General features: G+C 43.6%; 4 protein-coding genes across 4 annotated transcripts; 3 read left to right on the plus strand and 1 right to left on the minus strand.

Annotated features, from left to right (window-relative positions):
• Positions 1-3,438: 3,438 nt before the first annotated feature.
• LOC102566714 (centromere protein Q) lies at positions 3,439-15,989 on the minus strand. Its single transcript, XM_059728846.1, has 9 exons — positions 15,809-15,989; positions 13,790-13,945; positions 13,030-13,084; positions 11,103-11,223; positions 10,517-10,585; positions 8,289-8,418; positions 4,879-4,998; positions 4,559-4,636; positions 3,439-4,159 (listed from the first exon to the last, which is right to left on the minus strand). The coding sequence occupies exons 2-9, from the start codon at positions 13,940-13,942 to the stop codon at positions 4,031-4,033; spliced, it is 855 nt and encodes a 284-aa protein (XP_059584829.1). The 5' UTR covers positions 13,943-13,945; positions 15,809-15,989; the 3' UTR covers positions 3,439-4,030.
• Positions 15,909-47,139, plus strand: MMUT (methylmalonyl-CoA mutase). Its single transcript, XM_014608422.3, has 13 exons — positions 15,909-15,977; positions 17,516-17,912; positions 20,138-20,505; positions 20,997-21,154; positions 23,652-23,823; positions 28,458-28,706; positions 32,415-32,526; positions 33,202-33,317; positions 37,914-38,029; positions 44,288-44,419; positions 45,699-45,846; positions 45,971-46,138; positions 46,761-47,139. The coding sequence occupies exons 2-13, from the start codon at positions 17,549-17,551 to the stop codon at positions 46,887-46,889; spliced, it is 2,232 nt and encodes a 743-aa protein (XP_014463908.2). The 5' UTR covers positions 15,909-15,977; positions 17,516-17,548; the 3' UTR covers positions 46,890-47,139.
• Positions 47,140-51,221: 4,082 nt separating this feature from the next.
• LOC102572454 (zinc finger protein 107) lies at positions 51,222-63,073 on the plus strand. Its single transcript, XM_014608425.3, has 3 exons — positions 51,222-51,309; positions 54,587-55,471; positions 58,619-63,073. The coding sequence occupies exons 1-3, from the start codon at positions 51,270-51,272 to the stop codon at positions 61,240-61,242; spliced, it is 3,549 nt and encodes a 1,182-aa protein (XP_014463911.2). The 5' UTR covers positions 51,222-51,269; the 3' UTR covers positions 61,243-63,073.
• A 2,011-nt stretch (positions 63,074-65,084) lies between these two features.
• On the plus strand, positions 65,085-115,244 carry CDC5L (cell division cycle 5 like). The gene is made up of 16 exons (XM_006259375.4): positions 65,085-65,251; positions 67,704-67,807; positions 68,621-68,782; positions 69,631-69,758; positions 71,067-71,166; positions 72,081-72,299; positions 73,909-74,053; positions 74,528-74,716; positions 78,326-78,474; positions 81,372-81,534; positions 82,972-83,136; positions 86,109-86,189; positions 86,550-86,795; positions 90,041-90,238; positions 106,545-106,757; positions 110,328-115,244. Exons 1-16 carry the CDS (start codon positions 65,207-65,209, stop codon positions 110,430-110,432), a joined length of 2,412 nt encoding a protein of 803 aa, XP_006259437.1. The 5' UTR covers positions 65,085-65,206; the 3' UTR covers positions 110,433-115,244.
• The last annotated feature ends 11,318 nt before the right edge of the window (positions 115,245-126,562 follow it).

A 126,562-nucleotide genomic window follows, 5' to 3' on the forward strand; every position in this document is an offset into this window, starting at 1 on the left:
CCGGCAAGTGCAGGGGGCCCGACCCTCACCCGGGAGCGTGTCCGTTGCTTGCAATGTGCCCGGGAGATGGGAGAGCCGATGCCGATCGGCTGGCTCTCCCCTTGCATGGTAATACCTAGACTGAGGGGTCGCGATCTTCCGTCCGAGCTCCGCGAAAACCCAGAGACGGAGGAACGCGCCGTAGATGAGAGAGTGGTCCTACGGTGCGACAAGGGGGGAGAATTGAATGCAACTTTTCAAACCATGACGGATCTAATGAATAAAACTCTAAGTTTGAAGACCCAGCTGCGTATGGCCGTTTGGGCGGTTGGAGAAGCAGCTGAGAGAGGGGATCTTAAACTGCCACGACAAGATGGCGCCGAGCAGAGCGAAGACCGCGTGGAGGAGCTGGAAAAGAGGGATGGAGCTTTGGAGGAACCCGCAAGGGTTCGGCCGGTAACTCCGCCCAGCGACGTAGCGCTGCTTCTGCTGACCACGCCCCTCTGTCGATGGGAGGGGGAGTCAAGCGGAGGAGTACATCCGCCCCTCCCGCCTGAAACAGCAACAACCCCCACTGTAACAATAACTACAGCTCCAACAGAAACAACAACAACGACTCATGAAGAGACTGATCAGCCTGCAGCATCAAGCAGCCGAGTCATCAATCCGCAGAGTGCAGTTCATGCTACTACTTACTACGCTCGTTCCAGAGCCGAACTGCAAAATTTGTGTAGAGAATCCAGGATCCAACCCGAGGAAACTCTGGCTGTGTGGTTGGGACGTCTGGTCGTGGAGCTTGGGTCCGACCTCCTGGACCAGGAAGAGGCAAGCTTCTTGGTGAGACAAGCTTCATGGAGTAGGGGACATGTCACTGACATCGACATGGTGGCGTTTAGCGTCCATTGGCCTATTCCGATTCCAGCGCTTGTGGCAGGAGTAATCGAACAAAAGGCCCACGCATGGCATGACGGACGACCAGAGCACACCGGTGCAGAACAGCTTGTACTGGCTATTATTGGAGTTTCGTATTGTGCCTGGAACCCAAGAGTGTGTACGCTGGGACTGACACCGCTCCAGCGAATGCGACCATGGCCTCACCGTCACCTGCGAGACCCTGGAACTGTTCCGGTGACCATCGACAGCATAGACAGTTGTCTTAAGGTCTACGGGCAGAGGAACATAGTGGTTTTGCGAATTGTGCTTAACCCAATGGTCGACCACCCTGTGAGTAGTCTCCTTCATCAGTTGCCAAGACTGCGTGTCCTAATGGAGCCGAAACTGCCCAGTGATCGGGAATGTCAATGCCTAACTGAGGCTCAGAACACAAGACGCTGCAAATCTGAACGTCCAGTATTACGCCAGAGAACGCAAGAGGAGCGATACATGTTCAGATTCCTCCTGCAGCGTTCTGGACTTAATAAGCGACAGCTTCGGATTTCGGGGGACACGGGACAATGGCAACTAGCCTACGAGTTAGGTTTTCATTACCTAGAAGAAGGTGACGATGACTCTTCAACGATTTCGTCGAGTTGTTGAGAGCAAAAAGAGAGAAAAGGGGCTGTCCAGCATAGAATCGTGTTTAAATATCTGTATTTAATAGTGATAGTAAGTTTAATCGACTGCATTATCGTGCGGTCCCGTGTAATTTTGTAAATATTAGTAAAATAACCATTTTAAGAAAGTTCTTTTATAGATCCGGGATTCGGAGTGCGTGGTGGAGAGAGGCCCCGAGAGGAGCAAAGGCCTGACGTGCGATTCCACCATGACGCCCACTGAAGCCATGATCGTCCAGTTTTTTGTTATGAACGTAATTATGTGTATGTGTGTGTGTGCCGGCTATTATTTGATTCGATCCCTGGAGGACGAACCTTTATTGTTAACTAATTTTGTATTTGTTTGTTTAGTTTCACGAACCGTTAACAGAGCCACTAATAACCCGGATGATGGACATATAATATAATTCTATTGTGCCTTCAGCAAGGGGGGGATGTCATGACCCAAAGGTCTGATTTTGTGCGTGCTTCAGCACTAGAATTATCCCCGTGGGATTACAGCTTCATTGCACGGTGGAGTTTTGCTGCACAGAGAACCCGCGTGCAAGGGAGAGAGTTCCCACCACTTTGCAGCCGTCTTTGCAGGGTGCATTTTCTTTGCAGCACAGAAATGCACGGTGCAAAGAGTTCCCACTCTTCGAATGCAAATTTGTTCCGCACTATTGGCTAGTTCTAAATTATTCCCATGTGGCGGCTAGAGATTGGCCTGCTAGCCGTATAAGAGGTTTGAGCGGTTTCCGCCCAAGTCGAGGAGGACTTCACATCCATCTCGTGGGGACTCTGGGTACGCAGCAGGGTAATAGAAACCCTGTGTGAGACTCAGAGGAGTTTGGCGGCCTGATCCACCGCCCACCTCTTCCCGTCTTCGTGCGGTAACCTTCCTTAAGACGTATCTACGAGTTTTCTGATTTTGTGGCGCGCTTGTCCTGGACATCCGGAGTTCTGTTTGCGTGGAGCCTAGCAAACTCCACGTGATTGTTGGTGTTCTTTCTGTTTGTAACCACAACTCAAGCAAGTTTTCAGCCTGCACCGCGACCATCTCGTGTAAGTAAACAATCTTAAAATCTACCATTAAGCATCTGTGCCTAATTCTAGCTCGGCGCCCGCCCTCTCCGACCCGGCGTGCCCGGGCTGCCGGCCACAGCCCGCGTGCAGCGCGACAAGGGCCACAGGTTCGCACCCGGCTCGCACACCCTGAGAGGTCACTATCAAGTCAATGTCACTATTTGCCAGGTGGGAATTTAACAGGGGAAGTACTTTGACATAACAAGATGCCTTAACAAAAAGACAAAGGCTGCTGGCAGATGAGGGGGGAAAAAAAGCCAAACACAAAAAAAAATGCACTTTAAACTCAATCCGTTCCCGCACCGAGCTAAGCACATGCCCAGAAGAGGCAGCGCGTTAATTTGAACTGGCTCTGCAGCAATTGTATAGATCGGGCACTTTAATGGGGCTTTTTTGAAGCTTTTATCAAATAGTTGATTGAATCATCTTTAAATAAAAAGCCCCACTGATGCACCTGATCTATACAGGTGCTGCAGAGCCAGGTCAAACTAACATGCTGCTGCTCCCAGCAAAGCACAGTTTTGTTGTTTTTTTCATGTCTGCAAGCAGCCAAAGTGACAAAACCCATGAGAAATGCACATTTTGTGTTATCTCACTTTTCCAAAGCTAAAGGTGACCTGGCAATTAAGGAAACAAAAGATGAGTACGCAACTTTGAGATCAGAGATCTGCACAATAATCGCAGCCCAGCCCTCACTGCTTGAGGAAAACCAGGTGCAATTGTCTTTGTTTACAGTGGAGTGAGAGTGTAAAGAATCCTGTCCACCTAATACAATGAAATGTTGATCCTTTAACTTCAATTACTCACATAGGCTTTTGATTTACATTTCAATAACACCCAATTTTGTTTGAAAAAAGGACATTTATTGTGGATTAGCAACTACTCATTAAAAATATATATCAATTACATGGTTCACCTTAAAAGGGGAGCATTAAATCCTGTTTGAAGTGAATGTGAGGTTCCTATGAAATGGTAAATTTACAGCCCTGACAGGAGAGGTCTGATACAATGAGACAGAAGTCCTCGCCCAAAAAGGAAAAATATTACAAAAAAAAGAATATTAAGAGCTAGTGAAACCTGCTGTTTGTCCGTCACTTCTCAAGATAGTTCTCTAAAGAAAAAAAAAGGCTTTCCAAAAAGGTAAATGTGAGTTTTAACTCTGTTGTATTAATAAAGGCAACATATACACTGTAAATGTCTACATGGACAGATCAGTTCTGCTTATCTTATTCCAATGGGAATGCCGCATATCACTGCCGTTCCACTGAGCGTCTGTCAACATATTTTTCCAATATTTATCTGATAAAAGTTTGACTAAGACACCTAGTTACCATACAAGTTAAGTCCTTAGGAGCAAAAACATTGTTACAGGAACAGCATTTCTTAGCACAAGATAAAGTTGTCTTAAAGGCAGACTTCAGTGTATGGGTTCCTCAAAGGGAGTCCACTTTTTCATAGGCCTGTTTAAGGAGACTCAACATGTTCCTCATCTCAGCTGAGCGCTGGATGGTATTCAAGTTCTGCAAAACTCCTGTCTGGTTTGGGATCTTCAAAATCTCCTCCTAAAGAAGGAAGAAAGGAAGGAAACATGAAAAACATACGAGGGGAACACAAAACAGATTTATTTCCATCAGGGGTTTCACCCAATCAGACTTTCCAAGACAGCCCCATATACCCCAGATCAAAAATACAGAAAGCATAAATTATCCTTACTTAGCACTTAAATAGGAATAGTTCAGGAGGGACCGTTTCAGAAACTGCTCTCCGTGGCCACAGATGGGACAAGCTGATTGATCTTTACTTGAACCATTTGATGGAATATTCAAGCACAACTATACTGCTCTGGTTAGGAGGGAAAAGTGAAAACCACTGCACCCGAGGGGGCAAAGTATACAGTTTCTGTTGTCGCTTCCTCATTGCCAGAAGGGTGTCTGAAAAGATGGTGCCCTTCCCCTGCTCACCTGCAGAATAGGTGCCTCCAGACTGTTCGTTGGTAGCTCTGGGAGGTTGAGCACCCCTCTGCCACTTCCCTGGAAAACCTGAAGGACAGATAAAAATCAAGTCTTCACAAACACAACCACCGTGTTTGTTTTCATGCTACCATCCTCCTAGTTGTTTCATCTTGAAATACAGAGATGACATTAAGAAAGTCCTGGAAATGATCATTCCTTATCCCAAAGAAGTCTCCCCTAAATAAGACTTTTGATGAAGACAGGTTTTTTTTGGAGCTGGTCAGAACAACCACTCTGTGGCTCAATACAGCAAGCTTTGCTATAAGTACCATTTTAGCCTTGTTTTCCTCTTCCTCTAACTCATTCCGGAGCATCCGAATTTTGTCCTGCAGACTCTGAATATTCTCATCTGTGTGCTCTGCTGCTTGCACAGCTTTCTCAATTTCTTCCTGGGTCAAAACGGAAAGTGGAAAATAAGCATATAAAAAGCCAGCAAAGCATTCATACACCAAACACTACGCTAGGATTCAATCAAGCATGGCCTAACTTTACCTTTCCTAGACACAGAAAAAAATCTGAACAATCAAGAAATAAGAAATCATTAAAAGATCATCCCAATATAATTTCAAAGGATCAGGAAAACAGCTCTAAGAACTGGATGCCAATCTCTGTGTCTGAGTCAGTGAAGCCTAGAAGAATCAGCTTCACCCTCTCCCAGCATAGCTTCTTCACTGTTAGATACAGCTGTTCCAATGTGCCAAACAATGCTGGATACAGTCTTGCTTAAATGCCACTGTGAAAGCCACCTTATGCATCTAGACATTTTTTTGGAGGAAACCAACCAGGAAAAAACATTCTGGGAATCTGTAAACTATATTTTAAATAAGTTTTATGAAATAAGGGTGTCAAGTTCTAAGACTCTATGTAGAGACGCATAGCTTTTTTGACTCACAATGACAGACAAACTGAACCTATGACCTATTAGCTATAGTTCAGAGGTACAAGAGTTTGTTGCCAACCCAAAAATTCAGGTTATTTCTAAGCTGAAAGTTAGACACAGTCCCAGGCCCATGTTCATACCACCCACACTGTAAACTCTATCCCCATATCCTGGTGCAGGTCTACAACAGCTCCATAAGCTCTCTTCAAACTTCCCAGTAAACACACATCAGCCACAACACACATCCCTCCATACATGAGTATTTTAGGATGTGGTTGCAACACAGCCACATGCTGCAACACATGAATACCTCAAAACCTTCAGTTACTCATTCACAATGCCCTGCTCCTGTCTTTCAGTCATTTGGCTCTAGTCCTCTTCCCTTTAACTTTCCAGCAACTAGGTTGTCCTTTTACTCCTTGTTCAGCATTTAAACTCATATACGTTCCTTACAGATTTTTCCATAGTGATTAGCACAACCCAGGGCAATCCCTGCTCTTTTTAATGAATGCTATCTCATTTGGATGAGATGCGGTCTGGCCTGAGCTGCATAACCAAATTATTTTGAACATATGGAAGAAGAAGCAGCACCACAATGATATCTGCAATAGTCAAACAGACAGCATGTTTGCTCAGCTAAGCATTCACTAAACCAAGATTCAGGGCTCTGAACCTAAAGTTGTGAAGCACTTCTACAAGGCTGCTAGAGACACTAACTAGCTGGTCCAGTGATACTCCAGCTACGTACCCCTGCTATATAGAAATGGATAAGGTACTTGCCTGCGTGTCGAAGCACTAAGCTCCTACTTCCCCTTACCTCATTCAAAAATGGGATCCCATTTGTGGCAAAGAGGCAGACAATGATTACCAAATTGTGCCAGAATGCAACTGCTGAAAGAAAAAACTCTGGGCACAAGCATGACATCAATGGACCCAGCGTAGCTGGAAAGCCCACTCCTTGAAAGCCAACTATTGTCACAAGTACATCCCTGATACTTTCTGATAAACAGCTTTCATAGCAGCAATGCAAACCACCACCACTGAAACCATTGTTGGTCCTCCCATACCTGCAAAGCAATGTGCCTCCCCTACTCCGCGCTAGTTATGCTCCAGAAATGCAGTTCTGTGCTTGGAGTTAGGTCAGCAATGGCAGAATGTACCATTTGGGCCAAATCTGGTTTAAATGCCTCCCAATCTGTTATCTGATGGCCTGCTACCATTTGCATCCTCTAATGAACCCTGAAGACCACTCAAGGGCATCTTTCTGAGACTAGCCAGACTTGGGCTGCAATCATGGAATACCCCAATGGATCCATAGTTGAGTCACACTGCTATAAACATGCTTAATGAAGGTGCGTGCTGGGCTAACAAAGTTGCTTGCTATAAGGACCACAGTAACTTCTGCCCTAGGCTTGTGGCAGAAAGACAACTTGATTGTAAACTATTTCCTAAAAGGATCCCATGCTGCATAGCGTAAAGAAGCCTGAAAGACAATGTGGTGCTTCTTGGAACTTGTGGGCAGCGCTATAAGCATGGATTTAATATGTAACACATTAAACACCGTGCTTGAGTGACGGGTGGGTAGCATGATACAGACCCACATAACAAAGACTCAGAGGAAAAATCTGTAGGAGCAGCCATCACAGGACAAAGTTAACATTAATGTCACTATTTGCTTTGTCATTTAAGTCAATAATAAAGGTAAAACCTTGGGAAAGAATAGGTTTGGATCAGATCACATGCAATGGGAGCAGGCTGGGTCTGCCATCTGCTTACAGAAGCACTTCTACTCTTTGCTTTTTTGGGGGAGGATGGGGGGGGGGGCAGGGGAAGATAGTGAAGGAATACAAAACTTCACAGTGGGTTTCTCCCACAAAACCAAGGGATACCTCTTGCTCACTCCTACCTCTAGGAATGAATAGAGGATGCAAAAATCCAAGGGAAGCCAGACACACAACTCAAAGATATTTCAGAATCTTCCTGCTTAAGGTGCCAACAAACAGAAAACCCTCCCTCCTCCATGCCCTACACCACAGGGTGTTGATCTATCCAGTTACCCAGCTCATCTGTGGAAGGTCCGTATTGGGTAGATTAGCTCCTGGAGCATGAGAATATGGAATAATCCAATCTTTGTATAAAGACTGTAGCTAATAGGAAGAAAAGCAGGGAGAGCTTTTATGGTCAACACGGTCTGAGTCCTGGTGGTCATTCATGCCATCTTGCCAACATTCACAATGAAACTTGATGGGCGGAAGAGAGAGAACACACTATATATTCTGTAGCCCTCCTGTGACACTACATGCGCCACCCTGCACACTCATCTTCAGAGTAAATAGGGCATGAAATTAAAAACCTCCCTGTAGATTTTGAAGGGATGAGAAAATTAAAGTACCGATCACTCAGATCAGAGAATCACCCTCGTGAAACCCATCTGTACTTCAAGTTCATAACCAAATACCAGCAGGAAACAGGTAAGATGATTATTAGTGAATTTGCTTCAACCCAAAACACTACAATAAGAATAATGTCACATCAGCAACTTGCTCAAATATTACCGTGGTACAAATGAGAACAAATTTACAAAGGGCCCGATAAAAGAGGTGAACAAGAACAGAACAAAACGAAGAGATTAAATTTCCTTCTTTTCCCAGAAAAGTGTATTGTCACCAGTGCATTCTCCTCCAACCCAAGTCGATTTTGCTTCCACTAAAAATTTAGCCTGTAATGAGGAGCACTACCACAAGGACAGATATTCTTTATTCCCTTTTCATTCCCTCTTTAGTCCTATACTTCCCTTACCTTCAGTAAGGCCAACGACTCTTCATTGGATGCGAGCTTCTGTTTTTCCTGCACCTTGAGGTTCACTACATTTTTCAAGTTGCCGAGCTTCCCCGAAGGCACCTTTAGGTTCTTGAAATGTCTCTGTAGCCTTGATTATAAGGAAAGCACAACTCATTGGTCACTTTAAAAAAATGAAAAGGTAACCCACAAATAACCCAGCTGGGGAGAAGTAATATTCACCAGCAGCCAATTCCAGAGCTGCCATTTTTGAAATAAAGTGTCCAAGATATTTAACCAAGAAAGAAATGAGAGAGTACAAACACAGAATGGAGAGCTTAGAACTTCAGAGGTCTAAACTTGGCTATCACACTGATGAGCCTTGTGGTCCACATTCAGCTGGCTGAATTTGCCATCAGTAAGAGACCTAATGACTATCCCCAGGTCTTCATTAGAATCAACTAATGTCTCTCAAGTGCAAAAGCTCAGCATTATTATTTAAACCCTGAAAGAAAAGTTTTGATTGATTACTTGATTTTCACTGAGGATTCTTATGCATAAAGCAGGCTTCCTGCCTGAGTTTGATATGGGTGCCAAGAGGTCTAGTGATTTTGCCCAGGTCACAATGCAAAAAAGTCTTTCTTTTTAAGTAGAAATGAACTGATATGAAACAATTTTCACAGTTAGTACTTGTTCAGACATCAGTTTATTATCCACGAAAGCCCAAACCCTCATTTTGTTCAAAGGAATGCAATTGCTCATAAAAGTCTTTGCCGTTTTAGTACTAAATCATTACAAATCTTCACTGAAGTAATTTCTGGTTTTAAAAGCCCAGGGTGCAAGTCAGAGACAGTACTGTAGCCAAGTGAGGACCAACCTTTTTGGCCAGTGTGCCACAAATCTGCCCCACACCCTCCACAACTGCCACTCCAATTGTCTTTCCTTGACTGAACAGCTGCTCTGCTTTCTGGCCCCTGCCTTATCTCCCACTCTGCTTTCTGCTCCCTGATCTGTGCTCCTTAGCAGAAAATTGCAGCATATCAGGTATCTGCCCTATCTGCTGGTTATGTCATTAACCAGTCTGCAGCATGCCACTTGCTGGCCACCCCTGCTGTAGCCAATGTTCTTAAAGACACTGACCTGTTTCAACAGCATATTGCCGCTGTGAAATATTTACACAGCCTCCCTATAAAATTCTGCAACAGGATTAAAGTGTCAGTATTTACATTAAACGAATACTAAGTTTGTGCTGGTTTTCAACACTATATCCCCACTTTCAGCTACAGAGTTCAAAATAAGCAGGGCCCTTAAGTGCCTTCACTATAAAAGACACTAGATACTAGGTTTGGCTTGTGGCTATGTTCCCTGCCTATGAATCTATTTATAAGTAATGTCTGATCTAGTCCCACTTTTTGATACAAGACTAATAGCAATTTTATCGGTTTCCAAAACAAGAATATTTCAAAGGAGTAACCCAACACCATAACTCATGCCTTTATTAAAGATGGTGCACGGTGTAGAGATGCATGACAGAACAACTTCTTCAGGCTTTAAAGGGGCCATTGATTTTGAAGGCATATAAGACACCTGCGGTACAATTTACATATAGGCTGACATTCCACAATCCCCACTGAGTTCAGCTGATGATAGGGAAATCAGCACTTCTGAAAAAAACAGGCCCAAGATTCCTTAATTCAGCACCACAAAGACATCACTTTAAAAACTTCTCTCTTAAATATTTAACACACAAAATGTCACATCTAATCAAGACTATTGTTTCGAGTCTAATAGTCTGCTTCTGATAGTAGCCAAAAAAAACCCCAAGATCTCCTACATGTCAAACTATTTTTGAAATAGCACTTAGATACTATGCCAAAACACTTGGCATTTATCCATCCCTCTCCATACATGCTGATGATTGGCAACATAAGTCTAACCCTACTTACTGAACTCCTGGTATCACAAAAGCAGACGGTCATGAATTGCCAAACTGAATGTCTTGATTTCAGATACAATTCACAATTCGCAAGCATGGAATTTATTAAAGGAGCTCCCAGGAATATTGCTTCTATAATATGATTAGAGTGAGCCCTGATACTCTGAGCAACAATTATACATCCTCTTCAGTGGATGTGCTCTCAGAGCAGTGGCTTTCCTTTGCCAAATGATGACTCCCACCCCAATGCCATTAAAATGTTACTGGGAGCACCTGAGTCTCTTTGACTTCTTCTCTATACCACATTCATTACCTTTCTTTCAAGAGGTCGAGATGCTTTTGAATATCTTCTTTTGCTATTAGTTCCTGACTCAGAATAGATCTGGAAGAAGGTAAAACAAAGTTATTTTCTATTACAGAATCAATGAAAGAATTTCCTGGAATAAATATCCCACTCACCCCTGTCTGGCATGGTGGACTAGCTGACTATTTCCATGAAATTAAACTGCTGACCTGCAAGTACAGTGTGTTTCACTGCTAGTTTATTTGGGTATGTATCTATTATTCCATTGACCTCTTCTGATATCTGTGTCTGCAGGCCTCTTTTCACCCCATGCTAAGCACTTCTGAAGGCCACATTTCTGTGCTGAAAATAATTTTGCAAGACACTTTCTAAATGAAGTATTTCAGGTAGAAAGACTGTTATATGATCCTGTTTAAAATATTCATCAGCTAGTGTCACAGTTCAAAACATTTTCAGAATTTCTTTTTAACTAGTATGAAATAAAAGATTTTATTTTACTGTGTGGAGAAACAGAAAAAAAATATTCCTTGTCTTATATTATCGAAGCCCTGGCTGAGGAATAAGATTCAGTGGGGCTGAAGTGTCTAGCACTTACAGTATTACTGAGTCCATCATGGAGTCCAAGATCTCCCTGCTGCTTTCTGAAAGAGGCTGCCAATCTGCTGTTTTGCTAGTGGCCTTTTTCACCCTTTTTGTTTTCCCAGATGCCATTTCTGCTAGTAACAGGAAGAGAGGGAGAGAAGAAGATCCAATTTGTCAGGCTTGGATTGAAAATTGTATAGTAAATCATTCAGCTGCTTCTCTGAATTCCAGTGACTGGGCTATCAACTCATGTGTAGATTTTCTGCCCAAAAAACACAATCCTTAACCCGCCCACATTAGCAACAGTATTTATTATTTATAAATTCCCAGCTATAAACTGTGCAGATGGCACAGTCCTTGCCCTAAGCAGCCTCCATTCTAAAGTGATTCATTATATTAATGAAAGGATTAAAGAGTAAGCAAAAAAGAGAAGCTATGCCAGCTACTGCTCCCTAACATACCCCCTTCCCAGCTCCATGAAACATTTCAGCTACTGATACTCACTACATGGGAGACCTAAGTTAGATTTCCAGCCTAGGTCTCTAACCTACTGGCTGTAGCAAGAGTTGGAAGTACTTCAGGGAAAGCACTATTATTCCAGAACAAGCAGTGAGTGTTTTCAGTCTCCTGGCTAAAGACTTCACCAGCTGTTCCTTAACCAAAGTTTTAAAGGAAGGCCTTTCCCTTTAAATTAAAGGATTAAATCTTTTTTCTTTTTGCATTTTAGACATTAAGTAAACCAGTCTTCAATCAAAAGGATATTGAGCATGACTCTATGACACAGGAAACCAAGGAATCAGAAGCAAGATAAACATGAAGACACTTCCACTCCTTAAAGAGAGAAAAGGCCCTGCCACAAACCTACATACGTATAAGATACGTACATAATAAGGTATTTTTATTTTTCATCCTTCAGGGAAAAAAAAATCCCTGCAATCAATCTTACAAGCAGGGATCCAGGTTCTCCATTTCCCATGGAGTAAACCATGGATTTTACCTTCTACGAGAGGCAAACACAGATCTCTGATTTTACCAGAGAAGCCTGCAGATTTTGCAGTTTTGCAAAAAGCACCCTGCAAGCTGGCAGAGTTCCAGTCTGCAGGGGGCTGGGAGGAAGCAAATGGAGGGTGACCAGGCAAGGGATGCCATGCACACAGCCCCAGGCAGCCTGAAGAGTAGCTCCCTGAAAAGTGGGGGTCAGAACTGAGCCTCTGTAGGGAGAGAGGGAGGGAGTTGGGCAGGGCTGGGACTGGGGCTGATGCCCAGCCAGGCGGTGTTTAGGGCTTGGGGCCACCATGTGTAGTTGCAGAGCCCCAGTGGGGAGTGGGATGGGGGCTCCCTGCAGCAGTGTGCACTCCCAGGGAGGACTTGTGCAGCATGCCCTCTAAGCTGCATGGCGTGCGTGGCTGCACAGGCGTGGCTGCACAGGCGTGCCTGGCAGCATGGCATAGCACACTTGCACGGCCACACACACTACACAGCTTAGAAGGAACACTGGACCCGTGCCCCCCAGATCTGTGCGTGGGGCAGCAGCAGGGCAGGTGCAGGCTTGGGCTCCCCCCTGCTGCCCAACCCCAGGGCCTCCGCAGGCCAGCAGGCATGACCTGGTGCAGCAAGGAACAGCGGTGCTGCAGAGAAGCTGCTTGTCGCTGCGAGGCACAAGCAGGGCCAGGGGCTGGGGGGTGGGGAATGAGAGGCACAAACAGGGGCGGGGAGTGAGAGGCACAAACAGGGTCAAGGGGCTGTGGAGGGCCTTTAATTTTAATCACAATTTGGGGGTTTAATCAGAGTATTTGCAATTTTTTGTCAGGGAAAACCAGGATCCCTGATTATGAGTTACACTTCCTGTTCCTGGTATTGTTTCAGAGCAAGGATTTATGAGGTGAAAGTACAGCACTGTGTGTAAGATCTGTACATGGGGAGAAAAAAAATATTGGTACCTTCAGGGGACTGCTCCCTGTATTGCTTTCCTCTCTTCTTGGCTGTCTGTTTGACCTGGTAAAAAAAAGGAAAATTTACAACAGAGCTATGCACCTCTAGCAAACGTTCTCAAATTACACATCTCGTGCAAGGTTTCCAAGCCATAGACCACACCCCTCTTCCCTGTTCTCGTGAAAACTCATAAACAACCTTAAATCCTCCTCTTACAGACGTGAGACTAGAGATGAGAAAATGCATGGTCTTATCACTTCCCATTTCTTTCCAGCAGCAGCTGGGGGTTAAGCAACCCATAAGACCAGTTATAAGGTGCAAGATCTCTCAGATATAAAGTAACTCCCAGCAATATGACATGATTAGCCAGAAACAGCAAACTGTCTCCAGGGAATGACTGGACTAAGATTGTATTGGTCCATCTAAGCAGTCATTATCCAGTTCTAAAGTACTGAATAGCTCGTCAGCTTGCTATTTTGCCAAGGACTGGGACAACAGTGCCCTCTAACGGCCTAGGACATAAAATGGAAATGACTACTTTTTCCTGGCCCGAAAGATTTCCTTGTTTCTTTTTCAGTTACTCAAGTTCTCTCAGAAAGAAGAGCTGTCCATCCTGAACCGACTGAATATCTTGCTCAAGATCAGGGGCCCCAATGCATTAAAGCACTTTCCACACATCCTGTTAGGTTGCACACCTCAAGAAACGCACAGTTTCTTCCCTCCTGAGCCCTCTTACTTCTCTGGGTGGTTTGGCATGAAATTACTAACCTCTCCCTCTTGTGTCCGTTTCCTTTTTCCTCCATCTGTTCCTTTTCTTTTGCTGACAGTTTCTGAGGGCTGTCGTAATTTACTCTTGGATCTTGCTGCTCCCTCTCCAACTGATTTTCTTGCCTTACTGGCAGGAGCAAGATGACGCTTCATGGCCTGTAACGCATGGATGAAGCAGAAAAACCCACTACAGAGATTATAATGTGCAAACCGCACACCGTTCAGTAAGAAGCAGGTATGTTCTATGTTGAGTACAGCATAAAGGTTTCTCTAAATGCAGCCATTCTTTTTACAAGTACCTGGAAGTACTGTTCTCTGAAGAAGTTACCGAATACTCCGCAACTACTTTTAAATCCCTAAATCCACCAGCTAACATTTCTATCGGACAGAGAATCATAAAACACTAACAACATCATCCATGATCTCACTAGCATGTTACGGAGATGGTATTCTTAATTCATGACACCACTTCCCACAGCAGCGACTGCTGCAGTGAGGGACATAAGGTTACTATTCTGATATATGGCATAGTGTCAATCGTCACATTTGTTTATTTATTAGATTTACCATATTCTCTCACATACAACACACTCCAAAATATGCGCCTTGTTTGTGAAAGGCAAAAATGAAAAAATATTTTTTCTAGGGTTATAGCTGAACAGAGGAGGGACGGAGCCTAATCTTCAGCTGACTCATCCTCCCTTTCTTGCTTAACTAAAGCTGAAATGCTAGCTGCTGCTGAAAATTGATCTCCATTGGTGGATCTATGATTCTGAAAAGAGCTAGCCTCCAAAGCTGTGAAATATGGGAAGAGAGATGAGGGCAACTACCAGACAGCAAAATTGCCTTAAGAAATGTTAGCTCAATTGGTGGAACCTCAAGACCATTGAAAAGGAGAGAGTATTAGTAACACCTTTGGAGCAAAGACCACGACATTAAGGCAACAGACTTTATACTTGGATCCTTCTGTGAGCAAAGAGAGACCCTGGCACGTGTCTATCTACACTGTACCAGGATGCAACCCCTTCACCGCCTCCTCACAAATCTCCTCCTTTGGTGCCGGCTACACTACTCCCTGCACCTTGTTGTGTACGCACTCCCCATCCGCGGTCATGCCGAGTCCTGGGACCTCCTGGTCAACCTTCTCCTGGCCCTAACTAACTAAGCTAGGCATCTATGTGACAAGCACTGTCCGCTGTATTGTGCTTGGTGTCCCTGCTTAGTAAACTCATTTTAAGCCTTTGACCTACACTCCTATCCCCGTTTTATGTTATTCCCGAAATTCAGCTGGGGCACAGCCAACGCCACCTCTAACAGGCCTGGGGGGAGGGTGGCACTAACCGCTGCCCTGTGACATTAATCCCATGTTAACCTTATGTCTCTGGAGTGGGTTTCACTAGGCAGTGTCCATTGGCCCCCTGGACTCGTGCGAGAGCTGGCGGACATTGGCCACTGTGCTCTGCTCAGTGTCCTTGCTTGGAGCACGTGCTTGTCACCTTTGCCCCCCACCGCCACCCCCGTTTTCACCTTCGCTGCTGCACAGCTAGCGACCTCCTTGAATACGTGCGGGGGGGTCCAGCACGTTCTTTGCGGGCTGACAGCCACGACTCGCACATTAAATAGACCCGAAAAGCAATGCAACGGGCGCTGCAGGACGGAGCAGCCATCAAAGCCAGGGGCTTGTATCCCAGGCAGGACAGTAGCTGTGCAGCTACATACTGATTTGGGGAGGGAAGGGCTGATTGGGGGAGGGGAGGAAGGTGTGCATGGGACTGGAGAGCGTACAGTGCACGCAAAGCCCTGTAAGTCACATGGGGCGGTGACGTCACGGCAGCGGGAAGACTCCAACTCCCAGCAGGCATCGCGCGCGCATGCGCTCCGCGGCAAAGAAGAGCGCAGGTGCATTGTATGCTGGGCGCTGTAGTCCTCGTCCCCCCAGGTCTCCTACCCCCCACTCTTCACTGGCAGACACCTGTCTATGCCCCTCCACCTCCCCCCCCCCGCTCCCCTGGGACTCACCGCAGAGCTCCCCACGCACCCACCGCTGGGAGCACAAACCGTTGTCAGGACGGTTTTCCCGCGTTGCTCCGCGCATGCGCAGCCTTCCGAGTGCGCGTGCGCCTGCAGCCGTTGCCGCGCATGCGCGGGGCTGCTTGTGGCGTCTCCCGTCCGGGCCGGGACGCGGCAGGTACGAGTCCCCTCAGCTCAGTGCCCCCCGACGGAAGAACGAGTGGGAGCGTCCTTGGTGCCTATTGGCTGCCCCGCTGGGGGGGGGGGGCTCGAGAACCATTTGCGTAGCCAATGGGGGTACCCGAGACATCGGGGCTCTGCTGGGCGTTGGCGGGAATCCTGCCCCTCGGGGAGGGGACAGACGTTGCGCCGAGCCAAATCGGTTCAGTCTGAGACTGCCTTTAACCAGGTTGATCTCAAACCGGTTTTAGCCATTTGAAGCTGGTTTACGTGTGCTGTCTGTTCTGTGACGGGTTTAAACCCATTTCTGATCGCTTTAAACCGGTTGATGCGCAACGTCTGCCCCTGGTCCTTGAGTCTGAAAGGGCCGAGACTGACAAACTGAGCTGCGGTCCCTGCCCTAAGTGGCGCCCGGCTACGCAGCGCACGTTTTTTAGCTGGCTTTCTGGTTCCCTACCGCCCGTTAAAAAATGAACAGATCGTTTTCGGTGTTGGGTTTGGTGCGCGAGTGGCAGGCTCTTCTCGTCTCCACCTTTTCATGAGGAGAGCGGTCAGGCGTTGGAGTAGGGAATCTGCAATTCCCATCCCTAGAAAATGTCAAAAGCAGGCCAGGCAAACACCTGGCTGGGATGGTGTAGTTAGGCATGGTCCTGCCTTGAGCAGGGGGTTGGACTCAATGACCTTGTAAGGTCCCTTCCAGCCCCATTTTCCTACGATCCTACGACTGGTTTAACGATAGGGACTCAGATGAGCAACACTAAAGGATTATGCATAATCGGGGTATCAAAATTTGCTCTTTTTTATTATGCTGGCCCCAAACAGAGGAAAATCCATTTCTCTTCAGGTTATTGCAACAGTTGCATCCAGGTTAAGTATTGAGGTTGTGAGGATTGAAGTCATTAAGGCAGCTTACAGACATTAAAAGAAACCCCCCAAAAATGGCACTTAACTTTAAACTCCACGTGCTGCCACACCCAGTCCAGCATATGCCCAGCAGAGGTATCGTGTTAGTTGGACCCGGTTCACCCAACATCTGTATAGATCAGGCACTTTAATGGGGCTTTTTTGGCATTTATACAATAGCTGATTGAATCAGCTTTAGTTAAAAGTGCCAAAAAGCCCTGTTGAAGCGCACGATCTATACTGATGTTGCGGAGCCAGGTTGAATTAATGCACTGCTGCTTCTGGTAAAGCATATTTTTTGTTCTTTTTTTTTGTTTTTCCGTGTCTGTCAGCGCCGTAAGTGGTTAAGACAAGTGTTGGCTTCTTTTCTGGTTCCTTCATAGTAGCTAGGGTCAGGAGGGACCTGAACAGATCATCTAGCCTGACCCCTGCCACAGAGGGGAATGAATGCTGGGTTCACAAGACCCCAGACAGGTGATCGTCCAACCTCCTCTTGAATATTTCCTTGCCGGTGACCTGCTTTCTGACTCGGGACAAGCCATGTGGTACTCCGTTTCTCTATTTGATATGTTTGCAATAGAAAGTATTTACTCTTTTTGGGTTTTTTTAACTGATCTTTCTGATTTTTCTCAGCTCATCTGATATTAGTCACCCACAGAACCGGACATGTGGAGAGTCAAAGATGGGCTCTTGCGCTTCTGGCCCTGCCACTCCATGCAGATGGCGGGGCTGGGAGCTTCCCGACTCATGAGCCGCTGCCTACACCCAGAGTGGGCCGCTATAGCTAAAAAGCAGCTGAAAGGGAAAAATGCTGAGGACTTGATGTGGCATACTCCAGAAGGGATCTCCATCAAGCCACTGTACTCCAGCAGAGACACAAAGGACTTTGCTGAGGAGCTGCCAGGAGTGATGCCTTTCACACGGGGGCCATACCCCACAATGTATACGCACAGACCGTGGACCATCCGCCAGTACGCTGGCTTCAGTACGGTAGAGGAGAGCAACAAGTTCTACAAGGACAACATCAAGGGTAAAGTTTAACCTACCCAAGTTAGAGAGGAAAAAAGTTGGCCTGTAAAATGTTATTGCACAGGAAACCACTATGATTATTTAGCCTCATGTGGACTGAATTCTGACAATTTTTGTTGTACCACTATTTTAATAACACCTAGAAACCTTTGTTTCATTTTGCTATTGAGACAGAGAAAATTAATGTTGTAAATGTAATGATTAACTTTCAGCTCCTGCCAATGTAAAGGTATTAATCTAGCTGCGTGCCAAGCTCAAGTTAGCAAGGAGACTGCCAAGATCCAGGAACAAGTGTTGTGACCATGATGGGGGACAGATTTGTGGCATAAAATTGGTTGAGCTTTGTGAGTTTCACTAAAGCTCTTTCACATTAGTGCACCCTGGCACTTTTAAGTTCAAACTTCATAATGTATATTTCAAACATACCGGGAGCATCTACACGTGACACTACATTGCCGTGCAATGCACTATGGTGCCATAGCATCGGCTGGCACAAACCATGACGCTGTAGCAACATGCTGCATCACTTTAGTGCATCGCTACAGCGATGTAAGGGCTAAAAATGACCATGAGCTGCTAGCATGACATAATAACAGCTGTTACTGCATCGTCATTTAGTACTTCCAAAAGGAGCTACTAAATGATGGCACAGTAACAATGGTGCTGTAGGGGCATGTGTAGATGTGCCCACCGTGCATTACTAGGTAGGCCAGTTTCCTAGAAGTGACATTTTCAATGACTGAATTTACACAATTCCAAGACCAGATTTTTTTTCTCCATTTAATAAAGAGGAAAAAAGCCCCTAGTCTTAGATTTGAGCACGAGGCAGTGGTGGGGACAGGCAGCTGATGTGACTGGCCCCTACTTGGCGTTGGGGGCCAGAGCAGCAGCTGCTGCCTACCCCTACCCTCTGCTCCCTCATCTGCCTCCCCTGCTGTCCCTTGCCTCCCTTGCCAGCCACAGTGCCCCCCTCACTCCCCCATCTGTCCCCCAGCTGCCTCTCCCCCACCAGCTTGCTGCTTACCCTCTGGCTCCAGCCCTGCTTTACCCTGAGGCAAGTACTACATGTTTGCTCTGACCCTGGAAAAGAAGGAACCCTGGAAACACTGTGCCTACCACTTACTGTGTTAATCCTCTCTCAGCCATAGCTATTTGCTGAGCACTATAGCTTGTGCCAGAAGCTGCTGGTGGTATCTTGTTGAGGTTTGTGTTTTAGAAACAGCACTTTATTTCCAGGAACGTATTAAAGAACTGCTTACAGCAAAGAACTCACAGTATTGCTACTGCCCTTGCAAGGGAGTGAGGAGCAAACAGCATGGGCAGGGCACCAGCATCATGGTTATTCAGCACCACAAAGCAGTAGAGGGACAGTTGCAGCTGAACCCACATCCTGATGAGTGAAGGAGGCGGGGGCAGGGGCTCTGATTGTCCATGGTAAAAAAAAAAAAAAAAAAAAAATCAAATGCAAAAATATATAGGTATTTAGACTTTTTTTTATGATTAGGGCATTGGTAGGCTTCCAAATCGCTTTAAAATGGTAAATATATCAATAAACCATTGTGTTAAATTGGCGCATATATATATATATATATATATATATATATATATATATATATATGATGTTTCATTTTCATTGCGGAAAAATGCAAATTTGGGGGTTTTTAAATTGGAGAATTTGGCAATTTTTAATCCCCAAATTTACAGTTTTTAAACATAGAAAACCAGGACCCCTGATGATCACCTATGAAGTAAACAAAAGTGTACTTTAAATTACCATCTGCTGTTGTGCCCAGGAATTGTGGGACCGGCTGGAATGTGGAGAGGTTAAAATTTTGGATTTAAATAATGGTGCGTCTTCTGGCTGCTCCAGAGCATTGCCTTTGTAAAGCAATTAAATTTCCCAAATGACACTGCACCGTGCAGCCTGTTTGTGCTGCCAGTTAGAGTCATGGCAGCTCTACTGTATACAAGACCTTTCATGTCTGAGGTTATCAGCATTTGACTCGTAAACTGTTTTTTTGTTTCATTCTTTCCGACAACAGACACTGTACTGCATCCGTTCACATTCAGAACATTAGGCTCCAGAGAAGTCTGGGGAGGGGACACAGTGTGACACTACAAATTGGATCACGCCAGACCCTGACTATGAAAACTAAATTAGACTCAGTTCCTAAAGCATACCTGTTTTAACTGTTGTAATTCATCTTTCTTTTATGGGGGACCCAGCTGGCCAGCAGGGATTGTCGGTTGCTTTTGATCTGGCAACACACCGTGGCTACGACTCAGACAATCCTCGAGTCCGCGGTGATGTTGGAATGGCAGGAGTTGCCATTGATACGGTGGAGGACACCAAGATCCTTTTTGATGGAATTCCTTTAGAGAAAATGTCTGTTTCTATGACAATGAATGGGGCAGTAATTCCAATCTTGGCAATGTTCGTTGTAACTGGGGAAGAGCAAGGAGTGCCTCAAGCCAAGCTGACAGGGACAATCCAGAATGACATACTGAAGGAGTTCATGGTGCGAAACACTTACATTTTCCCTCCAGAACCATCAATGAGGATTATTGCAGACATCTTTCAGTACACATCAAAGGTATCATTTTATTGTAGTTCACTCACTTCTATTACTGTTACAATAATGAACTATTTATGCAGTGCACAAAACACTTTTCAGGACAAAGACAGACACCACAAGAGCTAGTAACAAGCAGTGAGAGGATTGACGATGAGGTGGGATTGAACAAGGGTTACAGTAATAAGATTGTGGAATCATTTTTCAATGAGATATGTACATCTCTATCACTATGCAAATATTATATATGCTATTTATGGATAACAAAGAAAACTGGAGATTTGGGAAGGGATTGAATGATTAAAGGAGAAAACTTCATGCATAGGGATGCTACTGTAAACATAGAGGCCAGCACAGAATAAGGTATTCTGCTAGTTGGAAACAGTGGGTAGAGGCGAAGGTTAGGGCCAGTTGTGTAAAATCTCGAACACAAAGACAATACATTTTATTTTTGAAATGCAGAGCAAGGGGGAGCTAATGAAACTATAACTGTTGCTTTTTTATTTGTACAGCATATGCCAAAATTCAATTCCATTTCTATCAGTGGGTACCATATGCAGGAGGCAGGTGCTGATGCCATTTTGGAATTGGCTTATACTATAGCTGATGGTTTGGAGTACTGCAGAACTGGGCTGCGGGCTGGCCTCACTATTGATGAATTTGCACCAAGGTAATTAAAATAAGCTTTTAAGTAAAGTATAAATAATCTTTAAAATAGCTTACTTTTTAGAAACTGAATAAAGGTACAAGGCTAATATACTTATCGCATGTTGACTTCCTGATGTATAATTGCAAAGTAAAGGGAGTAGTACAATGGACACTTAGAGCATTTATACACATGCTCCACATTCCTTGGTAACCACTGATTAGAACAACTTAATTAACTTTTTCACTAGTAAAAATTTGCACTTCATTTATCTTTCCCCAGTTAATCTTTGCCTCACTGCTATGGAAGCATAGAAGTTACAGATGGTGACAATTAAAGTAGATCAACCAGCATAATGTATATTTCTGTCAAGAAATAAGAACTCAAAAGGTCAAGCAGCAGCATATTTCAGTTGCCCTTGTAACTTCTATGAATTCTAACAGGACTTAGATTTTCATTGAGGGGAAAAATAGGACCCTGATTTTTTTAATAGGACCATTAATACCAAACAAATTAAAATGAAATGTTGACAATGAGATGACATACTGTATTTACTTGAATACAAGACAGGCTTTTTTTCTCCCAATAAATATGTTGTCTGTCATTAAACTACTGCCAAAAGCAGCATGTATTCAGTAATAGAAATCAACTAGGAAGTTCATTAAATGCTACCAATGCTGAGCATTGCTATAAAACAGATTGTTTTTAGAGCAAACATACTGATTTTTTTTAATAGGATATATCCATCATGTTCAGTCCCCCTCAACACCTACTCTTTTTAAGTCATGACAAGTCCATTGCATCAAATATATTTCAACTTCCTCTTCACACCCACATGTGAGCTGCAGTTTTCTTTCCCATTTTCAATGATTCCTGTTTTTTCCTCAGCCTTTAATGTCTGGGAAACATTACCAAACAGGGCTCCAAACAGTTCCCCCAGAATCCCTTGGTTGCCCCTTCTCAGCATGGTACATATTATTAGTGTGGCCCCATTCTTCATAAGATGGAGCTGGACCAGGTGGTCCCGCACTTCATCTGCATATACATTTTTTTTTGAGAATCGCAGGATTTGTGACAAGGGCATGTAGTTCCAGTCATGAGTTGGGGGACTAATTAGCAAATGGATCCTTTGTTGGGGGTGTATCTGGAGTGCACACACATACTGAGCAGTTCTGAGCTGTGGGGTCACCATGGCTTGAATTGCTAATGACTCTGCTGGGGTCTGGCAATATATGGTAACTCATGAGACTTGAACAATATGATAAATCATGAGGTATTTGACTTTGGACTGATATCATGCATAGTCTGTACTGTATCTAAATAGGTACAAAAGTTTTGCTTACAAGTGTGTTTATGGAGTATCTGTGCTAAAACTTGCAGCCTTTCCAAAAAAGTAAAATGCATAAACTCTGGATGAGCTAAGTTTATGGGTACCTGCAATAATTTCCCTGTATCCATGTTATTGCCGGTATGTTTATTTCAAGGTCAGTGTTTTCAGTTTTGCCCCTCATTTCCATGTGCTCAGGGACAGCAGGATCTGACAGGAGGGGAGAAGGGGCTGCAGGGGAAAAAATTGGGGGGGGCAAAGGGGCTACCTGAGGGGCCCCCCCCCCCCCCCCCCCATTTATTTTCCCTGCTATGGCAGTAGGAAAGGGACAAATTCAAGGCAAACCTCCAATAATTAGATTCTGTAACTGGAAAATAATAACAAATTAATACATTTTCCAGATACAGAATCTAATTATTGTGGAGCTGTCTTTTATTCAAGCCAATGTGCTAAGCCTTCCAGAAAATACTGTTTCACATAGTCCTTGTATTCTGTAAATATAGGCAGTGGATTTTTCATTTGTACTACAGTTGCCATGTTGATGTCCCAGGAAAAAAATAGACCTGGATTCATTCACAGACATAGAAAATATTTAAATTTCCATGGACTGTCTTGTTAGCATCTCAGAGTTTGAGAGAGTAACTTATTCTTCACATCTGGTCTATACTTGACCCTTTTTCTAGAAATTGGTTTGTTTTTTACAGGACTCACTCCTTTTATTAGAAAATTCTTATGCTAGCTAAATCCCTCGGCTCACCTGCCTGGTAGGTAGCTTGCCTGTTTATATATAGGGAAATTGAGGCAGAGAAAGATCTAGTGAGTTTTTTCCCCCCCAAAGTCATCTGATTCCACAGTAGAGAAAACTATAGAAGCATGGAGAGCTCATTTCTGGTTTCCCACCCCAGCCCCTAAGCAGTTGAAATTGTGACTAGTAGAAAGTGTTGGGGCCATTACATAGGCTACCAGTTGAAAAGAACTGTCATTGGAGCTATGTAGTTGAAAGGCCTTGTACCCCATTTGTCCATGGATGAACCAGGGGGCCCATTTCATCCCAATTATTTGTGCATATTTTGCAGTGCGCACCATGGAACTTACTTGATTAATTATTCTTGCATCTACTGGAGAATTCTAGGTACTATCTTATCACATATTATTCTATACAATTAAAGTCCTGTTTGTGTACTCTTATTGCAGACTTTCCTTCTTCTGGGGAATTGGTATGAACTTCTACATGGAAATAGCTAAGCTAAGAGCTGGGAGACGACTGTGGGCTCACTTAATAGAGAAAACATTTCAGCCCAAGGAGTCCAAATCTCTTCTTTTAAGAGCTCATTGTCAGACCTCAGGATGGTCACTCACTGAGCAGGTTGGAATTTAAATTTCAGATGACTTCCAAAAATGAAATCTTCCATGGAGTAAATCAGCTCTACCTATTGAATCATGTATGCTAACCTGTGTATCTGTTCAATATTTTTCTTGACGTGAACAGTGTAGAAAACCCTAATAGTTTTGGAGCTCTGTGGTGTTCTGTGTGGCGTAGGATGTCTTTGTGAATGAATTGAGAGAGCCAAATTTCACTCATTTAAAAGTTTGGATTACTTTGTTCTGGAAAATGTTGGTATGTTAAGTGTAGGGAAGTGAATAGTTAAACTGATCAGCCCAGTGATCACTGGTTGTAGCTTACCGGTTATCATTAGCCCAGGCCCAGGGCACAGTCCAGGTGGGTAGAGGGAAGCCCTGCAGTGCCTCAGCAAGAATTGGAAGCAGGGAGAGAGGAGTGGGGAGAGGGAGAGGTGACTAGTACCTAATAGCTAGGCTCTGGGGACCCCGGTGCAGCTGCTTGCAGCCTCCCTGCTATGAGCAGCCCATACTCCAAGAAGGCCCTTGCCGCCCACCATTGAGCCCACCCTGTTCGTGGCAGGCAGTGGAGAGGCTGCAGGTGGCTGCACTGGGATCCGCAGACCCTAGCTATTAGGTACTCTCCGTCCCCACTCCCTTTTGTGCTGCTGCAGCTGGCCCCAGGAAGTTGTGCACTAGTGGCTGCAGTAGGCTGGTAAAGCCCCTCATTTGCTGTTGCCGCCCACAGCTTTCTGGGCTATGCTGCCTGCTTTGGCCCCTGGCTCCCAGTGCAGCCCCTTCCTCACAGCAGGGGGTGGGGTGAGGCAGGCATCGGACCAGGGCTTTCCTCTGCTTCCTGTCGAGCTGCAGACTGGAGCATAGCATCACTGCGCCCATCCCCATCCTTGCACCCAGCCAAATGCAGTGCCTTCTGTTGCTACAGCTGCTGCAGGGCCTGGCAGGAGCAAGGTGGAAGTAACTGGGTACAGGACAACTCCCCTGGGCCTGTGGCTCAGCCCCCCCAACACACCCAGACCCCGGCTCAGAGAGGACCCATCTGCCTGCCCAGGTTGTCTTGACACAGGACCCTGGGGAGCCACTGAGTCCCCCACTGCATCTCAAGGGGCTTGAAGCATCCCGTTGATGCTGGGCTGGGTCAGAGCACCCTGCCTGCTGGGCCTAAGCAACCCCATCTGGACCAGACTGGGAGTTGCCATACTGATTAATCTTTTAACCATTGTAATTACAACAGGTTAAATGGATATTTTTTTAATCAGTATTTACGTCCCTAGTTAAAAGCCTGCTGTTGCAGTTTGTTTGTGAATAATAATATCCACACAGTTTATGTCTGAACTGTATGGTGTAGGCTCCACAAAACAGCCTGACCTTACTAGTAAAGATGCAGCAATACATACAAGTTACATTTTTTACACGATCAGGTCCCTAAAAACACTCTATGGCCATGCCATAACACAGGTGCCTGGCTGCAGAGTGCTCTTAAAGCAGCCACTCACATGAAAAATTAACCCTTCAACGAGATATCAGATGAAGATGCTCTGTTTTAGAGCACCTTAGGGAACTTGTGTTCCCTCCGGTTAATTTTTCACACATTCAGGGCTGGGCTCATGCAGCTCAGCCCCACCCCCAGGGCTGTCAGCGGGGAGGGAGGGGGAAGCCAGCAGCAGTGAGCTGCTACCTAGGCTTTGGCCAGCCTGAGCTGGAGTGGGGTGGGGTTGGATCTGATGTCCCCCCCACCCAATCCCCCAGCTGGGAACTGGGGGGAACTGGGCTGGGCCTACGAGGCAGGGGGACTCTGATCCACACCCCACTCCAGCTCATGCTGGGCAAGCCAGCAGCTTTTGCTGTTCCGCTCCTTTCCACTTCTGCTTTGCCAAGCCTGACCTGGAGGGGTTGGAGGACATGTATTGGAACTCCCTGCCTCACGCGTTCCCCAGCCAGGGGGACACAAGGCAGGGGAGACTCCTATCCACTGATCCCTCGTCCAGCTCAGGCCAGACAAAGCCCAGCTGGCAGTTCACTTCGGCTGGCTTCCCTGTCCCTCCCTGCTGGCAGCCCCAGAGCTGGAGGGGATTGGGGAGAGGGGCTGCTCCTCATCGGGGTGGGGTGGGTTCTTTAACTTGCTGCTCGCCTGCATGCATGTTTGATTTCCCTGTTTCCTCCCCGCAACAGGCAAACATCTGTTATGGGGGAGGGCTCTTTAACTCATGGCACTTCATGCAAAGCACCATGTGTTAGAACTGGGGTCTGAGCATCTGTCAGTGCCCTAGATATCTAACCTCCCGGTACAATGCCAGAAAAGAGTTCTGTCCCTTAGACCTTGCTGGCAGCTGTGAATCCCAGTGAATGCAAAACTGCCTGAACTGGCCAGTAAGAAACTTAGAAGAGAGTTATGTCTTAAATCCTGCTCATCATAAGGGCTTACACACCTAATTCTTGCTGGGGGTGGTGCATGTGTTATGCTGGGTTTCCCAGCCCAAGATCCTTTCCTGGATTTAGATGCCCAAACTGTCTCTTTCAAAAACAGAGCCGAGAGCTTTTTATTCTTTTGACAAAGATTAACCAGAAGTAGAGGAGGTATTGGTCCCCTGCTTTTGCACAGTGGCTCAGTGGTTGTGGCTGTGCCCACAGACTAGGAAACCTGGGGCATACCCCATCATCAAAGTGGAGGGGGTTCAAACCTATGTTTTTCAGTTCTCTTCTGCCAAGTGAATAGTCTGGTCTGGGTTGGACCTCCCTGCTGCTGAAGCTGTGCCACTTTGGGGGAGGAGGAAGGAGGAACAACTTAAGATTAATTGGGCTGGAAAGGGAGCGAAAGGCAACCTCAATCTCAAGTGGTGATGAGGTTCCTGTCCAGGGTGTCAGTCCCTGGTCGCAGGACTGTTTCTCTATTTTACGTTAGACAGTCATTGGATAAAAGACAAAAGTTGTAACTTCAAGAGTCAGTATTGCATTCTTTCTTATTTTCTTTGTCACCTCCAGACAGTAACTTCACTTCTCTACTTCAAAATAAATGAATTACTTTCTTATCTCACAGGAATGCCATGAGGCTCTGTGAACTACCTTTTGAATGGGGACATTTTATGTCCACTAATAAAAGGTTCCCTATTAACACTAATAATCTGCAGTTATACTAACAGTACTTTTTAATAAATAAAGCTCCATGTAGACATCAGAGAGAGGTATGTCACGCAGATAATCAGATCTAATAAACACAGGACTGGGGTTACTGAATCCAGTTGCCTGCTATTGTGGGCACCTGTGCTATAAGGCCCCTTCCAAGATGGTCAAGGTCCATCTTAAAAACAACTGAAAGTTTTGCCTCCACAGTTCTTACTAGAAGGGTGTTTCAAAACTTCACATCTCTGACTACAGACTTTTTCTTATAACCTAAATTTCTAACCTAAATATATTCACTGCCAGCTTATACCAATTTGTTCTTGTGCAAATGTTGTCCTTTAACCTTTAAATAGCTCTTTACTCTTCCTGAGGTCCCTCTGTCCCCCCATCCCTACAATGTCTTGATAAAAGTCAATCATCCCTTCTCAACCTCGTCTTGCTAGGCTAAACAAGCCTTCTCCTCTAGTCTCATCTTACACAATAGGCTCTCCATTCCACTAATCATCCTAATAGCCCTTCTCTGTGCCTGTACCACTATGTAGTCATATTTCTTGAACATATGCAACCTGAGCTGCATTTCAAATGAGGTTTCACCAGGCCATATCCAGTGCCATTAATACTTCCCATTATCTAATGAAAATGCTTCAGCTGACTTCTTCTAGGGTTGCATTTGTTTTTTGTGTGCACACATGTGTGTTTTACATCTCTGACATGTCAGTGGTCCATACATCCTGTACCACTGTACTATTGCAACTGGCTCCTTTTTTTCACTTGTCTCTGGCTTATGAACTTCCAACTTATGGCAGGGAACAACACCAAAAATACTAATTGCATGACCTAGTACTTTTTATTGTCAAACCTCACCCATTTCCATTACCTCAGTCCTCAAGGTCATACACTTAAGTTTGCTTTTTTGCTGTAGTGTGGGGGGGAGGGGGGTTGCTGTATAATATGCTGACACTCTTGTTTATTGATGATACCTGTTAACTTTAGCTAGTCAACTTGCTCCTACTTTTTGTGCAGAGGTCTTTAATGAAAATATTAAATAAGAGTGGTCCCAAGGCTTTTCCTTGAGGAATTTTACTTCCACCAGTAAGTTTCCCCTAGCCTGATGTGTCCATTTTCAGCACCACTGTCGCAGTTTGTTTAAGAATTTTAGGATGAGGGTTTCCGGCTGATCTCAACTCAGTACATTAAGCTTCCTGAACTAGGGATAAGAGGGATTTTGTTTATTAATTGGAACATTTAAATATTTGATGCATATGTAGTTTGGTGGTTTGTTTATAGGTTCCTCATTGTAATCTCCATAAGATCATTATGAAAGACCTTTCACCTTGGTCACATTCATATCATTTGTACCTTTACTTTTTTAAGTTAGTTGGCTTTTGTATAATGTAGATATGATACAATTTTTGTATTGACAACTGAACTCCATTTGCATTGTACTAGTATGCAGATGGAAGAAACTGTCTAACTTGCATTGCAGCTTCCTCACACTTCAGAGCTTTTTTCTTTTTTCTTTAGGATCCCTACAACAATATTATCCGTACTACAATTGAGGCAATGGCAGCAGTCTTTGGAGGTACTCAGTCACTGCACACAAACTCATTTGATGAAGCGTTGGGTCTGCCCACAATAAAAAGTGCTCGCATTGCTCGGAATACTCAGATCATAATACAGGAGGAGTCTGGCATTCCTAAAGTGGCTGATCCATGGGGAGGTTCATTTATGATGGAATGTCTCACTAATGACGTATATGAAGCTGCTTTACAGGTCAGTGTTATCTGTGCATCTTATGGGGCCACTAATTGTTTCCAAAAATGCCTTTTAAGTGTTTACTTGTTATGCTAGTAGATTTGAAGAGGGAACTGAATTTCTCTTAAACAGCGTATTTGCATATTTATTTTCACATTTAAACAGCGTATTTGCTTTCACATTTAAGATCCCAGCCTTTAACATTCTCAATCCAGCAATACGCATGCTTAAAGAAAATGCAGGTGAGACACTTATCATGCATATGCCTACTTATTGCAGCAGCAATTTAGTTGAAACCATAATCTCCCCGAGACTATAAAAACTAGGAGTATCTGAGACTACAGTATCGCATAAATCTGTGGGCTTGGGTTTAGGATCTGTAAATCTGTTATGCCAGAGGTTTCAAATTAGTTTCTATCCCCCTTCCACCCCAGCTTCTAGGCTGGATCTGCAATTTGGTAATCCTCCGGGGCTGGATCCAGGGATGAACATGTTAGGGAGTCTCAGGGATTAATGCAGCTATCACTCGCACCCTGCTGCTTAAATGCATCTACAATGGGGTTCCATAGCATAGATTTCAGCAGTGAGCCCTGTGCCCAAATTCCCAGCCTCTCTGGAAGTCCCACAGTTCAGATGATGGAGATGTATGAGCTGTACGTTTGACACATATTTTACACCATCAGTATGTAGTAGGCAGGAGGTTTTAGATGGAGAGTTGAAGCTGTGGGGAGACAAGCAACAGGCCACCGCTGACAGCATGAAGAGAAGGGCCTGAAAATAACACTTGACCCATAAAAAATACTTCTTATTTTTACATAGAACTTAGCCAGGGTTTAGATGCGTGTCTGATGGCTTTTCATAGATTCATAGATTCATAGATGTTAGGGTCGGAAGGGACCTCAATAGATCATCGAGTCCGACCCCCTGCATAAGCAGGAAAGAGTGCTGGGTCTAGATGACCCCAGCTAGATGCTCATCTAACCTCCTCTTGAAGACCCCCCAGGGTAGGGGAGAGCACCACCTCCCTTGGGAGCCAATTCCAGACCCTGGCCACTCAAACTGTGAAGAAGTTCTTCCTAATGTCCAATCTAAATCTGCTCTCTGCTAGCTTGTGGCCATTGTTTCTTGTAACCCCCGGGGGCGCCTTGGTGAATAAATACTCACCAATTCACTTCTATGCCCCTGTGATGAACTTATAGGCAGCCACAAGGTCGCCTCTCAACCTTCTCTTGCGGAGGCTGAAAAGATCCAGTTTCTCTAGTCTCTCCTCGTAGGGCTTGGTCTGCAGGCCCTTAACCATACGAGTGGCCCTTCTCTGGACCCTCTCCAGGTTATCCGCATCCTTCTTGAAGTGTGGCGCCCAGAATTGCACGCAGTACTCCAACTGCGGTTTGACCAGCGCCCGATAGAGGGGAAGTATCACCTCCTTGGACCTATTCGTCATGCATCTGCTGATGCACAGTAAAGTGCCATTGGCTTTTCTGATGGCTTCGTCACGCTGCCGGCTCATGTTCATCTTGGAGTCCACTAGGACTCCAAGATCCCTTTCCACTTCTGTGCCACCCAGCCGGTCATTCCCTAGGCTGTAGGTGTGCTGGACATTTTTCCTCCCTAGGTGCAGCACTTTGCATTTCTCCTTGTTGAACTGCATTCTGTTGTTTTCTGCCCACTTGTCCAACCTATCCAGGTCTGCCTGCAGCTGTTCCCTGCCCTCCGGTGTGTCCACATCTCCCCATAGCTTTGTGTCATCTGCAAACTTGGACAGAGTACATTTGACTCCCTCGTCCAAGTCGCTGATGAAGACATTAAAGAGTATCGGTCCAAGGACCGAGCCCTGTGGGACCCCACTGCCCACACCCTTCCAGGTCGAGACCAACCCATCCACCACAACTCTGGGTGCGACCCTCTAGCCAATTCGCCACCCACCGGACTGTGTAGTCATCCACGTCACAGCCTCTTAACTTGTTCACCAGTATGGGGTGGGATACCGTATCGAAGGCCTTCTTGAAGTCTAAGTATACGACATCCACCCCTCCTCCTGTGTCCAGGCGTTTCGTAACCTGGTCATAGAAAGAGACTAGATTGGTCAGGCACGATCTGCCCACCACAAACCCGTGCTGGTTTCCCCTCAGCATAATTTGTCCTGCCGGGCTCTCACAAATGTGAGCCTTGATAATTTTTTCAAAGACTTTACCAAGGATGGAGGTGAGACTGACTGGCCTATAGTTGCCCGGGTCCTCCTTCCTCCCCTTTTTGAAAATGGGGACCACGTTAGCCCTTTTCCAGTCCTCCGGGACTTGGCCCGTGCGCCACGAGCGTTCGAATATTCCCGCCAGTGGCTCTGCAATGATGTCGGCCAGTGCCTTCAGCACCCTCGGATAGAGCTCATCCGGGCCTGCCGACTTAAAGGCATCCAGTTCTTCCAAGTGACTCTGCACCATCTCAGGATCTACGCATGGAAGTCTGGCACCTTGCTGCTGCCTCTCTACAACCCCAGTGAGAGACTTGTGCCCCTCGCTTAGGAACACTGAGGCAAAGAACTTGTTGAGGAGTTCAGCCTTGTCCCCCCTGTCTGTCACCAATTGTTTCTGCCCATTTAGCAGTGGTCCTATTCCTCCCTGGACCTTCCTTTTACTCCCTATATATCTAAAAAACAATTTCTTGTTGTCTTTTACTTGGGTTGCCATCCTCAGCTCCGTGGTAGCTTTGGCCCATCTAACTGCCTCCCTACAAGCACGAGCAGAGGAGGTATATTCATCTTTGGTGATCTCACCTTGTTTCCACTTTTTATGTGCTCCCCTTTTGGCCCTTAGGCTGCCCTGGATTTCTCTGGTCAGCCATGGAAGCCTCCTGGCCCCTTTCCCTCTTTTGCCTCGCTCGGGGATCGTCTTGCTTTGTGCCCGAAGGATTGTTTCCTTAAGGCACAGCCACCCTTCTTGGGCTTCCATTTCTTCAAATCTCCTACTCTGCAGTGCGTCCTTGACTAATCGCCTGAGTTCATTGAGATCAGCTTTCCTAAAGTCTAGCACTTTCACCCTACTAGTTACCTTACCCACTCGACGTCTTACGTTGAATTCTATTATTAGGTGATCACTGTCTCCCAAATGGCTACCAATCTGGAGGTCCCCTACCATGTCATCCCCTGTTGCCAATACCAGATCCAGTATTTCTTTGTGAATCTTGCCTATTCACTGTTCCCTCTTGCTTCAGTTGTTAGATGTCACTTATCTTTTTTTAGGGTGCTTTCCTACAATATTTGTACGTGCAAGTAACGTTGTACCTGAGCACTGTCACTGATGTCAGTGGAACTACTTGCACAAACCAAGGTTATTTAAATATTATTTAAGTATTTAAGATTATTGACTTGAACTATTAAGTTATTATTTAAATATTATTTAAATATGTAATTATTTGAAATACTGGGACTTAGGATCTAATTCAGCAGTTGTTTGTACATGAATGGATTGCTCTGCAGAGCCATATCAAAATGGGTGAAGCTTTGCAGAGGCATACAGATGTGTCCGCAGGGAGCCAATACATAGGATCACACCCTCGAATTGCAAGCTCTTCATAGGAGAAAGACTGATAACTCCATATGTTTGTTAGTAATGATTTCTTGTTTAGCTTCCTTCCTTTCACAGAAAGAGCTAGGATACAATCGTAAAGTTAGTTTCATGAACCTTGTTGCAAACAATCCTCTTAATTTGTTCTTCTTGTCTTCCTTAGTTAATTAATGAGATTGAAGAAATGGGTGGAATGGCCAGAGCTGTAGCTGAGGGAATTCCCAAACTCCGGATTGAAGAATGCGCCGCTCGCAGACAAGCCAGGATTGATTCTGGTAGGTTCATCAAGGGGAAGATGCAGACAAGAGAAAATGAATACAGCTTCAAAGTATGCTTTTTCAAATCTATTTAAGCAATGTTTTAAATAAATTTTGATTTTTAGATTTAGGAGTAAAGCAGCAAAGGAAAATGGGAGATTTTGGTTGAATATCAGTGAGAACTTCCTGAAAGAAGTCTGTTACTGCACGAAAGCTTTCCAGGAGAAGTAGTAAAAGCAAGATTAGTTTTTAGGGCTTTGCCTAATCTACACTGTGAAGCAATAATCTGTGTTAATTGATAATGAGTTCATAAATCATCATCAATGAAGTAAAAAAATAAGAGAAATATAGTTTATTCCAGTTAGCATAGTAAGTCGATATGATTCTGACTCTATAGGTAAGTAAGAAATGCCATATATTTTACATCACTTTTCAGCATACAAATCAGAGTTCCTGTACATAATCATCTCTCCGTGATAAAATATGACAAAAATAAACTTAATTCCTTCCTTGAGAGAAAAAATAAAAAAATAAAAATAAATGTAGGATGATATAAAAATATGGTATTATATTTAAGTTATCAAACAAGCACTTAACTACACAGAATACTGTGAGCTTTCAAAAAGTAGCTCTGCAGTTTGTGCATATATTGTTAATATATTATAAATTCTTGGTCTTTGTGTTGGAAACCAGGATCTGAAGTAATTGTTGGAGTAAACAAGTACCAGTTAGAAAAAGAGGACTCAGTTGAAGTTCTGGCTATTGATAACACTTCAGTTCGCCAAAAGCAGATTGAGAAGCTTGAGAAGGTAGGTACTGCATTTTTGAAAATCTAAATTCTTGAGCTGTGAGACAAAGGAAAGCTCATCAAAAGTTTTGTTCTGTAGATCCAGTCCAATATCATTAGCAAGAAGAAGGGTTCTGCACAGTGACATTAGTGGCACTGGATTAGATACCCTGGAAGTAGAATATTGAAATCCAAACATGATTGTTTTTGTTTTACTTTGTAAAAATCATAGAAAGCGTTCTGATATGCATATTATAAAGAGAAAAGCATATGCTGCAATTATAAAACTATAAAACCTAAGATTTTCACATCTGAAATTAACATTTTCTTGATTGTAAAAATGATCCATCAATTTGACTTTCAAAAATATGGAAAGCAGTTAAGGAAAACAGAGTCAATCTCCCACCCGAGGAAGTTGTTTGAATCATTCTTGTTCCTGTTTCCATGCTACTTCAGTGTTTTGGAAGCTCCAAGAAAGACTTAAAACTCTTAAAAAGAGAGTGTCTGAATGTGATGCTCTTAACTTTTCTCAATACCAATTCATGAAGCATCATTTCCTTAGATTTGGGTTATTATTGTTTACTTTTGAGATTTAGGATAACAAGGAAATTAAATTGAGCTGAAAATAAACTGACTACTTCCCAGAAGAATGGAATGGTATTATGGGTTCTTTTTCCTTTCCCTCTGAAGGCTCGATTTTTAAATTCCCTTAAGTTTCAGAAGAATAAGTTTTGTCTCATCACAGTTCATACTGGCTATTTGTCAAGATGACATGAAAAGGATCACAATTTAGCACAATTCATATTCTCTGCAGAGAAGATTCAACACTGGAGTGGTGTTGTTGGCCACTTCAAAGGTGCATGCACACTGTAGTTGTTAGAAAGTCTTATAAATAAATTGTCTGTTCTAGGTATGCTTGGATATATTGTTAAGGGAGGATTAGGAACAAAATTTTACCTATTAAAAAAAAGAAAGAAAAAGTAGGTACCTCCTTCAAAAACTTACTGAGATACACCACCTAACACTGCAGCTCCAGTACTGATTGAGCCATAAAAGTGCTAGCTGAAGACAAAAAATAACAAAGATTTAAGGAACGAAGCCAGAGATGAAGGAAGGAGCAGCACAGCTATATTTCCAGGTAATAATTGCATCTATCATTTGGTACATTCGTTTTTCTTGCTGGCACATCGCCAGGCTTGTGCTGCTTTATTTAAAAAAAAAGCAAAAAAAAAAAGCATTCCGTTGACTTCTGGCAAATTGCACAGTAGGACACCCCAGGGGCTCACCAGGCTGCTCTGTGGGTGTGAAAACAGTGATAAGAGCCTCCTCCCTGTCCAGCAGATACAGATCTGTATCCAGCAGATACAGCTCCATCTTCCTGCTCTCAAAGCCATTACCTTGTGCCGAGGCAGTGCGCTCGAGCATGCAACGTCGCCTCGGCTCTTGTACCTGCACATGCACTGCAGCCACAACTCCTCGTGCAGGTGGAGAGCAACCAGCCCTGAGATCCTCCACCTCCCTCCCTCCCTTTCTGGCTTGGAGCCCTGCTCCTCCTGGCTGTGCACTGCCATACCTCTAGGCACAGCCAATAGAATTGTGAGGACAAATGATTGACATGCATTTCCACCAATTAACTGAAAAACAGGACTTTTTTGCAGTTTGTTTCTCATTCGGGAACGGACAGGGGGTTAAAAACCGAATGGTGCAGTATGAAACAGGACCAGCGGCCACCTTAACACACATTTTAGTTTTCTGTCATATTTTTGTAGATAATATACATGAGCGTAGCATGTGCTTTCTTATCTTGAAAATTGGACTAATATAGATGTAAGGTCCAGGCAGACAAGGTTCTTTGGGTAGATGCGATATCTTTTATTAGACAGTTAAATAGTTGGAAAAGTTGTTCTTCGCAAGCTTCCAGGCACAAACACCCTTCTTCAGGCATAGGGAGAGTCCACTGGTGTTTCGTGTGCTCTCCTGGGTGGAACAGAAGCCAAAATGTGAAATGCAGGTCTTTAAAAATGCAAATGTGTGGCAGTGAGGGTAAGAGGGAATGGGAGACAATATGTGAGAGAGATAGGTGGGGGAGAAAGGGGAGAATGTAGAACTGATGATAGAATGTAGCTGGTAAAATGCAGAGAGGTTGCTTGGGTTATCAGATTTTAGGCAGGTATAATGTGCCATAGATCCAATGTCTATATTTAGTCCATAATTTTTTGTATCCAGTACATTTTTTAAGTGAAGGTCATATGCTCATCTACAAAAGTTATTTTGTAAATTCCCTTTGAGGATTAGAACTGAGCGATTGAAGAGAGAGTAGTTGTCTTGTGAGGAGTGTGCACCCACAGGTAACTGAATATTTTTTGATTGATTTTTGGTGTGCAAGGATTTTCCATATTGGTTCCAGGGAAGGCTGATATGTCATAACTAACGGTGTGCAATTTGTGGGGATTATCTTTTTGTATTTCCCTGGAACCTATACAGAAAATAATCAAACAGTTGCAACCCATACTAGAAGAGGACCCAATTCTTAAAGAGATCTTCCCAGAACCACCCATCCTAGCCTTCAAACAAGCACCGAACCTCACTAAATTCATCACCAGAAGCAAACTTCCTATGGCCTAAAGCACACCAAATGGATCCAGACCACGCTGGGACAAAAAATGTAAAACCTGCCAACACATCTCCACCACTGCCACAATAGCTGCATCCCACAACAGAACCATCACCATTCCTGGATCTCACACCTGCACCTCCAGAAGTGTAATATTTCTCATCCAGTGCACCTCAAAGGGAATTTACAAAACACCTTTCATACATAAGCCTATGAACTTCACTTCATAAATCTACTGGATACAAAAAATCATGGACTCAATATAGATATTGGATTTATGGCATGTTATAACCTGCCTGCCATCTGATAACCCAGGTAACCTGTCTGTATTTTACCAGCTACATTCTATCACCAGTTCAACATTTCCCCCCTTTCCCCACCCCACCTACCTGTCTCACACCTGTCTCCCATTCGCTCTGTTCCTCACTGCCACACATTTGCATTTTCACAGACCTACATTTTGCATTTTGGCTTCTGTTCCTTCCAGGAGAGTACACACAATACCAGCAGACTCTCTCCATGCCCAAAGAAGGTTGTTTGCACCCAAAAGCTTGTAAAGAACAATTTTTCCAACTGTTTAGTTTGTCTAATAGAAGATATCACATTTACCCAAAGAAACTTGCCTGCCTATGGCCTTAGACCAACATGGCTACAGCCAACAACCCTGATGTAAAAACCAGTGTTTTATGAAACCTGGGTCCAGAAACACATGATGTTGTTGTCATATATTATGTGTGAAGCTCTTGTAACGTATTTTAATAATTTGGTAGATATTGGATATTTTAAAAGTGTATTGTTGATAGGGCTGTGCGAAAAGGCACCGTTCCGTTTTGACTTGCATTTTGACGTTTTGATGGAACAACATTTCATTTCAAATTTCGTTTTGATTCAAAACCTGTGTTCCATTTCATTTCATCGAAACAGTGTTGACACTGTTTCAAATTTCGCCCGTAAGCTATAATGGGGAAGCACGAAACAGCCTCTCTCATCAACAGGCAGATCAGGGGCCCACAACCCCAGGAGGGCTGCGGGGGCTGTGCCGGTCCTCCCGGGGTTGTGGATCCCTGATCTGACTGCCAGATGAGGGAGGGAAGCCAGGTGCTACTGTCTGGGACTGGTGCCAGTATGCTGCCAGTCCCAGGCAACAGCACCCAGCTTCTCTCATCTGGCAGGCAGATCAGGAGCCACAACCCCAGGAGGGCTGCAGCGGCTGTGAGATCGGGCCTAGTTTCCTTCCTTAGCCCGGTTGAGCTGGGGGAGGGAACTGAGCCCGATAGTTCAGTTCCCTTCCCCAGCACTGCAATCCATCCTGCTGGGGAAGGGAACTCAGCCCAGCTGAGCTGAGTTCCCTTCCCCAGCCCATTGCTGGGGAGGGGAGCTCAGCTGGGCTGAGTTTCCTTCCCCAGCCCGATTGTAGCACTGGGGAGGGGAACTCAGCTGGGCTGCTTCGAAACTCAAAACATTTTGAAAATTTCAAAACGTTCCGACTGTTCTCATTTTGTTTCAAGGCTGTTTCAAAACCCTTCGTTTCATTTTGATTTCACTGTTTAAAGCTTGAAATGAGTTAAAACAGTGTCAAACTGAAACAGACGGCAAAATTTCACACAGCCCTAGTTGTTGATGCTTCATAATGTGGTGAGAGAGAAAGAGAATTCATATTGTTTCCTTCACTTGCTTTCCAGCATTGTTATGGTAATTACCTGCAGCAGCTAGAGTTAGAAATTATCGCTTTATGCCACTTCGGGCATCCCAGCTTTCTAACAAAACCATTTGAAGCCTCACTTGTTCTGTTTAGCAGTGTAAATTAAACTGATTGGGGAAAGCTGTCACAAAAATACCAGGTTTGTTTACTTGTATGAATACTTTCAGAACCAGGGTCTTATGCCAGCTCCTAAAAATACTCATAATGATACAGGCAAGAGAACCTTAGCAGGAATGGGTTGGAACTGTGGAATGCTATTTAGTTGCATGCTTTAACCAAAGATTTTCTTTCCTGCATTTAAGGTGAAAGCTTGCAGAGATAAAGCAGTTGCTGAGCAGTGTCTTAGAGCTTTAACAGATGGTGCTAAAACAGGTCAAGGCAACCTCTTGGAGCTTGCAGTAGCAGCAGCACGTGCAAGGTATGGAAAAGAAAAAACTTCCTTTCTTCTTCAAATTTCCAATAGTTCTGGGCAATGTTGGCTGTCAAACTGAATATGTATACTCTGAGATTTTTGAAGAGGAACCAGGATAATCTTTGTAAAATATGCTATCCTTGATAAAATGATATGCTGAATAGTTCTTCAGTCCTCCAAAATGTTTCGGAGGTGTAGGTAAACCTTGCCAAACCGCAGTCAAACTTGTTTTTCTTTTCTTTTTTTTAATCAGGCATCAATAGCTTTAAAAATTCTAAGAAGTATGTTTAATTTATTTTTAAAGCACATTACTAGGAACAAACCTAATCTAAAACAGTTCTGTTCCCACACTTTCTATTTACAGGTCACTTACACAGTTTAGAACACACAGGTTTTTTCTGAGGTACTGCCCTGCAGTGTCACAGGTGAGAGAGCTTGCAAAAAATACCTGAGATGGAAAAAAGGAATAGAAAAATCTTTATTGCACTTTGCTATTTGACCCTTTGCACCACCAACTGGCATGAAGCATTTTTATCTGATGTAAAAATTTGTCTCTGTTTTAAAGACAATAAGTGCTTCTAAACAGGATGTACAGCACCTTCTGTAGCTTTGAGACATTAATCCCATTCATCTAACAGTGATTTTGTTGCCTTTTCCAACTGAGTTTTGGGCTTTGGATTCTTCTCATTGCATTATACGCTTCAAAAATAAATGTAGTAACACTAAGTGCAGTAAAATAAAACAGCCCCTCAGTGTAAATGAGCTAGAAATAAGACACCCCAAACCATCCTTATCCAAGTCCTGGAGAGAGGCCATGCCAACCTGTCTTTATTCTAATTTGATTCCTTTCCATTTACTTCATCTTCAGCAAACACATGTGAAACAGATCTTCCTCCAGAATACAGTTTGTCATGGCTCTTTCGAAAGCATGTCAGCACCACTCTTGAGTTGCAGAGATCATTAGAGTGTAATGTTGGACTTAACAAGTTAACCTTTTACTACAGTATTTCTGCAATTAGCTCTTAGTATCTTTCTCTGTTATGAGATCACTATTGTGCCAGTGCCCAGGAGCACTCACAGACTAGTACCTCCCTGCCTCAGGCACAGGACAGATCAAAAACCCACCAGTCCTTTTCCTGCCTCCACTCCAAGCAGCTTACAGTTTAAGTATAAGGTGAGATAACAGATGGATACAGACAGAGCAGCAAATGAAAAGAACGATACAGGATTGGTCAATATAAGGCAGTAATTAAAGCTTGCCAGCAGTCAAGTTGTTCACTGACTTCCTGCAAAGCTTTAGGAGAAGTCTGAAGGACAGTGAAGTAGCTTTGTGAGTCATAACAGGAATTTGCTGCCTAGGTGTGAGGCAACGTGGGAGAAGACACAGAGGTGCTTGTTTGGAAATTTAACACATAGGTGATCTCCCAGATTTATCCCCGTTACTTATCAAAACACGGCATACGGGGACATCTAGTGGCTGAACAAAGTACCACGAGTAAACATCACTAGAGAGCTTTACTTTAGCGCAGGGGTGTCAAATTCACCTGGTCCCACACTCTGGGAGGGTGGGGGGAGTGATGATGATGAAGGAACCACTTGCAATTCATGGCTGTAAAGGGCAAATTGAAGGCATGAGGCCAACTCCAAAGTCTTTCAAAAAATGGCAAACTACATCTAATAGAATCACACCCTGCTCAGAGTTACGAACGAGGATCTGTGGTCTCCGAGTCTTTAATAAAGTTTGCTGGAACACAGAGAAAGAGAGCACCCAGCAGCAGGGAAAGCAACTCTCCTGGGCAGGAGGGCAGGAGAGATGCCATGCCCTAATCTCACTAGGAACAGATAATTTCTAATATTTAGAATCCCATCAAAAAGAAAGCTTCCCTATGAATATGTCACCAGGATGCAAATACAATTTATGAAGTCAAAGAAGCTAAAAAAACTGGAATGAAAATGATTTCTTCCATTGCCCTGCGTTGGCCATAACATTTTTATATTGTATCAGTATGCGGTTACATAGCTGTAAGCCAGGAGTGGGCAAAATATGGCATGCGGGCTGGATCTGGCCCATCGAGGGATATTGTCAGGCTCGCAGCAGGTCCCTTGGTCCCACCTAGCCCAAGCACAGGGGGCAGCCTGGACCTTGGTGTATGCAGCCAGCCCTGTTGCCCCAGGGCTTGCAGCCAGATTCCATTTCCTGGCAGCCCCAGCGGCAATGGCTCCTTCCAGCTGCTGCAGCCACTGAACCTGGTCCCACTGCCTGGGCACCCTGGCCCATCCATTCTGCACCCACCACCAGGGCTGGGACCCACATAGGCAAGGTGCTTGGCCAGGTGACTGGGATGGGGCCGGAGGCAGGCAGGTAGGCAGGCATGGAGCAGCATCCCGGAGCAAGATGGGTGGGTGGGGCTGAGGAGACCCTGGGATCTTGGGGCAGTGACAGCATAGGGCCAGGCCCACCCATCCCATTCCCAAATGCTGTTCCCTGCTCACCCATGGCCCCATCCCACATAGGGAGTTTTGGTGCATTATTGCGCCATGGAAGGGTGGGTGCTGATCCATCCTGTATCAGCTCAGCAAAAGTCCCTACATGCCCCGTGGATCCAAATAATGCCCACTCCTGCTGTAAACAAGCATGCTGCTGTTTCTGTTTGACCATTATGAACACAGGGTGTGGGAATCCCATGGAAATGAAGGGGATGATTTAAATATCAATGACAGCCAGTGAAAAACTTTATCTCTGGGTTTTCAGCTTTTGGATGTGCTTTAAATGAGCCTGCATATTGATCACTGACCGTATCACTCACATACAGATTACATTTGGCCAGTTATGCGATGATTTGGGTTTTACGCAAATTTAAAAGCTATAGGAGGACAAGAAAAGAAAAGAAGTATTAATATTAGATTAGATTTCTCAAAGCTAAATGGATTTTGGTTGCAAAGTGATAAGGAAATGGAGTTTGTTAATCCTGGGAGTAGGTCAATAGGAGGAATAATGTTCTGGCTTCCTGAGGCAGAGAAGAACTGTCCATTCCAAGGGCGACTTGAGTAGTGTGGGGAAAAGATAGCAAGGATAGCCGGGGATTTGCAGGAAGTAAAGAGATCACCATGAGACTTATTAGAGGATTCCAGTTAATACACCAGGAAGTCATCTTCAGGATATATTGGATGCCTGCCAGCTTGCATAGGTCTGCAGTTAAAGATAGTAATAACTGTTGGACATGTAGCAATAGAAGATAAACTGAACATAATTTCTTTGGCTAGTTAATACAAGAGCATAACTGCCTTTTACTGGGTCAGACCCTAGGTCCATCTTGCCCAGTATCCTGTGTCATACTGTGGCAGAGAGTGGATGCTGAAAGGGAGAGTGCATTGGGTATGACCAGGGTTTTTTCCACTGCTTCTCTCACTTGCAGTCTTCAGCATTCGAAGTCTAGGAAGTTCTGATCAAAAGGCTGTATCCCTGACTCCCATGGTAAAAGCATAAGAGCAAGAATATGTAACATGCCCAAACGTGACTTCAAGCAGTGATATCCTAAATCCTCAAAGAATCTTGTATTAGAGGATTTGGAGAACATTTAAATAGGCTGCAAAACCAATTTTGGCTTCAAGCATTCCTTGTAGCTACATGTAATATAGTAGAACAAGTGCATTTTCCAAATGATTAAATAGGATTAAGTGTGTCAAATGTTATGCATGCATGGGTGAATTGGCCAATTTAGGTACAGTTGAAAGAAAAGTGTAATTGGATGGGGCATGGTCGTTATTTTTGCTTCTCTGTAATTAATGTCTCTTGAATATAAGTTTTGTGTCAGTTGCTGTTTAACTAAGCTTTGCAGCAACTTAGATGCATTTCTTTGTGAAAGTGGTATTTGCTTGCAAATTACCCAAGTTTTGCATATCTTTATTTTATGGATACTAATAAAAGCTCCTAAGCTAGGCACTGTGTTGTCAGTAATCACTTTGAAGCCAATTAGTCTGACAGAGGCCTGCTTCATTTAGTAGCCAGTCAATTGAGAATTCAGGATTACATAGCAAAACCTCTGCTTGCAGTGAAGTGTAAAATAAACTAATACACCTGTCACTTGAAATTTTGCTTTTTGAACTATGTAGTTGCTAGTTGGTTCAGTAGCCCTCCAAGCATCATCACCTAGAACTGGTTTCTGATCCATTTCTTAACCAGAGCAAGGAGCACCAATGAGGTAGAGCTAATAGATGAACTGTTTAACATTTTTCCAAGAAGGGGCGTTTCTTGTTTTAATGGCCTGTTTATTTCCTTTGATTTTAGGCTGCTGGTTTGTTCCATTATATTTTTTCCCAGCATTGTCCAGATTCTACACTTTATATTTAGAGAGAGAGAAAAGTCTTTTCTCACAGAATGGTGGAATCCACTAATATTAGTTGTAAGCCCATCGGGGCAATGACTGTCATATGTTACATTCATACAGTACAGTAACCACAATGAGACCCAGCCACACTTGTAGCTTTCAGATGGGACTTCAACCTAAATATTTCTTATTAGCAGGGATCCTGGTTTTTGCTGTTTAAAACAAAAAAATCCCCAATTTTTGGATTAAAAAAATAACCCAAAATCCACATTTTTCTGTGATTAAAATGAGACGCCACTAGCATATAGATACATATATAGTAGTGTTTCATTTTAATCAGAGAAAAATGTGGATTTTGGGTTACTTCTTTAAATCTGAAAATTGGGGATTTTTTTTTTAAATCAGAAAACCAGGATCCCTTCTTATTAGTAACAAGTACGTGGATGAACGGATGCTAGCTCTCTCTAAGTTGTCCTGTTATGAAGCAAAACGTTCTGGAGTGAGAAACTGGGAGATAAGAAAAAACAGCAGGAAAAGTAGAATGGAAGAAAATGAAAAATGAATGGCTAATAGAATAAAACAAAGCATCCAACAGAGTTGTGTCTCTGAGCAGATCTGTCAGGCAAAGCGGTGGGCTGCTGTCACAGACTGGCTGGAAGCCCTAGTGCTGGACATGGACCAGATATTTGTGCTTCAGCCTCACGTGGAGCATGTATGCTTTTTTGCTTCCTTTCATCGGAGTAGGCTAGAGCTCTATATCTTTCTTTGCCTCCTCTGGCATGCTTCCTTTGTGTTACCCCTGTATGGATACTGGACTGTGGAGCTGAATCCCAAAAACAGTGCCGATTCCCCCAGTACCCACAAGCATTCCTTTTCCAGAGCTCCCAACTAGTTAGCACCTTAGGTTTATAGTCCACCTGTTCCAGGACTTGTGATAGTGGAAGTGCACCGACTTTGTAATGGGTCCAAAACCCAGCACACTTTGAGAGAGAGCACAAGAAATGTATCGCTGCAGATAAAGCAGTGAAATAATTGCTTGTGAAGTGTCTCTGCTTCACCACTGTGGGGTGTTTTTTTTTGGCCTGTATCAGAGCACATGCTTCTTCCTCTGCATTATGAAGTCTCTTGTCACTCATGTAGCCAGTACTCTACTTTTAGTCTTTTCTCCTATTGCCCAGGAATTCAGACTTCAACAGTTGCTTTGAAGAGCAGTAGCCATCTCTTTCTCCAAGAGTGCTTTATGTAAATGGTCAGTTATCAAATTGAATACTGTTCCAGGTGCAGGGAACCCAAAAGAGTCACACAATCAAAATAGAATTTGAATCCTATTCTATATAGATTCTTTATTGGGTTGTTAAAGTGAACTTAACACCATGGATATTTGTACACGTGCTTGCGCTGCAACGTCAGGCACTTTTAAAAGCGCCCAGCGCTGCGGCACACAGGTTTGTATAAACAGCGAAATGTGCGTCAGCACTGAGAAAATGGCAGTGGCACACTTTTGAACTAAAGCACATCAAAGGTGTTTTAGTTCAGAAGCGCACCGATGCCTTTTTCTGTGCGTTGATGCACATTTCGCCAATTATACAAATGCACGTGATGCAGCGCTGGGCACATCAGCTTGCATGAGGAGCTGACTCGATAGATCTCTAGTGCATTGGAGCAGACAAACGTATGTGTATAAATGCCCATGTTCTCCGAGCACTCTCCAGTAGTGCTTTACAGAGAAAGCACTGCCTTATTTCTGGTGAATGTTTATGTATCATCTTCCCCTCACATTGAGAAAAGTATCCAGTGGAGTATCTTGTTATGGTGCAAATTTTCTATTTTTCTATGTTTGTATTATTGCTTATATGTGTATTCATTAGAGTAGTCTGGATTGTTGCCAGTGACTTCTGTATCTTATTTTCATTGCATTATCCTCACCCTATTGCAGATGCACTGTTGGAGAAATAACAAATGCAATGAAGGAGGTGTTTGGGGAGCATAAGGCCAATGACAGAATGGTGAGCGGAGCCTACCGCCAGGAATTTGGAGAGAGTGATGAAATCCTTCATGCCATTAATAGGTAAGAGTTTAACATTAGACCAGGCGTTGGCGACCTTCAGCATGTGAGGCCATTTTGCTCAGCACACCACAGCCAGCCCGACCTCTGAGCAGCTGCTGTAGGCTGCAGAGCCCAGGCTGCTTGCAGCTGGCAGCCAGGAGGCTGCAAACAGGTGCACCAAGCTCCAAAGCCCTGGCCAGGCTCCGTGGTGGTGGCAGTTGTACATGCACTTTGGGGCTTACAGCCAGGAAAGGGGTCTAGGGCTGGGACAGCACAACCACAGCCCCTCCCCTACTGTCCATCCAGAGGCATGTGTGCAGTCGCCGCTGCCACAGAGCAAGTGCCAGGGCTCCATACCCTGGTGAAGGTGTTTACAGCCTCCTGACTTCCTGCCGCAGCTGGCTGAGGCTCTGGGCAGGTGTAGGCACCCGGCAGGCTGCAAACAGCTGTATCAAGGTCCGGAGCTCTGGCACCAGCTCCATGGCAGTGATGAGTGCACATGCAATCGTGGTACATGGTCGAGGTTGGGATGTTTTTGGCACTGTGGCCAAAAATGTTGCCAACCCCTGTGTCATACAATCAGTACATATTGTGAGCCCTCCATAATGGGTGACTTAAGAATTTTTGCAGACTTACAGACTAAACAGAAAACAAAAAGAGTTTTTGTAGGTTGTACAACTTCCTTTATTCTCAGTGTTCATAATATAGGGATATACTGCATTTTCTCACATACTGCACACCCCAGCATATAATGTGCACCTTGTTTTTGAAAAGCAGAATGAAGAAGGAAAGATTTTTCCAGTGTTAAGGCTGCATAGAGCAGGGATAGAGGCTAACTTCCGCTGACTAACTCTCACTCTCCGCTGACTTACCCTCACTTTCCTGCTAAATGAAAGCTGAATCCCTTGGTCAGGGATGGGCAAAATACAGCCTACAGGCTGGATCCAGCCTGCCAGCTAACTAGGACCAAACCCCATCCGCTTTTCCCCCAGGGCAGGGTGTGCTGTGCTCCTACCCTCCTCCACCCCAGCCCTGGCCCTGGTCCTAGCTAACCCATACAGCTTCCAGGTGGGGCTACTGCTGCCACTGCTGCAGCCACCGGGGAATTCACCATTGATCATGTAAAGTAAAATATTGAAATGGCATGCATGCTGCACATACCAACCAACATTGATCTTTTAATGTAATCTGAAATCGTTCTATAATAGCAGCAGGTACCCTGTTGTCTTGTAAGTATGCTTTCAATTAACAGTGGTGAAATAGAAGAGTTAAATGTCCTTTTTTTTTTTTTTTTAATCAGAGTTGATAAGTTCATCGATCATGAAGGACGCAGACCCCGTATCCTTGTTGCTAAAATGGGTCAGGATGGCCACGATAGAGGAGCCAAAGTTATTGCTACAGGATTTGCAGACATTGGCTTTGATGTAGACATAGGTCCACTCTTCCAGGTATTATTTCTGTGACAGTGTCCTTTAAATGTATTTTGAATATAACTATTTTCCTTTAAATACTTGTTCCTTTATTCACTCTAGTGCCAATTTCAGTTTGCCACTTCATCTTGTTTCCCTTTAGACACCCCGGGAAGTGGCCCAGCAGGCTGTAGATGCTGATGTGCACTGCGTAGGTGTGAGCACATTAGCAGCAGGTCATAAAACTCTTGTTCCTGAACTCATCAAAGAGCTAAAGACTCTTGGCCGTCCCGACATTCTGGTCATTTGTGGAGGCGTCATCCCCCCTCAGGTACTGCTTTGACATCTGTTTTGGTAACTATTTTTTATGCAAGCTTAATGTAATACAGTGTTACAGTGCTGCTGGCTTTTCTGCACAATTGCCAGGGTCCATTTCAAGTTGTGTTGCAAGCCTGGGTTTTTGATCTATTATTTCCCTTCCCCAATCTCTTTGTACTCTTAGATCGTGGGCAATCTGTCATACTTGGTTATTGGACACTGCTATAGCTATGTTATAATACTTTGGTATGACTGTGCTTTGGAAGCCTTGAATCTGAAACTGTGAACTGCTTCCACTTAAATAGAGCCAAGTTTGCATGAAATATAGCTACTGTTTTTAACGCTACCCAGAAACACACGTTAGGAAGGGAAATGAAGGAATAAATAGCCACATCCCTGGTCCGTTTGAAATCTTGGGAGATTCTAGCATTAAACTGATGTAACCTTTTTATGTAGGTATATTTTTAGACTGTGTTCTGTTTGGCTTCTCTTTGCCATGCCTAGGGAATGCTGCCTGTTTCTGGGGGTAGATGCAACTCCTCCCGTCTAACTGTTCTACAGATACACCCTAGAAACTGTAAGGGTGTGCTTTACGTTTCACTGTTCACTATTTATTTACATTTTTCTCTAAACAGGATTATGATTTCCTCTATGAATCTGGCGTGTCCAGCGTGTTTGGTCCTGGGACTCGAATTCCAAAGGCAGCAGTCCAGGTGCTTGATGATATTGAGAAGTGCCTGAATAAGAGGCAGCAATCTATGTAACAGTGAAATTTCCCACGGTGCTCTCAGCCTTACAACAACTATTTACAGAATGTGATCATCAGCTAAGAGAAGCTAGCTATGTAAATTTGGCTGTAATGTCCAGTGTCGTGTGCTTTCTAAGAAAGTTGTACATTCTTGGGTATTTTTGCAAGGATGATTTATATACATAGGCATATGAAAATGTATGTCCAAATGGAGTTCAGTAAAAGTCCTTCAAGAATTTTGAAAAAATAAAATCTATTCTAACGTTTTTGGCTAGTAGAGGTTGATTGTTTCAGTGGTCTGGTTTCCATGTGGAGAGTACCTTCTTTCAATATTGAAGACTTTTGTATTTGATGGACACTTCAGGCAAAACCAACAGCACTCAGCAGAAAAGTTTAGAATAGCAAAATGACTGGCAGTTACTGCTTATCCAGTAAAATCTAAAGAACAAATCTCTGTTTGATTTGACTTGTGTTGGAAAGACACGGGAATAGAGACTGTGACATGTAGCCCCCGTTGGACATTGTTATAAATGATAAGTACTGCACTGCTTCCTTGCCCCTTCAGGACCACAGGAAGACCTAAATGCAATACAGCAAGTGCAGCATTGCTGCATCAGAGGAGACCTGGACTGTTGGAGAAGGGGCTGCACAGCTCTGTGCCAGTCTGCATCTCTCTATGCAAGAGAGCTTTTCTGCCGCCTCTAATCACATGATGCCATCCTCAGTGGCTGGGGTCTAGGTTGTAGCCGTGTTGGTCTAAGGACATAGGCAGACAAGGTTCTTTGGGTAAATCCAATATCTTTTATCAGACCAACTCAAATAGTTGGAAAAATTCTTTGCAAGCTTTCGGGTATAAATACCCTTTGTCAGGCTGAGGAAGCATCTGCAGTTGGTCTGTGCTCTTCCTAAATGTAATAAAGATCCTCAGTGGCTCACATTTTCTCCCTTCTTTGCCTTTTGTCACTGTTGCTTCTGCCATCCCAGCCTGTCAAGTAGCTTCTCTCTCCTCAGGCAGATAGATCTCTTCTAAATATCTCACTACTGCTGCCTCCCATGCAGGGAAAGGCGTTCCATTTATGCAATTGAAATGGAGACGCAGAGGTCATTGTAAGTCACAAAGGGAAAAAAGCATTTGTCCCTATGCTGTAAATCTTTGTCCATCCTCACCCCATGTCACCCTTTTGTTTGATACTCTCTGTGTCAGCTTCAAATAAGATTCCAGGCTCTTAGGGGCACCTGCCTTCGCACGCTATTCTTCTGTACAAAGCTTTGGCACACTTTGAGAGGCTCAGTAACTCCATTCTTTGCATAAATTGAAATCTACAGCTGGATGGCTTCCCCTGCAGAAATTACAGATCCTGTCAATAGCATCTCCTGCTTGCTTTCAAGAATTGCAATTGATGAAATCCTTAATTAAAATAAGCCGTCTGATAGAGCATGTGCGCCTCTAATCCCAGCACAGCTCAGCAACAGACAGGCCAGTTGACCTGCTGTATTCTTTTCTCTGTCTTCTTAATTAAGGTTAATAATATTGATCCCAGCCAGAAATCTTGCCTCAAGACTCCATAGGGTTTTATCCTTGATTATATGTATCCTTTTCATTCTCTTTATGGAAGGCATATAAACCACTTTTGAGGTCTGATCCTGGATGTCTAGAATGGAAGCAGAAAAAAAAACCTCTTTGTCTTTTGCCTTTAGCACAAAGCAGTCTCTGGGCAAGCAGCTAGAGGCAGACCTAGTCAGTGTGCCATGCATTTGTGACTTCTGTTTAATTATTGCATTGTGGCAAGCACCTTCAACTCAGCAAATATTTGTAATATATATCTCATAGCAATACACATTCATGTTGATTTCTCTTTGCAGCACTACTCTTCATCAGTACTAATGAAGTCATGCACTTCATTAATAGTCCTGCTTAATAAGTTTGTGCTACTCAGTGAACACTTCAGTTACTTTTAATATGTTACTTTGCGAAAATGACTGTTAAAATGATGGATGAAAAAATATTTTGCACTTATCTGAATAAAATCTTTTCTTCTGTGATATGCAGAAAAATTTCAGAAAAAATAACTTTATCATCAAACCAATTGTCCCCTTATGTATTTTTTCTGTATTTTATACATTGTTACATTATAACATAGTCATATATACATGCATACATACATATTAGCTAGGAGGGAAATACTTGGACTCCACGTCCAATTCTAGGCACCGCACTTCAAGAGGAATGTGGCTAGCATTGAGAGGGCCCACTCATATGGTCAAGGGGCAGCGGGACAGGCCCTACGAAGAGAGGCTGAAGGGCCTGAATCTATTCAGCCTCCACAAGACAAGGCTGAGAGGGGATCTGGTGGCCATTTACAAACTCACCGTGGGGGACCAGCGGGAACCACCATGGGGGACCATGGGGTAGGCTCTGTTTCCCTGGGCACCACCCAGGGTTACTAGGAAAAACAGCCACCAAGTGTTAGAGAGAAGGTTCAGGCTGGACATCAGGAGACATTATAGTTAGGGGTGCCAGGCTCTGCACTGGGCTCCCAAGGGAGGTGGTACTCTCTCCTAACTTGGGGGTCTTCAAGAGGAGGCAGGACAGATATTTGGCTAGGGTGATATGACCCCAGCACCCGTTCCTACCCAGGGCAGGAGGGCGGACCTGATGATCTGTTTAGGTCCCTTCCGACCCTAAGTACTATGATACTAAGTTCGGCCAACTTAACATGACCAAATTTAATTTTCCTTGCAATAGGGCTCAGTGCCATGCAGAGTGCCACAGGGCCAGCCACACAATCCCCACACATACAAGAGTAAGACTGTTTTGAGTTATGCAATTGCCTCTATATCCACTGCTCAAGCATACCCTCAGACATGAACTCATGCACTGCTCAAACATAGTCAAACACTGCTCATTGCAGCTGGACTGCTCTCAGCGGTGGCAGATGACAGAACAAGGAGCAATAGGCTCAAGTTGCAGCAAGGGAAGTTTAGGTTAGATACAAGGAAAAACTTTCGGATGAGGGTAGTAAAATATTGGAACAGGTTACCCAGAGAGGTGTTGCAATCTCCATCCTCCGAGGTTTTTAAGGCCCAGCTCAACAAAGCTTTGCCTGGGATGATGTAGCTGGGGCTGGTCCTGCTTTGAGCAGGGGTTGGAATAGATGTGACCTCCTGAGGTCCCCTCCAACCCTCATTTTGTATGTATCGGGACAAAAAATATTTTTTGAAATATTAAAATATAGCAGATGTCTGCTTTTTAGGATATCATTTATCTATAATTTGTTAAAATTACATCTTCTGAAAGATTTCTGTGCACGGCCCTCAACAAGCTCACCAAAACTCATTAAGCAGCTGAAATAATTGCCCATCTCTGGCTTAGCCAGATCCCAAAAAGGGCTTGGATAAATTTTTGGAGGAAAGGAGCAACTGTTGCTTGGGAGCATGGGAGCAAGGGGCACAGTGCATCGGAGCTTTGAAGCACTTAAATGCTGGCAGCTGCAGGTGGGAGAGGCAGGGAACAAAACCCTGGTCAGCCCTGCTCGCTCTCCCTTTCAGTGCGCGCCTTGCTGCTGCGCTACGCGGGAGATGGGGCATGACAGGCCTAAGGCCTGGCCCAGTAAATGTGGCTCTGATGATGCTAAGGTGCAAGGAAAGAGGGGCTGCATGAACTTTGCAGGCAGTGGACCCCAGAAACTGCCAGCCAGGCAGCAGGTCCAACCAGGGCTTCACCCATCCCCCACCTCAGCAGAAGAAGCTGCCCAACTTTATCCCCAAATCCCTTCTCAACCAGGACCCGCAGTGTTGCCAGCTCTCATGATTTCTGGCGATGTTCTAGAAGTCTGCACTTCGGGAATGTGAAAAACGTAGCTCTTTCTTTCCTCTATACTTATATTTTAAAATTATAGAATGTAATATTATACAATTATATTTCTAATTTAAAATATATTAAAATATGTATTTATATTTTATTATATGCACAGATATAAAAATATATTTATATTTTTAAAATCTAGAATGAAATATTTAAAAATTAATGTATATATTTTAAAATATATTTTAAAATATATTTGTATTTTATTTATATATTTATATGCACATATACAAAAATATTTATATTTTAAAATTATAGAATGTAATATTATAAAAGTATATATATATATTTTTTAATATATGACATTTTAAAATATATAGGTTTTTTAAAAAGCTAAGTTTTTCACAGGAACGATGGTGGCGGGAACCGGGCGATATGCGCATGCGCATTGCACGAGCAGAGCTGCCGCCGCGCTATTCGAGGGACTCAGGCCCCCACATGGGGGAGGGCAATGCGCATGTGCAGTTAGAGGGAGGGCGCATGCGCACTACCAGCCGCCAGGCTCGGGTGCGGACGCCGCTGCGGGCGGCCATGGAGGAGCAGGGGCGCCCGGAGCTGGTGAGCGGCTGCGGTAGGTGTCCGGCGCCATGGAAGCGGCTGCCTCCCCGCGGGGCGAGCGGAGCCGGCCGCCGCCAACATGAGCGGGGCGCGCGCGGCCCCTCCCCCACGCGTGCGCGGGTCGGAGCGGCGGCCACCCCCCCTCCGCATCCCTCCTGCGCAGCCGCAGTGCAGCTCCGCGCGGGGTATGCAAATGAGATGTGACGTGTGCGCACGCGGGAGCTTAACCCCGCGCGTGCCGGGCTGCGGCGTCACTGGAGAGGCTGGGGTGGGGTCGGAGCACACACGTGTAGACCCGCGTGCACAGGGTGGGGCGTGTGTTGACACAGTTATACAAACACACACGGATGTGCATCCACACACGTATACGTATTTAGATACACACGCCTCTTTGGGTACATCTGATACCTTTCATTGGACCGACTAAGAAAGCTGGAAAAATTCTTAGCAAGCTTTTGGGTTTACACACATTTACACACACTTGTGCACATCTCACACACCCACACACACGTGTATATACACACACCTACACACACACACACACACAAATAAAACTAATTTCCCTTTAATCCAATAGTATTTTCCCCTGGTTTAGGGCCGTTTGCTTGCAGGTGGGCCTGGGCCTGGCGCTTGCTGTGATGAAACCTTCAGTGGCTCTCACAAGAACTAAGACCGGGCAGCATCAAGTCAGCCGGTTGTTGTCTCCCGGTTTAAGTCTTGCTGGGATCACTCGGCAAGGGCTTCGTCACTCTTGACACAGGTTATGGAGGGTCAGACTGCTTATGGCTTTGGTCAAATTAAGTAAAGCAGATAATGCAATATCATAAAAACTTGTTTTACAGGGATACAAGCCACATTTTATCTATCTATAGATAGATAGATCTATATAGATGCAGGTTTCCCTTGCTTTATGCTGTACATGCGTTCCTGGAAGACAGCGCATAACTCAAATTAGCATATTTGAGTGTTCAATGCCAATAAATGCAAGGTTCTCCACCTTGGTGTTCAACACCGATAAATGCAAGGTTCTCCACCTTGGGAAGAAAAACCCACAGCATCCTTATAGGCTCGGCAGTGCTATGTTGGCTAGCACTAAGGAAGAGAGAGACTTCGGGGTACCCCATCATTGACCACAAGATGAACGTGAGCCTGCAGTGCGATGCTGTGGCTAGTAAAGCGACCAAAACGCTGGCTTGCATCCATAGATGCTTCTCAAGCAAATCCTGGGATGTCATTCTCCCCTTGTACTCGGCCTTAGTGAGGCCGCAGCTGGAGTACTGCGTCCAGTTTTGGGCTCCACAATTCAAAAAGGATGTGGAGAAGCTTGAGAGAGTCCAGAGAAGAGCCATGTGCATGATCAGAGGTCAGGGAAGCAGACCCTACGATGACAGGCTGAGAGCCCTGGGGCTCTTTAGCCTGGAAAAGCGCAGGCTCAGGGGTGATCTGATGGCCACCTACAAGTTTATCAGGGGTGACCACCAGTATCTGGGGGAATGTTTGTTCACCAGAGCGCCCCAAGGGATGACGACTAGGTCGAACGGTCATAAACTACTACAAGACCGTTTCAGGCTGGACATAAGGAAGAATTTCTTTACTGTCTGAGCCCCCAAGGTCTGGAACAGCCTGCCACTGGAGGTGGTTCAAGCGCCTACATTGAACACCTTCAAGAACAAACTGGATGCTCATCTTGCTGGGATCCTATGAACCCGGCTGACTTCCTGCCCTTTGGGCAGGGGCTGGACTCGATGATCTTCCAAGGTCCCTTCCAGCCCTAATGTCTATGAAATAAAGGCAGCCCACTTTACAATGTAACAAATAGCAATATATTCCAAGACCTCAACTGTACTGACCCCCAGACCCATTTCTACCACTTTTAGAAGCCAATTTTGGTACTCGCCAACAGCAGACAGGCAGCTGCCATTGCACGCTGTGCTTTGCGCCCGGCTGCAACTGCCCCGGGAGCAGCACTGCTAGGCTGCATTGTGGCCCCTCCCCACCCTGTGTCGGGATGCACGTGGCGTTGCGCTGCTCCCAGGGCAGCTGCAGCTGCAGAAGCATGAGCTCCAGCTACCCTGAGTGACGGACTTCCACCACACCTGTCACATAAGAGTGAATTTACCTTGCGTATAACAGATTTTGGGTATAAAAAGGGTCGTCGCATAAGAGCGAATTTGCTCATACAGAACCCACATAAAGCAACAGAAACCTGTATAGATATACGCTATCTATCTAAAAAGTATATCTGCTTCACTTCTCCTGAGTAAAGCCAGGAGCCATCTGTCTCTTCATAAGCACATATGAAGCCCCCTGGGTTACATCATAACAAGAACCGTGCCCAGTCCCATTCGCAAGCAAGTGGCCCTAAAATAGGGGGAAAAAATACTGGCTTATCTGTGCAGTATTTTATGAATGCCTGATTCTCTGCGGACACCTAAGAAATCTTTGCTCAACTCCCCAAAGAGTTTAATTAGTCACCTTAGATAATAAGTTGACCTCTGCTTTTTATTTGGTGAGAGAAGGGCAGAACAAGTATGAAGAAACTCACGTGTGTAATTTTGATTTTCAAGTTCTGTTCTGGCCCTGCTGCTGACTCCTTGCATAACCTGAAGCAGATGACTTTCCCTCTCTGTACATCCCCTCCCACTCTTTTGCTGTTTTACAAATTTAAATTATAAGCTGCCTTGGGGCAGGTGCACTTAATACTTAACACAGCAGGTTTGTAATTTCAGTAGTGGCCACTAGTAGCAAACAACCATCAGTCAGTCTGGGTCACGGTGTGTGCATGAGAAGTCACCCAGACCTTCAGTGCATAAACATAGGCAGGGGTGGAGGCTGCCCAAACTGTCAAGCCCCCCTTTAGACAAAATGCAACGTCCTGACTGAGTCTAGACATTCACTGCCTCAGTGGCTATAGTTGTATATGTGTCTGTGAATCAAACCCAGGTGTCCTGCATGGCAGAGAAGGATTCTGCCACTGAACTGCAGGGGACTTATGTAGCCCCTAAGCAGTATTATAATAATATTAACAGTTTTCATGCTCCCCATTGGGAGTGACATTATAGGGTGGACTTGGGAGGTGTAGCTGGCAAACCAGCAGGTGGCAAAGAAGTGGTGTGTAGTTAACTGGCTATGACACATGGATGAGGAAACAAGGTTGTTTGAGAGATGGGGACACTAAACCTAACGACTGCCAGATGACAGTTCAATTTCTGTTTGACTCAAAGCGAAGGGAACTGGGGTTATCTGGGAGTTTTGGAACGGTTGCTAACACTGTCTTTTTCTGCCCTCAGAGTCTGATGTCTTTGAAATCGACCTCCCAATAACTATCTTAGTGCTGAGTGATGATGATTTTATAGAAGATGAAGAACAGGAAGTCTCAACAGGTAACAATTTGAACAGTCAGGAGAAGGAAGAGGAAACTGCTTTGAATAATGTCAGCACCATAAAAAACACAGAGGAAGAGCAGAGGCCTTCAGATGATGATAACATTATAAGGAGTCAGGAAGAGGAGAGCACTTTGAATGAGGACAATGTCACACATTTCAGCACTTTGAATGAGGCCTGCTGTGTTGTACAATATCCAAAGGAAATTTTAAGAAAGGAGGAAGAGGAGATTACTCTGAATGAGGACAACGTTGTAAAATATCCAGATGAAATTTTAAAGAGTCAGGAGGAAGAGGAGACCATTTTGAATGAAGACAATGTTGTAAAATATCCAGAGGAAATTTTAGAGAGTCAGGAGGAAGAGGAGACCACTTTGAATACGGAAAACACTGTGAAATATCCAGAGGAAGAGCAGGTTTCTTTGCGTGTGTGTGAGAAACGTTCCACCCAAGTTTTGGTAACTGATCTGGATGCTCTGAGCTCTAGTAAATCCAGTCCAAATTATGAGGCTTCTACATCACCTTCCACATCAACGTCCAGAATAGACCCTGTGGATATAAGCAAGTGTGCTGAAGGCAAAGGACACGAGAATGATGACAATTCTCCAAAGGTTCTTTTTTTTCTGTCGCGTGCTGAAAATGAGGGTGGGGACAGTCTGACAAATGGACAGGTGATTTTGGGAACAGCATTTACAAATGAAAAGGAACTAAGGACTAATGAAAACAACAGCAGTCAAGAAAACCCACCAAAAACCCATTGCACGGATATGGAGACATGTGTTAACACTGAAGGTAACTCATTTTACTTACCAGAAGTAAAGTAGATGATCTAGAAGATTGCATAGAGTGCACCCTCAGCAACTTAGCAGAGAACACCAAGCTGGGGGGAGTAATAGATATGCTGGAGGGCAGGGCTAGGATTCAGAGAGACCTAGACAATTTGGAGGAGTAGGCTAAAAGGAATCTCATGAGGTTCAGCAAGGACAAGTTCAAAGTCCTGCACTTAGGACAGAACACTCCCATGCACCGGTACAGGCTGGGGGCTGAGTGGCTGGGCAGCAGATCTGCAGAAAAGGACCTGGGGGTTACTGTGGACAGTCAGCTGGATATGAGCCAACAGTGTGCCCTTGTTGCCAAGAAGGCTTGCGGCATACTGGGCTGCATCAGTAGGAGTGTTCCCAGTAGGTCAAGAGAAATGATTATTTTCTTCTATTCAGTACTGGTGAGGGCCACATCTGGAGTACTGTGTTCAGTTTTGGGCCCCCCACTACAGAAAGGATGTGGAGAGGTTGGAGAGGGAGGGTCTGGTAGAGGGCAGCAGGAATGGTGAGGGGGCTGAGGGACATGACTTATGAAGAGAGGCTGAGGGAGCTGGGCTTATTTAGTCTGGAGAAGAGGAGACTGAGGGGATTTTATAGCAGCCTTCAACTTCCTGAAGGGGGGTTCACAAGAGGACGGAGCTGGACTGTTCTCAGCGGTGACAGATGACAGAGCAAGGAGCAATGGTCTCAAGTTGCAGCAAGGGAAGTTTAGGTTAGATATTAGGAGGAATTTTCTCACTTGGAGAATAGTAAAACACTGGAACAGGTTACCTAGAGAGGTGGTCAAATCTCTATCCTTGGAGGTTTTTAAGACTGGTTAGACAAAAGCTTTGGGATGATTTAGTTGGAGATGGTCCTGCTTTGAGCAGGGGGTTGGACTAGATGACCTCATCAGGTCCCCTCCAACCCTAACTTTCTAAGATTTCTATGAAGAGTTGAAAGCTTCCTCTTTGAAACAAGTTTTAAACTTTCCAGGAAGACTATCAGTACTTTTTTGCAGAATCTAAGCTTTTGGGGGTTTTTTGCAATTCAGTTTCCAGCCCTTATGTTTGTATAGATTGCCTATCACATATGAACCGATATCAAACCAAAGCACTTCTACTTTCCTGAATACCTGGATGGCATCAATGTGTCTGCCCTTGCTGAAAGATCACACACATTTCAGCAGAGTGAATACTGACCACAGTCTAGCTGTCATTTTTGTTTTCCGGAAGCCTGCATCAGCTAAAATGATATTGGTTTGATATTTGTTCATGATTGAGAGATTCAAATCTGAAAGCTAGGGTATGGGAAAAGAAGCTGAAACACTTCTCCCCCTTTTCCTCAGCCAGAAATCTGAGTGAAAGTGTAGTGAGTAGCAAAACATTGCCTCCCTCACTGCAGCTGGGAGGGTGGCACAGTTATAAGTAGTTTCTCCTCCCCCATTCCCAGCTCCTGGGGCCAAGCAATTCTAGCAAAGATCAGAAAGTTTCATATCAGGCATCCACTGGCTAGACCGGGGTGGGCAAAATGTGGCCCGTGGGCAGGATGCAGCCCGCCAGGCCATTCTATCTGGCCTGCAGGGCCCCTAAAAAATGTAGAAAATTAATATATATCTGCCCCTGGCTGCCTGTCATGTGGACCTCGATGGCTTGCCAAAACTCAGTAAGCGGCCCTCCGCCCAATATAATTGCCCGCCCCGGGCTAGACACTGATATAAAAGGGAGACTAGGAAGAATTTAGGGCAGTACCTTGGTAATACTTTTGGTACCGAGCTCTTTCCCAGACTCTGCAGAGGAAAGTATCTTGTTATTCCTCACTGTCATGCTTGGCAGCCAGTAGGATTAATCCTCTGATTACTAGGTGGTGGGTGAAATTCTAAGCCCCATATGAACATACGTAAATATATAGTGACAAACCTAAGCTTAATTCTCTTTTAAGTTACATAGAAAGGGTTGAGAAAAATAGAGAAACAGAAAACAGAAGAAAGTAAAATTATAGTATAGAAAGGATTGGGGGAAAACCAAACACCATACTGCCCAGACAACCAGGACTAAATTCGCAGGTATAGTGTAGGCCAAACATGTTATCCATATTATTTGAGGAACCATACCAAACACCTTTCCTATACTATGGGCACATCTACATCCTGTTCTGTAAAGCCCCTACATCCGCAGATCAGGGCATGGGGCTGGGAAGCAGCAGCTGGGGGAGGGTACATTTTACACCCCCCATGTCCTGATCTGCTAATAAGAGAATGGGGCTGGGAAGCAACACCTGGGGACATTTTTCTAGCCCCAGTCTGTGGATTGGAGCATGGGGCTGGGAAACAGCTACCTGGCGGAAGGGACAACTTCCTCACCGGCTGCTGTCTGGGCTGATCGGGAGCAATTTCCTCCTGGTCAGCAGTCTACACATGCGCTACTGCACACTAAATTGGCAACCACAGTACACTAGTGTGCAGTAAATGGTGTGCACATGTAGATGGTGATGCTTTACTGCGCAGTAGATTAGTCTGCTGCACAGCAAAGTATTTTATGTACACACACCCTGTATATACTTCTCAGGGCATAATTTTAGTACCAAACGTTGCCCACCAGGAAGGGTGAGATACAGGTTGTGAAGAAAGGTAACTAAATCACTCCTCAGTGTTATGGTGTTTCATTGCTATTACAGCTGGCTGTAAAAATATGGTGAAACTATCTTACCCCTTTATGGCATCAGCTAGTAGCATTCCCTTTGCAGGGGTTGGCACGCTGGCTCACAAGGTGGATCTGTCCGCACAGAGCTATTTTATTGGGCCTCCAGAGCTGGGGGACTTCTGCAGTGTTTTAGCAGTAGGGGGCTTCACCCATATAACAGCTGGGATAAGTGGAGCGGTGACAGGCTAGATTGGAAGCAGCCTGCTTTTTAAGCTAGCTCCATTAAAATGATCCCCACCCAAAAGGAAGTTGCTGACTCCTTCTCTATTCTATTCTGAACAACAGCTCTTGCTAGTACTCACATAGTCTCTGCTTTTGCCTTCGGTCTCCCTCTGTTTGCCTCCTCCTCCACTGATGCTGTTGATAACTTTGAGCATAACATATCCTGATAGGTTGTGAGAGACTCAGGTAAAGTGTCACATGTGTTTTCTTTTCAGATCTTTCCCCTTCAGAGAACAAAAATAATGAAGCTGAAGACAGAACAAGAAAGGAATGTGGTTCTGAAGATGAAACTCTAAATTCTGGAAAACTTAATGGCATTCAAGAAGATCTAAATGTTGTAGAAGAAAGAGAGAGTGTTCAAAGTACTTCTGCCCCAGTTGATAATGAAGACTCTTCTATATTGGAGGATTTGCCAGAAAATGCAGGTGAATCAGCAATGAATGGTATTGAATCCATTATTTCTGAAGACCGTGTTCATCTATCATTACCTTCATCTTCTAGAGAAATGGAAAGCTCAGAAAATCTTGATATGTCTCATGTGATTACAAAACATGTAAAACAACTGGATGTAAAACAGCAAGAAGAGACATTGCTACTAGACGATGAGTACAACAGCAAAACACTTTCTCTGAGATTGTCTGCATATAAGCATAAGAAGAGGCTGAATTTCAAATGCAGGTTTTGTAGCTCTGCATATAAATGTACCAATCTTCTAAAGAAACATGTTTACTCAGTGCATCAAGATAAAAAAATACACAAATGCTGCTTTTGCCAAAGAACCTTTTTCTTTTTTGTCAACCTTAAATTCCACCTTGCATTTCATAAGGCAGGGTTAAAATATATAAGAAAATATAACGAAGCGAACATTGCAAAAGATGGAAAAAACACAGCGCAAGCACAATCTTTGGATAAGAAAAAGGAAAGTAAATATGAGAAATTTTTCATCAAAATTGGAAGGGATTTTAAAACGATAGATACTCCCACATTTTTTTCTTACAAAGTGTGTCTCTTTGCTTCACCAAATCCTAAGGTTTTTATTCATCACGTGAAGGGACATAGAGACACACCTCCTTATTGGTGTCCTGAGCGTGACTATTCCTGCATTAGCTTGTCTTATATGCTGAATCACATGTACTGGCATGCTGGCTATGAGCTGTATAAGTGCAGGTTCTGTAATTTTTTCTCGCTGTATTTTGCAAGCATGATAAGACACAGCTACATGCATACGGGGGCCAAACCATATTCCTGTGAATTTTGCCAGTCAGCATTCACAAGTACAAGCGGCTTAAAGCGGCACAGAAGTATACATGCTGGCAAAGAATTGTGCAGAGTCCGTCAACACCTCAGCTTTTCAGTCCTGGAGAGGAGAAATGAAAGACCTTCAAAGAGTTATACATGTGATCAGTGTAACATTGTATTTTACACTAAAGGACACCTACGCTTTCATAAGAAATTTCACAAGCAAGTTGAAAGTTATGCTTACATGAATGAGGGCGACAACTGTCATAGAAGTGAAGCATATGGAGATGACGGAGATTTCCCAAAGGATCAGATTCCTCCTTCTGCTTCCAACAATAGTGATGATGATCACTTGGTTAATGAAACACACCTGGACTTAGCTTCAGGATCAGAGTTTGAACAGGAGAGTGATCTCCAGAGGGATATGAATACAAGGTTCGACACACAATTTTGCAAAAGTAGCCAGCAGCAAAGTAGCAATCTGTCTATTGTAGACAATGGATCAGAAAATCTTCCTAATACTTACCAGCATGATTTTGTGTTGCCGCAGTTGTCTCAAGAGGTCACTCCTTCACAAGTTCCAGGACGTAATGAAATTGTTACAAATTATGAGCCTCTGGAAAGTGTTACGCCTAATGCCACAAGGTCACCCAGTAGGACTTCTTTCAAACTGTTCAGGTGTCAGCACTGTGATTATGCCACTTACATGTATAGCAACCTTAAGCTGCATTTGAGGACACACACTGGTGAAAAACCATTTGAGTGTAATGAATGCAGCAAGATGTTTCGGACCTCTAGCCATTTGCGGAGACATAGCTACATGCACTTACAGGAATGTCGTAAATATGATGATTCTTACCTGTATTTAGGGAACAGTTCAAAACGTATTAAAAAGCAGTGTAAAACTCAGGGCACAACTCTAAGAAGAAATGATCTTAGTTCTGTGGAAGACTTGGAGCGTGTCCATTCCATGTTCAGCCCAGAAAGCTTTGAGAAACCGATGGATCTTTACAGGGGCAAAGAAAGCAAAAATGCTCTGCCATCACAAAGTCAAGCCCAATACTACAAGTGTGCAGAATGCAATTACACGACATACATTTTAAGTAACCTTAAGCTCCACGTCATGATTCACACAGGTGAAAAACCCCACGCCTGTGATATTTGTGAGAAGAAGTTTCGTACCACAAGTCACCTAAATCGACACAAGCTCCTGCATTTCAACACGGAGCTCTTCAAATGTAAAACCTGTGACTATTCAACAGACAAATGGCAAACCCTCAAGCAGCATCTGGTTACACATATAGATGGTACCAAGCTCCAAGAGCAATCACCATTGTCTGTCAAAACCTACAGGTGTCAAGAGTGTGGCTATGCCACTGCTCACAGTGGAAACCTGAAGCAACACTTGCGAATTCATACAGGTGAAAGGCCGTACACGTGCAACCAGTGTGCTCTTGCTTTCCGCACATCGAGCCACCTCAAGCGCCACTTGCTGACTCATTTGAAGTTACACTGCAATTCCTGTGAGTTTTCCACTAGGGATAAATATGCTTTGAAGAAGCACATAAAAGTGCACAAGGATAAACCTGCAGATACCTGAAGTTCAATATAATGCTTTCCATCCTCAGTTTTGTATAGAACCATCAATCAGCAGTGTTTGAAGACTAGACAGTAAAATAGGATTCATTAAAATTTGGGGTTATAAGCTCCAGGAAGTTCACAGTATTTCAAACATGTTCTTTGCCCTGCATCCACTATGCCAACTGTCATCAATTTTAAAGTTGCCATGGTAAAAATTGTGGAAGCATCCATGGGATCTGGGCTATAGTACACTGAATGGAAATTAAGGGATTATGCATAAAGCGGGCGTAAAACACATGTACATTTTCAATTTAAGTTCCATCATGTGCTGTGTTAAAAAGACTCAAAGCTGTTAAAAGCCCAATGTAGTTTAAGAAAAGGGTGAAAATCTAGGCCAGGGTTGGTATAGGAAAGAGTTGTTCTGTAAGTGCCTACCTGATTGATAAACACACTTTTGCACCACCTACCATTGCCTTGTGAGCAAGGATGTGAGGTGCTATTTGAGTTCCTGTACTTATTTTCAGTACAGGCCCCACCTTTATAGTAGGCTGATCTTTTCTGTACCACATGATTGAGATGTGCAGACAAAACATATTTAAGTGAAATAATTTTTAATCCAATTCTTTCTAGCACATCAGCAACTTGCAAACTAAAAATTGCAGAGTTGTGTGAAAAATTAGTTGAAAATGGATCCCTCCTCCCATTTGCTGTATGTTGCAATCCCTGTTCTGGGGGTTTTCTATACCAGTGTCCAGAGGACGGACTTAAGAAAATAACTTATGGAACCAGGTCATTGCAATCACCAATTTAGAGATGTACAATGCGGGTTAAAGGGTACGTGTAAACGCATTCCAGTCAATAGACTACTAGCCACTGATCCACGTTGACATCTTGCCTTTTCAGTCTTGGAGAGGAGAAATGAAAGACTTTCCAGAGTCACCCTCCACTGCTTTTTTGAATGTGGCAACATTCCCAGTTGAGAACCACTGTTGTTGCTGGCTCAGCTTACCTCAGTGCTTGTCAACCGGCTGTTGCTGCCTCCAGATAAAACTGCCCTACTTACCTGCTGCACAGCCAGACTGGGAATGGCCGTGGCACTTGTGTGTGATCCTCCTGTGTAGGGCTCTCTCATTAACCTAAAGCAGGCAGGAGCTACCTCCTCCTATAGCCCTTCCCAGTCTGGCAGTCCCGGGAACAGTTACACCTGTGCGCCTCTTTCTCATGCCTCTGTTTCCAGGTCGAGTGGGAACGGGGACAGACTGGGAAGACCTACAGCCTGAGCCAGCTCCTGCCTGCTTTAGGGTTATCAGGGAACTCTAATGCAAGAGTACAATGTGTGGCATCGCAGCGCTCCTGCGGGTGTCTCGTAGCACTCTGGTTGAGAATTGCTGATGTGAATGCATCTTTTGATGCTTATTTACTTTTCAGGCAGCCTGACAGAAATAATCGTCTATATTTTGCATGCCACCGTTTTAGTGGCCTAATTTTGTGAGATGCTGAGCATCCTCAAAACTCATTTCTGGATAAATACCAAACTTGTTTGCAACCAAAAAAGTTGGAAGTGCAAGTTACAAAGCGTGGTTGGCTCCAGCCGAGCCCACCACTTTTATCCTAGTTATTGTGCAGCCCAGTCCAGAAAATCTTCTCCAGGGTCATAAACATTTCATAGAAAAAGTATGGGTCTTTTAATTTTTTCTTATTATTTTAGCTAATAGTTATTTAAAGGAGACTTTTCTTAGCACTGCTTGTTTCCCATGTACCTTGTTTTTTACTAAAATTCATAACCCATGAAGAGTTTTGTTTATGTAGGATTTTATATCAAATAAAGTAAATTATTTTAGAAGAGGTGACTAAGTTGATTCCTGCATCTGTTATAAACGTGGACTGCTGTTTCTGAAAAATACACTTAAGTTCATGTTCTGCATTGCTGCCCATATCATTTGAAAAACTCTCTGCTACCCATATGGAAAAGATAAATAATGGAAACGTGCTGCATCTCTATTCATCAGTTTGTATAGAATTGTGTTCAGATAATGTACATGGTTTTGATGTACATTTCCACTATTAAAGTCTTAAATGTGTTAAAATAACCTTAGCTCAAAAGTTGGTAAAATGCAGTGTTAGCCATTGAAGTATTTACAGCTTTGCCTTTATAAACAGATTAATATGGCTTCTTCAAAATGCAATGAATACTGTAATAATTGTAAGATTTTAATAACCATTGTAAAGCAGTATCTTGGAATACCCTGAAATTTTTCAAAATGCTTCTGTGCTGCAGTGATCACAAACTGATTTCAAGCTACTTCATTTTATCAGGGGTTTTTTTAACTGTCCCTCTAAAACTGAGTGTACAAAGGCTGCTCAGCAAAGCAGTGGCTATTTCATTTCCTAATAGAAATACAGCTTGAGGGACCAACCACTGGGCCCTTTACTCTGGATACAATAGTAGACATTAGTAGACAATAGTAGATACAATAGTAGACATTATTTGCATGTCCAGGATGTGCAGTGGCAAGATTGCTTAAGCAGGGGCTGAACCAGGGGATTTCTAATGGCAGGGGTTGCTTAGGGTGGCTTACTTGATGCGATTATCCCAACAGAGGTAGAAATGGGGCGAAAGTAATACTAAGAATCCCCTAATCTGCTCCCCTCCTTACTGCTACACGTGTCAGGATGTGTTTAAGCCTCTCTAAGGCATTGGGTGTTGGCTACAGGGAAGGCTGAGGATTTTGGCTGGGATGTGCTAATGTTTCTGCTGAGACCAAAGCCAGAAGTTCCTGGTCTTGCCCCTCTGCTCAGGGTCAGACCAGTGGTCATATTTGAGGTCAGGAAGGAATTTTACCCCAAGGTCAGATTGGTATAGACTGAGAGGGACGGAGGGATTGCCGTTCTCTAGCAGGGGATGTGGCTCTCCCTGGGATGTCTTGAGCAAATGTTAACAACCTTTTATTAAAGGACATTGGCCCAATGTCCCAAATTGCATTCTTGCACCTCTGGCAAGTTAGGGTGTTACATCTTGTGTCACATCAGGATTGACAGTAATTGTACTAAGTTTATTTAGATGACGGCTTTGCGCAGGAAGCTTTGGATAGGGACGATCCTGCCTCAGGCAGGGGATTGGACTAGGTGACGTCCGGAGGTCCCTTCCAGCCCCGCTTCTCTAGGACTTCCACAAAATGATCTTGCATAGAAAAGGTACGTTGCAAACAAGGATGTCAGCGCGGGCGAAGCGAACATTCCCGACCAGCACCCGCACGTTTCTCGTGGATCAGAACAGACCCGTTGTCTTGCAACGGTGTAGGTTGTAGCCGTGGTGATCTAAGGATGTAAGCAGATGAGGTTTTTTCGGGGGGGTAAATCTGATACCAGATTTCCCCAAAGACCCTTGTCTTGCAAACACGCTTTTTAAGATGGGTTTCCACAGCAGGCAGACGGGGCATTCAGTGGGGGCGGGTTTCAGACGCAGGATCTTCATCTCGGGCAAGCTCCTTGACCGCTCCCACGACCCCAGCAAGGAGCCAGAAATACTGCCCCTGGTCTGCAGTAGCCCTACAGTTGCCAGGCCTCCAAACCCACACGCACTGGTGCCAGTGCAGGGGCAGCTGTATGGCGCGGGCCCTGGGGCTTGCACTTGTGCGAGGGTTTCAAGGGAGCCTCGCCAGCGAGCACAAGCACCTGCGGGGCAGAGCACGGACACACGTGGCCCTTCAGCGATCCCCGCGCCAACATCACCTCCGCGCGCCAGGGGGCGCTAGATTCGCTCCGCGCCTCAGCCCCTCTCCCCGCCTTCTGCGCCCGCGCATGCGCGAACGGTGGCCGACATTCTCCGCTGCGCATGCGCAGAGCTCTGACACTCGGTTGCCCTCACTGAGCCTGCGCAGAATCCTATCCCGGCCTGCGCACAGGCGGCGGCGGCGGCGGCGTCTCTCCCCCGTCCGCCCCGGTTTTCTCCGCTGCGAAGCCCGCTCCACTTCGCCGCCAAGATGCCGCGGATTATGATTAAAGGCGGGGTGTGGAGGAACACCGAGGTAGGCCCTTCCCGTACCCTCCCGATTCCCACGGGGCCAGTCAACGGACGGCGCTTCTACACGAGAGCGCATGCGCCGAAAAGGGCCCGGGAGTCCTGCGCATGCACTTATAGGGGGAGGAGGCTGGGAGACGTGCGCATGCGCTTTGTGTGTTTGTACTGGGCTGCTTTCCTTCCTTGTGGCCAAACGCAGCTCAGGTCTCTTGGGCTCACGTGGGAGATTAAGGGATTCTTAGTCCCGCTTTGAGTTTTTGTTTTTAACTTCTCAGTCTCCCTCCTTTGGGGTGGTGGTATATGGAGTAAGAAGCTGCAAAGCAGCCCTCTGCAAAGAGAAGTCCTCTGGTTCAGCTCCTGCCTAAGCAGCCTTCGTGCTGCTTATTTTGGGGCAAAGCACAAATAATCTCTCATCTTCAGGGATCCTCCCCCCACCCCCAAGACGGGCATAGAGCAGGGCTGGGCAATTACTTTGGGCAGAGGGCTGCTTACTGAGTTCTGGCAAGCCATCGAGGGCCGCATGACAGGCAGCCAGAGGCAGATTAATATTAATTTTCTAAATTATTTAGGGCCGCCACGGGTCAGATAGAATGTCCTGGCGGGCCGCATCCTGCCCACCCCTGGCATAGAGGCTTGGAGATCTCATCACTGGATGATTGACATGAAGCAAATGATTTGTCACGATAAAAAACCGCTGTGACTGTTTCACTGTCACAGAGTTAATTGCACCCATGGGCCGCCCCCTCCCCCCCCCCCCCCCCCCGCTACACATGACCCTTAAGACACAATTGACCAGGGAATCGTGTCTGAAGTGGTGACCCGGCCACATGCTTCATAAATTACTGGTGTGGTAAAAGGAGGAATAAGTCATAAAATTTATTTTATAAAATATGTGCCGTTGCTTCGTGGCTTGTTCTTATCGCACCATTAGTTGAACATGTGGCCACCCCTGTGACGGGGCTCAGCTGTGCACCATGCACGCTGCAAGCCCTGCAGCTGCTGGAGTTGCAGTCATGGCAGTGTCCCACGCATTGTCACAGCTGTGAGCCCCGTCAGCTGCAGGGGTCACTGCCACAGGAGCTTGCCACTTGTCAGTGCAGGAGAAGTTGGGCATCGTGATTTCAGGGTCCCCCCGCATAAGCAGTAAGGCATGATTGGATCTGATGTTGAATGCCACAATCATGCTTCCTGCCATGTATGTCTGGTGTGGCAGGAGGCATGATAGTATGGATCATGCATCAGATCCCATCACACCTTTATCTCAATATCTAGAAGGGCCCTGTGTTACCAACTGCCAGCAAAGAAATAAAAACTACCAAGAAAAGGGAATCTGAGGCTTATGAAAGTAAATACGTAGAGCATGTTTCATATTAAATACTTAATATTCTCCTGAAATACCCTGCACCAAAACTCATCAGCCTCCCGTTAAAGCCAGAGCGCACTTTGGAAGGGCTTTTCGGTGTTAGGAAAATTTACCTGCGATCGGCACCATTAGCTGCTGAACTGGTGCTGAATATATGTTGACCCCAGCTGTCTGTTGTCAACAGTGGATGCCCTTCCATTTTGCCCCACCATATCCTTAGTCAAAGCTGTAGCAAATAGCGATGGAGCACTTCATAGACTGCACTTTTTATGGCCCCCTTGTGTGCTTTTGGCTGCACAAAATAAGACTTCTGGTTTCCACTCAATTATTTAGGAAAGCATTGTCTTCTGCCCCCAGGAAAGTCTCAAAAGGGGTAACAAGCTTTTCAGCTTTTGAGCATTTGAAAGCTCGTCTAACTTTATCCCAACTATTCAGCTGTCCAGTAAAAGGAATCACCCCCAAAAAATCTTTGCCTCTCCCATAGCTTACTAAATCACTTATAGGAGAACAAAAGTTTACTGTAGGCCTAAGGGGCAAATATAAGCATGTAAACCACTAGCTCTACTAGTACAGACCTGGTGCAGGCAAGCTGGGATAAGTTTGTGTAATTTGTGTTGCATCCCTGAAGCTTCTAGTTTTGCTCTGCATTTGTACAGCATCTAGCATGGTGGAGTTCTGACCCATGACTTGAACTGTCAGGTACTACAGTCCTGAAAAATAAAGACACCATCATCTTGAAATAAAGACTGCTTTAAAAAAGTAGTCAGTTTTAGCTGTATACCTGCCCTGATTTTCATGATATTTACACGGGTGTGCATTTTTTAAAAATAGGATGTTCTTGCTCCTTGAAAGACCCACACAAACAATGGAAATTAACCATACAGGAGAAATGGTGAGACTGACTGTTCCCCAAATGCTGTTGTATACTCAGAATAAATGACTGTCACTATTTTCACTTCATTAATCACATCTACCTTCAGGTGTTAACCCTTGCTGAAGCCTTGTCTACATTTCCCTGTTGAGTTGCAAGTGAGCATTTGGCTCTGATAAAGTTTACTACTGACCCATAGTAATAACAACTATTTCTCTTTTTAAGGATGAAATTCTTAAAGCAGCTGTAATGAAATATGGCAAAAACCAGTGGTCTCGGATTGCTTCTTTGTTGCATAGAAAGTCAGCAAAACAGTGCAAAGCCAGATGGTAAGTGGAGAAGACAAAAGCCATTACTGGCATTCAAAGACAAAGATCATTCATTAATGAATTTAAAAGGTCACTGTTGAGTTTCCTATTGGTTCAGGTCTAGCGGAAGAAGAAATAGTTTCAAAATTTTTAATTGGTTACGTTTCCTGAAGGTATTGCAAGGACTTATTCTTTAAAAGGACTATGAGCAAAAGTAGAAAACTATTCAAATTGCAGATGATAGCAATAACTGCACAGTATGCAAATAACTTGTTTAAAAATGCAAATTATTGGACTAAATCAAATTGTTTTTTGAGAGTGTGATGATATTTGTCAAATATTCATTAAATAAGGTCATTTTAAGTACATTTTCTGCAATAGATTTTGGCTGCAGGACCATAGCCTTTGCTTTTTTTATTTTGCTTTACTGTGTTTGTACTTAAACATGTGCACTTTGTTTTGCTTAGTTATAGTGCTCATGAAATCTGAATGGTTCAGATGGTACAGGATCAAGACTCCAACGGACCTCTTGTAATCATTTGGATGTCATATATTAAGGTCCAATTACTAGTTATGGACTAGATTACTGAGTCTTGGTTGCTGACAAAGTAAGATGGCAGGGATGAGAGAAGATGAGAGTAACTGAGAGAGAAAACAGGACAACATTTCTGGAGCTTTTTCTGTGTGTGAAAGTGCTGTGTTTATATGGACACTGTTATTCAAAGCACAGATTGGAAATAACTGTGATGTGATTATGAAACTCCATCCGAGCAGTGGCAGTTCATAAGTAAGTATCTTGGAAGTGCCCTTTTTAATTTATCCACTGTGTAACAGGTACGAGTGGCTGGACCCAAGCATCAAAAAGACTGAGTGGTCCCGGGAAGAGGAGGAGAAACTGTTACATTTAGCCAAGCTAATGCCAACCCAGTGGAGGACCATCGCCCCAATCATTGGAAGAACAGCTGCACAATGCTTGGAACACTATGAATTTCTGCTGTAAGTGACTCTGTTGTGCTAAAAAGGCACAGCATGAAACCCTTTGTAGCTTACTATGCTGATGACAGTAGGCATCTGGCTGTGTGAAGGCCTTTTTTTTCTCTTCCCTGCTGTTACAGCTGGAGGGGTTTCCAGTGGGCTTTACCTCTAAGAGTGTATTCTGCTAGGGTGAGCCACCTAGCTTGATGGGGATGGCTCTTGGTACTTGGAAAGAGCAGGAAAGGCACTGACATGCCCATTTTCGTTGCATTTTGCTACAAATGGGTTTCCTGACGTTGCAGCCATTTTTCAGCTTTTGCTTGAACCTGAGCCTATCTGGCTTTTGGGCCTGCTTGCATGTGTGTGGAAGTGGGTGGATGCTGCTTCATCACGGTGCGCTGGAGCGGTTTCCAATGAGCCAACAGGGAAGATGGAGCAGGTAGCCCTAGTTTCCTTATTCTGTAAGCTGCTACTGGTGCTGCCATAGGCATCAGTGGTTAAAGAAAGTAAGTGAGATACTCAGTTGTGCATTCTGCAACAGTTTTTCTTAATCAGTTCCTTTCCGTGCATAGCCATTAACAAGTGAGCTCACTCTTGTTTTCTTTTGCTGGTGCTGAATTGTTCAAATTGCTTTGTTCCTTCTTCTTTTGGTTATCTTTATTAATGTCAAACACCTGTGTTCCAGTAGCTGAAATACCAGTGTTGTCAGCACTTGCAGTTCTTCGCTGCAATTAACAGTTACATAACAGTCATGAGCTACTGGCTTAACTCTTCTGGGGCTGCTGTCAGGGGCTTTGGAGAGAGTTTTGTGTGTTCTTCCAATGTATAAAGTGAATTGTCTCATCTGATTTTGCTAATCTACTTTTCAGGGACAAAGCTGCTCAGAGAGATAATGAGGAAGAAACTGCAGATGATCCTCGAAAACTTAAACCTGGAGAAATTGATCCAAATCCAGAGACCAAACCAGCCCGGCCAGACCCCATTGATATGGATGAAGGTAAGTTGTTAACATGTATCGGTGTTTTTGAACAATTCAGTTTCCTTGACTTCTGTTTGACTTTTCTGCACTTTGCTTCTTCATAGACATCTGTCTGTGCTCCTCCTAGTTTTTATCTTGTGCTTTGTATCTGACCTCTTGGTCTTTTAGCTGCCTGTTTTCTGTCCTTCATTCTCATGCTGTCTCTTCCTCCAGTGGGTAGATGGCCTACCCCTTCCCTCTCTTCCATTGTTTTCTGTTTCCTTGGCTGTTTTTCCTTTGTTTGGACTTCTACCTTTCCTCCCAGAATCATTCTTATCTCTGCCATGCTTTCATGTCCAATTCCTTATAAATAATTTCAGGAGTGTACTTGGTAGCCGGGCTGGTTTGAGACAAGAAGGCATACAAAAAACTAGAACTCTTGGTTCCAAAATGATATCTTTTATTAGACCAACTGAGAAATTGCAAGAAAGTTGCAGAAAAGGACAGTTTTCTTGCAATTTCCCAGTTGGTCTAATAAAAGATATCATTTTGGAACCAAGAGTTCTAGGTTTTTTTGTGTGTCTCATAAATAAATTGTTACTTGACTTCAGATGGATTCATATTGGTGCTTGTTACAGTAACAGTAGTAGACATAGGTGACATGTCAGTGCTGCCAGTGTGGGGTCACAACTCTGTGCCGCCACTGCAGTGAGAGGGCACAACTCTGTGCTGCCACTTTTGCTGCTGCTGGGCAGCGGGTCCAGCTGGGCTGCAGCCCCACACCCTGCCGTTGGCACAGAAATTGCACTGCCACTGCAACTCCACTGCTGCTGAGCCATTGCTCCAGCCAGGCTGCAGCCCCATGGCCTGCTGTCAGCACAGAAATCTGGGAGGACAAGTGTCTCCCTATATTGCCCCCAACGCCTCGCCTATGGTATTAGAGATGACTAGTAAGCGTGGGAATAGGATTCCATGAATCTATTTGGGAAGTCATCTCTTGTTGTCTAGGTTTAAATATAAATGGGAGTGTTCTTTATTATCCTGGGCTGCTCAATCTCTCCTTCTAGTATGCATGTGCTGCATTTCGTATTATCAGTCCCATCCTGTCCCATCCCCCAATTAATTAAATACATCCAACATTATGATTTTTTCCCTTGAAAATCTTGGCCCCAGTTGAGAATTGGTTTGCAAACTATGTTGAGAAAAAGAAGGCAGAAGGCCCGTGGTGCTCCGACCAGCACACTGATATTTCAGCTTCTAAAGAGTTTCTTTCTGTTCTGTTATTGGCCCTTCTTAGTCAACATGAAGTGGAAGGGTTGGTAACCTTTTTTCTCTGCATTCTTGCAGATGAGCTTGAAATGCTGTCAGAAGCTAGAGCTCGTCTGGCTAATACTCAGGGAAAGAAAGCCAAGCGGAAAGCAAGAGAGAAGCAGCTGGAAGAAGCTAGGTAAGCACAACGCTATCCACCATGCTCCCCTGTCTGTTTCTGTGACTCGCTGAGATTTCAGTTTCTTCTCATGACCTGCAAATGTAGATCTCCCTCCCCTAGTGGATTTGTGAATCCACTGTTCTTTCCAACTTCAGCATCACTTCAGCCCACTTCTACTAAGATAATATAAAGAAAGACGCAAACTGGCCATCTTTGAAGGAAAACTTGGATCAGGTGCCCTGTCATATTTTTAGAATTATTAAAAAAAAACCCACAACCCCCCCTCTCCCCCCCCCCCGACAAACTCTGTGTGTGTGAAAAGGTGGGGGCCAGTATAGACTTGGCATATTCCTCTCTCACCCTCCACCTGCACTTGTCTTAAACCATCATCCTGCAGAAACTAAATACATGCATGTTTTATATTACAGGATTGTGTGCATTGACTTCAGTGTGACAAAAGTGCAGAGTTTAAGCACAGGCTTAAGTCTTTGCAGGATCAGGGCCTTGAACTATAATCTCTCCCTGGGAGGGATTTTGTATGTATTTGCTCAGTACCTGGGGCAATGGGTCTGTAGGCCTAAATGGATCATCTAGGTGTTGATGTAGTAAGAATGTAATTTAGTTATGCTCTGTCATAGAGATTGGCAATGTGGGGCCAAAATTATTCAGCTCAGGTCTGAGGTGGGCTGGCACTAGGACCTCTGCTGCTTCTCCCCACTGCCTAGCTGTGGTGTGGCAAAGGCAGAGCTCCCCTCCATCAAATGCCACCAAAGTCACAGCTTTGCAGGCCAGATCCAGCCCATAGGCTGTAGGTTGCCAACCCCTGATCTGTCAAGTTTTAGTAAATAACAGCATTTGTACTTAAGTCATAGCTGTTGTTAAAATGATAGCATTTCCACTGAAATCCTGTAATGTCCGCTGCATTTCCTTAGACGCCTTGCGGCTCTCCAGAAGAGACGGGAATTGCGAGCTGCAGGGATTGAGATCCAGAAGAAAAGAAAAAAGAAAAGAGGTGTGGATTATAATGCAGAAATCCCATTTGAAAAGAAGCCTGCGCCCGGTTTTTATGATACGTCAGAGGAAAATTACCAGTCGCTGGATGCAGACTTCAGGAAGCTACGTCAGCAAGACCTTGATGGGGAACTAAGATCGTAAGTTTGCTTTGAATGTTCAAAGTCATGCTTTTTAGTGTTTGGCTCCCCGAGGCAAAACATTGTGTTCCACACTGGGGTTTGTGCCACATAACTGTACTTAGTCCTTTTCATTTCCCAGGCTCTTAATACTAATGAGCATGCTAATTTTTGTGTCTATTTACATTGTGGGAGAATGTTAACTGGGCATTCAGATGAGGCCCCTCAAACTTTTTTTACTCTCCTGAACCAAATTTTTCAAATGTTGCAGAATTGCATGATAACCAGTGAAAGGATCATGTGTTAATCACCTGCATCAGGCAGTTCAACCCCTTTTTTTTTACATCAATAAACAAAGTCTTGGTCCGTAACATTTCATCGTCTTTCTTCCTACAAGGCACAGCTTTCTTTTAATTGCTCTGACTTCTGTGTTGGCAACACTTTGAGCAAGCTGTTTTAATATCTTTCTGTCACTTGATGTGATTATAACATAGTTAGAATCTGCTTAAGTTTTTTACAGTTTTCTTTTTCTGACAACCTTCAGTTGAGAAATTACATACACATTGTCAAATGCAGAGTTAACTGGCAAGCTGATATTTTTGCTTGTATAATTTGGTCCCCAGTTGCATCTGTCAAGTGCTATTTATTGAGAACAGATCCAGCAGTCCATCTAATGTGATTTACAGACTTTGAACTAATTAATTTTTGTTTTAACTATTGGCAGTGCAGGCAACCTGCTAGGTACTGCATAAATTGCAGAAAGGCTGTGAATTACCAGAGCTGTAATTCTTGCAAGAGGTTTTCATGGCTATGAACCATGAGAAGGAAACACAAGTGGCTCCACCAGCAATTCTTGATGGAATTATAGCCCCTGATTCAACTGTTGTTTATAAAAACTGATATATGTAGCATATGAATTCAAACTTGGATCTGTGCCCTGCTAACGCTACCCCCACCTCTCACAGAAAACTTTAGCTGTTGTTTCTCTTGCTGTTTCTCAAAGTCTGATTTCCCAAGTTCCTGCCCCCCTTTGCTGCTTTCTACTAGCTGTGAGAGAATGAGGAAATTCTTACTTGCGTTCAACATATGTAAGAGTTGCCTCTATTAACATTCTTGGGGAAAGGAGGGGGTGAGAATTTTTAATTCAGTGCTCTTGCCTCTCCCTGCAGACAATTATGGTCTCTTGCACCAATGGTTCTCCAGTAAATGCAGCTGAAATAGCAAACACTGGCCTAATCCTACTATTTTCAAATGTAGTATTCTCTGGCTTGCAGTCTCTCTCTCATTTGTTGGCCTTCTGACTCTCCAGACCAGTAGTTCTCACACTTTTTAGACTTAAGACACCCTGTGGAAAATTCTGAGTCTTACTTTTTACTATTTTTCTGTAGTCAAAAAAACAAATAAAGCAAAGAAGTCAGAAAGGCCACAACAAGGCAAAATGGTTTCAACACTGAATTCCTATTAAATACCTGGTTTTGCATACCTAGTGGTGCTAACATTGTGGTACCTTTGTTCAGAACCGTTGGTCTAGACTGGTGCTTTCTCTCCCCTTTTATATGCTGGAGTACAGGATCTTTTTTTTCTGAACAGTTCTGAGCATTGTAAACGATACTCTTGTCCCCTGTAATAGTGAGAAGGAAGGACGAGAACGCAAAAAGGACAAACAACATCTGAAACGGAAAAAAGAATCTGATTTGCCATCAGCTATCCTTCAAACCAGTGGAGTGTCAGAGTTCACTAAAAAAAGAAGCAAACTGGTTCTTCCAGCTCCTCAGGTATGCTGTCTGTCAGTCATGAGTTGTTGTCTTGTGCTGCTTGGTGCCCTGTATGAAATGAGACTGGCCGTAGTGTAGTTCCAGCCTCACCAGAATTACCATGATTTTCTGGTGGCAGAAAGACCGTACTAATGGGTATGGACAGAGCTGTTGTCTCAACCTCAGTGACATATCGGCAGCACAGTGTGGAGAAGCTTATGCTGTCATCACACTTGCTGTACCTACCAAAGCTCTGTCTTTCGCCTCTTTGAGGATATGGGTTTTTTTATGACTGTTTGGTTGTTTAGCAAATACATTTTAAAAATAATAGCGTTTCCACCAACATGCAGTAGATTGAAGACGTTAGCTGAGTTGGCTTGGAGAAGACATCTCCATTGTTACTGGAGTGAAAGCCATGCTGTTTTAGACTCCTGCAGATAAGAATGTTATTCTCCCAAATGTATGCTAATGTTTGATAATAGTTTCCTGTTACAGATTTCAGATACAGAGCTGGAAGAAGTAGTAAAAGTTGGCCAGGCAAGTGAGATCGCCCGTCAGACAGCCGAGGAGTCTGGAATTACAAACTCCGCTTCCAGTACCCTTTTATCTGAATATAATGTCACGAATAACAGCATCGCCCTTCGAACACCCAAAACCCCAGCTGCACAGGACAGGATCCTGCAGGTAAAATGGAAATGGACAGAGCAAAACTTCGGGTTTTTAACTGGAGGGTTGAACCAAAAAGATTGAGGTACCACAAAAAAGAAAGCTGAGAGATTTATCCTTAATCCAACTGGATTTGAATTTGGGATCTGATTTATAGTCATACTGTCAAAGGCTGAAGTACTCAATGCTTTTTTGCCTCAGTCTTCACAGGCAAGGTTGGCTCCCAGACTACTGCACCTAGCAGCACAGTTTGGGGAGGAGGTGAGCAGCCCTCAATGGTGAAAGAACAGGTTAGGGACTGTTTAGAAAGCTGGACATTTACAAGTCCATGGGGCTGGATAGGATGCACCGAAGGGTGCTGAGGGAGTTGGCTGATGTGATTGCAGAGCCACTGGCCATAATCTTTGAAAACTCATGGCGATGAGGAGAGGTCCCGGATGATTGGAAAAGGGCAAACATAGTGCCGATATTTAAAAAAGGGGAAAAGAATGATCCAAGGAACTACAGACCAGTCAGCTTCACCTCAGTCCCTGGAAAAATCATGGAGCAGATCCTCAAGGAATCCTTTTCTAAGTACTTGGAGAAGGTGATTAGGAACAGTCAGTGTAGATTCACCAGTGGCAAGTCATGCCTGACCAACCTGATTGTCTTCTATGATGAGGTGACTGGTTCTGTGGATGTGGGGAGACCAGTGGATGTGATGTACCTTGATGTTAGTAGGGCTTTGATATGGTCTCCAACAACATTCTCTCAGGCAAGCTAAGGAAGTATGGACTAAATGAATGGACTGTAAGGTGGATAAAAAACTGGCTGGAGCAGCTGGCTCAGAGTTGTAATCAATGGCTCAATGTCTAGTGGGCAGCTGGTATTGAGTGGAGTGCCCCAGGGGTCAGTCCTGAGGTCGGTTTTGTTCAGTGTCTTCATCAGTGATCTTAAGATGGCATAGAGTGCACCCTCAGCAAATTTGCAGATGACACCAAGCTGGGGGGAGTAGTAGATATGCTGGAAGGTAGGGCTAGGATTCAGAGTGACCTAGAAAAAGTGGACTGTCAGGCCAAAAGGAATTTCATGAGGTTCAACAAGGACAAATGCAAAGTCCTGCACTTAGGACATAAAACTCCCATGCACTAATACAGGCTGGGGGCTGACTGGCTGGACAGCAGCTCTGCAAAAAAGGATCTGGGGGTTACAGCAAACAATAGGCTGAATATGAGCCAGCAGTGTGCTCTTGCTGCCTAGAAGGCTACTGGCATACTGGGCTACACTGCTAGGTGTGTTGGCAGCAGATCAAGGGAAGTGATTCTTCCCCTCTATTCTGCACTGGTGAGGCCACATCTGGAATATTGTGTTCAGTTTTGGGCCCCCCGCTACAGAAAGGATGTGGACAAATTGGAGAGAGTCCAGCAGAGGGCAACAAAATTGGTTCATGGTCTGGGGAGCATGACTTCTGAGGAGAGGCTGAGGGAACTGGGCTTATTTAGTCTAGAGAAGACGAGACTAAAGGAAGATTTAATAACAGCCTTCACCTACCTGACGGGTAATTCCAAAGAGGATGGAGTTGGACTGTTCTCATTGGTGACAGGTGACCAAACATGGAGCAGTGGTCTCAAGTTGCAGCAAGGGAAGTTGAAGTTAGATATTAGGAAGAATTTTCTCACCAGGAGGGTAGTAAAACACTGGAACAGGTTACCCAGAGAGGTGGTGGAAGCTCCATCCTTGGAGGTTTTTAAGACCCAGTTCAACAAACTTTGAATGGAATGATGTAGTTGGAGACGGTCCTGCTTCGAGCAGGGGTTGGACTAGATGTGACCTCCCGAGGTCCCTTCCAGCCATCATTTTCTATGATTCTGTGATCTGCTTTTAACAAGGATAGTCTGTCCTTATCAATAACTGCTGACGCTTGGAGGTGTAGTATTTAGTAGGGCTGTGCAAAACAGCTGTGTTTCATTTTGGTTTCATATTCGGCCACTTTGGAGAACAGTGTTTCCAATCACTGTTCCGTTTTGATTCAGCCAAATCTGTTTTGGAGTTTGGATGCTGTTTTGGCACCTGTTCGGAGATTCAGGTCGGCCGGGGAGAGACAGGTACAGCCAGGCTGCTGCAGGTTCTCCCCTGGCTCCTCCAGCTGTGCCTGCCTCTGCCCCAGCGGGGGGGAGCCATGTGAGAAGCCCCCATGGCTGCCCTGCCCGGCCCCATCCCCTACCCAGCCCCAGCCTCCCGGCACTTTAAAAGGAGGACTGTGGGACTGTGCTGAACTATTCCTGTAGGGCCTTCCGTTGTGTTTCAGATTCGGTGTTTCGGGCACTGAAACGAGCCAAAACACCTCTGAAACAAAACGGCTTTTGAAATTTTGCAGAGCCCTCGTATTTATGATAATGCGAAATCCATTGTTCTTGGCTTGTTGTCAGTGTTGTGATAAGGGTAAGAGTTTCAAACAGAAACATTCTCCAATGTTGTTTTGGTAAGCTTTGCTAATTTATTTTACTGAACCGATTTTGCATTCTGAAAACAGTAATTTCATTCCAAAAATCATTTCCTATAGTTAATATCTGTTTTATCTACTTGAGTTTTATCATGGATGTAGGTAGCCATGTTGGTCTAAGGACACAGGCAGACAAGGTTCCTTGGGTAAATCTGGTATCCTTTATTAGACCAACTAAATAGTTGGAAAAATTCCTCTTGGGTGTTTGTGCCCAAAACCTGGTTAAGAGGAATTTTTCCAACTATTTAAGTTGGTCTAATAAAAGATACCAGGTGTACCCAGAGAAACTTGTTTTCCTGAGCTTTCTCATGTAATTTTAAAAACTACAATAAATTGTAGCTCGCTGAACTAATATACTATAAGAATTGCTGGAATATTGTTCTAGCACCATACTGACTTATAAAAATATTAGCCTCAACTTCAAACATTACTAAGAACCAAATGGAAACTTCATGGGGAATTAGGCATCAAAAACTCTCGTTCTTGAAAAATATACCTGAAATTCTTTATTTGGGCAGTAATGAAAGTATGGATGAATGTCTGGATTATTGCTTCCTTCTAGAAATTATAGTACTGCTGGTTTTTAAGAGAAGGGGGTATAAATTCTACACAGTTAACTGTGTAGGGCAAAGTCCCCTTTCAGTCATGGACTGATTTTTCAGATACGACCTAATGATTTTGATGCTTGCATATATGAATGCTTTTGGATGAATTTTTTAGATATTTTTGTTGGCCTCTGATTTTTGGCATATAGGCACAACAATACATTTTGAGTAGCAGTGCTTTTAAACTATTGTGAACAGTATTTTGAGAAATACTTGTGATTCAAAAAATCTTGGCTATAACATCTGACAGATTGAAGGAAACTGAGATATTAAGCAAACCTTTTATATTTGCACCTGTTTGTGTATGATATTTTATTGGAAAGGACATTTAAAAATATTTCTGTTATAATTGAAGTGCAAGATCCGTAACCATAGTGTCCTTAAAATTAGCACATTTTAAACATTTTTCAACAAGATGCTTTGACCTTTGCCTGACTGATCTTATTCATAGTCACTTTTAACAATAGGCCTGTTTAATTTGCAGAGCAAACTGTGGCTTTGGAGAACCTAGTAAGTAACGTGCTCTTCTTTATCACACAGGAAGCCCAGAACTTGATGGCCCTAACCAACGTAGACACCCCCCTGAAAGGTGGTCTGAATACTCCCCTCCACGAGAGTGACTTCTCTGGGGTGACACCCCAAAGACAAGTTGTTCAGACTCCAAATACAGTGCTTTCAACACCCTTCAGGTAAAGCATGCCCTTCAGAGACAGCTGTGTGGATATAGTATATGTATCGGGTATCCAGGTTGTAGCTGCATTGGTCTAAAGGAAAAGCCAATCGGGGCTCATAGTAGAGATGATATCTTTTATTAGACCAACAAGATTTTTGCAAAAAAAATTCTTTAATTGCAAGCTTTCAGACACACCCTTTATCAGGCATCGGAGAAAAGATTGTAAAAGTTCTCCTGGGTAGAAATGAAAGTTCATATTTCATAGGATTTCACAGAGGAGTCAATAGATGGAAAACCCTCTGGGCAGCAGTTGTTAGCTGGTAAGGAGTCTCAGCTCTCCTGTGAGACTGTGATAATGCAAATTACCTTAGACAAAGGCAGGGGCAGGATCTCAGGTTTCAGGTGGTCACAGTTGTTTCCAGCTTGGGAAAATATGGAGATTTCATTTCAAATTTGAACTATGAAATATGAACTTTCATTTCTACGCAGGAGAACTTTTACAGTCTTTTCTCTGATGCCTGATGGAGGGTGTTTGTGCCTGCAAGTTTGCAATTAAAGAATTTTTTTTTGCAAAAATCTTGTTGGTCTAATAAAAGAGAGCACCTCTGTCCACAAGCTTATAGAATAATGCATGTATATGTGGGGTTGGTTTTTTGTTTTTTTGTTTGTTTGTTTGTTTTCAATAAAGTAAAGCAACACGATTAATGGATTAGTGTCCAAGGACAAACTCTAGCTTGATTTCCCCTCCCTGCTTCAATCTTTCTAGCTTTTTTTTTTTTCCCTTATATATCTTTGTCAAGTCCAGCCCACGTTGTCTTACTCTCTGTTTATAAAAATCAAATCATCTGGGGTTCTGGTCCATGCCTATTACTCCAGTGGCTACGGTAATATAAATAATACCGTGCTGCTGGTACGTTTTAAGATGGACACTGGCATTCTGTTTGGTGGCAGATCATAGCCTTTTCCAAGTATTGCCTCTGGGGTCTCTTTGGGGAGTCACTTGATTAAAAACCACTGTGAACCTTTGAAAAGCTGAGGTAAATATTTTATAGGCCATACATATGTGAGTATATATAAAATTTCTTCTGTTGCCAATCTAAATATTATGGAATTGTTAGTTTGACTCTTACAGTAGGTCCTGAATAAACACACGTACCTCAAATGCCAAGTTCCATAGGACTAAAAAATATTACCCTTGGTGCATTTTGTGTGTGAAGTTTTTCAACCCAAGTTCTAATTTTATTTCTATATATCATGTTCATGGAAGTACAGAATGAAATAAAAGGGGCCTTTGTGGCAGCTTTTCAAAAACCCTCTCAGACCAACCTCTGGAAAAAAAATCGTACCCCTCTTCTGCAAAGGAATCTCTAAAACCAGATTTTTTTTTTGTGGAGACCTGTTGAATTCAGTGGGGCTGAGCAGAAGTGTAGGGTTTGGCCTGTGCCCTTTTGCTTGCTGGATTAAATCAGTAGATACGGTCTTACATTTAAGTATTTCCATTCCCTGAAAACTTAGGTTTGCACATGCGTAAATGTACTTTGCTTGTATCAATCTAGAATTTTGAGCAAAGAAATCTATGCATATAATATTAGAAACGGTGGTATTAAAATGTATCTCCTTTTATTTAAAGAAGCAATAGTATAATGAAATAGAACCTTCCTGCCATCAGAGGTTTTAAAACGGGTTAGATCGTTTTACTATTTATTTGTTCAACAGAGCATTTCTAAACATGTAAGTAAGAATACATTTATCTTGTTTCCTATGCTTCACTATTACTGTGTGGTAATCTGAAATTTCTAACGTTTTGCTGCTACTAAGCCATGGTAACTGTCGTCTTTCACTACAGAATACTGAGGCCTTAGTTGTGACAATACTTCTGAAAATATAAGTTTTAAAATGTTACTTTAATGCATTCAAGTCTCTAATATTTTTTTGGCTCTAGGAAAAACTGCGTTTCTTCTCTGTGAAACTAGAATGTTGCTTGTTCTGGGCCAAATAAAATGAAGTTCGGTGAAATTGGTTTTGACATTTTGATGGACGATTTGCTGAAATACCCTTTTTTTTTTTTTTTTTTTAAGTCTAAAAATGAATGGCAGTATTTTTCTAAATGCCATTGTTAAAATGATATAACTTTTGTACTTGTACTTTAAATATGGTGCTCTGAGAGAGTCAGTGTGTGTGTATGTACTGTTACTTTTTCTTCATGGAGAGAAATTACCAATACGTTTTTTATTATAGTGTTACAGCAGAATCATAGTAATTAGAAACACAATGATCTATTAAATCATGTAATCCAGCTCACTCTTGGCCAGGCTTGTTCTGTACAGCACATGTTCTATCCTGTTCTATGAAAATTTTTACTAGTTTTTACTCAGTGTCTCTATATTTACTGTACTATACTGTAAAGAGAGAGTATCTTTTCCTTTGGTGTGGTTGATTTTATTATTGTACAAAAGTGTTATCAGTTTTCCCTATCGCAATGTGAAACATCATCACAAATAACAAAGAACTAAGAATTAAAGTGTTTTATCTGTTAAAGTGATTTGCACAGGCTCCAATCACTGAATCAACTTTCTTTTAATATATGTACTTTCCTGAAAGCCTTGGTGGTTGAGAAGTACAATTTCATTAATGGCCATACGAGGGCCAGAGAAACAAGTGACCTGTTTCAGGAAGGTTTTCTTTCTTGAGTCCCAAGCTAATGTCCTAACTGCTGGACCAGGTGTTTTACACCTGAATTTTCTCTTCACTGGCACTGAAATCTGTTAGGCTTCAGGTTGAAATATCCTTTACCCAATTTGGTATTAGTTTGCTCCTTGTAATCAGCTTACCACTGGTTTTAGTGTCTTATTAATATCTGGATATATTTTCTGGTGCCGCTTCATAGATCAAATATGGGGGTTTTTTTCCTAGGACTCCTTCTCATGGACCAGAAGGTTTAACCCCTCGTGGGGGAACAACTCCTAAACCAGCAGTTGGAGCAACACCAGGTAGAACTCCCCTGCGAGACAAGTTAAACATCAATCCAGAGGAAGGAATGGCAGATTACAGTGACCCATCTTATACAAAGCAGCTGGTAAGTAGAACACGAGGGGGACCTGAATCTTCCATTAAACGTCTTCAGAGTTAAGATTATCTCCTTAACATACTTTCCCATTTTAGCATTTTTGTAACATCAAGAGTATATTTTAAAAACAAAAATGTTGCCACATAAGAAAACTAAAAATGGCTTTGAGTGAAAGAGCTCAAACTATCCATTAAGGAAAGATGTTTGGAAATAACAAGGTCTTAGTCCCGCTTGGCTCTTTGAAGCTGAACAGGAAATACTCCGTCTCAAGGAAAGATTAATTTTTCGTGCAATCCAACTAAACCCTCAAATCCCTCATAATCTTGGCTGCCAGTTCCAGGTACAGGACCTTCTCATCAGCCTTCAGTGTTGACAAAATGGAGCTAAAAGAGTTTTAAGTTTTACCCATTAGGAGCTTTTGGCCTTGGGATGCCCAGGAATCTTGTGGTCACATTCAGATTTTTTCATTACCTTTTGGCAACAGAGTTTTCCAGTCTTGGTTATTCGGCCAGATAAATCTTGCCAATTAGATGTAGGGTAAGAGGGTACAGAGCTAATAGGCCTTACCTTGGAACTCCTTTTTATGTGGCTAACTGCAGCCTGTACTGTGGCTTTGGATGGCTCCCACCAGGGGCATTGGTGTTTCTCTTAGGACTAGCAAAACACATGCAATCCAAAGCCCATTTTATTTTTTTAAGGATATAGCTCTTAGAATCCAGAATATGAAGTTTTCTTTCAGTTTAAAGGACAAGGCCTATTTGTAGGTACTTAAAGAGTGTTTCATTGTGATGTCAGTGTGTTTAAAGTAAGCCTGGCTTTTGCCTATGAAAGGGTCAGCAAGGTCTTTCGACGTCCTACGAATCTCCCCAGTGTGCTATTGCTTTTGCTATTAAACCACTGTATCATAGTTTTTTTCAGGTCTAAGCCACTGTTTGGAAGCTGCGGTACTATCTAAAAGAAAAGTCTTAAGTTAGCCAGCTCATAAATAGCCCTATACCCAGTACTCTTATCTGATGCCTTCATGAAATGCATGGCTCGGTGAAACCCTAATGTTGCATTGGAAGATCCACTAAAAAGAGCCACTCTTAAGCTACAGTAGCCCGCTGTCTGTTTTTTCTGAGTGCTTTTTCTTGCACTAGGTGTCTTTAGGGGAGCTCTACATCCTCTGCTAACACCAAGAGATTCCTTCACTCCATAGTGTGTTCACTCTGCCTTTTGTATGACAGGGTTTAATAACATTCCTCCTTCATAAAACATCTTTAAAATTAATGTTCACTTATGTGTTCTATTAATAATTGGTTTCCCAGAAAGCTTAAAAATCACCATAAGGAACTTTTGTTCCTTTTTTGTATGTATGTATTAGGTTAGGAACATGGAAACCTACTATGTTATATAAATCTCTGTTCCCAAATACAGAATGATTAACACTTGATTAACTTTCAACAGGAGAGGGAGTCTCGTGAGCATCTTCGTGTAGGCCTTCTGTCTCTTCCTGCCCCAAAGAATGACTTTGAGATTGTATTACCAGAAAATGCAGAAAAAGAGCTTGAGGAACATGAAGTAGATGAGACCTTTGTGGAAGATGCTGCTGATATTGATGCTCGCAAACAGGTGAGAATAAGTTAATAAATTGCCAGCAAGGCTCCATGCAGTAGGTTATTTCATATGGTTTGAGAAGAATTCTTAGTAAAAGCAATGGCATGTAGAGGAAAATGAGCAAAACTGTTAAGTGGACTGACTTTAGGACCGTGGTTCTCAACTTTTTTTTGACTCAAGGGACCCCTTAGAAAATGCCAGCTTAGTTTTTTGACTCTAGAAAAATAATAGAGCAATTCTTCTGTTGCAAAGAATTCAGACCACAGCACATCAGAATGTTTTTAGCACTATAGATTCCATTTGAAATCACTGGGTTTATCTTGTGGATCATGACTGCATACCTAATACTGTCATAACACCCTGGTTGAGAACTACTTTTAGTCAGGATATTTAAAGGAACATACTAATGTTATAATATAAACTGATTTTTTTTTAAATTAAGTAAGTTAAAAATATAAATCCCACCTAATCTTAACAGATTGAAAGGTTTAATAAGAATCTCCTGAAAAAGAAGATGAAAATATTTCTTCTATTTCTAAGTTCCAGTTCTGCAAAGATTCATAGATTTGTGTATCATTATGCAGATAAAGTTTCCATTAAAAACATACGTTCAGATTCACGTGCAGTCCATCACATGTGAACTTTAATATGAAGGTGTGGCAAGTTGGATTTTATCCAACTGGGTGCTCTGATTTTTATATATATAAAATATTGCTTTTTTAAAATAAATATATATATATTGCTTTTTTAAAGATCAAAGGTAGGGATATTCATTTTAAAAATTTAATGGGAAAGTTGTTTTTAGTGTATTATCTTTTTAAAGCAGCATTTTAGTTATCTACCTTGGAAAGTGAATAAAAGACAGAACTTTATTAAATTTGAATCTTATGAATACGTATGTTAGGATCTTTGTTAATGCCATCTCCTCTATTGGAAACAATTGTAAATAGAGTGGAATACAAATACAATACAAATCTGCATGGTCTTGTAACCAAAGGATGGGATATATTTACATTACATGATATATACCCTTGGTTAGTATGAAAATGGGCGCATCTACACAAAATGTTTACTGTCGAGCTGCCTAACTAGCTCCACAGTAAACATCTCAGTGTCTGTGTGAGCGGTCCTGTTAGGCCACAGTAAACTAATAAACTCCGCCACAGCTTAGTACTTGTAAATCAAGTACTATCCTGGGACTGAGTTGTTGTTTTTTTTTGTGGATGAATTGTTTTGCGCACAGCAACGGATGTGTAGATGGTGATGGGGCTGGCTTGAGCACAAGGATGCTTCAGTGTAGGGGCTGCCTGCTAGCTAGCCTGCACTGGAGCACCCTCATGGCCCAGCCAGTCCCTGTGCAGCACGGTGCATCAGGTTGGAGCAGCCTCAGGTTGGCAGGCTGATTCCTCTTCCCCCGGACCCGCTGCCAGCTGGGACTGCTGCAACCTGGCTCAATGTGCTGTAGTCCCAGGGACACATTCAAGTGGCACACCCAGGAGTAATAAACTCCAGCACAATATGCACCAGAGTTGATTGCTGTGTGTTAATTTCATGTGTACACATGCCCATTCATTGTTATTCCAGAATTTGTTCATACTAACTGCTTGGCAACTTGGAGCTATACAAACCAATCCACGGAGTTCTCTGGGTGAGGAGTTGGTGTCAGTAGACTATGAGACAAATATGGAGTAAATACCTAATAGCATTTATCTACCTCCCTTCTATAGTTGAAGGAAACTGAGATCCAGGGCAAAATTTTGAAGCAATACTGCTCTGGAGAGAGAGACAGAACAGGTACCTTGTCCAAGAGGTGGTGGCTTTTAAAGAGGCTGCACTTCCAGTGGTGCTGCAAGAAAGGTGCAGTGTGGAGCTCTGGAAAGGTATAGCTAGCACTCTGCCAGCCCTGCTACTGTGTAGGCATGAAAGGCTATTTCCTTTATTCAGAGACAAATAACTTGTATAGCATCAGGTAAGGTAACTTTATAACAGCCTAGGCTCCTAAGCCAACAGGCAGGACAAACTGTGTTCCCTGACCTGTGCCCCCAGAGTGTAAAAACAAAAATGTCACCACATAAGAGAATATAAAAGGTCTGTGAGTGAGTGATAGAGCCTTAATAGATTTCCAGCTTCTGCTTCCTCTGTGAAAAAATGAAATTTATTTCCTACATATGGGGACTTTTTACTATCTTTAACTTTCCCTGAGCCTGATGAAAGGGCATGTGAGCCCAAAAGCTTTCAGAAAAAGATAATTTTTTGAAACTTCTCAGTTGGTCTAATAAAAGGTATCATCTCTGAACCAAGAGTTCTAGTTTTTTTGCTTTTTAATAATTTTTGAGCCTTAATAGAGACATTTGGAAATATCTACGTTGAAGTTCCAGTATCCTGCAGCCAACCCGTGGCTGTCTCTGTAAGTGTGCTGGAGGATGGTTCATGGCTCTATTTTCTCCTCTTGCACAGATGCTGGCTATCATCCTTCTGTTCTTAGACACAGCTGCCTCAACACTTTATTCATAGCCAGGATGTGGGGAAACATAACCCCTGGGTTGCTTTCTAAACTGCCATCATGGGATAAGTGTTGGCCTGGCAACAGATTGACCAGAGGCCATAGAAAGCTGAAGGAGCAAGACCAGGTGGGGTCATAGAGTAGATTTCTTGTGCGGTTGAATCTAAGGTGGGGAAATGCTTAAAGAACAGCATACTGGAGAGGATGAGCCCATGGGATCCATAGCCCAGCAAAGTGAATGAGAGACTTTTTCCATGAATTTTACTGGGCTTTGGATCATGAATTAAATTAGGACCATCTTACACAATGGGTGGAAATGACTGGTCAGTTGGCCCTTGCACTCTCCTGTTCGTGCAGTTTTTTGCTGTGTTCTTTATTCCCATAAATTCTCCTGCAGTAGATCCTACTGCTGTTCATCTCGTGTTACTGGGAAATAGCTGACTTTATTGCAGTGACTGATCTAACATATGAAATATCTGTCTAGGCTATTAGAGATGCAGAACGTGTAAAGGAGCTGAAGCGCATGCACAAAGCTGTTCAGAAGAATTTGCCAAGGCCTTCGGAAGTAAGTACAAGAAGTTTCTTCACAATTTGTGTAAAATCCAAATTCCCTTTTATTGCTCCCCTTTGCTTTAAAGCAGATACCAAAATAGTCCTTTCACCTTCATTGGGAGGTATAGCGGAACTAAGCAAGGTCAGAATAGAATAATATTGTTTTGTTAGCATGCTCATTTCATTATCATGTGGCCAGATTCTGCCTCCATCTAGAATACAAAATCTGGACTAGATAAAATGTAGTTTGAAGCATTTTGAGCATCTGTTGCATACAGCTTAGTTCCTTGTTCCATCGGGAATGTTTGAATGGTACAGGTACAGTTTGGCGAATGGGAGTGTTTGTTTCTAAACATGTTTTATTTCTGGGTAGGTTAATGAAACAATCCTGAGACCCTTGAATGTAGAACCTCCTCTGACAGACCTGCAGAAGAGTGAAGAACTGATAAAGAAAGAGATGATCACCATGCTTCATTTTGATCTTCTGCATCACCCATATGGAGAGCAGCCTGGGGCTAAGAAGGGGAAAGGCCCAGGATTTGGAGCCAGCAGCACAGAGCATATGACTTATCTGGAACAAAGTCCTTATGATAAGTTCTCCAAAGATGACCTCAAAAAGGTAAGAACTATATGGCATACTGCTACCAACATATGGGCACTAGATCCTGTCATGTTCCAGGGAAAGCAGGCACTGGCTGAGGTGAACCTGTACTGGGAGACTTTCAAAGACTGTAGAAGTGCTGCAAGAAGTGTCGTTGGTAGTTCAGAGGCCCAGTCTCCCCCTGACTTATTCCTAAGCCAGTGCCTCTGCCTGCTGAAGGGAGGCATTGTGTGCTGGAAAGGTTGGGTTTCTTTGGATAAAATTTAAAACACTAGTCATAATCACTTGGCCCAAGACTTCTTACTACTGTTGCCACAGTAAAACTACTTGTTATTTTAAACTAAATGACCCTGTAGCCTTAAATAGGGTGTGATCTTTTCCTCTTATCCTCTACCTGCTAAGTATTGTTACTGTTCATTACTAGAGAACTACCATACTTTTCTTGTGTTCACTGCTGAAGTGGAAACAATCCAAGAAGTATGATGTTTAGCACTTGATTTTCTTCATTCAGAGCTGCCCAGGCACTGACTAACCTTTACAGGATTCCAGTATGGGAGGTCCATGTGTATTCTCTACTTTTTCCACACTGGGAAAGAGAGACCAAAAAGATTAAATGAGTTTTCCAAGCCTCGTAGAGCCAATGAGTCAGTGGCAGAGCCAGAATACAGCTAGGGTTAGAAGTTACGACCCGACTCCTTCAGCCCACACAGCTTTCCTGTAGCCACTGCCTGTATTCCCAGGGTGTTTGATTTGTTTGGTAAATGTTGGAAAAGACCTTGAGACAGTCAGCTGAAAAATGCCACAGTATTATATGGAAAATAATGAGTACACATTTCCAACACCTTTCTCCACCTAGTCACTGTCAACTTTATAAACAGCTTTTAGCAATGCTCAGCTCTAAGGCCATGGTATTTGATTTATGCCACTGCCAATTCTGCTGCTCTGTATTTAACGGGATCTTCATTTACAACAACTGAGCTTGAAGCAAAGCTGGCTGGACATAAGGGTTGCTATATAAACAGACTTGGTTGCTACTGGAACAGCACAGCACTCCGGCTGGGAGCTCCATCTTGACTTGCTTCTATCCTCCAAATCAAGCAACTGTCTTTGGGTCATGTACCAAGGGCTTTTGTTCAGGATATACATGCATTAAGTAATTACAGATGTTTTACTGTATAGCCAAATAACAGATAACAAATTTCAGAAGTAAATCAGTGGAGTTTGTTCTTTGAGAGGTTTTCCCCTGTGAGTTTGCCAGTAATCTTTTACTAATGTTACTTTGGCATCAAAATGGATGAAAAGGACAAATTTGTGTTCTAATGTGTTTTATATAAAAGGGTTTTGCATGGTTAGGTTCTAGATAGATTTCTGTACAGGTTCTTAGACTGCCCAGCCCAGATATCTGGTTCCTCGGAAACATTAAAGATGTGAAAAGAAAAAAAAAAAACAACAAAAAACCAACCAGATTTGTGATCATATCTCAGTTGTGATTTCAAGAGCCTAAGACTAGCAATGCTGAACAAAATGTACTTCCAACATGTTAGTGAATGAAAAATTATGTTTGAAAATTTCATAGCAGTAGAAGCTAGAGATGGAAAATGCAGTTAGATCATGTAGTTCACCACCTTGCCAATGTCAGATTGTTCCCGTAGGTACACATTTTAGTGCTTTGTCCAGTCTATTTTTAAGTGTACCAAGAATCGGGGCTTCTTTCACTTCCCTTGGAGACTGTTCCACATTCCAGTAGTTCTCCCTGTCTGGAAACTTGCTGAGTAGTCACTGGAAATTTTTTTTTTTCTTAATTGTCAGACAAAACTTGTTTTTCACTCTCTCTTTCTTGCTCTCTCAGTTCATTGAGCAGTACCCCCTATACAGCCATCTGTACTTTCAGGTGGATTTTTGACACACTGAACATCACCGTGTAAGCTAGTCTTCATTAAAACCCTGATAGCTTTTCTAATTTTTTTTTCTCAGCCCTCTTTAGAAGATGCCACGTTTTCTCCCTTTATACAAAGGGCTGTCTAAAATAATGGAGCTTATAAAGCTCTGAAAACTACATGGGTTTCATAACAAAATAATCTAACCAGGCCATCAAGAGGTGAAAATTCAAGCTCTCAGGGGAAAAAATGCTTTTTAGGGTTTAACTATAAGAAAAATGTTTTGACTCTTATTATTCTGTCTCATCTAGATGCATGCCTGGTTAATTCCTTGTATTCCTCCGAGTGGATGATTCCAGGCTTCTTGCTACTATAAGGATTAGCTGACATTCAGTGGTTTATCTACTACAGTGGTTCTCAGCCTTTTTAAACTCGAGGCACCATTGGAAAGACTCAAGTCACCCCTTGGGAAATAACAGCTCTTAGCTTTTTCACTTTTTTGACTACAGAAAAATAATAGAGCAGGTTTTTTGTTGCAAAGAACTCAGAAAGACCGTAACTGTGCATTTCTATTTGAAATTTCTGGGTACCCTGGTTGAGAATCCATTGAATGTGGAAACGGAGCGTTTTGCTTTTTACAATAACGCACACAGTGGAAATGGGAGCTATGGCGTTGTGTGTTGTGGATTGTCTTTGCTTTTTATTGGATGTATTACTAGCATATATCCTGGGTGTGGTCCTGAGACCAGGGACTGATCTCTGCATTATACCAGTTTGATCCATAGCATTATGCCAGTATAACAGAGCAGGCTTCTGCAATGTCAAAGATCTCTTTGGAGACATAGGCACACACTGTTCTGCTTGATGGGTATTAGTTGTGTCCCCATTTGGTTGTGTCCTCCTCTGTCAAAATGTATTTTTTAGCTATGAACAGCATAGTCTTCCCTGCTTCATAGTGTGAATTTCATGTTAGTATGGATTTTCCCAGGCTCTTCTAAAGATGAGAAGCAAAAGGAAATAGAGAAGTGATTTCTGTCCTATAGAGCAGCTGCTAGAATACCTGCCCTTCTCCCTCTTGAACAAATTGCTTTTATCTCTTGCAGTCAGATTGAGATGTTTCACTGCTTTTGCAAAGGACAGCAGAGTGGAATATCAGGACTGGTGGAGCTGCTTGAAATGAGGGGCTTACTTCAGTAGGAGTAACCCCGTTCCAGGGATTCATTTAAAATCAATAGCATCTGTGTTAAACTTAACAGTTAGGTTATGCTAACAACAAGGTTTTTGTAATGAGAGAGAAATGACCTCTCTTAATTGCATGATGGAGGTAATGAGAAATTGTCTCATCCTGTATCTTGTTGTTGTAATTTATCTCATCATTCCCAACAGGCTCAAGACCTATTGGCCCAAGAGATGGAGGTGGTAAAGCAAGGAATGGGGCATGGAGAGCTCTCAAGTGAAGCTTATAACCAGGTGTGGGAAGAATGTTACAGCCAGGTGTTATACCTACCCGGACAGAACCGATACACCCGAGCAAACTTGGCCAGCAAAAAAGACAGAATAGAGTCTCTTGAAAAGAGGCTTGAGGTTAGTATAATTTTTCTACTTTTGCACTTACATTTTTTTTACCTTGGCTTTCTTTGTTGGTTTTGGTAATTAGTGGCAGAGTACTGGATAAATTATTCATGCCTCACAGTTGTGATTGCAGTAAAAAGACTGTCGAGGAGCTCTCCTAGGGACTTGAAAAGATTCTTTAGGGTTTAAATTACCTTCTCTAATTTTAATTCTTGCGTCCTGTATGATGCAACTATAAAGTCCCTGTGGTCCTTTAACCATACAGGTGTAGCAAAACTATTGTGACGTTAGTCCCGTTTCTTTTCAGGGTTCAGTTGGCAGCAATTTTAGCTCATTTGCATTGCTGTGAGAGCATGCAAAGGTAACAGTTAATCTGTAACCGCCGATGTGCACTGCAGAGGGGCAGCTCTCCTTTCCCTTTTTGAGATGGTTCAAAGTTACTTCTAGCCATAGCCAGAGACTGCCCTATAAGTATTTTAAGGGAATTTAGAAAGGGGTTTTTTTTGGGTTTTTTGGGTTTTTTTCAAATAGCAAGAGATTACCCCAATCAAAAAGGAGAAAGTACTCCTTGTAGAGAAGGAAAGAAGCTTTACTACAGGAACATGCAGCAACATATGATCGATCAGAGTGTGGGAATTTGCCATTCTACAATAGTTAAACACTCCATGGGGTGGGGGCCAACCCACCTGCTGGTTTATGCTGCTCCTATGAAGTCCTTCGTTGCCTTCCTTTTAACTTGGCAATAAAATCTGCTTGAAGGCTGTGCACACCTGCTTCTTCCCCTGCCTACATCTCTTCTGTGCGCTCAGTTTTTCACATTCTGTCTTGGCAGATCCTTCTCTCTCTCTCTCTGTCTCCCCCTCTCTCTTGTCCTCATGCCCTCTTTCTTGCTACGAAGTTTCCGTGAAAGCTCTTTCTCCTTCACTTAATATGAAAAGCAATAACTTTCCTTTCATTTCAGTCTTTCTTTCCAGCTCTCTTCTCCTGTGAAATAAACCAAATGTTAATCCAGCTCACAACAAAGTATTTCACTCTCAGGAAAGAGAGCAAATTCCCAGTACTCTGAGGTAGCCCCAGCCTCTTAGTCCATCAGGTTGTGTTATTCTAAATAGAAAAACAAATACAAATTATTCAGTAGTATCCATCAGTGAAGCTTTGCAGAAGACACTGACATGCAGACAAGTGCAGAATATACACAGCATTAATAGCAAGAGGTAGTTAGCTGTGCTAGTCTGAAATCAGGCAGAAGGCAGGACAGGGTGGCACCTTAGGGCACCTACACACATGCCCAACACCTTCTCCAAAGGGTGCTAATTACCAACATGTCGGAGCTGACTCGATTAATCAGTTCTGTTGGAGCGTGCTAGTTAGCCTCTGTGTCATGTGTATTCTGCTTCCCCATGCTGCAAAATGACAGCAGGGGCACTTAGTTAAAGCTCAGTAAACAAGTTTTAGTTAAAGCGCCCCACTACTGTTTGGAAGTGTGGGGTGCTAAATACACAAGATACTGTGGGAGCTGCTTTAATTAAAGCACCCCACCCTAGAGCACATGTAAAGACACCCTTACACATTAACTCTAGGAGCATCAGTAGTCCAGAGTAAGATTGAATTGATTATTTTCATAAATACTTGTTAGTAGCACTTACACCTGACCTTCCTCCCTTCCTTCCCACCCCCCCCACCCCCTATATTTTTTTTCTCCTAAAACTCTCTCTCTAAATTCTGCAGGCACCAGTTTTTCTGTGTTAACAAGAACAGTTTTTAAGTTCTACGGGGTTTAGCAACAGCACAACTTGTTTTTGTGGTACTGAATTTGTTTTCTGGTATTGAATACTCTTAGATTGGCAGCATCAAAGAAGATGATAACGAGCATATCTGTTGTGTGAACTGTTTGCTAATTGAGAAGATTATCAGTGATAGTGCGAGCTATAGGATTGGGCTGTAAATTGTTGAGTTCCAGGGAATTTGACATCATAAGCCCTTATTAGGGAGCATAACAGTTGTTATATTCATTGTCTCCCAGCAGAGTGCAGTGTTGCTCTATGTAATGCCTTGCACTGCTTGCCTGTGACAGTAACGGATGACTTGTTAACGCTTTCATTTATACACTCTGTTGTACAATATTTTTCTTATAAAAGGTATATCTTAGTTCAGAGGCACCCAGCCTTCTTGGTGACAAGGGTTGCATCATGCCAGAGACTGGACGGCTGCATCTAATTTGTATACAAATGTGTATAATCTTTTAAATGAAATATGGCGTGCACACAGCTATATTAAACGAACACTATTAAAATGGGCAAATGAACTACTAAATGACTTTTAAAATGTCAGAATTAAGGCTGCCTATGCAATTCTAATTTGGCTGCTTATATATATAGTTATTCCAAGATGATCTTTAATTCATGATCACATGCTGCTTTTTCCACAGGCCCATTCTGTACACATTATGGATTGGGCTCCCATAGTTTTCACTATTCAGTCTGTGACCTGATGCTTTATTTACTGCATGCTGGACAAAACCTGTTCTAAAGATAGAATTAGTCATTTCCTTAGGCTTTTTTGTGGTGCTCAGCACTATAGTCTCTAAAGGCTTCATAGACCTTGATAGAACTTATATTTACAACATCACTGTAAAAAAGAGATCCCTCCCACCCCTCAATACACTGTTTTACAGGTAAGGAGCTAAAGCACAGGCTACAGTCAAAGCTGCCCACTAATTTTGGGTTCATAGTTTGAGCTGACCAGCATCTGACCTTCTTTCAGAGTACACAGTCCAATTGTATACAGCATTATATGTGTTCAAAGCCAGCTGCCATTGATATCCATTGCACCTGTGAGTGCATGCCACTTCTGCAAATCATACTCCAGGATCTCAAACACTTCAGGAAATAAGACACATACAAACTAGTAATGACAGCTTACAAAGAAAGTGGCATCGTGTAGGAGTTCTACATCAGAAATAGGGATAAAAGCTAGTTCTTCAGCTGTCTTAACCCCAGCCCTTCCTTGATTTATGGCCTTTGCCTCATGCCTTCCAGCTTAAACAACAAAGGAAGGAGGGAGTCCTATGGACAACTGACTTCTTCCTTGTACAGCCCCGTATCATCCTCTTAGCAGGGTCTGACCCATGTAGCATCTGCTGGAAAAATAGGATGTTGTCATGTCATTAAACACTATCATAAATGCATGTGCGCAAAGGGACAGCATTAACTCTGGCATTTATTAATTCATTTTGGCATTTTTATTTTTGAGTACTTGGCTTCACATCCTTATGTGTGTGGATTTGTAGATTTTAATAAAAACCCAACCAAAAATATCACATAATGTTAGTACTCACATGGGTTATTAGCAGCAATGAAACTTCTTGGTCCACAGCGCTGATCTTTGCCTCTTGAGTTAACAACATAACTGCTGGCAGTAGTAAGCTGTTATCCTCTGTGGACCAGCTGAGAGACATGCATGCTGCCCATGGGTTTTTACAGCTATATGAGGAGCAGAGGACTAGTGAGACCCCATAACTGTGGATGTAATTTCTGGCTCTGGAGGATAGTGTGCTCTTGTAGCTGTGCATTGATATGCCCACTTCTCCAGATGTCTTGTCTTCGTCAATCTTTCCTTATTCTGTTCCTCCTCCCCCCCATTCCTGGTTCTTCATTGGAGTCCCATTGTCTTTCCTTAGACAACCCTAACCTGTATGTTTGAGGCTGTTCATCCTAGTCCCAACCTCCTTGCCTAGACAGCACAAGTTTATTTCTGAAGCCTCTTATCCCCAATCCCTTGACTCAGCTGCTTTCAGTTTACCTGCCTCATGGTTCCCCATGTGCACTGGCTTCTAGTCCCCAGGGTCCTCATTTAAAATCTTTCCATCTGCACCTCCAGTTTCTTGCGCTAGTCTCTTTGTCAAACCAGTATCTGTCCTCCTTAGCATTTCATTCTATCTACTGGCTTTCAGCTGAAGTTTTCTTAATCAAGAGTCTCTCTGCACAGCTCAGTTCCCTACTTCTTGGTTCTCTGATTTGTTATCCTAATCCATTTCTAACCCCCGCCCCCCTACTATCACTGCCGAGGTCTGACTCTGGTCTCCTAAGTATTTGAATCCAGGAGCTTTCTCCTTTGTGCTGCCTTGGCCCAGCAGGAGGGACAGTAATAGCGCAAAGAGAGAGTTTCTCTACTCTCAATTCAGATAACCAAGAGGCACACCCGGCAGGGGTTGCAGCATCCCAGAGAGGCAAGGTTTACCTTGGCTCATACTCTTTCCGAATCAGTATAAAAATAGCAGCTGGGAAATTGATAATTGCAAGTCAGTTCAATGGCTGCTTATCGCAGTGGTCCCTGACCAGCTCTGATCATGTAGTTGCAGTTTGCACTGCCCTAATGCTCTGATCCAGGAGCTGCAGTTGCAGAGGAAGATCAGGCTCAGTGTAGGGCTGAACTACTTTCAATGCAGATGGAGTATGGGGGGAATTTAGCTGTTAGGATTGAGGTTTCAACTAAACAGGTGTGTGAACTGTTAGGTTTTTGGTCTTTGGGGGTTTTTTAATTATTTATATTTGGGTCAGAGAATAGCAAACAGCCCATCCTAGACCCACAAGCCATCTCCAAATAAATTCCAAGCTTGTGCTATTTCGCATGGAGTGCTAGAGCTTTTCAAAGAAAGGTCATCAAAATTTTTTTTTTTTTTAATTTTTTTACTAGAGTTAAAACGATGTCTTTTCTCAATCTTTGTCTCAGAAATAGCTGGCTGTGTTGGTCTTCCTAAGACCAACATACAGCGCAGAGAATTGTACCCCAAATGGTTAAAGTTTAGCATAGTTTTACGAGCAAGTGAAATCATGGTCTTATAATGGGATAGGCAGGTAGTATTAGCCCCGCCAATAACAAACTAAGATACTGGCTTGCACTTTCTCTGAGATGAGTAGGAATTGCAGGTGGTTTGAGTTTGCTAGCAGCAAGATCCAAAATTGGTTGGCTTTCTGGGATGTCATTAAATCCTCAAACTACACTAAAATCTAGTGCAAAGAATAATTTAGGCTTAACAACACTGCCTAGAGGCAGCTCTACACTAGGTCATCACTGTGTAATTTTTCCATATGGGACTGCTAACACACCACAGTTTTAATGTGATAAAGCCCAGTGATTCCTAGCACTGTTTTCACTGCCCAGAGATTACCAGGTAGATTTATGGCATGGACAAAGGGTTGGGTTTTTTTTATAGACTGATTTAGTGACAGCAGTGTTGGTTTTTTGGGGGGTTTTTTAATATAATGTTTACCTCTATGAGAGAGATTGTGATATCACAAACAGTTTATGCCATTAGTGATCATAAAGAGCTGCTGTTGAGCAAGATATCTTTATCAAGGCATAATTAGCAATGATGAAAAATGCAGAAAAAATGCATGATGACAACAGTTCTAATGTGTAAACCTCTTTTTCTTTCAGTATCACTTTGCACTTCTGTGTCTGCAACTTTAGTTTGTGGACCTTACAAGCGTTTGAAAAGCATTCCTGAATTATCTTCTCAACACCTTGTTGAGATGAATAGCCGCATCTTTGTGTACCTCAGTTTTCCCCACATGTAACGCACAGATTAATAGACCTGGGCCATGTGGGAAGAGCAAAGCAAGGCTCTGAGTTTTCAATCTCCCAGTCTTATGTCTCTTCCTCATGAGGTTACCTTTCCTCTAGAGATGATTAAAACTAAGCTGAAAGGCATCTGGTCTCAGTGTAATATCAAAAAAGGTTCCTAGCACCTTGGCTGATGTACTCCAAACAAAATATCATATTCCGCCCCCCCGGAAGATAATATTTCTAACCCCTTGCTTCTCGGGTTTGTAAAATTCTGGAGGAGGAAAGTGTCACATTAGCTAAGATGTGAGATGGTAGCATCATCTTTTGAGCAAGTCAGCTGTATTTGGATCTCCATAACTTTCTGCAGGCAGTATGAACCCTCTTCAAAGACAAAGCAGTGTAGGCTTGGAACACAAATGTTTTATTTCCATTGTGGCAGATATGTTGTCATTTCAGTTGATTGCTAAATTATAAACATTATTCAGAGTCTGTGGGGGAAGAAACTCTAGTTGCATTGTATACACAAAGCCCAGTAAATGAGTTACCCATTCCACATACACAGCATGGGATATTTGCAAATCTGACTAAGCGCAGGGCACTGAGGTTGTATTGGTTGCTGCTTTATAGTAATGAACAGGACCAACAAGCTTTCCAGACCAGAAGAGTGGTTTTTGTTCCTCTACACAGCTGAGTTCACCTGAATTAACTTTGTGGGAACCCTGAGTCTGTCTGTGGGTTGCACTCTTATGTTCAGCGCTGCCCCAGGTTCAGAGAAATCAGCGCGGTGACCACTAGCAACACGGTGAGGTTAAATTTCTTCATAACTTAAGTTCCACTGTGATAAATATAGAGTTGCCTAGAGAGGAAAAGATTAAGAACATAAAAAGTGCCATACTAAATCAGGCCCATCGTCCATCTAGCCCAGCATCTTGTCTCCAAAAGTGGCAAGTATTAGATGGTTTAGAGCAGGGGTGTCCATCTCCACCCTGCCTGGCAGGCTGTATCTGGACAAGGTGGTGGCAGGGTGAGTGGCATCAGTCGCAGGTCTTAATACAGCTGTCACTCATCTCCTCCTTTCCACGCCCCCCCAGGATCCCATACCCAAGATTTCAGTCCCTTCCCCACTCCTCCCACCTCCAAATTCTGGCCCCTTTGGGAACTTTGTGGGCCAAACAACACAGCTCCATGGGCCAGGTTTGGCCCAGGATTTATACATTTGACACCCCCCCCCCCCCTGCTTAAAGGAAGAGTTTATGAATAAGGCATATCTGGAATCATCCATTCCTTGCCATTCCTTCCCTGGCATCAACCATCATTGATTAACCCAGTAGAAGCAAACATTTTTGTTAAGTATACCATAAATTAGCCCTGTACCCTCCTTAGGTGCCACTCCGATCCCCTTCCCTTTCCTGATCTGCTGCTCCTTTTTCTGCTCCCAGCCCTGTGCTCCCTGCTCAATTTGTTGCTTTGCTTTCTGCTTCTTGCCCTATCTATCTGCCACTGTGCTGGTGGACCCCTTCCCAGTCTTTACCACCCCTGCCCGACCTCACAGGAGTGGGGAACTAGGAGCCAGCTGCAAGGTCTGCAGACTGGAGGATGAGTGCGAATGTTAGTGCATTGGTTGTCTGATCTACTTTTGACACCTGTGGCACAGGTTCGTCACCCCTGGGTTAACTGATGCCAAACAATACACCCTGACATTTCTGTTTAAGATTTCCCAATGGACCTGTCTCCGTGAATTTCTAATCCCTTTCAAACCTGGTTATGCTATTTGCATCCACAATTTCCTTCAGGCTGACTGTGCTTTGCTTTAAAAAAGGAGGGGGAAAAAGGTGTTTCTCCTGTTCATTTCACTGAGAACAGGCATAGTTAGGAGCAGAAAAATCTCACATCAGGACACAAATTCATCAAAGGTCTCCGCTGCCAAATGTTTATAATCTAAACACTCAGTTACCTGTAGGACCCAGTAAAGCTGAATTGGCAGAATTTCCATTTATATGTAATCCATCATCCCATGGACACTTAGCATGATAGACACATTCCTTCCAAAGCTCTTGTGGGCTACACAAGTGTCAGGCAAATCCCAGAGGAACCATCTGTACCTGTAATGGAAACTCCTTTCAGAAAAACAGAACCAGCGCTGAATGGGCAGCATTCTCTTATGTTTAGAAACGGGAAGCATTTGCTAGGAATGAAGCTACCACCATCACCACGTGTGGATTGGGGAGCACTGAAAAGGTCAAAAGAAGAAATTCTGCTGCCAAGAATCGTTTTTACCCACAACGGGGAAATATGTCTTGGCAGGGCAGAGTCTTGGGTCCAGAGTCCTGAGATCCCCAAGGGTTCAGTACCCAGCTTTGAGAAGGTTTAACCTCTTTTTATGTCAGTTCCTCGGCTATTAAAATGGGCATCGTGCCTACCTCCCAGGGCTGCTGTTCAGGTTTATGTTCCTAAAGCATGTCCAGGAAGTGGCTATAGAACTGCTAACTCTTATTGCTTCTCTTTATAACACAACAAAGTCAACAGTCCTTCCTGTTCAGCATTTGAACAACTGAAGTCTTTAACGCTGGATGCTTCTGGAGCTCTGCCTCCTCGCATGTTACAAGCCTGGAAACTTTCTCAGTTGCCCACCAGACTCCAGCTGAAGATTTGAGACTTAATCTTGTCATTCCCTCAAAGCCTTGCAGTCATCAGCTCTTTGTGCAACAATCCTGCCCTGGTCTGTGCAGATCCATGAGAGCCCAGATCAGTTTGGGAGCAAGCAGTGTACCCAGGGAGAGGCAAATCTGGTTTTGTTTCAAAAGAAGCAGCTCTCTAGGACTTCACTGGTATTTTTTCTCAAACTGCTAGTCAAGTGAGTTTTGGAAACTGGCTAGAAATACTGGGCATTTATACACACACATTTTTGTGCTCCAACGTGCCAGAGATCTGGCATGGCAGAGAAGACTCCATTTTAATTAACTGAGTCTGCTCCGCATGGGAGCTGGCACACACTGCACTGTGTCACATGCAGTTGTATAAGCGGCAAAATGCACATCAGCTTGCAGAAAATGGCAGCGATGCACTTTTGAACTAAAACACCTTGGATCTGTTTAGTTCAAAAGTGCGCCACCGCCACATTCTCAACGCTGGCACATGTCTCGCCACTTATACAGCTGCATGCACCACAGCGTAGGGCACTTTTAAAAGCTCCCGGCACTGTGGTGCAAACATGTACAAATACCCACTAATTTCAAAGTACTTTCGATCATACCACGCAATATATGAACGTTAACTTATTGAAATCCTTGTGCGGGAAGTATTACTTAGGTGCTGTAAAACAGCTGGGGGCACAGAGAGGTCGTCTCGGAGAGGAAGTCATGTTGCCTACCACTGGCCATCCCAGGAACATAGATGTTCTCAATTTACATATTTAGCCCGTTGGGTCATGCTGCTTCCTTATTAAGGGTTGACATTCTTATAGGCTTTAATGTTTGAGAGGTGCTGTGTTGAATCAACCGTGTTCAGTTTTCAACTGTTGCTGTTGAGTATTGTTTTTGTAAACTTTGCTTATACATTTGAAAGGACAGTTCATACTGAAAGGACAATTCATGTGGTTAGAAATCAAGATGATCATACTTAGTCCTGACAGAGCTCTTTATCATCAAAGGATGTTCAAACTCTGGTCCCTAAGCATCAACTTATACTCTGTCAAGAATCAAAATGATCAGTGGCCTGAGGTCGCCTCTGCCTGTGGAACTGGTACTAAATATTAGTTGTAGTACTGCAGGATATTGCAGCGATCCTGCCCTCTCCCAGGTATCCTAGAACGCACATTGCATAGGCACAAATTGCTACTGATGTAGGGATTTGCTGCCGTTCTGCTTTTTTTTTTTTTATGCTGAGGATTGACACTTTTCAAAAAGCTCCTAGGTTCAGTCTTTTCTTGTGGCTTCTGTCTTGTACTAATGACATACAAGTACAGACAAATAAATGTATTACTTTGGTAACACCCCCCCCCACACACATACATACACACAGGGATTTCCATATGATCCTGGCACCTTTTATCGCAAGGACAGAGCATTTTTGACAACTTGAAAGAATAGACCTCTAGTTTCCCAAAGCTGCTTTATCTGAAGGTCATTCTGTAGAGCTCATCCTCATTAGTACCCGATTATCCAGCGCATAGGTGCATAAATACGTGTGTATTACTCCCCAGAGTTACTGTTTTTGGCTAATGGCCATTACAATCCCGTTGGGATTTTCTGGGATGGCAATACCATGTGAAAGTTAGAGCAGTCTGTGTGTTTAAAGAGGCACTTCTCTTGATTTACCAGGCACTGAAATACTTCTTGGCCATACAAGACTCGCTGCAGTTGGGACTAGTAAACTCTTACAAATGCTAGTTATGAGCCCACGGTCAGAAAGAATGCTTTGATTCCTAGGTTTGTACAGCAGGCTGATCTGCTACAGCGTGTACACTTTGTGCTAGCGGAGCCATGAAATTTCTCCCAGAGGTCAGAGTTGTGCCACTCTTGACAAACACTTTACTGGGGGGGTTTAATTGGAAAATCTGGAACCCCACGAGTTGAAAAGGCCCATAGAGAGATATGCCTGTAGTATATACCTGAACTGGGAGGAGAGTAAGAAACTTCAAATATTGCAGAAGGAAAAAGCTTCGAAAAAGTTAAATATAAGAAGAGAACCTAAAGCATTGCCATCACCAAAATAGCACTTTTCTAAGTTATGCCTCCAACTCAGTCAAGGTGGAGAGGGATAATTGATATGCTGCCATTCTAGCAAATAATTTCCACCAGAGGCCATTAGAAAGAGCTGTGATCTATATGGATCTAGAGTCACAACCACTACTAATCTACTTGGTCAGATCTAACTCCTATCAGCTTTTTCCTCTTATAAAATATATAAAATTTTCAATTAATCGGATCCCAAGTTTGTTCGTTGATACCAGGTAGGGCACCGTTTACTTCCAAGTGTTGTTGTTGTTTTGTTTTGCTTTTCTGCAAGTCCTGTATCAGTTGATTTAAAATATCAATCCTACCAAAATGTGCTGTGAAACTTGGAGGCTGTTCATAATAATCCCCCTACTGAGCAGCATGTTCCACTCTGGGATTGCTCTTGAGTTATTAGTTGTAGTCTTGGACAAACTATTAATGAGGCGTAGCCTGCCACAAGTGTTAATAAGCAATGGTGGGATGTAATCCACTTAATAAAGTGCAAAATAGTAGTTTACCCTCCGGCCCTCCTAATTATTGGATTAAATAGGAGTATAAAACATAGACACCTTTTCTCATACGAGCCCTGCACATGTGATCTGATTTCAGTTCTGGGATGGAATTATATACAGCCATAGCTCACTTCAGGGGACATTTATGAGTGATTTTTTTTTTTTTTCTGTAAAAATCAGGATGCCCAAGTAAATCAGACTTAACTTTGACATCACGTAAGAGTTATGCAATCTTTAATGGTCTTCTTTGACACTCTCAAACAGCGCCCTTTTTTCCTAATCGTCTCTGCGTCTGAGCTCTGTTAGGAAACCCTCATCTATAGCGTGATAGGAAAGTGCCAAAATTGTGCATTAAGCCATATTGAGGCATGGTGGTGAATAGCTAAGCAGGTGTTAATATAGACACAGTCTACTTTTAAAGATTGAAGTCTGCATTGTTCTGACCTGGAAGACTATTTAATCCCATTATTGTTCGTATTACAGTATCTCAGAGACTTCTCCCAGCTGTGGTTAGGGCTCCATTTTGCCAGCAACGAAATAGCAAATAGGCCCTACCCCAAAGACTTTCCAGTCTGCAGGATGGACAGAAGAGTGGCAGGAAAGATGATAAGAAACTGAGGCGTGGCATGGTTGATCTGCTGGCACCCATCTGGGGAGTGTAGGGAGGAGCTGGGGAACAAATCCAGTTCAGGTCCAGTACCTTAACCATGAGAGTCTTCTTGCTGAGTTGGACTCTGTTCAGCCAGATCTCCCCAGATCACAATAGCAAAGGAGTTTAGCGGGAAGGGGCTTTCCTTTGAAACATGGGTCAGAGTCCTCCATCTAAGACCTTCTGCACATATCCAACTATTTCTCTCCCATTGTCTTTGTTTCCCCTGCCCCTTGCCTATGGCATGGATTTGGGAGTTTTCAGTGCTCCTGGTTTTGTGCGCTATAGCTGTAGCACGTGGGCATTTGAAGCAAAGGTTTTTAGGAATCTTTGGGTAAACAATTGCCTGCAAATGTGGGGGATGAGATTTGACGGCCCAGGAGGCCCTTTTCAGCCCTGTGTTCCTTCTCGGCATGGAAATGGGTCCCTTCAAAGTACGTTCATTCAAAACTCCTGAGCTTGCAGCAACAGGCAGACCCCAGTTACGTGGGACAGTTTGACTCGCTCCTGACTCATATTCCACCATCTGGAAGTGTTGAGCGTAAGCTGCTTCATGTTGGTAGAGCTTTGTGGTGATAGCCTGAGTCCCCAGAACATTAAGAAAAAATGTCTCCCCTTGACTGCAGCCTTTTCAGGCTATATAGCAGTTACCTCTACTCCCCATGCCCTCCTGCTTAGTCCTTCACCTGTATCTTACTAGTAGATCTTGAGGTAGTGGAAAAAGATGTGTGCTGTTGTTTTAAGGATTGCAAGTGGTGATATCCCTGAGAGCATCCTTACTTTAGCTTACAGTGAAAAAAGCAGTGCCCATGTGTAGGAAAAACATGAGACTTGAGAGAGAATAGTTCCTGCCCAATTTGGGAAGGTGCAAGTGAATGTTGGAAGTTTCCTTTGTGGATTTGAAGATGCCTGGGGCTGTAATGAGCTGCTTGCACTGATCCAGTGATGATGTACCACTTTGTCTCGAGGCTGTGCTCACTCTTCCATTCAAAGGTAGTGGGTACATCAGGCAGCAGGACCAAAACTGGCCCAAATGTACCTGGAAACAGCTCACTTTGCAAAGAAGTCCTCCAAACATCTGTAATTTTCCTGATAGTTCAGGGGGGAACCAGTTGTCAGACTTTACTGAAATCTATTTCTCAATTTTCGGTAAAGAATGCATACTAGTGTTTAAACATACCTCTCCATAACTGCCTGGAATTTTAGCCTGGCATTTGAGCCTTAAAGTTTTACGAAGCTTGAACTAAAATTATATGCAGTTGGTGGCATTAATGCAGCAGTCAGCAATTTTTAATAAGCAGTGTTTGTTACGAACATTGAGACCTCCCTTTGACCTTCCTATGGGGTCCCAGAGCCTTCTAGTTTGTGGAGGAGGCATGTATTCATATTTCTCTCTCCAGGAAAGGAAGAGGAAAAAAGATATTACTTCTGTCTTGGGTTTTGGGGCAGGGGGGGGTTAACCATAGGAGACATTGTTATATTATGGTAGTGGAGCATCTTATAACTTAACTAGGGAGGGAACAGAGTAGAAGAGCTAGGGCTACACAAACAAAATCAGCTTAAGGATTTATATATACATATGAATAAGAATCCACATCCAGATCGATAGGGAACCTTTAAATTCCCTTCTGACCTTTTGGAGGTCTTAGACCACTGGATGATGACTCAGTGAATTCTATTTTAATATGAATCTCATCAGAATGCAGTTTTATTTTGTGCCCCGAGTTTGGACCTCTGGCACCTTCAGCACCTCTCAAGTGTCAGGGGCCTTTGGGTATATGTTTGTTTGGAGCCAGCCTGTGCCCAGTACTGTGGGACCATGCCAGGGACTTCTGTTCCATACTGTGCACCCTCATGGTCTCTCTGTCCCATTTACTGTATCCATAAAACGGAGATAACCCCTAATAATACTGTTCTTCCGTATAAGTAGAGTTTGGCCTTTTGGCTAAGATCAAAGCATGTCAGAGCCCATCAGTCTATTTGCCTATGCTGCCATCGCTCGGTATTTGAGCTAAAATGAAAAGCATCTTTAGAAATGTATAAATAATAATGGCAATCAGAAAAATGACCCATTTTACCACATTGCTGCATGGAGTAACGATATTAATCACATGGATGTTCAAAGCCTTCCTAGCTTTGCAGCAGCAAGTAACCTCATGAACCCTGAACCTTTCTATTTTATTCAGATTTATACAGATGTTGAAGAGGAAAACTACATTATAGGGACCCTGGAATCACTTAAAGGTGTATCACAAGCACTCCTTGAAAACTGTAGCCATCCAGTTCGGTTTAATCTTTGATCAACAAGCCAGGTAGCAAAAACACTCATGTCTCCCCCTACCTTTAGCAGTTTCCCACCCTTAGAGACCTCTTGTGACTCTGTAGCAAGGGTCCCCAAAGTTTTGTTCGGGGGGGGGGGGGGCCTGTTGATGGGCAGGACAAGGTACAGGTGGCCACATCACAAAACGAATTAGCAGTGTTCATCAGCTATAATGCGTCTCGTGTATACCAGTTCCAGTAAGGAGAATCGTAGGTCTGCTGCAAAGGTCAGGTACTGCCAAGCAGTCAAGGGCTACAGCCTCACCAATTGGCTGGCTCTGCCAAGAATAGCCACCCATAAAAAGTCCCTTTGTAGGCTGCATAGAAATGCATCATGGGCCACAAGTTGCTCATGAGCCGTGCTTCAGGAATCCCTGCTCTATAACATGCATCTTTTTAAAAATGTGTTTTAAATAATCTCATAAACTGGTAATGTGACTTGCTCCATCTCAGTCACAAACTTAGTTCCAGAATAAAGCATATAAATAAGCTGGGGCAGTGCAGGAGTTGAGGAAACTTGCAGCTTTGTGCAAACCTGGCTCACGTGACCACAGTGGTGATGATTAGTTTGTGTAGATATTAGTGTCTGGGTATATTTGACACTGTACAGAATACTTGAGAAAAATCATTCCCTTTCTGCCCCTTACACATCTCCTTGTATGCATAATCTTCCTAGATAATAAAATGCATTGGCTGATCACAGGATTAACTTGGCACAAAGCAGTGAATATTATCTTTATTTTGGATAATCAGTTTTAATGCTCTTATGCCTGGTAAATGTAACGTTTACCAACATAGCTTATAATTTTAAAAAATCAGCCCCTTAATGACTGATCGCTGCTATTGTTTTGAGCTGTATATTTATGATTTACTTGATTTAAAGCAGCTTTTACTCCCATCTCTTGCACTGTCTAGTGCACCTTATACTGGGAAGCTAACCTCTGAGGCCCTTAGCTTTCACCCTTTATTGAAGTTGGCATCTTTTGTACAGTGCTCTTTGCAAAAAAGATGTTTTCCATGAAAGAAGCCTAAAACAACAAGTAAATCCATATGTCCATAAGAAGAGATGTGAAATGCTACACCTCTCCCAGATTTTGTTCAGAGAGATTTCCCAGTGCTACTAGTTGACTTGATTCAACATTAAAGGATTTCTTTGATATTGTTAGATTGGAATAGCTATTAACGAGCCTTCAAAGCTTTGACTGTCCAGTTAAATTTGCTCCAAAAAGCAGGTGGCTCACTCACTGCTATCTCTGGCATGATACGGATATACGATAGGTTCTGATGCCTTTTGTTTCCCCTAGAAAACTTTAGCATACTGTGCCTGGCTCTTTGCATGCATTGTCCCCCAAAGGCAGGATTTTGTAGCCTGTATCAGGACTTATTGAAACCTGCCGTTGTGGGTTGTGGCTATAGGCCCGGCTAGAAATCCATCAGGAGTTTAAGTCTAGCACACCACTGTTGGTACTCATCGAGATGATGGCACAAAAGATGATCAAGTTGCTCTGAAGTCTTGGTATCCTTTTATCTTGCCTCCTTCCCCATTTACTATATTTGATTAATTGGGAGCTTTGGGTTTGGCTTCTGGTCCTGCCATCTCTTATGTGACCCTTGGACAGCATTTCAGCACAATGTTTCTCAACACACTTCCCTGTAAAGTGGGGGTAATGTTGCTGACATTTCCACGTGCTTCTAAGGAAGCTGCTCTAAGGCTCCTCACTGAGGGATTTGTGGCGGGGGGGTTCTTTTGTTTTGTTCTTAGTAATGCAGAGGACAAGCTGAAAGCTTTGGCTGTGCAGATGAAATATGAAACAGTAAGGAGATTACTGGTCTCTTATATTTAGGGACCTACCAAATTTGGGGTGGCTACCCCCTGATTTCACAATTCGAGCATGGTGCTGGGTGATATTTTTGCATCAGAGCATGGCAAGGCCCTCATGCCTCTGGTTGGCCAAGGGGCCCTGGAAGTCCTGTCCCTCCACAGAGATTGACAGATGGTCAGTCTCCAAGAAGGGGTGAGACTACAGGGGCCCCTTAGCCAGTCATCAGTGTGGGGGGACCTGCCACACTCCACCGCAGAAATCTCCTTCCCCCATGCTTCAGGACATGACTGCTTTCTGCCCTTTTCTGTTTTTGCAGCTCTTTTTTTTTTTTCACTGACAATTTCATACCTTTTCATGGCCCCTAAACTTTTTTTTTGCGGGGACCAGGCTTTTTTATGGAGATTTCTGCAAAAATCACAAGGTCAGTAGGTCCCTACTTATATTCCATTTTCTCTTAATAGGCATGAAGATTTCCCTCCCAGTCATGCAATTGGGATTGGTACCCAGCCGTGATTTGCCTGCAGTGGTTTGGTTGCTCGTTCAGCACAGGGGCTTGGACAATTGCTGATTAATGGAGCCCAGTGATGCTTGTGTTTCTAAGTGGGGAAACTTGCTTTGGGGTTTTAATCCAGTAACCTCTGATCTTTCAGGTTATGGCATAACACTACACAAATTTAAAATATTAAACACAGTTCAGCAAGAATAATACACCCACTGATTTCCTTTCTCCAGATAAATAGAGGTCACATGACGACAGAAGCAAAGAGGGCTGCCAAAATGGAAAAGAAGCTGAAGATTTTGCTTGGTGGTTACCAATCTCGGGCAATGGGTCTCATCAAACAGTTAAATGATTTGTGGGACCAAATTGAACAGGCTCACCTGGAGCTTCGCACCTTTGAAGAGCTAAAGAAGCATGAAGATGCTGCTATTCCCAGGAGATTGGAGGTAAGTTTCCAAAGGCCATTTTAATGGGCTGAAAGAGAAGAGTTGCAGGGCCTAAGGGGAAATGTGTTGATGCTGCTTGTGGTCCAGTTGCTGCCACTCAGCTGTGTTCACTTTTTGCATGACATATTTTTTAAAATTAGTATCAAGTTCTTAGCCTTACCTAATAGGGGTGCGCGAAATAGGCCAGATTCGGATTCGGCCCGAATCAGGGACAGCGATTCGATTCATTGATTTGGATCACTGTCCCAGATTCAATTCGGCTGAATCCAAATCTGAAGATTTGATGTCGATTCAGAGAATCAGGGATTCGGCCATAGACACAGCTTTAAATGCGTTTTCTACATACCTCAAGGTACCAGGCACGGCTTGTGAACACTGCGATGCTGGGGTGAGTGGAGAGTCACATAGGACCATGGGGGGACGCTGCTGCATGCTCAGCGGCCAACCTGGAAGCGGACCAGAAGTACTTCTTGTCCATTTCTGGGTCCGCCGCCAAGCACACTGGGGGGCCTCCCCGTGCCCTACCCCCGGCTTGGTGATCGGCCATGGGGGGACCCTGGGTGCCCCCTAGACCCAGAGGGCACCAGTTGCCAAGCCAGGGGGACCCCCTGCGCACTCCCCAGCAGACCTGGAAGTGCTTCTGATCCACTTCCGGATCTCCTGCCGAACGTGTTGAGGACCCCTCTGCACTCCTGTGGGACGCTCCATCTGCCCCATCATTGCAGTGTTCACAAGCCACACCTGGTACCGTGAGGTATGTAGAAAAAACATTTAAAGCTGTGTCTATATCCAAATCACTGAATCTTTCTAAATCTCTCCAAATCGATTCGGAGGCTTCCGATTTGATTGGAGAGATTAAAGCATCTCCTAATTCTATCCGGATACAGAGATTTAGCCACCGAATCGGGCCAAATCTCCACTGAATCGAATCAGCGACTGAAGCTTCATGCAGCCCTAATACCTGCTTCTCCTTTTGTTGCCCCATCCTGTCACATCCAAGAGCCTCTGAACATTAAAAGCTCAAGCAAATCTGGTTTTTGCTTCTCCTTCTGCCCACCTTGTCCTTGTTTGTGTATGTATAATCTCCTAACAGATTTAGCATAGGTTAAATGTTCCCTCATTATCTGTAGTTTCCATTAGGGTATAGTGGAACAAATGACAAAACTGGCATAAACTGTCATACCTCCATGGACATAAGTGGAGCTTGGGCAGTTTACACAGCTGAGATAAGTGTTCTTTTTCTGAATGATAAAACTTCTTATTGTCTTATTAAGGTTACAGTCGCATTTCCATACCAAGCAAAGTTGTAGAATAACCCATGACAAAATGGGTATTTTACTGTTAGTGCCTCTTACTAGAAATTAGGCAACTGCTTCAATTAATGCTAGAAACTGGAAAAAAAAAAAAAAACATTTGGCGAGGATTGTTTCCGGTAGGAAAGGATGTCTGGCAAAAGCAGCATTACACTGACAGTTTGGGAAAAGAGAATATTCTTGGGCCATTGGAAAGCACCTGAACTTTGGCTTTAATTGTCATTTAAAAAGACAAAGTCCTACTGATCTCTGGATTGTAGCTGAAATAAATTAGCCTGGCATTAATTTAGGGCCCTGCTGCACAGTCAGATAAAAGCTAGGTAGAAACCAGAGTTATGTATTTTCAAGCACTAACTTTTTAGCTAGTTGTCTCTGTTTATAGCCAGGATAGACATTTTTTATTGTGTGTTAATTAGTTTGCACATGTGGTCAGTCTAAACTTATTGCACATTTAACCAGCTAACTGCGCAATACATGTAATGTGTTGCAGGGGCCTCATTTTGAGGATTTGTTTTCAAATTGGCTTCTAGGTTCATTGGCTAGCTTCAAAAGCTGATCTACCAAATGACCCAAACTGATAGTTTTCAAATAATTATCTGATTTCTTTTGTGGGAAAGAGAGATAAGAAAATGGTGGATTGGGATTCGTGGCATTCTGAGATGATTAAGCGAGAGAAAAGCAGCCATACTCTCTTTTCCCTCTTGTATTTAGAGAAAAAAAATCAGCTAAGATTTTATTTCCAAATGCTTTATAGTAGGAGATGATGTATGAAGCAGGAAGAACACAGCTTGATTTTTTTTCAACTACCCAGCTGTGTGTGTGCAGTGTCAACAATTAGAAAGACCCTGCTTTGATTTTACAACAAAGCCAACTGTATATGGAAGTCATTAGGAAGGAGGAAAGGTGGATCATCACCAATACATCTCTCGTGTATGGAGTTACTTTTCTGTACCATGCTTTAAACAGCTGGTGCTAAACTATAGATCATTCTCTAATTGCCCCCAGTTTTGTTGAGCATTGTCAGTGGGCCCATTTAAGACCATTTCCGATCACTGGATGTATTTACATATCTAAACAGAAAGCTTTACTCAACAAGCTGCAAGTTTTCTGCAGCCTTTCCAAATAGTTTTGTCCGAAATCTGCAGTGTGTGTGGTCTTGAAGTCTCAAATGCATCATTGATTTATTTAAACAGGTCATGTCCCATCATCAGAAATACCCCCTTTTTTTCTGTGGTGCTTAAATGACCAGATTTTGATGTCTGAAGAAAACTGTTGCTAGCATGACTTTTACTGTCATGCTTGAGTGACATGCTAGACTCCTTCCTCTTCTTGAATGGCTGTGCTGTGGACCTTGGTGCTCCCGCTAGTTAAGTTTTAGTCACTGACAAGCCCTACAGTTTGGAGCAGCTCCAGTGTCATTGTGGGCTAATAATGTTTACCCAGCCTTATAGGACCTGGTGACCATTAGATGTCCTCGCCGTTGTCTAGGATAGATAGATGCAGTCCAACATCCTGATGAAAAATGCTCACTCAAATTGCAACAGTAACGTGACTGAAGGAAACAACCGGTCAGTACAGTAGCCCCTAATGCCATGTACATCTGTGACCATTGTGGCAGGACCTGCAACCACCAGCCAGTAGAATAGCTGTAGTGTCCATCATCACTCGCTGATGAATGGATGTCATATACGTGCAGAGGAGGTAGTTAAGTATGTAGGAGTCGGTATTTGGGAGATATTTTGAGCCGTGTGAACTGGAATGAGAACAGGCTGAAATGATCTAATTTCGCTAACAGTTGCAAAACTTGTAGAAGGAAAGCTTTCTCTATACAACTCATTGTTGACCTGCAGAATTCGTTCACCGAACTGTAGAATTCCTAGTGTGTAACTTTAGCAAGATTCAGAAAGAGATTGGATAATACAGTCACGATTGAGTTCTTAAACCAATCCAGGTAGGGATTAGGAGGTGACCTAATGAGGTAGGGGGAGCATCCCACATCTGACTAGCAGGAATTTCCAGCACCTTCCTGTGAAACATCCAGTGCTGGTCCTTGTTGGTAATAGGATCCTGGATCTAAGGGTCCCTGGCTCTGATCCAGCACAGCAGTTCCTGTCTCTCTAAACAAACCCAATAGTTCTTCTATCTCAGCCATCGATCTTGGCTCTCCAGGGCACCAAATGTAGTGCAGGTTAGTCCAGGTTATGCTAGTGCAACTTGGGGGAGAACTGACCAGTCATTCATTCTGTTTCCGCATTAGTGTCTGAAGGAAGATGTGCAGCGCCAGCAGGAGCGGGAGAAGGAGCTCCAGCAGCGATTTGCAGACTTCATGCTGGATAAAGAAACTTTCCAGTCAAAATACTGAAGCACAAGATTCCTTTGTCCATCAATGTGACGTTTTTCAGGTGTACAGATACTTCTATGTCTTGCCATCCGTGTCACAGAAATCAAGTATAGGTAAATTGCTGCTCTACGCATCTTGTGTTGTGTGGGCTTTTTTAATGAACTTTCATTGTACCAAATGTTCTAGGTGTAAATGGCTTAGTTCAATATTAAAGATTTTTGGATTTAAAAATCCAGGACTTTGATATTACAAGACGAAATCACTCTTTTTTGTAGCCTCATTGTCATTGTTTGCTAGGGTTATTACTGATTCATGCTCCTAGTGTTTTACCGTTCTTAAGATCTACGGAACATAAACCTGCAGTCTGTGCCTGTAAGTAATGTCTCTTGAATAAACCTGGAATGTAAAGATGTCTATAAAAAGAAACATCTTCGTGTTGCTTATCAGGAAGGGAATCTTTTTTAAAAAAATGTCTCTTTCATGCCCTTGGTCTCTCTTTTTTCACTATTAAAAAATTTAGAAGCGTAATTATCTATAAGGGGAATGAGATATAATATAATCAGGACACAAATACAGCTAAAGCGTTTCAATTCTTTTATCACTAAAGGCTCCTCTTTTAGCATCTGAATGTCCAGTGTGATCATTTTGGAATGTGAATGGATTAAGGAGGTTAATCTTACTGCAGATTAACTTCACCTCTTCCACTAAGGTGGAAAATAGATTTTTTGGAAGCACTCAGGATTGACCTAACTGCTTTTATTACACAGGTAGCAACGGGAATTTTACCACTGAGTGAATGGGAGCAGTTAGGCCAACACAGTGGGAATTTCCAAAATGCTCAGAAATATTCACTCCACTAAACTTGCAGAACCTCATCCAGGCTTGACTCCTTTACACTGGGTAAAAAAGGCTGCAGCAGTTTAAGGGAGGGGTAGATCCATCTGAGAGAGAATTTCCCCTGGCCCAGAAATTGAGGAAGGCAACTAGACTGTCCTGCAAGGATCTCACAAGAAGGTGTGATGGTGGCAGGAAGGTGCATCAGGAATAGGCCTCAGCTCTGGTGGTCCTGTGCAGCACTACACGCAGGGTAACCTCCCATGGCAAAGTTATGCGGGGAGCTTTTTAGGTCTCTTGAGCAGTCTGGAACCACAAAGTTGCTTAAAGCCACATTAGTCTCCTCGGGCTGGAAGTTGTGTCTCTATCATTTAGAAGCTTAACCCAGAGCTGACTTGCTGGTTTGGATGACTGCTTACCTAGAGACTTCTCTAAATTGGAAGTACGATACCTTCAAGTGGGCCTATTTCCTAAATCACTGAAGCATTTTGCAGAACTAGGGCGTGAGCTGTGCTAGTATGAAGTCAAGTTGAAGGCAGAGTAGATTTGCACCGTATAAACCAGTGGTCCTCAACCTATTTGCCACAGTGGGCCACACTTGCAGGTCTCGCTGTGTTATGTGGGCCGCACCCACACAACTTACTTCCTATGTATTCATTTAACAGGATGTCACATGGGCTGCAGCAGTATGCCGATTGAGCTGCATGCGGGCCATAGGTTGAGAACCATGGGTATAGACTAGATGCATAAGCTTTCAAGAGGGCTGGTTAAGTGAGCTGCTGCTTACAACAGCTTATGTATCTCTGATTTAGTCCGTAAGGTCAAATCTACCCAGCCATCCACCATTTTTAGAACCCTGCCCTAACTCGATTTCTGTTTTTGTTTGGGCTAATAATAAATATTAGCGGCTCGGGTTTTATTGTGAAATGAGTGAGACATTTATTCCAAAACAGTTCCTTAAATTCATACATATCTGCCGGGGATTTGTTGCAGAAGACTGTTTTATGTTTTGTTTTTCCAACAGTGCCTTCACATTTCTCCAAAACCCTAGAAAAACAGCTTCTATCCCCTTCTGCTGCTTGTTCTTCACCTTTTCTGGACAGTTGTTTGTGGAATACATAGCAGAGGGGAGAAGCAGCAAACAGTCGTGATGTTCAATACCTTTCAAAGTCAATGTGCTAATGCATAGGAGTTTACACCAAAGCATGGGCTGTACTGTGGGTCATGATGTAAAGGACCCTGGAAAGAAACAGGAAGTTTATTAAACGTGCAGATTTTCTGTTTCCCTATATGCCATGGCCATCACTCTCATTGATTACTGAGGCTTGAGCTCTGCTGTCTTTGCTAGGACCTGATTGCCTGGCAGCCATTTGAATCTCTCCCTTTTTACCAACAGAAACAACGGGTGAGGTATTTATATTAATGCACGCCAATTTTTCTATAACACGTTTTTTTTTTATTATGCTGTCTGGCTTGTAACTAAATCAGAGGAAGTGTCTTTAAGGATCAATCTTCTTGCATCCTGGCTATTTTAGCTTTGCTGTATGTAGGGAAGGAAAATTTTGTAATGTGTATCGTGGGAGGTATCTGACAGTTCTTGTGGTTGGATGGTAGCTAGAGATTTTAACAGAAAACCCTCATAGGTTTACCACTACCACAATTGGGTTTCTTCCCTTTCTTGTTGAGCACTGCAACAGTCTTTGAGGTTTCTTGCATTTCTGCTTGACAGTTTCAATGTGAGGCAGGTATTCAAACCTTCCAGCTCAGCACACTCTCCAGTGGAAAGTTAGAGGGACAGAGTTGTTCAGAAAAATAATTTTTTTCCTCTGAAATTTTTGCACCGGTTGCAGTGAATATCAGAAGTTACTGCATTTTGAAAGAAACCCATAGAAAGCTTATTGTGATGTTGCTATGTGGAAAAGGCATCAATAATGAAACTTAAGTAGAGTTGCAATGAGTTCCTCACTTCACTTAAGGAGAGAAGTTACAAATTTATTGTATGACACCATTTCATGCTAACTGGGAGTATAAAACTGTTTGTAACGCATAACAGATCTCAATGTCAGATATTCTTTAACTTTAAACTCTGAAACCAGTTGTCAAATTTGATCCCTGAAACAAAAAAAAAAATCAGTGATTATAGGTGAGTAGGGCTGGAAGGGATCTCACAAGGTCAGCTAGTCCAGCCCCCTGTGCAAGCCAGGATCATCTACCTCACCCAAGTGTCTGTCTAACCTGTCCCTGAAAATTTCCAGGAAGGGCGATTCCACCACTCCTCTAGGTAGCCTGTTCCAGTGCTGGACCACCTTTGTAGTCAAAAAGTTCTTCCTAATCTCCAACTTCAGTTTCCTTTGTTGCAGCTTCAGACCATTGCTTCTAGCCCCATCCCCTATTGACCACAAAGAAAAGCCCATCTCCATCCTTTCTGTAATCGCCCTTAAGGTATTTGAAGACTATTATGATCAAATCTCCAACCCCCTCAACCCCACTCATCTCTTTTCCAGACTAAATAACCCTAGCTCTTTCAACTTTTCCTCATAAGTCATGCTTTTCAGGCCTCTGATCACATTTGTTGCTCTCTGCTAGATTCTGCAATAATGCACAAGTGTGAACAACTTAACTTTTTCCTATAATATACCAGCCACACACCATGTCAAATAGTTGTGTGGAGATCATTATTTTAAGTATTAAGTATCTCTCTGAAATTTTTTAGCTTCCACTTAGTTCTTCAGAACATACCTGCAGGCCCTTTAATGAATTTCAGCAAAGATTTTCTTTCCTCTTCCTGGAGTCAAATGCACTGGCTCCTCTCTCAACTGGCACCTGCTTCGATGTCAAGGTAGCTGTTCCTTTTGGGCTGTGGATCAGGCACCTGGAAGTTGATGGTACTAACATGAATCATATCAGCTGAGGCTCTAGAGGCTCCATGTCCTGCATATACTAAAATCCCACATGCTCCAGAACCAAGGTAAAGAGGAAGATTTTTCCAAGGCATTCAGGCTCCACTGGATGCCTGAGCCTCAAACTCCCAGTTGTGGGAATTTGGAAAATCCCCCCTAAAGTGAATGGTGAATTCAGTCGCACAGTTTCAATCTTTTTAACATATCCCAAGTGATGATCAAATGTGGCAGCTGGCCATGAAACCTTAGGACTCACAGGCCAGAACATTCAAGTGCGGTTATCTGTTGTCAGCCACTGCCATCCGTGTTTGGACACCTCATGTCAGTTGTAATAGCTGTGGAGGTTCAGCACCTTGGAAGACATGGCTGCTTTCAGTTAAGTGCCTGGGCATAGTTTCCAACTGCTAGGCATCAAAATCCAGATATGAACATTTGTAGACACTAGCCATCCAGCAGTAACATGCACTAGTGTCAGAACTCTGTCCTGGCTTTATTCATAGCAAAGTTGCTGAAGAAGGTGGTCTGGTCTGGTCTGGTCTTTATCTGACTCGCACTCCTCTCTGAAATCCCTTCTTGGACATATCCTCCATACTGCAAGCCCAAAGTAACGCCCGTATTCCAAGCAGATTTTTAAAAATGCGGTATTGTATAGCATGGTCCCCTGTACCCCACCACCCATTTTCTTGCATCGTGAAACACTGGCTGAAAAACAGCTAGATACTCACCTGTGTAAAAGCAAAAGAGCCTTCTGGTCCCCATAACTGATTCCAGATTCGTCCCCTTCCATCACTCCAACACTGACTTGCAGATTGGTTAATGAACAACTTCACATCTGATCCTGTTCACACAGGCCAGTGACAAAACTCAAATGAATGGTAATGGGAGAGCAGCCTCAGGCCCCAGTTTAGGAAAGCACTGAAGCATATGCTTAAAATTTAAGCATACGGGTAAAATAATATTCAGTCAGGTCCAGACTAAGAGACATGCCGAAGCAATGCTGAAGTTCTTCTGTGTGCCCCGGGGGATGCTGTTAAGCTTGTGCTTAATTGTTTTGCTGAATTGTGACTTGAAAACAGCCAATAAAAGATGAGGAGCAGCACATGGAGTGGCCTCATTCTTGTCTTGCTAATCCCTGGGTAGCCTTTTCTCTCTCTCTATAAACAATTTTCTGGATGAGTGAATTGAAATGGTTTATAATGCTTCCCAGGGCCCCATCCACAATAACGAATGCATAACAGGTGATAGAAATGAATCAGCTGCCTGGAGTTGGAGCAGCGCTTTATAGTTGCATTTAGGGTTAAGATTCCCCCCAACCCGTTTCTTTTCTAGCTTAGCGTTTGTTAAGCTCTGTCTCTGTGCGGGGCTGGGGCTTTTTGAATATGTTGCCTTTCAAGTGAAAGTCAAAGGTTTTCCACATATCGGCTTAGACGGGACCTGCCTCATTAGATCATTTTCACGTTCACAGGTTGTAACAGTGATTCTGATGTATTCAAGTTCCTTAACGTCTCCTCAAAGGAAATGCCTAGTACCTTCTTTCTTTTTTTTAAATTCACTTATGTCCATTGATAGCCTTTATGAATTGTGATGTGTGGAAATGGAGACTATATTTCTTATTTATTCAGTTCATATATCAGATCCTTTGCCAAGTACATGCTACAGGTAAATGCTGCTTGGGATCTGACAAAAATATGCTTTTTTTTTTCCAAAACATGTGGCGTCTATTTTGTGTAATCATTGTGCCTGTAACCTTTTTAAAGCATTTTATATACCCTCGGTGAAATCCTGGCCCCACTAAAGTCAATGGGAGGTTTGCCATCAAAGTCAGTGGAGACCAGACTTCACCCCCTTTTCCCACCCCCCACCCCCAGCCTATCTGATGAGTCTCTGAGAGGAGAAGAAAAGAAGATTGATTTTCTGAGAGAGAGTCACATAAGTTTAATAGAGGTTAATGAGCAAGCCAAACAGCTCAGCAGATTAAAAGGCATTCTTTTAACTATATCTCCTGCAAGATCTTGTTCCAGAATTAACTCTGATTATAGAGAATAAATCTCCTGCTTGCACATCAGACACAAAGGCACCAATTGAATTGTTTGTTTCACTAAATTAATATTTAGTTAACTATTCTGCTGATGCACGGGTCTTAGTAATACTTGGCACTTGAGGGCTAATTTCAAAAGACCATGCCCATAACATTATTAGCATTCCTACAGTTGTTACAGGATCTTGGCAAGACCCTTCCACCCCCCACACTGTCACTGGATCTCAAGTATGAGGGAGAAATTATTTTGGCTGTTGATTGCATTTACTTTCACAAAGAGTGATGCTGGTAGTACAAGACACAAAGCAACTTCAGGGAAAACTAGAAAGGTATCTCTGTCTTTCCCTCTCCCTGACCCTTAAACACAACAGCTGCATCCAGACGAGCACAGACGTGCGGTGTGTGGCGCCGCAGGGCCGTCTGCCGTGCCACACACTGCACATGCAGGCGTTCCCCGCGCTGCTACTTTGCAGCACAAGAGGGTTTTTTGACCTCGGGAGATCCCAGGGTTTAAAAAAAACCCACACCGAAGAAAAGCAGGGCCCCTTCCAGCCCCATGTGCTTAACAGCAGAGTACGTCTGCTCCTGTAACTGCACAGCTGTAGTGTCCGGACCCACTTTGTGGTGAAAGCCAAAACAAAAGCCGGGTTAATTTGCACCACCCACAGGAGCTGCCTGTCTGCCCGTCCTGGAAGAGTCAGCCCATCTGGTTTGGAAAACAGCTGCACGAAAAGTGTGGTTTCACCATATCCGCATGTCTGCCCAGCACTTCTAGGAAGCACGGGCTTTATGCCACAAAAAGCAGAACATTGTAGCATCTAACTGTTAGGTGCCTTGTTGTCTAATGGAAGCCACCTGCTCTGGGTAGACATCCAGGCTTCCTGTACAATGCATTACGTACCAAAAATGGGCAGCCCACCCTAAACTGTGCAGGGAGCTACTTAAACTCAGGAGATGCTCAGGAAAAGGATGCATCTTGCACCCTGTCTCTTTGAGACAGATACCTGTGCAGGGGTTGGCCAGAGATGGCTAATTCAGAAAAGGATGTGCAACCCTGGAGGTAGATACCTATCCCAGCCCTTTTTCAAACAACAAAGGGCAGGACAGATAGTGGTGACCCCTTCTCATTCTGGAGCTCTGTGGATTGTGAACATAGGCAGGTTCAAATCACATCCTCTCCGCTTACTGATGTGATCTTCCACTTCTGTGAATGTTCAATCCCCTTGGCCATCAGTGTCTTAGGGAGGTTGATCTCTCCGGTTCAATCTGTTTATCTGTACGATGGGGAACTCTGTCAAAAGGAGTAAGACCCACCTGTACTCTGGAATACCCTATAGCCTTGCAGGGAAAAGGAAGAGATACAGGTTCAAATCCCGCCCTTGGCTGGATGAGGGGAGTGAATCCAACTCTCCCACATCCTGGGAGGAGAGTTCTAATCATGGTGCTGCAAGATAAAAAGGGATGGCAACTGACTTCTCTGCCACACCTTTTGCTGGGCCTGATCCCTTACTTGTTCTCTTAAAATGCTCTCTGGCTTGTTCGTGAACACTAACAGAGCTTGAGTGCGAGCGAGGTGCTGAGTTGTTCAGCATTGTCAAGACTTAGTTCTAAACTGTCAGCACCCCTTGGATAAGGTGGCAGCTGAGTGGGCATTTTTAGCATCTAAATATTGGACTGGAGTACCTCCAGGGGCAGCTAGACAGGACTTGGGCCTCTAGATCCCATCATGAATCTAGCACATCTGTGGTGTGTGCTGAGATAAGCATGGGAGGCCCTTGTAGGATGATGCCATCTCAGTGGGGTGCCTTTGAATGAACTGACAGTACCTTACAACAGGCATCTCATGATTTTCCAAAGGTTTTAAGCTTGTATTCACCAAAGGACCTAGATATCTAAAGTAGGGCTAAGGATGAACATAGGTGCCTAAAGGACAGATCTGCAAAGATAGTGAGTTGCCAAACCTTCCCCTGTGATGCATGCTAGGTTAGCTGCCTAAATAGGACTTGGCCTGTAACTGTGTGGATCTGGGCCTTAGGCCAAAATGTTCTTAAAATCCCTGTTTAGCTGCTGCTTAACCCTGGAAGGGCCCAAACTCCATAAGCATTTTATTGTCACTCTAAAATTCCTCATGGATGCAGAGTTGTACCGCTCTGTGAGCCAAAACTTCCTCGGTCTTTCCATGGCCAAGCAACTTGGCACCTAACTCGTGTCTAAATGCAAAAAAAGCAGGTGTTGTTCCACCTAAATCCCCTGTGGGCCTCCAACTGGTAGGGGTCTCAGATACCTAGCAGGCGCTGGCCTCAGCAGAGTCCACAACTAACTCTAGCTTTAATTTTAAATATACACAAAGGAGATGATAGTTACCTCCCCCTTTCATATGATAACCTATGGGTTAGGGCACTTTCTCAGGACATGGGAGATGAGGGTAATTTTCTACTCAGCTTAATGCAGTTCATGTCCCATCTCCCAAAAGAGTGCCCTAATCACTAGGCTATTCTTGGTTGGTCTAGTCCTTAGCCTACTTACCGATGTCTGTGCAGAAATGGATTCTAGACTTCCTGGGCTAGAAAGGGAGGGTATGAGTAGTCATGGCAGTAGGACACTTGCCTGGTGAAAGATGTGGATTTGTACCCATGTAGGCCAAACAGGGACATGAACTTGGCTCTTCCACATCTAGGGCAAGTGCCCAAGTACTAGGCAGTTACAAGGTGGGTTTCTCTACTGCCACCAGCTGTCACTATTTTTTTAAAGGAAAGAGAGCCCTGTTCAGCTTCATGAAGAGATGGTGTATAGGTGCAGATGTTCAAGAGAGGCTTCTAGGCTGTAAATCCCAAGTGGGCAGAGATGCCACCCTGGGTGAGGCATCTAAGCCCCAGTGGGACTGCAATCACAAACCTGTCCTCTAGGTACAAACTGGACTGTCTAATGTTGAACCACTCATAGTTCACGCTCAGTGCAGAAGTGGGGGTGTGCATGGCGCTAGTGAATCGGACTTCCTGGCAGATCCCATCGTGTATTATTAGAAACAAATAAGCAAATAAAACCTCCACGGCTGAGTTTCATTTCCTTCTCTTTAATGGAAATGCTTTGGGGTTAACAACATGGATCTGTTTTAATTTTACAGTACCCACTGACCACAGGATGCCGATTGTGCATCACTAGAAAATGCACAAATGTCTGTCTGCCTTCCCTCCCAAATTGCACTAATGAGCGATCGTAGGATCGAAGCCAAGCCTGTGTGGGCAAGCAGGAGGCGGTTGTGACAGTAATTGAAGAAACTGCAGAATCAGCCAGAAACGCAATGGTTCACGACCAGCACTTGGTCCAGACAGATACACATGTACTTTGAAATATTAAATGAATGATAACAGCAGATGGAGGGAGAGATTGGGCAATAACCAAGACAGATGCAGGAAAGTTGATCCAGATGTTGGGGATGTATCACTCTGCTCATCAGGCCCTTTCCGTTGTACCACTGCAAAGGCCTGGTTTTCAAAGGTATTGTGGCAGTTAAAGGCAGTAGGTATTTGATAATGAGATCACAAATGAGGTGCCCAATGCCCACTGAAATTAAGGGCATTAGGTGTTCTCAAAGATTTCACTAGTATGAGTGGCATTGGTGAGCTACGCTTAGTATGGAAGAGTGGCTTTCTTTGAGAAAAGACCCACTAGAGAAGCCATGCTTAAAACTGCCATACAACCAAATCACTTCACTTTCTAATTTCCAACCAATGCTTTTGAAGTGTTTGCTAACCATGTATTTCGACAGACTGGTATGCCTGAGATCCATGTAAGTACAAAGCTCTCAATAAAAAATGTGTGTCCTCCAAATGATCCAAAAGTCTTTTAGCTGCATCTCAAAGTGACTCAACTGCTTTAGAAAATTTGTCCTTGAGTCATTTGTAAAGTGTTATCAGGTAGGAAAGCTTTATAGTCGGCTAGCATGCAATCATGGAGAAGTGGCCAGTGGGAGAGGAATAAGAGCACAGAGACATGAAGTCCAAAGGGCAGTTTTGAATTGAATCCTCAGAGAAGTCCACAAATAGTTGACGTCCAGTCAAACCTAGTCAGGAGCAGGCCTGAAAACTAACTAAATGGGACACAAACACCTGCGTGCGCTGGAATTTGGTACAGAATGAGAGAGATGCTTCTGTTGGATCTGGGGCAAGAGATGCAAAGAGATGCTATGGACTGACTTGCTTGTCCTGCAGGCTCAGTCCTGGACACTATGCCTTATGCCGCAATGATGTGAAGGACACCAGACTATTATGGCACTATTGGTCATGCACCAGCTCTTTCAGTACTGCACAGTGACATCCTCTGCTAGGATGTCTCCATGTACCATGTTGCAGTTTCCTAGGGCAACCTATAGCAATGTTCAAATAACTGCTTACTGAGGCAACCAGCAATATGGCTGACCCCCATCCCCTCCCGTATCTTAGATTTTGTATGGCTTTGGGAGCAAAAGCCCGACAACATCCGTACAGAGGCTCAGAGCCTGTCAATGCTCACAGCTGGAAGCAGTTTGCTCATATATTCTTGAGTGCTGCTTCCGAGCCCAAGTGTCTGAAGAGGATGTTCAAGGGAGGCAGAGCTAAGCAGGATCCATAATGAAACACACACATGAACGTGTGAAAGAATAAACTGACGGGAAGGACATAAGCCAGCAAAAGGAAGGATGGGGTGATTTAGGGCTGGCAATGCTCTTCTACATCATGCATGCACCAGAGACCTCAAATAAGAATCTTCCGTCTGACATTGTAAGTAGGCAATCGAAATCCGTGGCAGTGCAAAATGGCAAGTCTTGGAGACACTGAGGCTAAGTACAGACAGTCAAGAAGCCCAAGACTGAATCAATTCGATCTTTGCAGGTTAGTGTGAGCTGCGTAGATTGAACTGACAAGCAAGTGAACAAACATTAATTTTGATTCTGAAAATGCAGCCACAGGCCTGCAGTGGCTCAGACCAGAAGCTGGGGGGCGCTAGAGCACACCTCCATGCTCAGCTGGAGCAGTCAGCTTGGGCCAAGGCTAGCCTGCCCACCCTGTGCAGGGGGGGTGCAGTTTGTGGGGGAGTTGCAAAGCATCCTGGAATGCTGGGGGACTGAGTTACGTTGAATCTGGAGCGTATCTAGGACAGAAGTTCAATAAACTGATTTAACCTAAATCAGTTAAGTCTGATACTATATCCATGCATGTTTATCTTAAACCTGTTTCGGCCATTTTGAAAGCAGTTTGTGTACACTGAACTTCTATCTGAACTGGTTTCTGGTCACTTATACCGATTTATGTGCAACTTCTTTCCCTAGCCCAGGAGATCAAATCTCCAATGACAAGGAAAGCAAGTAAGTCTTCTTCAGCTCAAGCTTTGGTGGCACAACTCTCAGTTTATTAAAGCACTAAAGAACTGGATCCTCCACAGTGTTCAGGCATCTTGTTCACATTAGAATAGTTTGTGCCAGACCTACAACAGGCCACAGTCACTTTAGTCACATTACCTCCAACGGAGCCATGGGAGCTTATACAAGTGGAGAATCTGGCTCTCTGTAGCTGAGTAAAACTACAGATTGCTCTGGAGCTTTACGGCTTGATCTGGAGTAGACCATAATCAGCCGAGTCAAAATTTGGCTACATCACAGAAGAAACTGCCCCCCTCCTTGTGCTTGGGACATACAGTTTACCATATTGTCTTGCATACTATTTCCCCCCAAATTAGACACACACTTTGTTTTTGGAAAGAGACCATAAGAAAAAAAGACCTTTTCCAGAGTCACAGCCAGCTGTGTGACACAGAATAAGTCTTCCTGGAAATAAGAAGTGTGGCATCACAGGAGACAGGCTGAGTAACGCTAGCAGGCAGCGGGAACTTCCTGATCTGGCAAGACACCAACAAGGCTAGGCCCCAGACCCTTGCAAGTGCAGCAGCAATACTGCTACTTCTTTACTGCAAATAGCACATTATATAAGTTCCTATAAAACAATGTTGTTTCCACACCACAAGCCTTGTCAAGATGCTATTCACTGAATGTGGCAGCTCTCTTGCCCTGAGCCAGGCTTCAGGCTCAAGTTACAGTGCTAGCCAGCAGCTAGTACACAGCTTAGTGGCTATAAGGGGGTTAACACAGGGCTGTGGCCCTTTTGCTTGTGGGAGCTAAAGAAGCTGCAGCCATTAGTGCACAGTGTCTACCTGCTTCTATTCCAGAAGAGAAATATGAACTTCCCCACTTAAGACACACACCCCTATTTTGAAGGGCTGATTAGGGGAAAAAAGGAGGGACGTATATGTGTTATATGGTGTGTCATATTTGAAAATCTGTAGTAGCTCAGAGCACTGGTACAGAGAAAAGAGCATCCCCTATGAAATCACACATTGTGGTGCCTCTCATTTTTTCCTTCAAGGTCTCCCATCAAAATATTGGCCCACCTGGGCTTTGCAAGATATAGCCAGATTACCAAGGAAGGCAGTGTGCCCACAGTGTCCTGCTATGATGTGGGATATCATGATTAATTCATGATAAACTCATCTCCGCTCATAAAAGATGGCCTTTTACTGCCGCAAGATAGCTAGAACTGTTGAACTAAAGCACTACAGTGATTTATTTTTATAACATGGTTTAAAGGTTTGAAATGGTTTCAAACATTTCTAGTTTGCATTTTAAAATGTTAGTTTTGCTGCCAGTGTTATCAGCATATTTGCTCAGCACACTCTCTAACTACGACTTTGATTGATTACTCCCCCAAATCCTTGTTCATAAAATGTTCCAGGAGCTGGAACTGAATGAGCTAATTCACCCTAGCTTCTGGGGGGTTCCCTTGTCCGTGCAATATTGTGGGGTTTTGAGAACCCAATATTGTCATGTGCTCGTAGAAAGTCGAGTTGCATGAATGCTGATCCTTGGCACTTATCTTTCTGTATCAGTGTAGGTAGCATATGGGAAGGAAAGCAAAAGGAAAAGGAAAAAGAGCTAACTGATATCTGTGTTATGTGTGATGCTCTCTTATGTCCCTTCTCAACACCCCCCAAGAGTGGCAAACAGCAATAACCACCACCACCACAACAATAATATCATTACTCCCCAACTCTTTCATAGCCTTTTTCATCCCTAAATCGCAAAGCACTTTACAGAGGGTAGTTTGTCTCATTTGATTTTATTAAGAAACTGAAGGTCTAGATCTTCAGAAGTACTTAAGCATTGTACTTCTGAGCTCTGCAATATCAAAGCACCTGATATCCTGCCACTTGGTGGAAACCTTGGCCTCAAGTTAGATGCCCAGACTCTGCCTACAGTGCATGGGAAGACCTGGGCTCTTAAAAAGGAATCCTCACAAGGCAGCTGAGTCAGTGCCATCCTAACTCACCCTGAATCAAATGCAAAGACAAGGGGCAGGGCTTGAGTACTTAACCTGACCAAAGGGAATTACCGATGTTCACTAAGGTTCCCTAGCTTGGGACTTGGCATGAGGCATCAAAGCCCAATTCCACAACCGCACCCCCTCCCCCCCCCCCCCAAAAAAAAACCCCTAAAAAACAACCCACCACCCACAAACAGTGTGTGGGAATGAAGTGGTCAAACATACCACATACTGCATAGTCCCCTAGTTTAATTATGTGACTGGTCCTGGTCCCTCTCAAGCATGTTCTCACATGCTGACCCCATCTCTGACTGGCGATAGTCTCATACAGTTTGGTCTTGCAGATCCTAAAGTGGTGCCTCAGCCCTCCTGAACCCGCAGCTAATCTCCGGAGTCTCTCCACCCGTGAAAGCTTTCGTTTCCTGCTTACATCCTGAATGGACAAGTAGCACTAAAGTAAGGAAATACAAGCGAGACTGTTCTAGGATGGGGCTAGACCATTCTCAGTGGTGGCAGACAACAGAACAGGGAGCAACGGTCTCAAGTTGCATTAAGGGAGGTTTAGGTTAGATATTAGGAAAAATTTTCTCACTAGGAGGGTGGTAAAGCACCGGAACAGGCTACCCAGAGAGATGGTGGAGTCCCCATCTTCGGAGATTTTTAAGAACCAGGTAGACAAAGCCTTGGCTGAGATGATGTAGTTGGGGCTGGTCCTGCTTTGAGGAAGGGTTGGACTAGATGAGCTCCTGAGGTCCTTCCAACCCTCATATTCTAGGATTCTAGCAAAGAACCATACACACGCACACACATAACTCTTCAAATGGCCAAGCGTTACACTTCTACGGAAAATAACTTCCCAAATGCCAACTCCTTCAAAGCCCTTGGGGTTGATCTGTGTCCTCAAGGAAGACTAAATCATTCTTGTCCCTACTCTCAACTGTCCAGGTCTTACATTGTGGGCAATACAATAACTTATTTTGCTTGGCAAAGAGTTTTTAAAACCCTCTCTAGGGGTTTCTGGACTAGGCCAGAAACCACAGCTAACCCTGCCATGTGACTAGGCCAGAAATTGCAGAGGGGGAAAGAGAGGTTTCAGTCCCCTACCTCCACACAAGTTTCTGTAGAGAAAATCCATTTAGGGTCCAGATTCTTATCGGCAGAACACCCATCCATCTGGAAGAGGAGAGTCATTCAAAGGTGATGACCCACAATTGCTCTGTTACAACTTCTCTGACAGTGTGTGAACTGGGCGTCAAGTCCTGACTACAGAAAGGACAACCTAATGCACAATGAAGTTTGAAAATATGACTAACATTTACAAGCAACATGGAATTTGTCAGGTGACAGAGACATATTTTCCAAACGGTTGTAAACATTACACTGGATTTCTTCCAAGATCACTGGGCGTGTCTACACATGCTTTTACATGCACCTAAACCTAACACGCACTTGCCTAATGCACATTAAGGCAATTTAAGCACGCGTCTACACATGCACACATAAAGCAGTGTCAAAGTTATGCACAAATAGCTACATCGCATTAGCAAACATGTAGACATGCTAATGCACATTAACGCGGGTTTGCAGACTGACTTGGGACTAAAGTTAGTCCCAAGTCAATGGGCACACACCACATTAATGAACATTAGTGCATTTATACATTTGCTAATGTGATTTAGCTATTTGTGCCTAAATTTGATACCTGACTTATGCCCTTCATGTGCCTTAAATTGGGCTAATGTGCATTAAATGTGCATGTGTAGACACACCCACTGAGACTACAACTTGCGCCCAAAATCATATCATGCATTTATGTAGATAGTATTGAGCAATTTGAAATCACTTCCTGGGCATTGATGGTGGAGATTTCTCTGAGAGACTTGACAGCAGGGTTCCATTGACCCTTAATGGTATTTGTGCTCCTAAACGTACTGGATGACTGTGAACTGTCTCCCCCAGACAACAACGCTGAGATCTGCAGAAGTCAGTGCCTGAAAGTGATTTCCAAAATTCGGAGCTCCCAGCAGCTTTCACTGAAGCCAGCAAGAACTCTGAGATGTGCCCTATTTTTGCAAATGAGGCCCTTAAGTACACCAGATATCACTTTAGGAGGCTAACTGCAGGCATCAGTTTTGAAAAGCAGTGCGCAAAGCCTGCCCGCACCCCTCTGAGACAGTTACATGCTATCAACCTCACTGTACAGGCAGGTAAGCTGAGGCCATATCTACACAGTGAATGCTTTCTCAACTATAGCAGCAAAGTGCTTCCAGTGTAGGCACTTTAGTCTACATAGGTATTGCAGCCCCCCTTGCTCCAAGCAAAACAGGAAAAGCAGCCTTGCGAGTATAAGTTATGCTCACACTAGGGGTTTTTGACACTACAGCTAAGTTGGCCAGGAATCACACCTCTTCATCACACCACTGAAGGACATAGCTACATAGGCAGCGGTCTATAGTGTGGACACAGAAGTGAAGTGGCCTTTCCAAGGCCACCCAACAAGTCCGTATCAGAGGTGGGATTAGAATTAAAGAGCTTCTGGCTCCTTGTGCCATGGCCAAGCCTCCAGCCTGAACAGCCTTTCCAGCAAAGTGAGCACCTCCTTTTTGAGACAGAAAATGCTTCATTTATTCTGTTTCTAACCCAAGCTGAATTAACACCATGTAGGCCCCCAATTCAGCACTGCCTGTAAACACAGGCTGCAGGCCTGATAACATCAATGGGGCTAGTCACATACTTATTAAAGCACAAACTTAAGTCTTATTCTGGACTTGCACCAAGGGTAGCCCCTCTTCTGTAAATGGGAATGTGTTCTTTGAATTAGGGTACCAAAGACAGATGCAATGCTTGCATGCTTCCTACGGGTTGTGGCTGGCATGCATTAGCCATGCCAGCCCAGTGGACCATCTGGGTTCAACCAGACCTTATGCTTAGGGTCTCTCCAGACATGCAAGGAAAGGCATGCTGGGATCTGATAAGCGATCCATACAAGCACACTTCCTGCAATGCAACACATGCATGGCAGGATGC

The sequence above is a fragment of the Alligator mississippiensis genome, chromosome 1 (genome assembly GCF_030867095.1).
Source record: "Alligator mississippiensis isolate rAllMis1 chromosome 1, rAllMis1, whole genome shotgun sequence".
NCBI classification, from domain to species: domain Eukaryota; kingdom Metazoa; phylum Chordata; order Crocodylia; family Alligatoridae; genus Alligator; species Alligator mississippiensis.

What these genes read in the sequence shown, in the direction of transcription:
- LOC102566714 (XM_059728846.1), bottom strand. Translation starts at nt 13,942, where the DNA reads ATGAAGCGTCATCTTGCTCCTGCCAGTAAGGCAAGAAAATCAGTTGGA. An exon ending in AACGGACACAAGAGGGAGAG is followed by an intron (nt 13,085 to 13,789) that starts GTTAGTAATTTC and finishes TTTTTTTACCAG; the next exon opens with GTCAAACAGACAGCCAAGAA. An exon ending in CAGGGAGCAGTCCCCTGAAG is followed by an intron (nt 11,224 to 13,029) that starts GTACCAATATTT and finishes TCCTGTTACTAG; the next exon opens with CAGAAATGGCATCTGGGAAA.
- MMUT (XM_014608422.3), top strand. Translation starts at nt 17,549, where the DNA reads ATGTGGAGAGTCAAAGATGGGCTCTTGCGCTTCTGGCCCTGCCACTCC. An exon ending in ATTGATGAATTTGCACCAAG is followed by an intron (nt 21,155 to 23,651) that starts GTAATTAAAATA and finishes CTCTTATTGCAG; the next exon opens with ACTTTCCTTCTTCTGGGGAA. An exon ending in GAGGCGTCATCCCCCCTCAG is followed by an intron (nt 46,139 to 46,760) that starts GTACTGCTTTGA and finishes TTCTCTAAACAG; the next exon opens with GATTATGATTTCCTCTATGA.
- LOC102572454 (XM_014608425.3), top strand. Translation starts at nt 51,270, where the DNA reads ATGGAGGAGCAGGGGCGCCCGGAGCTGGTGAGCGGCTGCG. An exon ending in GGAGCTGGTGAGCGGCTGCG is followed by an intron (nt 51,310 to 54,586) that starts GTAGGTGTCCGG and finishes TTCTGCCCTCAG; the next exon opens with AGTCTGATGTCTTTGAAATC. An exon ending in GACATGTGTTAACACTGAAG is followed by an intron (nt 55,472 to 58,618) that starts GTAACTCATTTT and finishes TTTTCTTTTCAG; the next exon opens with ATCTTTCCCCTTCAGAGAAC.
- CDC5L (XM_006259375.4), top strand. Translation starts at nt 65,207, where the DNA reads ATGCCGCGGATTATGATTAAAGGCGGGGTGTGGAGGAACACCGAG. An exon ending in AAACAGTGCAAAGCCAGATG is followed by an intron (nt 67,808 to 68,620) that starts GTAAGTGGAGAA and finishes ACTGTGTAACAG; the next exon opens with GTACGAGTGGCTGGACCCAA. An exon ending in CTTGATGGGGAACTAAGATC is followed by an intron (nt 72,300 to 73,908) that starts GTAAGTTTGCTT and finishes CCCCTGTAATAG; the next exon opens with TGAGAAGGAAGGACGAGAAC.